This window comes from Vanessa cardui, chromosome 5 (assembly GCF_905220365.1).
Source record: "Vanessa cardui chromosome 5, ilVanCard2.1, whole genome shotgun sequence".
NCBI lineage: Eukaryota > Metazoa > Arthropoda > Insecta > Lepidoptera > Nymphalidae > Vanessa > Vanessa cardui.
In genome coordinates this window covers 5,748,307-5,892,485 of record NC_061127.1, presented here as the reverse complement: position 1 = coordinate 5,892,485, position 144,179 = coordinate 5,748,307, and the positions used below count along the sequence as shown (strand labels likewise).

The 144,179-nt window shown below is 32.1% G+C and overlaps 10 protein-coding genes and 1 long non-coding RNA gene across 13 annotated transcripts; 5 read left to right on the top strand and 6 right to left on the bottom strand.

The window, feature by feature from the left end:
* The first annotated feature begins 50,240 nt into the window (after nucleotides 1-50,240).
* Nucleotides 50,241-62,619, top strand: LOC124529907 (rhomboid-related protein 3). Of its 2 annotated transcripts, none has more exons than XM_047103846.1 (6): nucleotides 50,241-50,483; nucleotides 55,364-55,476; nucleotides 56,087-56,204; nucleotides 59,605-59,790; nucleotides 60,250-60,522; nucleotides 61,167-62,619. In XM_047103846.1, exons 2-6 carry the CDS (start codon nucleotides 55,364-55,366, stop codon nucleotides 61,401-61,403), a joined length of 927 nt encoding a protein of 308 aa, XP_046959802.1. In that variant the 5' UTR covers nucleotides 50,241-50,483; the 3' UTR covers nucleotides 61,404-62,619. The 2 variants fall into 2 exon arrangements, with proteins under 2 accessions (XP_046959802.1, XP_046959801.1); XM_047103845.1 differs by having other exon boundaries at nucleotides 61,164-62,619.
* LOC124529908 lies at nucleotides 58,228-58,939 on the bottom strand. The gene is made up of 2 exons (XR_006966442.1): nucleotides 58,790-58,939; nucleotides 58,228-58,393 (listed from the first exon to the last, which is right to left on the bottom strand). It is a non-coding gene; the product is annotated as an uncharacterized LOC124529908 (long non-coding RNA).
* A 5,837-nt stretch (nucleotides 62,620-68,456) lies between the features above and the next one.
* LOC124529585 (CDP-diacylglycerol--glycerol-3-phosphate 3-phosphatidyltransferase, mitochondrial) lies at nucleotides 68,457-72,518 on the bottom strand. Its single transcript, XM_047103364.1, has 7 exons — nucleotides 71,796-72,518; nucleotides 71,487-71,642; nucleotides 71,183-71,400; nucleotides 70,567-70,637; nucleotides 70,364-70,459; nucleotides 69,262-69,388; nucleotides 68,457-68,792 (listed from the first exon to the last, which is right to left on the bottom strand). Exons 1-7 carry the CDS (start codon nucleotides 72,370-72,372, stop codon nucleotides 68,667-68,669), a joined length of 1,371 nt encoding a protein of 456 aa, XP_046959320.1. The 5' UTR covers nucleotides 72,373-72,518; the 3' UTR covers nucleotides 68,457-68,666.
* Nucleotides 72,519-73,879: 1,361 nt separating this feature from the next.
* Nucleotides 73,880-75,911, bottom strand: LOC124529700 (probable isoaspartyl peptidase/L-asparaginase GA20639). Of its 2 annotated transcripts, XM_047103573.1 has the most exons (7): nucleotides 75,823-75,911; nucleotides 75,357-75,553; nucleotides 75,071-75,267; nucleotides 74,875-74,988; nucleotides 74,543-74,711; nucleotides 74,327-74,428; nucleotides 73,880-74,175 (listed from the first exon to the last, which is right to left on the bottom strand). In XM_047103573.1, the coding sequence occupies exons 2-7, from the start codon at nucleotides 75,541-75,543 to the stop codon at nucleotides 74,003-74,005; spliced, it is 942 nt and encodes a 313-aa protein (XP_046959529.1). In that variant the 5' UTR covers nucleotides 75,544-75,553; nucleotides 75,823-75,911; the 3' UTR covers nucleotides 73,880-74,002. The 2 variants fall into 2 exon arrangements, with proteins under 2 accessions (XP_046959529.1, XP_046959528.1); XM_047103572.1 differs by lacking the exon at nucleotides 75,823-75,911 and having other exon boundaries at nucleotides 75,357-75,719.
* A 236-nt stretch (nucleotides 75,912-76,147) lies between these two features.
* On the top strand, nucleotides 76,148-85,814 carry LOC124529723 (E3 ubiquitin-protein ligase SMURF2). Its single transcript, XM_047103619.1, has 12 exons — nucleotides 76,148-76,333; nucleotides 76,432-76,470; nucleotides 77,707-77,848; nucleotides 78,420-78,520; nucleotides 78,642-78,891; nucleotides 79,788-80,000; nucleotides 80,136-80,236; nucleotides 81,013-81,245; nucleotides 82,565-82,759; nucleotides 83,049-83,288; nucleotides 83,404-83,591; nucleotides 83,921-85,814. The coding sequence occupies exons 1-12, from the start codon at nucleotides 76,279-76,281 to the stop codon at nucleotides 84,567-84,569; spliced, it is 2,406 nt and encodes an 801-aa protein (XP_046959575.1). The 5' UTR covers nucleotides 76,148-76,278; the 3' UTR covers nucleotides 84,570-85,814.
* Nucleotides 85,815-88,426: 2,612 nt separating this feature from the next.
* Nucleotides 88,427-106,127, top strand: LOC124529691. Its single transcript, XM_047103556.1, has 4 exons — nucleotides 88,427-88,882; nucleotides 99,757-99,891; nucleotides 104,195-104,381; nucleotides 105,896-106,127. The coding sequence occupies exons 1-4, from the start codon at nucleotides 88,708-88,710 to the stop codon at nucleotides 105,951-105,953; spliced, it is 555 nt and encodes a 184-aa protein (XP_046959512.1). The 5' UTR covers nucleotides 88,427-88,707; the 3' UTR covers nucleotides 105,954-106,127.
* A 3,612-nt stretch (nucleotides 106,128-109,739) lies between these two features.
* LOC124529713 lies at nucleotides 109,740-112,759 on the bottom strand. Its single transcript, XM_047103593.1, has 7 exons — nucleotides 112,579-112,759; nucleotides 112,299-112,509; nucleotides 111,908-112,225; nucleotides 111,393-111,498; nucleotides 110,687-110,802; nucleotides 110,500-110,561; nucleotides 109,740-109,915 (listed from the first exon to the last, which is right to left on the bottom strand). Exons 2-7 carry the CDS (start codon nucleotides 112,482-112,484, stop codon nucleotides 109,840-109,842), a joined length of 864 nt encoding a protein of 287 aa, XP_046959549.1. The 5' UTR covers nucleotides 112,485-112,509; nucleotides 112,579-112,759; the 3' UTR covers nucleotides 109,740-109,839.
* A 452-nt stretch (nucleotides 112,760-113,211) lies between these two features.
* On the top strand, nucleotides 113,212-115,909 carry LOC124529824 (zinc finger CCCH domain-containing protein 10-like). Its single transcript, XM_047103744.1, has one exon. It carries the CDS (start codon nucleotides 113,653-113,655, stop codon nucleotides 115,159-115,161), a length of 1,509 nt encoding a protein of 502 aa, XP_046959700.1. The 5' UTR covers nucleotides 113,212-113,652; the 3' UTR covers nucleotides 115,162-115,909.
* Nucleotides 115,910-115,959: 50 nt separating this feature from the next.
* LOC124530034 lies at nucleotides 115,960-118,010 on the bottom strand. Its single transcript, XM_047104009.1, has 2 exons — nucleotides 117,739-118,010; nucleotides 115,960-116,567 (listed from the first exon to the last, which is right to left on the bottom strand). The coding sequence occupies exons 1-2, from the start codon at nucleotides 118,001-118,003 to the stop codon at nucleotides 115,969-115,971; spliced, it is 864 nt and encodes a 287-aa protein (XP_046959965.1). The 5' UTR covers nucleotides 118,004-118,010; the 3' UTR covers nucleotides 115,960-115,968.
* Nucleotides 118,011-118,266: 256 nt separating this feature from the next.
* LOC124530033 (zinc finger protein 675-like) lies at nucleotides 118,267-122,844 on the bottom strand. The gene is made up of 8 exons (XM_047104008.1): nucleotides 122,624-122,844; nucleotides 122,401-122,530; nucleotides 122,066-122,195; nucleotides 121,074-121,198; nucleotides 120,534-120,676; nucleotides 119,948-120,149; nucleotides 119,258-119,376; nucleotides 118,267-118,551 (listed from the first exon to the last, which is right to left on the bottom strand). The coding sequence occupies exons 1-8, from the start codon at nucleotides 122,710-122,712 to the stop codon at nucleotides 118,416-118,418; spliced, it is 1,074 nt and encodes a 357-aa protein (XP_046959964.1). The 5' UTR covers nucleotides 122,713-122,844; the 3' UTR covers nucleotides 118,267-118,415.
* Nucleotides 122,845-123,249: 405 nt separating this feature from the next.
* LOC124529971 (zinc finger protein 737-like) lies at nucleotides 123,250-129,691 on the top strand. The gene is made up of 10 exons (XM_047103935.1): nucleotides 123,250-123,672; nucleotides 123,745-123,874; nucleotides 123,944-124,073; nucleotides 124,166-124,362; nucleotides 124,539-124,717; nucleotides 125,434-125,629; nucleotides 126,985-127,100; nucleotides 128,083-128,345; nucleotides 128,837-128,864; nucleotides 129,480-129,691. The coding sequence occupies exons 1-10, from the start codon at nucleotides 123,548-123,550 to the stop codon at nucleotides 129,544-129,546; spliced, it is 1,431 nt and encodes a 476-aa protein (XP_046959891.1). The 5' UTR covers nucleotides 123,250-123,547; the 3' UTR covers nucleotides 129,547-129,691.
* Nucleotides 129,692-144,179: the final 14,488 nt, after the last annotated feature.

Here is a 144,179-nt window from a genome sequence, read left to right as displayed (position 1 = left end):
TGTAGCATTTCAATTTTACCTGGCAGTGCATATACATATGTACGAGTACAGTTGGTGTCTGATATTCTAGTAAGCGTTGGACGGAAGGTCTCTCAGAAAACGGACCGGACATAAACGAAGTCAATACTCGTAATTATCGTATCCGTAGACCTTATGACCACAATCAATGCGTCGACCGCAAGACGCCTGGCCTTACAATTACACAGAAAAGAAGAAAACTATTTGCAAAAACAAACCATTGAACAGTTTTAACATTTATGTGGCAACCATACGAACATTATCTAATGGTATGGTTTGTATTCGGATGTTTGCAGAAATTACTCATCCGGGTGACCAGTACCTGTGTTACTACTTCAAGTATTAACATATTATTATTGTTTCACTGTATTCGGATAACATATCGAAGTTAAATTTACGATTTTAAATCACTCTTGCATATTTTAAGTATTCTTTTTTTATTGTACAAACTTATTATAGAAAATATTTTAATATTTCACGTTTAAATTAAACTATAATCTTTATTTTAATTGTATTTATAAGGAATTATCTCGAGATCATTGATGTTGGAAAACATCTTGAGGAAACCTATATGCGGCTGATGAGATGTTTCCACATGTACTCATATGTACCCAACCTTTATTGGACCAGCGTGGTAGAGTATGATCCAAAGTTTTTCATTGAAATTAAGAGGAGGATGGGCTAAAAGTTCTGCAGTAGGACATTTACCAACTTTTACTTTTTTAATGATACGTGCAAAAAAGTGTTTTTGTAAATTAGATTTCATGTTAATTTATTCTATGACGTCAGTACTGATGTAGTGAATTGAAAAAGCCAACCGGTCGTGAAGCGTACGTGGCAAGATTACAAGATTCGAATTCATTCATAGTTTGAGTCTATGATAAGAATTCACAAAATTCGTTCCATTTATTTTTGTAAACTGTTTCATTCAGTAATAACATGACTTTCGTACCGTTGTTTACATTTCACAAGCGTAGAATAGAACAATAGAGGCAGTAAACGAAACGTAACGGGCGTCCCCCGGCGTTTAGTGTTTACAATAGATACGGAACGTGAGAATGTTGTTTTAAAGCAACTTTATCCCGAAGGTGCGTTCCTACGTGCCCATTACAAAGCCGGCACACGACAGACGAACCTTGCGTTTATTGTGTAGGCCGTGTAATGTAAAGGTATCATAAACAATGTATATTGCCGCTCAGCCTGACGCCTAAGCTGCTAAACTTGCGTATAATCACGTTACAAGTTTTAGGCAAGGAAATGCAATTAAGAGTTAATTGTGTTGGTCGTGGGAAAAAAATATGGTATTTCGCCTCTTTTATTATACATCCTGTCGATTCAAAGGGGATTGAAATAGATTTTTTAAATACTATACTATTATTCTACGTTATGCAAATAACAATGCTTACTTAGTTAATTAAAATTATTAAATACCAGCGCCTATATATAGACATTGTAAATACGCGCCCCCAATTTTGGGATTACTATGATGTTAAGCTTGAATAATCAATATAAGTTTGCTGCTTGGCAGAAGAATTTGTGATGTGTGGACGACGATCCTAATACCAAGTGAGTCCTAAGTTACCACCAACTATAATGGTAACTTTAATTTATGCCTGTTTCGCATTTAATCGAAACAATAAGTATATGAATAATAAATAAATGGTGTAAATCATTACTTGGTAGCGTCAATGTTCGGCGGTGGTCTGACATCCGGCGGACATGCGCAAGCTTCCGTACGTCCATTGTCCTTTCCCCTCATTAACAACATTACCTCAGCAAGCCCTCCGTACCTCGGGGATGTGAGTGTGATGACTATGTAGAATAATAATGAAATAAAACGCGATAAAATCCATCACGATTTTCTACATGTTAAATTGCTGCGATTTTTTATTTTTTATTTCAGAATAAAATTTCATAAAAGATATATTAAAAAAATTGTGTATTTTTGATTTTAATTGATTTCTTGAATAATTCTACAGTGCTTAACAAATGTTATAAGTATGAACAATCATGCTTGCTGTAATTTAGTGTTTCTTTTAAACATGAAAAGGGAAGTTCGATAAATGCTAATTGGTGTTTAACAGCTTTTTAAACGCTCGTAAAAACAATTTAATTGACGACGGCACCGATTAAGCAAAACGATATCTGTCCAAATTAAATAAACGAGCAATTTCAAATAATTCGAACGTATGAAATCTTAACATTTAGATAATTTTCAAGTAAGTCTTTTTTTTCGAACATAATAATTTTCTTTGCTGAAAATATTACTTATAAATTTTAAAATACTAATTGAACCCCCTCACAATTCATCAATTAAAAATACCTATATAAACATATAAAAAACATATGCCAATGTGCTTTTTTAACGTTTAGATAAAATTAGAATAATTATGCATATCTAATTTATAGATAAAAAAATATAAATTATTAGAAAGCGTCAATGTGGAAGGTGTTTTGAGTGTTTTGTTTTAGGGTGAACTAACTAATTTGAGAAATTTACACAATATTATCATAAAAAATTGAGATCACTAATTTATGTGATCCCGTTTCCTCTATATTAAAATATCATTAGAGCCTAATTATATAAAAACCCTGATGTTAATAATTATTATTCGTGTCCCAAACTCTGATTATTAATTATAGAATAAAAATCGTATAACATCATTACTTTAACCTAAATACCACTTACCTCATTTTGATCTTCAATACAAAAGAACTTGAATAAATCTATTCATCTTTTAAATTTAAGCCGAAGTTTGAAAAATAAGATGTACTAAATTTAATAAAACAACCAAACAAACTTTCTTAAAAAATACCCATACCAATATTTACTAATTGTTCCCTATACAAAAAATTCATTTCATGTAAATCGATTTAGTTTAAGCTGGAGAGTAGAGTAATAAGTAGAGCTTTTCTATCGATGTCTACTGATATTTTCTTAAATAATGATATTTTTAATGTAATATTTTTATATATAACGGAGCAGGCACGTCCGAGCTCGTTTTTAAAAAAACATGACATCAGCATAGCTGGCATCAAATTCGTGGCTCCGCGCCGACATATATATGTTGTATACATATGGCAAAATTTTAATCAATAACTAGATTGAATAGTTTCGAGACCCCAAGGGCGGGGACGGTGCTAGCCCGGCGGCAGGTGCGCGGACGCACGTGCGGCGTACACCCAAATGTGTGGATTAACCAAATATCGGTTTCTATTTTAAAATTAAACCCTCCGAAATTGATGGCGGCTCGGAGTGATACACATGTTACACTAGTGCATAAGTATAATGTTTTACTTTGACTACACAGTTCGTTTATTAATAATTACGTGAAAATATTTCAAGAGCCTATGGTTAGAATATGACTCAACCGAAAGTGACTGATTGCAATTCTGAGTTTGCATGTGTTTATAAGTTAACTCTCGCTTAGCGGCGAATGAAAACAATACGAGAAACCCTTGATATAATAGAAAAAAATCTGCAACATTCAGAAATATTCTGAATTTAATTTTACTCCTAGCGTAGTAGGCAGCTATCATAGTATTAATTACAAACGCATAAACATATATGCATTGTATAAACTTACGCAACTATTTATATAATTAATTATAAGAAATCTCGTAAATCTTGTACCTATTTATTTTCGTTACCTTTCTCACCTGCTTCCGAAAAAGAATTATTTAACGCTTCGGTGGTAAAGCTGGAATTATAATGAAACTTGTTCTTTCTCCGGTCATTACTACGATGATGAGCACACAGGTATTCAAATAGGTCGCGTGCCGCTTTCAACCATTTTTAATTGTTTACACTGAACTACGTTCTTTATAAAAACTCGTTTTTGTATTAAAATATAAAAAATAGAAACAATATTAAATTAATAATATGAATAGTTTGCTACTATTTACGTTTATTTATTTTAATATAACTTTCAGGTGTTAGGTTAGGTTACTAAAACCCTGATAATTTAAAGTGTCAAATCTTATGACGATATGTTGGGTATTTAATGATATCAATTAATATGGAGAATAGTATGAGAGAAGTCTTTCAATTTAATTGTCTTACGAAACTACAAATGATATTATGTAACTACCTGGTGCCTATTGTATTTGTGCAATGCGTGTAGGAATATCTTGTAATTTCATACAAGTCGCATTATATGAACCGACAGCTTAGTATATCTAGTCATGGTAATAGTGACTTGTTGCTAAACAATGGTGGGCGACAATGCATAAGCAGTTACCGTGGAAGCCGACCCAAGTAGCGTGTTGTCACAATGTCACAATGTAGACTGACAAGCGCTTCTAATCGCCTCGTAGCTCACACGCATCTATATAACTGTCTCGATTAAAATGTAACAATAGAAATTATATTAAAAACAGAAATAAATTGAACACACCAAAGATTTTAATATTTAATTATGGAAATAGATGAAAGCTGAATGCTAAAGCTAAGTAATAAAGTTTTTCGAAATTCTCGAGTTTATTAATTCGATTGTTAAGTCACTCTAGTTTTATTTAGCACAAAGCGCAATAGGCACACGCTTTAATGAAAAACTATCAAAGACAAAGAAAAACGTACGCTTGTATACCAACTGTGCCTTTAATAATATTGCCAGAGGAAGTGAACGGGAACAATTGAAAAACAAGACGTCCGTTGAAATCGTTGACTTACAAGAACCTAATAAATACTCCCCTAACCGCGGCATTCGCGATGTCAATACACATTCGCCCTAAATGGAACCAAGTAAAAGAACACAATCAGCAGGAAGCGGAAGGCGCGTTTCGCGATCTCTCGATGAAATTCGGCCGACAGCTGCGCGTGCGCCGCCGCGTCAGCTGCTGCGCCATCTAATAGGTCATTTCCGTTTTGCATGCCTCAATGTTCGGATAAGTATCACGGTGTACTTAGAAGGTTTTAATAACTTGATAACGGTACATAAATTATTTCAGCTTTATAGCAATCAGTTCCAGACGAATCTAAGACTAAGTAAGTTAAACTGTGTAAAGAAATAAATTATCTCTTGGAACGTCGTCCAGCGTCGATCAAACTTATTATGTATGTATGAATCCTCTGTGACTTTGTTGTGATATTTGTTGGGCTCATATTTGCTAGAGTTGAAATAATTGAAATTATAATTTTTAGCAATAGGTAAATTACAAATGCATATGAAAAACGCTACTTTATATTTTTTCTTATGATTATCACAAGGTGTTAATTAAAGGAGATTTAAAAATTAATCTATGAACAACTGTTTATGTATTAGCTTGTGTGCTGTAGACTATGGCTGATTGGATTATGGTTAAGATACAGCCAATCATCTTTGTTCTTCAATGTCGACTGTTAAGGAAAACATCGTGAGGTAAAATGCAAGTATAGGTAAACTTATAGTCGATGTGGGAACATCAAACCGCACTGTAGAAGCTTGATGAAATAATCTTATTTTCGATAAGAGAGTATTTACTCTAATGGGTGTAGATTGAGAACAGTAAGAAGACCGTAATATATCAGAACAATTAGAATACACAATATTTTCAGTAGAAAAGAATAACATGTTCAGTTTTTTTTCTTATAGAGTCATATTTTTCATTTGAATTCCACATATGGAATGAGTACGCGCAGAGTGTTCACAATTAATAACAAGACGTACAAACATTTTTTATCATTCTTCGCGTTGCATCTGTCACAAACTAAATATAGACGAAATTAAAATAGTTATGCGATGAAAAAAGGTAGTGTTTATTTATTGCGAGGGAGGATTCAAAATCACACCTTGGATATAAAAAATGATGTCCCATAATAATTTTAGATACAGTTGATCGATCATTGAAACAGTAAATATTAACAAATGTTTTACATTACATGTGACATTTAAAAATCTTTTTTAATTGTGTCTTTATAAATAAAGTTCCTCAAATTTACTCTTGAACCGTTAGTTATTTGAGGAATAAAGAAAGGCAATCACTGATGTGTAAAATTTGTGGTAATAAGAAATAGCCGAGGAGGACAGCAAAATCCAACGTCACAGGATATATTACACAATCCTCAAATGTACAATAACGGTTGGCCTAGACGTCTACTAAGTTAACCACGATAGGTATTTTAAGTTAAAAGAATGTATGCGCTACCAACTCTCATATTTCGGTCTGTTGCTGTGAATTTCTTGATGCAAAGTACCAATCAACCATTTATGAGCAAGAATTGGTTTTTTTAGGATCAGGGGATCTAAATGACCATAAGCTAGCCAACAGATGAAGAAAGCTACCAAAAGCTGCAATATCAATATAATTTACATATTTTATTTGTATTTGAATGCCTTCGGTGATGACAATTCAAAAGTGCTTGTAAAAGCCTACTCTTAAATAAAATTGAATAATAACTGAAATAACATTTCCTAAATTAAATTTCTTTTAGTTGATTTTCCCTTATTTAATTATTTTTAAGTAATATAAAATTACATAAAAGTCCCGTTCGTGGTATTTTCGAATGTTTTCATTAACGTTGAATGACACGTTGTATTACTTCCTCCGTTGACATAAGATTGTGTTGATCTAACATTCCTTTTTATTAATCGCTCGTCTTCTTGTGTTTAAACGAAGGAAATTTAATAAAGCGGCGCGATTAATGGGCCCTTGACTCAAGCAGGAAGCCCTGCTAGTTGATAGACTTATATTAGTTTCCTGACTAGAACAAAAGAATACGAATAAAATATTTTAACAGCGTTTTCACAACGTATTACCAGTGATCTTTTTTGATATTTCAAGTTATTCGATAATAGCGCGATGAGAGGATTGTTTTACTATTAAATAAAATATATTAAATATACTTTGAAATCTTAATTAATATTTTCAGATAAATACGAATTCATAATATCCTTACGAATTTGAAATACGAGAATAAGCATGGTGTAAACTCCATCTGTCGAAGAAACCCTTCTCTAATGTTTTATTTATGCGATGCAAAAACAAGGGAATACCTAAAAACTGTTTCCGATTGCTTATGTTACAGGTAGTGGTAAAAAACAGATAAAATAAAGATGTTGGATCATATGATATACAGGTTGTTAATTTGACATAATGAACTCGAAAATATGGAACCACCTCCCAAACTGTCGAAGCTACAGAAAAACAGACTAAAAGGACTGTTAATTAATCTTGTTAAAATATTCAGTGGATTTCACAGATTAAAAATAGTACAGTTAGTTAGAAAATATTCTAAGAAAACTTTTATCATGCCATTTAGTGTTAGTTATGCTTAGTTTAGAGTAGGTACTTGTAAAAATTAAAAATCCCACAATTGAACCACCAATTGGAAGAAGGGAATAAATCCAAAAAATAGGAACGGAAATAATAAAAAAAAACTACATAACTTTTTGCTTTCAACTTATAGGACATCAATGATTATTAAGAAAATGTCAATCCAGATTTATTCACCGACAGACCTGCCTTAAATGTATAATATTTAGCCCTACGTCTAAAGAATGTAAGAGTCTATAAAAGTGAATATGTCGAAAAGTGGCGTTTTATTCCCTTCTTCCAATTGGTAGTTCAATGATTTTACATTATTATAATACAATAAAAATTATATCATGTTAGCCACATACGATTACCCGTTCTTACCCTTACGTTCACTAGTTTCGCTAATCGCGGTTCACTTGGCGTAATTCAACGATTATTATAAATTAAATATTCAATGTTCGGTTTCACGATATTATCGAACGTTCCATGGAATATTCATGAATGGTCAATGGTCATGACTGTGCGTGATTGTGTAACAAACATCCAAGCGAACAAGCATTCGCATTTATGATAATAGTAAGGTCGAATTTATTTCTATGTTAACAACAGGGTAAAAAATTAAATTAAATTACAACTTTTTCAACATAAAGTTTTAAACTGGACAAACAATAACAAAGTAATAAAAATTATTAATGCCTCTCATTTTTATTTAATGTGTGTCACAATTTCTTTTCATTATCATCATTACATAGTATAAAATAAGGTCGCTTACCGCTGTCTGTCTCTATGTATATTTAATATCTTTAATTACACAACGGATTTTGAAGCGGGTTTTTTTTAATAGATAGATTGATTCAAGGGGAAGGTTAACATTCATAATACATACACAACATAGTACAGAAACACTGATCGTTTTAGAGGTTTAAAAGGGATGTCGTTATATAAACACTTTAACAACGCTTAAATTGCAAACGCTGACTGAACCCTACGAGATAGATCAAAATAATGTACAACATATTGTAGTATTATTTTCCAAAAAGTCTGGGATAGTGTAAGTATATATCTTAGGGATAACCCACATGAACCATTTTTTATCCTTTATCAGCGTTGCACCCGTGCGAAGCCGGCGCGGGTCGCTAGTTACACATAAAATCTCTTTATGGTTTGGTATGTCATTGTAGAATTACGATGTCAGTCATTTAGTTTTTTAGGTAATCCATTCACGTAGCATGGAGAATGCCTTCTTGGATATTATAGATATCCAATGCACATTTGACCACTGGATCAATCTTGTCATGTCGCTTAAACTGTGGTACGCAGAACAGCTGTTAAATGCGTGGAATATTTGCAGACACACTCGCACATGCACTAAACTAATATAAATAACAGATAATATTTTTTTGAATATTTTCTTTTGCTTGAAACTCAAGCTAATTAACTAGCAGGCGAATACAATAAATATAATTAAATTATCTTATTAATCTTGGAAAAAAGTAAAGATTGTTTCCATGTTAACATTCAAGCACACATTAGTATTAGACTGACATGGAACATTCACGCGTGATGCCTTAAGACGTAGGTATGTAGATAAGTATGTAGGGTCTGCTAAGTAAGCCGGGAATTGCTTGACTCATTTACATTATTAAATATCTCTGCATCGTTGGTCTCAAGGATATGAGATGCCTTATATACGTCCAAATCATTGATCGGACCAATAAAGAATTATAGACTATTTTCTATGAAGGTATTCTCATTCTTTTAGTTTGGAAGTCACTTTTGTTATCAACTCCATGCCCCTGAAAACACGTAAAGCCCTTGTGGAAATAACATCCTACCGGATTATGATCGTGATTAATGTGTAATTGCTTAATAGTCAGCGTTGCAAATGGCATCACCTCTAAAATCTTCTTCTAGTCCGAGAATTAACTAAGATATAAATTTTAATAAACTTGTCACGATATTGAATAACACTTCACATCTATTATAATCAATAGTGTCATAGTTGAATCAACGAACGACGCGTTGAAATAAACGTATTCTGTTTCGCAACAAAAGATTTGTATCTTTATCGAATCAGCAAAAGCGCCAGACTATAAATAATCTTATTATTCTAAAAGTAAAACGAGATTAGCTGTTAGCGCTTTAGCTATGATCCTTTGTACTTACATTTTAATCCTGTTGTCCTTTTGTCACACAATCAGGGCTAGCGAAACTTTATCGGTCGAGTTATCTGCCTCCAATACAACTAGGGCTACCAGATTTGATCTTACTGTTTCCGGGATAAAATAATGATTGGTTAAAGTTTATAATTCTTATGTAAGCAATACAAATTTTATTTTTTACCATAATTATGATAGTATGTACCTACTTCCTGGTTTATCCTATTCAAAGTTTTGTAGTCACTGGCTAATTTAATATTCACCAAATTAAGTTCATTTTCATCTCTTACATCTATATAATTCAAAGTATTATTATTTTCCTTTAAAAAATATAAATTTGTAGCCACGGTCTTCAAACTTATGGCTTACTTACCATTTTAACTAAGAAAAGAGGATTATGTAACACGATCCGTCTATCTATAGAAGTGTATAATGATGGTATCGGTTGTTTTGTGCTAAAAGATCGTATCTCCATTTATCTGATACGTTTCCCGAATGTTTATTATTTGCATTATCCAACTGATTATTTTATAATAGAACGATAAAGACCAATTCGATATTCGGATATTTGAACCATCGAGTAAAGAATTTAGACCTACAAAACCATATCATAGAATACGCATTATTAATATTTACACATAATAAATAACTATGATTTAGTATCACGTATTAGATATTTAGTTTGAACTTTATTATTTAGTTCAAATATATAAACTTACTAATTGACATTGACGAGAAATATGTGTTTATAACAAACAATACGCTTTTAATAGATCCATAACCCGCCTCACTGTGAATTGTGAATGTGCAGGCACCAAATCAATTCACTTTGTTTGGCCCACTTCGATAACATCTGGCGCAAGGACGCTAAGGTGCCAGCCGGAATTGCTATTCAAATATTTGACACACATGTTTCGTTAGCCTTCACATTTTGTTATTACCTAAAATGAAAATGCAAGAAACATGTCACGTACATACATTTGTTGCTAATATTCTTAGTTTGTGCTTGACACGAGCTGATTATAATGAAAGTGCATGTATCTTACATTGTATTCGCTTATTACCTTTGTTTATATATTGTGTTTAAATACTCAATCTATGTTAATATTTTAAATGTGAAAGTAGCTCTGCATGTCTGTGTGTCGCTATTTCACGACTAAACTGCTGAACCGAGTTTGATGATATGATGTGATAATATTTGGCACGAAGAAGAACTTGAACCTTCAAGAAAGGACTGTAAATTTCCCTCTGCTGGGCCAAAGCCTCCTCTCTCATTGAAGAGAGGATTTGGAACATATTCCACCACGCTGTTCCAATGCGGGTTGGTGGAATGCACATATAGCAGAATTTCGATGAAATTAGACACATGCAGGTTTCCTCACGATGTTTTCATTCACCACGAGCACGAGACGAATTATAAACACAAATTAAGCACATATACTCGTATATATTGGTGCTTGACTGGGTATAAACCCGAAATCATCAGTTAAGATTCACACATTCTAACCACTGGGTCGTCTCATGTCCTACTAATATAATAATAATATAGCTCTTTATAAATTATATTTTAATTAAAAAAAAACTTTATTATTCTCCCCTTCTTTGATGTCTTGGAGATTGCTATAAACGGTGTTGTTAAAATAGATCTATTTCGGAACACGTAATTTTAGTAGTTCGATACTATCAAATGTGTTGCCTTTATTCCAGCCGACAAGTCGCTATGGGGCACCCCTTGAGGACCAATATGTAGCATTAGCCGGGTGTTAATACTCTTTTTTTCTAAGACATGTGCTACTGCCAATTTACGGACGGCAAGGTGTGCGTGCGGCGCCTGTGCCGTGATTTGACATGTTTCGCTCGAGAAATTACGAATTTAGCCTTATTTGTAATGTAAAAGTATAGCTATTAGCGTTGTTCCCTCATTTTCAAACAGCACACATGCTACTTTGTTATAATGTTATTTATAACATGTTTGTACGTATTTCATATATATATATATATATATATATATATATATATATATATATATATATATATGAACAAAAGATACATTATAATAATCCTATACATACAGATAAAATAACCTAGTTTTAGCCTGCAGAGTGCAGCTTTATTCGCGTTTAGGGGTTTGTCGTGACCTGTTAGGCATATAAAATCTATGTCCTGAAGTTCAAGCTTGCTTAATCACCAAATTTCATCAAATTCGGTCCTGATAAAGCAACAGACTGATAGACAGACAGAGACTTTCGCATTTATAATATCAGTATAGATATTTCTTACGTGTCGGTTCTGAATTAGACTTAATTCAAATTTCATTTACAAAACGCTTCATATAAAACATAACATTAACATTATTTTCAAATAATAATTATAACCACTTACCATATAAATCATAGTTCATGACGTGTTTGCTTAAATATTTCAAAGCACGTTATTTTAAGTCGTTGCCGTAATTAGGCATCTCGTTTGATTTACCAACACGAGGGCACGAAACTGTTCACCACTTACAACCACTTAACTTCCAGTGACGCTACTTTCCGTGAAACCCCATGACATCGATAAAACCAAAAAGGGAGTCGTAATAACAAAATGGACGTATTTTTTAATATATATTAGTTACAACTCTGTCTGTCTGTCGATCTTTCACGACCAAACCAATGAAACGAGAATTTCATGAATATGGTTTGTAGCAAATTTTTTTTACTTCAAGAAAAAAATCTACTTTTTTTGCCAAACTTCTGACAGCCAACCACCAAGGCAAGCGAAGCCGCAGGTTACAGCTAGTAATATTATATATTTTCGTCGTAGAATAGAGAAGGTAGAAGATACTTATCTAATTAAATAAAACATTGTCTGAATTTATTCGGCGACCTACCGCCACTACAATCTGTAAATGAAAATAATTGAAATAAAAAAAGCTTTATGAACTATATATAGCTACATAAATGTAATCAGCAGCATTAAATTTGTAGATAAAGATATTTTTTATCAACTTATGTATTCTATTTAAAAAAATAATCGTATGAATTGTTATTACATTAATGTCTTCATCATAATGCAATATCATATAAACACATTATGTCTATGAAGTAATAAATGTGCTTTTAACGTATGATCTACTCACCAATTCATATGAAGACAATGTATTGGGGTATTGTTAAGCCGTATTATATAAAAGGTAATAGTCGTATAAATGTAACTTAAAAGGATTACCGTTGAGTACAAGCTGTTACCGTAGTTTGTCATTATTTTGTCCAACATCACGCTCGCTGACTCTTTTGTTAAACCCTAAATTATTGTAATAATGGTCAATTCACGTGAGTATCCATTGCTTGCGACCATTGGACTGAATGTTAGAAAGAAAATGTCAAAGAATAATACGTAAGCAATTACATGTGATTACATTTAATTTGCTTCTTTTTTCTTTTAATTTCTATTGTTAAATGTTAATAGAACATGTGAACATCTATTGTGACTACAATAATAAGGGTAATTCGGTTAAATGCACCTTACGCAAAACGAATCATATTATTTACTATTAAATAAAAATATTTTTATATGAAATTTTACTTTTATAAAACTTTTATAAAACATTCTCAATTAAATGTACTGAACAATTTCAAAATACTTATACTTTTAAAAATGTTTTTTTATAGACACTATCTTATTTTATTTATCTTACTAATAAATGCGAAAATTTGGATGGATGGATACTCAGTCACGCCACAACGATTGAACGAATCTGAATAAAATTTGGTACAGAGATAGATTATAGGGCCGTTAGGTAACTTTTTATCCCTGAAATTATGTGCGAATAATTGTTTCTTTGTAACAGCTAAAGACTGAAACTATCGATTTTCATAATTCGTTCAAAATCGGAAGGCTTAATTACCAAGAAGTGTTATTTTTCAAGGAACGCTAATATTTTACCCTGAAGAGTAAATGTGAAACAAGGCAGAAGAAAAAGCACCGCTGAGCTAACTCACCACGTGCGCTGATTAAATCATTATTCACAATTATTGTGTGTTACAAAAAAATTATTTAGTAAATCTAAAATAAAATCTGCGGAACCATTAGTCATAAGATTTTTATTAATTAGCCACAGTAAAGGAATTGTATTTAAAATAAAGCTAGTTAATAAGGACACAACTTAGAAAAGCCAGAAGTGCGTGCCTGTATACAGAGCGTTGCATCCAACAATCAAAATCAAAAATCAAAATCAAAGTATACTTTATTCAAGTGGGCTTTTACAAGCACTTTTGAATCGTCATTTAACAATTAAGTGAAGCTACCACCGGTTCGGAAAGTAGATTCTACCGAGAAGAACCGGCAAGAAACTCAGTAGATACTCTTTTTCAACAATTAAAAAAAAATACAGTCATGTTAGTTATTACAATTATTAAATTAATATATCCTGCCTGGAAGTCAACAGGTATTAATTCCACGCTTTTTTATCATCTACAAAATCTTGTATCGAATAATACGCCTTTTTCACCAATGTATTTTTTATAAACGATTTGAATTTACGAGACGGCAAAGTTAAAAATGTCTGTGGAATTTTATTATAGAAATGGATACCTTGCCCCAAGAAAGATTTATTGACTTTGCGGAGTCGGAAACTTGGCGTTATAAGCTTATCCTTACTTCTAGTCCATATACAATGATAATTACTGATTTTATCAAAGTTATCAATGTTACTGTGAATATACATGATATTGTTGTAAATATATTGCGACGCAACAGTGAGTATTCCTACTCTGTGAAAAACATCCCGAAGAGACTCTCTAGCTCCAAGATTATAAATAAACCGAATTGCTCTCTTTTGTAAAATAAAGACAGATTCATTGTCTGCAGCGTTACCCCAAAGTAATATGCCATATGACATAATACTATGAAAATAACCAAAATAAACTAAACGAGCGGTATCAATATCAGTTAGTTGTCTAACTTTTCTAACCGCGTATGCTGCGGAGCTGAGTCTGGACTGTTAGGGACGACAAATGGGGACTCCACTGAAGTCTGGAATCCAATTCTATTCCCAAGAACACGGTAGTATCGGCTACATCAAGCGGCCCACCGCTTAAAGATATATTATAATTTTGCTTTCTAACATTGGGTAGGGTAAAAACTACACATTTTGTTTTTTGAGTATTCAAAACCAAATTATTTACATTAAACCAATCTTGTATCTGTGATAAGGCACCGTTCACATCGTCATAGTCAGTTTTTTTCCTGTCAAAAACCAGTGAAGTATCATCAGCAAACAATACTATATCACAAATACCTTTAACAAAGAAAGGAAGGTCATTTATATATACTAGAAATAGAAAGGGACCCAAAATTTAACCTTGTGGAACACCCATTTTTAGCGTAGATCCAGTAGACTTTATTCCATTAATGCAAACTTGCTGGATTCTTTGACTTAAGTGTGAAGCAATGAGATCAAGAGCCCTACCTTTAACGCCGTAATATTTGAGCTTATAAAGAAGCGTCTCGTGTTCTACACAATCAAATGCTTTAGATAAATCACAGAATACTCCAATAGCATTCTGTGATTTCTCCCAAGCATCGTAAATATGCTTAAGAAGCGCAATTCCCGCATCAGCTGTTGATCGACCTCTTGTAAAACCAAATTGCTCACTATGAAAAATTGTATTTTTACCAAAATGGATAAGAAGTTGATTTAAAATATTTTTTTCGAAAATTTTACTTAAAGATGGGAGTATTGAAATAGGCCTGTAATTACTGGGATCGCTCCTATTTCCATTCTTAAAAAGTGGTAAGACTTTACTACATTTTAACAAGTTAGGAAAAGAACCCGTGTCCTCTTGTTAAAAATTACTGCTATATACGGAGCAATATCGTGTATGATGTTATTTATGAATTTTACCGAAATGCCCCATACGTCGTTAGTTTTTTTAATATTGAGTCTTTTAAATACTTTTATAACATCTATTGCAGAAACTGTTTCAAAAGAAAAATCAATAACGCATTTAGAAACATGTTTATTTAATAATCTAGCTGCATCTATTGTAGATGATTTTAAATGAGATGTTATTTTATTAGGTATGTTATCAAAAAATATTTCAAATAAATTTGCAACTTCCAAATCAGAATTTGTGTATTTACTGCCTGTGTTTAATTTGATTGGTATACTTTCCTTTTTAGGTTTTCCACTAACACTTCCAATAATGTCCCAAGTGGCCTTTATTCTATTATCGGAAGTCAAAATTTTGTTCTTTATGTATAAATACTTAGCATAAATACATACTGTTTTAAATATTTTGGAATGTTTTGATTCCACTGCTTCATACCATATAGGTCGTATAATTTATTTCTGCTTTTATATATACCAATAGTAGCCCAGTCACTAAACTTCAATTTTGTATTATTATAAAATGATTTCATTTGACTATTTTATTAAATTCTATTAATATTAATTCAAAAAATGAATTATAAAGTTCATTTGGATCTTGTGTCGTTAGATCTAAATAAGCTAATTTACACGCCACAATATCTTTAAAACAGTTTAGTTCTAAACACGACATTATAATTCCCAATTAAACATTTCATATATTTATATTTTTAACTTAAACATGCATTATGAAAGAAATGTAAGAACTCTTAAATAGCACAATGTCCGATTTCGATAGATTTTTGTCACAAAATGAAAGTTATACGGGCGAAACAGTGGATTTAAATCTTCTTTATATAAGTATAAAACATAGTCATACCGCTGTTCGTAACCATATATGCTTAGATCTTTCAAATTACGCAGAGTCGGATTTAAAAGTCTGGAAGCCCCCGGGCAACAAAGCAGTGGGGGCCCTAGACAAACAGAAGCGTAAACAACCTAATAATTATATTACTAGAATTAATTACTTTTTCATTTCAATCACTAAGCTGTGATTTATTTACTTGTATCGTTAACTTTTAAAATATTAAATAATAACATTATTATAATTTGACTATATCTAGGTATTTGTTAACTTGCTGAAAAATGTGGCCCCCAATAATGTGGAGGCCCCAGGGCAGTTGCCCCGGTTCATTCATTAAAGTCCTATGACCCCTAGATTGGGCAGAGGGCGTCCACAGAGGTTCTCCATCTCGATCTGTCTTGAGCTTCATGCTTCATCTCGCTCCACGTCATACCGATGCTCGCCGCTTCAGCTATCACAGTGCGATGCCAGGTTTGACGAGGACGGCCACGCTTCCTCTTCCCCTGAGGATTCCAATCCAAGGCTTGCTTGGGAATGTGGTCGGGATCCCTTCGGAGTGTGTGGCCAATCCATCCCCATTTGCGGCGTTTAATCTGTCGATCAATGGGGCTTTCGCGGCATTTCTCCAACAGTTCTGAGTTGGAGATGGTCTCGGGCCAGTAAATTCCGAGAATGCGGCGCAAACATCGGTTGACGAAGACCTGGATTTGGCGTGAGATGTCTTTTGTGACCTTCCACGTTTCGCACCCGTAAAGCAGTACGGCTTTGACATTGAACCCGAAGATTTTGAGCTTGATTCTTCGGGTCAGCTTTCGTGACTGCCAAACAGGTCTCAACTGCGCGAAAGTAGCTCGGGCTTTGGCGCTCCGTGAGGCGATGTCCTCCTCACATCCCCCCGTTTCCGACACGACGCCCCCGAGGTAAGTAAATTGGTGGACGCGTTCCACCACCTCTGTGCCAATCAGCAACGGTGAGTTGTTCTTCACACCAGATCGCATTTCCTTGGTTTTCCGGGTATTTATCTTCAGTCCTGTCTTTGCTGCTTCCTGCCGTAGATCATCTAACTTTGCTTGCATGTCGGCGTGGGTGTGACTCAGCAGGCAAAGATCTTCGGCATAGTCCAAATCCTCTAAGATATTGGATAATCCCCATTCTATTGTATTTCTATGCACGTTGCCCCGGTTGCCCTCCCCTAAATACGGCCCCGAAGTTACGCAACGGATTTTGATGCGATTTTTTTAATAGATACTTAGTTATTCGAGAGGAAGGTTTTTGTATATAATACATGGATAATATAATAAAGAAACAAGTGAAAATCTGTAGTATATTTAATATCAGAATTGCAACCGTGCGAAGCCGGGGCGGGTCGCTAGTAGTTAATAAAATTGTATAGCCAATTTAAGAAAGTAATACAAATCAAATGAATTTATGAATAATATAATAACAAATCATTCCGAAAATAAAATACGAACTACAATTTTATTTAGTGTAACATTTTCCCCATAATTTTAATTAGGAACATACGCCAAAAAAGCCCTGAGTCGAACGTCATAAATAATTTGTGTACATTCCCATTCTTTTTGTAGGTCATGACGCTGTGAGATCTGGGCAGACGGCGCCGAGGAACTTGATATATAATACTTACTATAGATTTTATCTCAAAGGTTCTTCCTACACGCTAAATTTACTCATGAAAACATATTTTTTTTATATATAAATTTAGTATTGAGCTTACCACGCACGGTTTATAATGTCAGTTTTTATTAAATCATTCTTTATCTTCTATTTCAAAATTACTTTTTTATTTCAAATTATGAAGCAGACTTGCAATTGGGTCATCTGTTGGTAAGTGGTAACTGATTTCTATAGATATTGGTGCTGAAGGAAATGTTAACAATCTTTTACAATCGATGGTATATCTCTTTGAAATGCAGTGATAGTGAATCACCCTGAAAACCGAAACGCAATAATACTGTATTGCCATTTAGAGAAGAAGTTACTACCTAGACGGACTCGCGAGTAATCATGCCTTACTAAGTGAATATTCATTAAACAAAATATTTCTAATGGCAGAAACTTACTTTAAATCATGATTATTACTTCAAGTTTCGTTTCCATCGCTCACGAAATGTCTAGTGAAGTGATTGCATGAAGCCCGTCAAAAGCGGAAGACATTAGTCGCGACTCGCGACGTCCCTCCGACGACAACTCCCTCCCCTCCGAATTTATCGCAATTCGATACCAATGGCTCGCTAACAGAACATGGGGAAAACCGGTTGTTACATATATTATGTTTCTTTTAAGTATTTATTATGAGTATCGTAATATCCACTAAAGTATACAATATATTTTCAACGATTTTTCATACTGTTTATATAATAGTTTAATTTTTCAATAAATTTACAATACACTCTGTAATTATCTTCTTTCCTTTTAACTATAAAATTCAAAACAACAGTATACAATTTATTTAGATTGATATTATCCAATAAATAATCTAAAATAATTAGGGAAAACCTAAAGATTACTGTGTTACGAGTAACTTTTTTACAGTCGACTGTAAATAATTTCAAATACTACATGTAACTGGTATCACGGCCTTAAATAATGGATCGCATGTTCAGCATGAACCGTTTTATGGAGGCCAATATTTCCATAGGAAATATGACGGTAAAATTATTTGAATGCGTGTGAGGGCGGGCGGTCATTGCCTCGCCTCGCCTAGACGGAGTCGATAAGAGGCATTAAATATTTTTATATTACCTTATAAAGAAGGATTAATAATATAGCTAGTGCTTAATCGAAATTACAACTACATTTAGACGTAATCAAACAAGCAATATTTCGTTAAAAACGCTACCTATAGAAATCTTTATTGGTATTTATTTACCAATTATATACGTATATACCATGTATGAGAAATTTGTCATGCATTATATTTGTTAAATATATATTTCTTCTAAATTAACTAAAACTAAACTGCGCACACAAAATAACTTTTATTTTGTCTTGCTCGTTAAGAAGACTCGAAGATTTATAAAACTGTTCATAATTAATATAGCATAATATATTCACGTACAAAGTAGTCAAAACTATCAGCGTTTTTTTTTTTTTTTTTATTTTTTTATTTCTGCGTGCGACATATAACGTAATAAAAATCCATCATCATGATTAGCGGCGTTATAATATTTTTAATAAATATTTTAAGTTATACTGCTTTATTTTTTTCCGACAAGATTTGAATTTTAATTCTGAAGAATATAAGAGTAGGTCGTAGGTAGACACTCTCTATAATTACAATGGTGGTCACATAAATATCTCGGATAAGCGACACTGAACTTGTATTGTGACTTATGCGGGTTTTAAGATGCAAAACATAATAGCTTTGTGTTTTTAGGCAATAAATATGTCATTAGATACAGATATTTGCCTTGCTAGAACACGTTTTTGTTCGAATTAAACAACAACAATTCGTTTTATAAAATAGTTAAGACTACATATTATTACATTACATTTCAAGACAACATAATTTTAGTTTTTTATGTGAAATATTTAAAATAAATGTGAAAACATAGATGATAAAAAGTACGAGCTATGTTTACAATATGATAGATATAGGTATATGTGTGGTAAAAATGTATTGCTACATTGTATAAAATAGAAATAACATGCTTATCGGTTAGCTTAGTACTGTAAGGTTTGAGGCTTACAGGTTTAGGCTACAAGTTTCGTGTTCAGTTTCTAGAATTTCATAATAATAACTTTTGTACGTCACGCAAGCTGTGGTTATTCGAATCTATTAAATTCGAAAGAATATAATATATTTTACTCACTATACTAATAATAATAATTTTACTTAAACGTTTTCAAACACGCCTAAAACGATGTAAAATTGTCATGATGTTGAATTATCGTCTTGCAAAACCAACTAAGTAATATTGCTAATATTACGTTTACCCGTTATTGTGTTTTCTTTTTTTTGCTAACCCCGCTATTATTGTCAATTCGTTCTTATCAAGCAGAGAAAGCTTCCGATGGAGGAAATCGTGGGAGTTTACTTACCTACCAAAGAAAGTAAATACGAAACGCTAACAGCACAATGCAAGCGATTATAATTATCAGGTTTCTAGTAGCTTACCGTTTTTTGGCATCATTTGTATAACAGAACAATTGTTTACTCGTTGAAAGAGAAATTAATGAGTCAATATACTGCCTTCGGAATAAAATTCTGGTAATTAATACAAGTTGAAAAAACTATAAATGTAAATTTATTGGTAGCAGCAGCAATGAGAACCTAAAAGTAATAATCAATTTAACATTTATAATTTACTAGTTGATACCCGCGGCTACGCTCACCTTTTGAGGTGTTGTTTGTCACGTGATAGCCAAAAAAGTGCTTTCTTGTAGTAACCTATGTGCTTTCTTGTAGTTCAAATTAGCTTCATTGGTTTGGTCGTTAAAGGGCGACAGACAGACGGACAGAGAGTGTTACTTTCACATTTATAATATTAATTTAAATTTATAAATAAAAATATAATTTTAATTATAAAGTTGCAAAAGAGCGAAAAGATATCTATTACAGAGTTCCATCAGTTGCATCGTCAGATTCTCGTCTTAAATATACGGAACTTATTGAGACAAATCTAATTAATGTAACCTTGATAAGTTTGCTAGTAGGCAATCCATTGCTCCATCAGCCACCTTCCAGTTCCTTGTAAAATGAATAGGATTTGCTAAGGCATATCTAATAAGCTCCGCTTTGATAAACTCGGTTTACGAGAAGACATTCTTGTATTTCCTTTCCCACCACAGATCAGCTCGCTCATACCATATTACGGCATTGTTATCGAGCCTTGATAAATCTGTAAAATTTTCAATTTAAATAGACGTTTTATAGTGGGTGAAAATGATGTTCAAAGATTCCGTTATATATGTACATATATAGATAGAGACAGACGAATAAAAGTGTGTTAAAGTGCTAGCCATTCAAATCAACTGGAAGCTGGTGGGCGATTGCCTTTAGAAAAAAAATATGACATCGATATCGGTTAAAGGTCAGATCAGTATAAATCGCTTTAGTTCAGTCAAATAAGGTCAACGACGCTATTTGTTTGCGATACAGCACATACGATACTCCAATATATTAACATAGTATCTGATCCGATGTATATTGGGGTTTCAACGGCGTATGTATGTTTGCCTCTTAGAATAATATTAAGATTTGAAACAAAAAAAAAATTTGAGATCGAAAGCCTGGTCTCTGACAGGTCGGTGCCTGACTAGTAGAATACTTTTCGAATATTGTAAAGTTCGACGAACAACATAACAAATATCATAATAATTGATCATACCTAAAGGTATGTTCATATAATATACTTCATACGAAATAGACGCAACTCTTTTACACTAGGTATATAGGTAAACATATAGGTAACGTATATGTTAAGTTCACAGTTTGTCATATTTAAAAATAACAAAACCATTTGTCTCCGTTACTCTATGTTATATTAATAAACTTATATGTAACGACATCTTCAAACAAGCCACATATCTATCTATTACAATTATAGACGTATATGTATTCTTGTTTTAAGTATCTTATAAGTAAGAAAATATTTAGGAAAGTTCATTAGTTAAAGATTACTTAATTACATGTTTCTGAATTAAAATGTTTTAAATATTATTTTTATGTTATTTTAGGCACCTTAGATATGTTGTATAAATCATGAATGTCACAATTCGTATCGATATTACAAAAACCATTGTTTATTTGGCATTGTTTCAATATCAGTGCTAAAATAGTTCTTAAGTATGTCGACACTGCAACAGGAAACGGGAGAAAAAGCCGTAATAAGCGGACGATGTATTGAATATCAATGGACATTGACCACCTGCGCCCGCGCAACTTCATGTGCCACTGAATGAATGACGCGTGCGCGGAAAACGATGTAAGATCGAACATACCGGTTTCTTTTTAAGACTAGTCTTGTTTCACTGTTTCTCTCTGAAAAACTTTATAATTTTATGTTTCACGAACATTATACCACGTAAAATGATAATAAAATATTACTTTACAAAATATGAGTGGTTCCATCGGTTATAAGTGGAAAAAAATAAAGCCAATTTAACCACAAAAAATACTTCAATATTTAATGTACAAACGAACGTATATAATTTATCATTATGAAAGGTAGCCTTAACACACGTTTCATTATACTTTTATTACGTACGATTCAAGTTGCGTCTTCAGAAAAACATCATACATGAAGAATTTAAAAGACGATCGCGGCACACGGAGCGCATTCTATACAGACAGCTTGGCTGCACGACTGTTGACGTTGAAGAATGTTTACGATATCGTATAAATATATAATAAACGAACCAAAATCCACATAGTGTGCTGCGTTCCATTAGCCAATTCAAGTTTTGTTTTGAATTGCGGTTTGTCATCTCTTCGTAAGATATAACTTTTTTATTTAAACAGTACTTAAAACAAATTCATTGAACCTTGTTCTTACGGATGCTTATTAAATATTCTTAGCTATTAAAATTGTGTAATTATACCACTCAACCGCTGTGAAAAAATTTTATTTAAAATGTCATTAATTTTATCTATCTACATGAACAATTAACTCTGTCCGTTCCGCTTTCTACTCATTGTATCATAAGTATTTCGATTTTATCATAACATTTTTGAAACGTTTACGAAATCTTTAACATTGTATTTGAGTAATTACATCTTTTATATTCCGAGATTACTAACAATTATTAGTAGTCCTTTTAAAATTACATCATTAACACTTTTATATGAGATTATTAACGCTTAGAATTAATCGGGTAAGTATTCAACAGGTAAATGAGCTGACCCATTGCCAGTAAATATAATTAATAACCGCATTGCCTATTTACCGACGATTTAAGCATCAGTCGTGTAATTGTCGTATATCTAATGATATGAACATAACAATTTGCCCTAAACTGCCAGGAAGTTTATTTGCATTCATAGAAATACAAATAGTATGAGCGCTACCTTCACTTCGTGGGAGCAGATTAGACAGTGCGTGTGAACCTCGCGCTACAATAGACCGAGTACACACATGATGCACTGAACAGCCCTGATTTAGAAGAGACATTACATCGGACAATGCCGCATCGGAGTGGCGCAATAACATAATTACGCATTGCGTAGGAGTCATGGGAACATCTGTATTTTCCTTTTACAAATGTTTATTCACAATAGCATCAAGCTAAACTATTAATACTCATTAGGATTGTGTAATGACATTAATTACTTACATAAGTTTTAATACCGATGAGATTTTTTGCTCTTATAACTCAAGTCAATCTATTTTATTTAGGTTTATTGTATTGTAATCAGCTATAAGCTATATTCGTTTCATATACGAATAAAACGTTGCAACAACTAGTGTTGTACGTAACATATAAACTTATGCGATATTGTTGTCGATAATATTATATTTTTTTAATAATATTTTGTCAAAAAAAATTCAAGTATTAATAGAACTCCCCTTGTTAAAAAAATTGTGGCATTATAAAAATAATGACTATGTCGAGTTCATTAGTTAAATAATTATATTTTCCTAAAAATTCCGTTTCCATTCAGTAGTAATAAATAGATTGAAATCCTAGAAAATGTGATTTTGTACTTGTATTTCGTATAATATTTAATTCAATATTGTTTAGGCTCACTTTTCTTTTAAACTAAGCATTTTCAAAAATATCATACTTATTTTTGTATTCCCTGTAATTTGAAATATAAATATTTCATTGTTTATCTAACTTGACTTCTTAGAATTTTTTAAAGATCTCTAAAATCGGATTTCGTTTTTTTTTGTTTGTGCATCTGTAATTAACGAGATGGATTTGCGGCAACTAACTGTGTATACTATACTAGACAGATACTATCGGTTCGAAGTTCTTCATTCGCTTGATTCGAAGGAAACAGGCTGTGATTGAAGGATAAGCAGACACGACAGTGTATCCGAATGTTTATGGTATGAACGATACGTAAAGACGGGGCAATAAGTCGTTACTAAAAATAGTTCAAGTGTTAGTTAAATAACATTCAATTGACATGAAAATTAATTGAGAGACTTATTTGTATTGTTTGCTGATTTTTAACTATTTTGTTCTTGTTCCGTTTTAAGATCTCTTATTTCAAGTAATACGAACTGTGTTTGCTGTTGAATTATATTACAAAATCTATGTATGTAATGTTTTCGAGCAAACCTTGTGCGAACTTACAATATGAATATTTTTTTTAAAGATTGCATTACAATATTTTATTTCTTTTAGTTTCTTAATTAAATTACAACTAATTTGATTTAAGGTGAGGTACTACGTTAATAGTAGGCTCTAATGGCAACATTTTAAAATTAGCACATTGTTGTTTTAAGACATTTTTATTAAATGCAACTAGGTTAATAAATAATATAAGCACCAAAAAATTATACTTTTACACCTTAATTGACATACATCGTAATGAGTCATATATAAAATTATTTACATAAACACACCTACATTAGACAATGACTTCATACTAACTGTTTATATTACAAAAACACTTTGCTTATCTGTTTTCAAATATACAATACTGCAAATAAAATATCTTTCCTGTTATAAGAACATTGGAGTTTACTGCCCAACTCGTATAATTTAGACATCACGAGATGGAGCCTTTTATTGTCCTGGCTATTAATGCACCGCCCACAACGATCCGATAAATTATCTTATAAACTAACTCGATACTGATCTGTTATTTAGCCGTCACAGAGAATTTTAAATTGTAAATAACTTAGTTTATCATATGATAAATTAGTTAAATCTTATAAGTTGGTTTTTATATTCTTATAAGTGTAAATCAAATGTATAGGTAATGTTTTGTTATAGATAACAATTTACTCTTTTTCCTTGTTAATATTAGTATCAGTGATGTGTAGGCTAGAATCAAAAGAATACATTCGTAGGTAGGTAATGTTGAAATATCGAGCTCCACCAAATAAAAATAAAAAACATGGTAAATATCCCGTTTTAAATACTACAGTAATAAAAATAAGCATGTTAATTTAAAATCTTATTTAGTATCGTCGATATTGTTTATCCTCCTAAGATATTTCTTTTAGCGACGTTGACACGTGCATGTACGAAAGCTAAATATAAACAAACAAGATATAACTTAAACGATTTTCAAATACATATAAATATTTGGACGGATTCTTGTAATACTAAACTTATATCAATATAAATTATTGAAGAAAAACGAGGTCCCGAGTGCTTTTTCCATGAACTGTTAGTGTGATTAACTTTGTATTACTGTTTTGTTTAAATAACTCAATTCAATTATTTATAAACCTTATCAACTATAACACAATACTTTTACCCACTATTAAATAATGCTTAATTAACGTACTTTATATGTATTTGTACTTACTTAGTTATGGAGTCCCCAAATACATTAATCGTTAGTAACAGACAGTCTGATGACCTACCTCCTTTTTGTCAATCATATCCCGTCGTGGCGTGACACACGCGATTTTTAAACTTGTAACTGTTTAATTTTCATTAACTGGTGACCTCTACCTATAACCTACGACACATAAGACCTTGCTCTTTATTAATACGTAAATAATTCTATAAAAACGCTTAATTTAATGTTGTCTACTCTCTCTACAGAATTGACACGGCAAAGATTAATCTGTTACTTTTATTTATTACTTAAAAATAAGAACTTATAGTTATTAATATGTCAAGTTTATTTTTAAAATGGTCATGACTTGCAACAAAAATAAAATAAACCTTATTTAAAAATATTTTTATATAAATAATTATAACAATTTACAAGAGCTGAGGTGGCCCAGTGGTTAGAACGCGTGCATCTTAACTAACAGGCAAGCACCACTATATATATATGTGCTTAATTTGTGTTTATAATTCATCTCGTGCTAGGCGGTGAAGGAAAACCGTGAGGAAACCTGCATGTGACTAATTTCATTGAAATTCTGCCACATGTGCATTCCATCAACCCGCATTGGAACAGCGTGGTGGAATATGTTCCAAACCCTCTCCTTAATGGAAGAGGAGGCCTTATCCCAGCAGTGGGAATTTACAGGCTGTTATTTTTTTTACTTTTACAATTTTATTATGCTTCACATAGCCAAAGGGTAGTTAAATTTAGGACACGTCCCTGACATTTTAATATTTAACTTAGAAAGAAAAAAATGGTATAGGTGTTTATAACATATTAAATATCTGTGAAATGTGCGGGTGATGTCAGTAAGCATGGTTTTAACAAAGGTAATTTTCTCATATGATTTCGTAAACTGAAAACTAACAAAGTAAAGCTATAGCGTTAAAAGATCATACGCATTCCACCGACCAGATTTATGTATCCGGCGGAATTAATGCAAAAGAAAAAGGCAAGTGACTACTGCATATATTAGTTGAAGCTGATGTTAAAGAGAGCAAGTGAATGAGGCGACGGCGACGCGGATGTCGCCAGATTTAGACACTTGTAAAGGATTCGCGACGGCCAGCGTGCCCCTCGTGTTGCGAATTGTCTGAACTAATTTTGGCCTTCGAGCTCTTTATGGACGGAAACGTTAAAAGCTGACGAGACTCGTAGGTACTGTTCGAATACAAACGTTTTACTTTCGTTTCACTAACATTGACTCAGATTAATATTATAACAATGTTAGGCCCTTTATTGCGAACTGTTTTAGGTGAAATATGAAACTTATCTCAATATTTATTAAAGTTTAAAGATTTCCTTGGCTATCGTTTAAAAATAAGTTGACTCGTTACTGTAATGTTCATATAAATACTTGAGTTCACATTGGCCTCTATAATATATAAATAGATTGCAGGTGACTGTAGTCCTTGAATTGTTGCAGTAAGGCGCGTGCCAACGAGTCGGCCTTGTGACCTATAACGCGGCCTTGCAGATGCACTCTAAGCAGGTGTCTTCATTTTTACAATTAAAAATATATTAATGCACTTGATAATTTTATATGTACTGCAATACTATGAAATTCCATAACTATAGCAGTACACCTGAATATAGTCGTTTACTCTTCTTTATACACTTATTCCATGTGTAAACCTGTGCTTAATATATATATTATAAGCACATAGCCTTAGTATAAAGGCTTAAAGTAGACGAAGCCATAGCCTTACCTACTTTTTCAATATTATATTCTGCTGTGACATTTATTACACCTGAACAGCTATGCGGACTTTAATGCGACAAAACATCGGCAATGTAGAAGAAAGCAGTATTTTATATTTATAATCGTATGTTCAGTCACGATTTATATTAAACGGTTACAATCACTGCTCAGCTGACACGTCATTAGGCGTTATTCGGTCATCTGTACCGAATGACATATTGGTACCAATAACAGTGACACTTGCCGATTTAGAATTCAAATAGTGAGTGACAATTCTTAAATTCAGAGATAAGCCACGACGCGTGTCAGGCGAGCGACATCATGCTTTGTTATGTTCTAAGCATAACAATATCGAATCCTCAATTTTAGAAATTTAATAGAACTCTATAGAGCGTGTTATAAGGTTGAAATTCGACAGATCTATAAGAAGTCATGGTAAATGCGATATGGAGTTGCGTCGGTTGGTTCAAACAAGGTGGTGTTTGTGATAGATAGCAGCTATCGCCTGGGAACCTCAAACAGGCGAGTCCATCCGCGTGCCGCTGCCACCGCCTCGCGCCCTCTTCACTTGCGCCACTCTCGGGGAAATACCTCAGATAAGCGAACTCGCGAGAATATTAAAGATAACTGCATTCGGTCTCGGAAAGATCAGATCACACTCAATATTCTTATTTTATGTAATGAAAACAATTACTTTTTTTTATAAAGTCGAGAAATTCAAGGGAAAGCGAATTATGAACTATAGTAAGTATGCTATTTTTAAACACATATGTAGTGTCAGAGAGACAGATACTTATACATGTATACTAAAATTAAAATGATATAGAATTAGCACTACCAGAACTAAAATCAATTTTAAACTGCAATATTATTGCAAATAATAAACATACGTTTGCAATTCATGCGTTTGAAGCTCGAGTCTTATCCTGCACATATAGAATTAATTTGACGAGCTTCGGAATTGCACCACTTGGTATGCAAGCGGCCGATGGCGCATCCGTCCGGCGCAAGCGCATCTAACTGGCTGAGGACACTAGTAACTGTATAAACAAGTACCTACAAACGTGCAGTATTCTTAGGAACATTGGAATCATTACCGAAAATATTTGTAACATTAAATTATTACAAGAAATTATGAGTCCGATTATGTCGCTACAAATCAATTAGGTATTAATTATTATTTTATATCTGACTAAAACTTTCTCTTAAAAAGAGTGTACTCTTTTTACGAGTTTTTTGTTTAATGACATAACGACGCTCCATCTGATGTTTTATTCTTAAATCAATAACTGCTTATTATATTTAAAAAAATGCAAGCTGATAAAAATCACAGCCCTAAGATTACCCCCATATCTCGATTGTGTCTAACTCATGTTTGAACTGGTTTGTCATTTCTAATGAGACTGTTCTCGCTTTAACGACTGGCGGAAAACAAGATCTCGTTATCACATGTAGCTTTACTAAAGCTCCATTCACACAGAAAACAATAATTATAATGTGCTAAATTAAAAGCAAACCAGTTACAGCCTTATTAGACGTTACGGCCTCGTTAGATGTCTGTAAACAATTGTTTTTGATTGTAAAAAAAATGTTAGAAGCTGTGAACAATAGAACATTTGTTGTTACAAATTCGTACTTTCACCTTTGCGTTGCATTGATATTTATTAATAGGATTTGCTTAAATTCGTAATCGATTTCGAAAAATCGGAATCGGTCATAGTAATCGTTCGGTTAGTGATTTACTACAGTTAGTAAGACGATGGCAGCGTACGCTCACCATTGCTTTAATCGCAGCCATACAGTTTTACATTAGTAACGCAGCTCTGAATAAAATCCTCAGTCTCAACATAATCATATGAATCGAGTTGATTTATCTAATGCAAAAATTTATACATGGCAAAGATTTTTCCGAAATTTTCACAAAATATGTATTTAACGGTTAATTTTTATTTATTCTTTTTAGTTTAGTACCAAATACATTTAATGACATGTGTACGGAACCTTATAAAGGAAGAATCCTGATCCCGATAATCTAGAGTCTGCGGTCGGCAGTCAACATCGGCGGAATGCAACAATCGTTCGCACAGGTGCGCCCGCACCTGCCCCGCTTCGTACCAACTTTGTATCAATAACGATTTCGATCCATCGAAAGTATTAAACTGTTCGAATTAAATGTCGTTTTAAATGTTAAAACTATTAATTGCATTTGATTTGTATTCTATTTGCTTGCACATTTGCAAGACTACGTTGACTTCGAAAATTTTATGAATGCTCGGAACATAAGTTGTATTTCTTTATAATAAATACTAGGAGAAAATATCCCGAAAAATGATCAAGATAATAATAACTCAGGCGCTTAAAAAGTGATGAAATTGATAATTTAACTCTAAAGTATATAATGCTGGTGTAATTTAGAATTTTACCATTTACCCATTTAATTTAAATCCGGTCTTGTCAGTCGGTCTGATTTGACAAATATATAATCACATATGTAAGAGTAAAAAAGTTTCCAAATAAATGAACTCACGTATTGTTTAATATCATCACGTTAGGGAAACCCCAAAAGGGTAAAAATTGACAGACGGAAAGTATAAAAATGTATAAATTAAAAAAAAAAAGTTACGCTTAAACAAAAAACTAACTTCAACACCGAAAGCGCACGCTAATTACCTTTCACGCAAAATTTTAACGCTTGAATATGCTCATAAAATGTTCGAGTAAATACAACGGATAGAGCACAATGGCGGGCTATTTGATTAAGTGATGTTCGTGTTAAGCAAACCAATCAGATTCATTATCGACATAGGAACACTACGGAGTGAGCAAACATTACCATCACAGAGACAGAGATGAGCGCGCCGTTATTGCGGGGGCGAGCGCACTCTACCGACCCATATTCGCTACGTTGACTCCAACCTCGGTCTCATCATTTTCCTCATTATTCTTTTGAAATACATATTTTTTAAATTACATAGAAATGAAACACGTATATACGTTATTGAAGTAAATTTATTACGTGTTAAAGTTACAACGTTAGTATAATTTAGGTTAATATTATAGAAACACGCCAAGGTATTGCTTTTATTGATCGATATTAAATTTTAAGGTAAATGTGTTATCAATTGAGGAAATCAAATTTGGTTCAATACAAATTTCATCCAAGCTCATATAATCCATCCAATATTATAATTGCGAATGTGATGTGTTTATTTGTTTGATACTGTTGCACGTCTTAACTACACAAGTGATTAAAATGAAATAATGGATACAATAAAATAATTCAGGCAATAAACACCTTCGCGAATACGCGAACAAAGCTGCGGGCGTAAACAAGTGATAACATAAAGAAATTGTTCTTTATAACAATGTCAACGTTCTGAATTCTTCTCCGTTAAAAGGTCCGCAAGGCTAAGTGGATAACCAGCAATAATGCTCACTGTTAAAGACCGCAATCGTTGAGAGGTTGTTGCCGTCGACGCCGGCGCCGGCGCCGTGAGAACCGTATCCGGCAATACCTAGACCGTGACAACTGCCAACCGACAACCGTCACTCCTACACTCGAAAATGACACGGGAATTGAACGAATCGATTCGCATCCAAACCGTGCGATTGTCGCAAGTAATGTAGCAAAAAATAACTTATTTATGATATTTTGAAATCCGCGAAATTGTCTATATTTATCTTATAATGTTGAAATAAACCCAATTCTTGATTCTGTGAGATCGGCCCGTAGCAGTTATAATAATATGCCAATAGATTCGTTTGTTATGAATCTATATTTATTTAGCGTTTTTTCTTCAAATTTTCTGCTTATTGCTCAAATGTTCGTGACTAGTTTTGTAACACAATCTGTTTTGAGGTGACGTAACAGGAATTAGAGTTGCTATTTATTAAACCTGATATTGGAGTCAGTATATTGAAGAATACGGTTGTAATTTTTTCAACAGCATTGTTAAGACTTTTAATAAATATTAAATTTTCATTTTATAATAAAAAAAGTGTAATAACTGCTTTATAATATATGTCGGAACAGATAAATATCTAAAATGTTTGTGAGCGGAACGCGGGCGTGGCGCCTACTTGATGCTGCGGCGGACTCGGTAGTGTTTTACAGCAGTTAGCCTGGGTTAAGATGATTAAAACCGCCCGACCGGCGCGTGCCCCCGGGCTCCTCCTTATATCACATTCCAATATAAATTACTTTTGGTATGGCCATATCATGTACCCAAAAATATTTTCTTGTAACGCAGGTAAATAGGCGCCTTAAGTCATCTTAAATATAAAATCTTAATTGGAGCCTAACGTGTAACTCAAATGTTGATTTAAAACAATTTAACTTTATATCTTTTTATGACTTATTGTAAGCCAGTTCAAATTATTATTTGGAAAACGCGAATCTAAACGTTTTGGGTAGTTTCTTTTCGAATAATAAGCATGTTAAGATAAATATAAGACAGGTAGACAATAAGTTAACCGCAGTCGTTGTATCGTCAATGTAGTGGCATCGGAATTTACGATTGATAATTGAAGAGTGTGTTTCAAGACGCCGCGGCTTGCGGTCGGCCGAGACGCCCGCCACGCGCACGCGATCGCCCTATAACGTGTGGTCCAAGTAAACGAAACTTTTCTTATTCATACCTACCACTTAAATCATGGTCAGAGGTCGGGCATTAGCAACAAAATCACATATTTAAAGCTGGACATTCTAGAATCATTTGACTGCTCAATCTTTTGTGGCAATATTTCTAAAAGTATTGTAGCTCGTGAAAAAGGGTAGTCTAGATACACAAATGTAATGAGTATCTTATAGCAGCTACTTGCTCCACAGCTTACACTTTGGAGATGTGTTGCTGAAACAGCGTAATTTTTGCATGAGCCCTCAGGGCATCGGCAAATTACAGAAACCGCCGGCGGCGTAATTACGAGCGATTGTGCCGCGTGTGGGAAACTCAGTCGATTTATTAAGATTTAATCACGTCCAATTAAAAAACGCACTTTATTATTAGGATACTAAAGCCCTATTGAATTACATAGAGCTTCAAGCGGCGGCAAGATGCTACGGTGCTACGATGTGGACGTAGCGCATAGTTATAACCAATAATAAAACTATGTACCTACACGTCGTTCCACTTCTTCGTAAAGTCAGAAGCAATGGCTTGGAAAGTGTAACGATACATTTCACATTTACGAAAATTATGAAGTTTAATGGTAGTGGTAGGCGTATGAACAATCTAATAGTACCAAATACGGCACCTGTCTCAATTGTCCATTAATGGGTAAAAGAGAAAGGTGTATGTGGGATCGGTCTTCCCACGTGGAGGACCTCCCTGGCGCGCATACATTACAGCAAGCATTGTCGCCGCCTTACGGCCACACACATACCCAAACAAACACCACGGCCAATTGAAAATGACCTTAATTATTCTCGCTTTGATATTAAATTAATAAACTATAAAAAAAGTTAAATTTAATATCCTTTGTTTAGCTTTATAGCCTTTTAATCGTCCTTACAATTTTATATCTTAGCAACTCAGTTTTATGAGGAAGATTAAATACATGTACAACTCACAGAGATAGAAAGAGTATAAATGTATAAGTCCACGTTTTTAATAATTATGTTATATGCACATTGGTACCTTATAATTTCATAGGTAGTGTTAATTGTATCACATAATATCAATCCAGTACCACCGCCGTCGGCGGCGGCGTGCGCAAGCGCAGCTCCAGATAGCATTAGCATGTTAATGAAGGGGCGTGGCGGGCATATCCAGTCTCCCACGCGCATGCGCCTCTCCACACTCAGCGCCCAGTGATATATGCACTTTTTAATAACCAATTACATTATCCTACCTTTTCGATTTTATGACAAATGTTTAATTTTATTGTATATATTAACAAACAAAGTGGAACATTTTTAGACTGTACAAAATTTTTAAAGTACATAAGCTAACCTTAACATCCGTGTATAGAATTTTAGTGACACGCTCAAGATTTAACGTCTTCCATTACACGGTTTTTTATAACGTTATTTAAAATACCAGTGACATAGAAAACGTTCACCGATTCCAAAAACTGTTTAATAAGTATAACCCAGGTTCAGTGAAATGATCCTTGTAATATAGATTTTCCAGTCTTTGCGATATCTAATGGATAATATTATCTTTGGTCGACTTGATGTCACGCTTTAAATTATGTTTAAATATCTCGGTCTTTTTATTATTTATCTGTATCAATTTATTAATATGCGAAACAAAATAAGGTCACCATTATAGTTAACGCTTTATTCAATACTGTTGTCTTCATTTTAAAGGATGAGTGAGCCTTTACAATTAAAAATACTAAAACATCGTACAATAATAAAAATAAATATATTTTGCTCCGCTCTATTGAGAAGTTTTTAGAACTTTTTAGTGATACCAATAAAAAAAATTGAAATTAATAAAGAAAAGTTTGTTTCGATTATACATAAATTCCAAAGTGTTTCCTCTGATTTTCAGTAATGATTATTGTAGAATTTCGATAATTGGGTGAACACTAGTTACTATATGTATTTTAACGATGTAGAGTTAAATTTTAATTATAATATATAAAAAGCTATGTTGAATAATGAAGACAGTTTTTATCAAATTATAGGTAGTTTCTCAGACAGACTTAATATAAATTATAATAAAATATTGATATGAAATGTTATGTCTGTCAATTTTGGTATTTTGTAACAAAGTCGTTAAAATATGTTCTAAGTGCTAACCAGACTTAACATATACAACATTAATCAAATTCAGTAGTGATAGAATTACCTTTTCCCATTAACAGTTGCCTGACTTAACTTGTCGTAATTTTGACGCACTCAATTAACGTTTAAAATCATAAACATATAAAAACAAGAACAGTCTTTTTCACTACTAATCTACATGTAAACGTTTACCAATGATCACACTTAGAACTCATGATTTCATATCTTGGCATTTCGAATTTAGCCCATAAATTAACTCAATAATTGTGTACACTAATTGAAATAACTATAAAAAATATTATAGAGGAATTTAAAATTTTAGTTATTATGATATTTAATTATATTGATATTTCTCCATTCACAATTGAAAATTCTTATAACCTAAGTTAGAATAACTTTTTCGTTTATTTGTTAAAGGGTATTAAAGCAGGTATACCGTTTAGGTAGCTCGATTAACATAGTAACGAAGGGGCGGGCCTGCCAGTAACTCACGCCCGCACAAAATAAATAATTTCACTCCGGAATGCGTCTGTAATGGACCACTCATATTTGGTATCTAATGAAAGAATTTAAAAATATTTCAAAGCAGGAAGGTCGTAGAATCCATCATCTCGTTTTAATGTTTACGTGAAAATATCTCATGTCCATAATAATATTTAAAATACACATTTTTAATCTGTTTATGTTTGTTTTTTCAATTGTTTATTACTTTTGCCAAATTTCGGAGGTAATTGAAGCAATGAAAAACAGTGCTGTGATTTGACTCACAGCACTCATGGCTACACTAAGCTTCTCAATTTTGCCACGCGACATTACAAGTAGAATTTAAATTTATATTATTTGTTTGTGTTTTATGTGAACCACTTTATAATTATTTTCTTTTTTTTCAATATATCCGGCACCATAAACTATAGGATCATATAGTTGATTATATTGAAGTAAAAACTGCAACAAATTTATAAAACTAAACTAAACTGCAATCAATTAAAATAAAAAGAGAATAAGATAAACTGTTACGAAGTGATTCTGTTTATTTTAAATTATGAAAGGTATACGAAATATTTCACAAAAATTTGTGTGTTACGCGTAAATTAATTAATTTCTTTACTTATTGAGAAGATAGTTACACCATCGACCTTACACGCTTAAATTAGAATTAACACCATTAAATTCAAAAACCACTGTTTTTCCTTATCCCATAAAAACTTTTAAAACCGAACACTAAGACATAACATGCAATGGCAGTGAAGTAAATCACACTCAATATTCATTGAAAAATTACGCATTTCGCATCGTCACAATTCGCGCGAACCAGATTAATCTTACGATAATAAAGCCGAGATCGCTGATCAACCGTCCCTCGTCGGTATATTTTTATATTGTCCTCTAATTTACACGCCGGCCAATTAAGTATTGAAATAAGCCCCACATCGGAATTTGCTTTAGATTTGCGTACTGAAGAATTTTAATTGGTTATATTTTTATATTCCAAGCAATTTATTACCTCAACTCTGCGGTATGGTGCGGTGAAAGACGACCATTTATATAATAAAAGTACGCACGTTACTATTATATTAATATATATGTAATAAATGAGTTGTTCATTGTGAGAATAAAGTATAAAATTATTTTGGGACGTTTTCGATTAATGTATTTATACTATATAGAAATTTATAATCAATGTGGTAAAATATATCATTCATTACACTGGAAAACAGCATGTCTGTTGCATGAGATTTTTTACATGAATCTGGATGGTTTTTCCACGCTGATTTCGAAAATATATGCTGTATTTATGTAGCAGCTCTAGTTTTAGAGTTATGAAGTGACAGGGTTTCTCATTGAAAATGCACATAGTTTAAGTTTAAAAAAATGATTAGATGTATTATTCTGAATGAAATTTCCTTTTTTTGGATTTTCTAGAGTGAGATGTATTATGAGTACTATTTTGAATACTCCAACAATAATCAGCCATCATATGTTCATTCCAGTATCCCTGATACCTCGCCTCCATAGTGCGAATATCCTGGTGGAAGCGCTCTCCTTGTTCCTCGCTTAGGTCACCGAGATTTTCAGGAAAATGGTCTAGATGGCTGTGAAGATAGTGAAGCTTGATACTCATGTTGCATCCAAGCCGCTGGAAGTGTATCAGCAACTGTTCAACGTGCTGAATGTAGCCGTCAGACTTCCTATTGCCCAAAAAATTCCTCACTACCCAAACAAACTCTTTCCATGCACATTTCTCGGCAGCTGTCATATGGTTGACGAAATTTTTATCATCTATCAACTTCCTGATTTGTGGGCCATCGAAAATACCACCTTTGATTTTCTCATTACTCAATTTTGGAAACACTTTTACAATGTATTTGAAACATTCGCCATCTTTGTTTAGAGCTTTTACGAACTGTTTTATCAACCCCAGTTTTATATGCAAAGGAGGCAATATAATTCGGTCTCTGGGTACTAGTGGAGCATTAATTACATTTTGCTTACCGGGAATCAAAGCCTCCCTAGAAGGCCAGTCTCTTTTTGTCCAGTGCTCAGCTTTAGCTCGGCTGTTCCATAAGCATAGGAAACAGGGATATTTTGTATAGCCACTTTGTTGGCCCAGGAGAAAATTTACCATTTTCAAATCAACACATAAAACCCATTTATGTTCCTTGTACTTGATTTTGTCGAGAACTAAAGATATTGTAGAATATTCTTCTTTAACCTTTGTAGAATGAGCAATAGGTAAAGAACCAAGTTTGTTACCATTATGTAAAAGTACACATTTCAAACTTCGTTTCGACGAATCAATGAACAACCGCCACTGATTTGGATCATGCTTTTTTAATCCCATTGCAGACATTAGGCCCGGAATATCAGTACAAAACACAAAATTATCTTTTTGAGTAAAGAAAGGAAGTAAATGCTTTTCCCTGTTACGGTAATACGATATCTTCGTTTCTCTGGTCAACAAATTTCTTTCTTTCAATCGGGAAGCTAAAATTTCTGATGCCGTTTTAGACAGTCCAAGATCCCTGATCAAGTCATTTAGATCATCTTGATTTAGTGGTCGGGGACTACCGTAGCAATCAAAATCACTGTCGCTACCACTGTCGTCGTTTTTGGTTTGTCCGCTGCACTGGTCTGGATTTTCCGAAGATGTACATGGCTGCTGTGGTGTTGATGTGTCACTAATACTCAAGACTGGTCTTATGGCAGATTTTAAGTTTGGATATATCCACTTAGTGCAATTTTTATTGTTTATTCCTTTGATTTTCGTTACACAGAAACAACAGTCGTCATGATGGTTGGATGGTTCACGCCAAATCATAGGAGCTTTGTATTTGAAAGTGGGTATTTTTTTGTTTGCCCACAGTTGCAAAGATTCAACACAATTTTTACATACCAAACTTGGTATCCAAGGTTTAGCGTTTGACGGCAACGGAAACCCAAAGTAGTCCGAGTATGCCTTTTTCACAAAGTCCGACACATTTAAACGAAATTTTGTGAACATATATTCTCCACAAATAACACAAAAACAATCAGGATTATTTAAACACGTCCTTCTTGAGGAAGACATAATGAAATTTATAAAGGAACTAGTTAAGTTACACCGCTATTGATAGAAACTATCGACTACTTATGTAAATTCAAGACGGTACCTGTATCTCACTAACGAGAGCTGCTACAAAAAATCTAAGGGTAGATTTGAAATCAGCGCACCCAAATTAGTAAACAACAGTAGAAAAACTTCATGCAACAAAAAAAAAGTTTTATTTTGTTTTCCTGTGTTATGTATACCTATATATTAAGTAAGCAACATTAAATGTCCCACTGCTGGGCAAAAGTCTTCTTACTTGTAGCGAAAGTTTGGAACTTGCTCCATTACGCTGGAGATTGGATTTAGAAGATTTTCATCAAAATCCGAGCACGAGATAAATTATAAAAATTAATTGAGCACGTCAGAATCGGTAGTTCTTTCCAAGGTTGTAACCCGTAATTCTCGGATAAGATTCAAGTTATCCAGCCACTGAGCCCTCTCAGCTTGATATTAAAATAAAAATCATTTCGACATGGCATACTGTACGAATATATGACCTCAAACGGTCAAGTCGTTCAGAATTTACACGATCACTAACAGACTAACCAAAGATTTATAAATAAAGATTGTATCATTTGAAGAGTGTATGTATGATAAATTATATTTTGAATTAAATATTATAGCAATATCAAAAAATTGCCCGTTATCTCTGGATAATGTAAAATGTTATTTATTTATTGAAAATAATAGGTGTCATTAATATGTTCAAATAAAGATTTTATCAATAAACAAATTCATCTCAAATTTGTCGAGAAGTGGTCGGCTGATTTAATAACAAAAGTAACCTGTATATATATTATTAAAATAAAAAAAAAATACAATGACTTTCTGTACTGTTTTTAATTAACAAGAAATAAAGTAATAGGTTCTAAATGAAGTTGTCCGAAGTGAAGATGCAAAGCAAGTTCAGTACAGGGCTCAGTTAAATGAGTAAAATAAATATAAACCAAGGACATAAATATCGTATTTGTTGGAGCTGCGGCAGATGGGGTCGTGCGTACAGTGGGTGGCATCGACATTCGTCACCGCAGCCAAAGAGTGGGTTTACCATGAGCAGAGTGTAGACACGAATGGTAACATCTTCTATGCGAAAAAGGAATCCTGTCTTAAATTATATTAAACATAATATTAATTATGTAATTTTTTATATTTTGAAAATCTATATTAATAACATAAACGTGAAAGTCACTCTGTCTGTCTCTGTCTGTCGCTCTTTCAAAACCAAAAGGCTTAACGAAATTTGATGAAATTTAGTATGAAGCAAATTTGAACTTGAAGGAGATAGGCTACTTTTGTTGCCTAAAACATGACAATCAACACATTTAACGCGAGCGAAACCGTGCGTCAACTAGTTTTTAATAATTAGGGAAATATTACAATTTAACAATTCAATCTTAAATAATTATTGTTGATCTTTTACTTTAAATGAGATTATTATTATTACAATTTTATATACTTATATATATATATAAAGTATCATTCTCAATTTAAAAAAAAAAAATAAGACCAAATAACACAATAAGTAGATTAAAGCTATTACTTCCGCGTTATATTTTTGGATGTAACATACGAAACGTGATTGCGATACATATTAAAAATAATGTTATAATTTCTAGTAACTTTAATAGCTTATCCAAAAATTCTTAATCCTAGTGATGAGAGTAGAACTCGCGGTGGCCGCTATCACAAGCATCGCGCTCTATGCAAATGTAGTTTTTGCAGCTACCAATTGAGGGGCAGAACGAGCAATCTCACAACTGGGTGGCCCAAGTTATATATATGTTTATATTTGCTACTTAACAAATTTTAACCGAATCTTGTATATTGATAGCGATTTTTGTCCTAGTGGTTATGGAACGATGGCTGAATATAAAAATTCGATTATAGTGTCCTTTCGAAGAGCTCCAGTCGTAGGTGTGTAGCAGGGCAGTAGTGTGTACATTGCAATTTATTAAATTGTACTAAATTCTCAAAAAATATTGTCCGGTTAGATCGCGGTACTACGGCTGTATAAAAAAATGTAAACATTCTTACTGAACTAATGTACGCTATTTGATATTTTAAAAAATTAAACGTTTAGTAAGTATTTTCAATTTAAAGGTTTACAGTTAAATGAAATCAAAACAAAACATATGATAGGGGTCAACCTTACTAAAAAATGTTTTGAATAGGTAAACGCGAAGTTTCGCGGGAGACACACTGCTATTAAGTTAACAGTAATAGTTAAAGCTAGTTATTATTTAGGAATAGCTTTCTTTCAATGAAAAAAATGTGAACGTTGCAGTAAGATAAATAAAATACTTGAAAGAAATATTTTCTTAAATTTGCGCAAAGTTTAAAAATCATCATCAACATCGACAGATTATCGATTGAAATGTTTACTTTATCTTTAACAAAATTTATTAAGTAAATTAAATCTTCATATGATTACTAATTTCTTTATTAACCAATTTTCGATCAGCTTGTGCTCACGTGTAATAAAATCTTGAACTAAAACTATACTTATTTACACTTTCTTTTTATAATTTGTATTGCTTATGCTCATTGTAATTCTTTCAATTCAATAGACACTCAAATATAAACAGTCATTCATCCTAACACAATCGCTATTCTAATAAATGTCACTAATTGTATCTATAGACGACAACAGCATGAATGCTCCATGGAACAACAACTATTTTACATATTATTATAATATTCAAAAATTGCTCTCAACAACTGAGTCATCCTCCGTCAAATCTGTGTTCAGTCCTGTTTAAGGTGGAGCGAGGACAAATATTTTATTCTGGGCTGTTAACAATTTTAACATTTCATTAAAGCATTTATTTATATTTTAATTGCTTTCTTACGTTTTGTTACTTATATTGAGTTGAAAAATGAAATACGTGTTTACTGTTTTTATAAAACTTTCAACCTTGTTTTATAGATTTTTTTACCATCCTCTGCTGATGCCCTGTTATCGTAGATCTACAATCTCGCACGTGACATTATCGAAGTGCCTCGCAGAGCTGCTCCTTAAGACAATATTTTTTGCGCGCACGGCTCACTGCGACACGACAATAAATTAGATGCGTTGAAATGTTTGTGTTGTGGCGTCGCGGCCGCTGTCGGCGACGCCGCGCGCGCATACATTAGCGCACAATACCGCGGGGGGCGCCCATTGTGTCCTCACACTACCACCCCCTCCGGACCCCTCACCTTGCCCGACCTATACGCCCCTAATGAAGGATTCAACGCGAGACCTGCAATTATGAGATAAAAATCGGACCATGTGTGGTCACAGAACTTAAGCCTCTTATACCTTAACATTTCTTCTTAGCTTTACCTCAATTGTACAATGATCGAGTTCGCGGAGTACGATTAGGGTTGTGCACGCACTAATTTTGGGTTTCCGCGGGTTCCGTGCCGACTAATGACCAGATAATTGTATAGCAGGTGCGCGCGCGCCGACGCACGCCAGCCGCACACGCCAAGTGGATTAGATGGTAGAAGTAAAGATTTTTTTTTTCATTTTTATACTAACTATAAAATTTACCGACATAACTATTTTTCTAGGTATTTCTATAATTTTAAAAATATAATAAGTATGTATTCATATTTATACTTGTGTACATATACATATATACATACAAATGTCACAAAATATACTCACATATTACATATTATATACAAAATAACAGTTCGTTTGAATATTGTCAAGTATCCAAACGCGGTACGAAAGACACGAAACAGCTGTCTGATGAAATTTCAATGCACTTTTTGCCGCTTTTTGTCGCTATATTTACGTTAAAAAACAGCAAAGTGCATGTAACCCTTAAGATCAAGTGTCACCACATTGACAACTGTTTTAGATAAAAAAATGCATCAGTATCTCTGTTTCCTTTAATTATCAGATAACTTACCGCCAATTATTATTAAACCTCAATAATATTAATTTGTTTAAAAATTATATAATAACTCTTGTGACCGGTCAATTTCATATGACATATTAATTTCTAAAATTTAATATTTAAATAAAAAATAAATACATTAATTATATCTTGTCCTATTATATATAATTGACAAGTTTTTTATTTTATTATAATATTATATATTACAATAAAAATATTCGTTTAAACTTTAAAGAATATTAAATAACGTTTACTTCCTAAAAGCTATTGACTACATAGTCAAATCCTATATACCACATTATACATGAAAGCAAGCTGTTATAGCAAAAAGGAACTTTTTCTGGGACCACCTGGTACGCACCCGCCAGTCAAATATAAAAAAAATTAAGGGAAAAAACGTCATAATATTTGAATATTTCACAAAAAACAATTAAGGCTGCCGCACGTCACCTGTCGCTGGCACGAGATACACATTTGCATAGAGACTGTTTTCTAAGAGTCAGCATTAATCTTATGCACCGTAAACATTGTGTTCTTTATAATCGAAGACATCTTTTTATCCCGATAACAACTTAGTGTTGAACAATTTTTTAGGTTATTGTGTTAAAAACAGCAAGAAGATATACATATTTAAATAAATCGATAACAACCGTCTTTTATCATAATATGTAGATCAAAACAATTTATTATTAATAGTTCGTAAAATTATATTATGCTTACAAGATGCTGGGTATAGATACTTCTTCTATATATTTTTTCTGTATTCTAATTTTATCTTAAAGCTGGTGATTTCCAGTTAAGCTTTACGCGCAGTGGATCTACAGAAAGGCAAATATGTAAACTTTCAGAATTTAACCTATATTTAAGTAATTAAAAGTATAGTATAACGTATATTATTTGATAATATACTTGCTCGTAACCTAATAATAAGTATTATTGATAATGTCGAATTTATTAATAAAATAAATTTATAAATTATTAAATACCAATAATATTCTTGAGGTGTTTTTAGCATACAGCTCACAATTAAATTTGCCGAAATAGACATAACTGTATCACAAACGTTAGTACATGTATAGGTCTAGTGAGTATCTAATTTTCGTTATATATTATTTAAAACGTATCTTGAACGACGGATATTTCTTATTATTAATAATGTCACTTATCGAAATAAAAATAAAATGCTTAATCATGGTGAATTTAGAATCGTCCACTTCAAGTCTTTGGTAATCGCAGTGTTCCCAATATTTTCATAGTTAATGGAAATAATTAGTAAGTAGCGCAAGTAAAGATATAATTATTAATACTAATAATTATATGCAAAATGATATTTATAACTAAAAGGACAAACTCCAAGGGAGATAATCTCTAAGACTTGCAATCTTCATAGAAAATATAAAAGGTGTTAGAGATAGTGCACAGGTGAGTGCGTTAAAATAGGTGTAGTCTCTTATCTCTATAACTATGAAATTGGCCTCTCAGTATAATGAGACTGCAACCCAACGCTGCCGGAAAGATCAAGATCAATGGGTCTACGTGCTTACCGAAATGTGGAAGAGTTAAACTGTCACATTCCTTGACACAGGCACACGCGAGAACTTGACATCTAGAACATTATCATATCTACAAAATATAAGCTAACTGGTGGACCAATGTATCGATGTAATATAATAGTAACAGTAGGTAATTCTCATAGTTCTTGTAAGGTATTTGACGAGGTACAATATTCTTTATATTCTATATATTGCACGTGTTGTCACGGTCATTGTCTATTAAAAGCACAATCAGGCCGGGTAATGTAAATACGAGCTCATCTATTGTAAGCGGGAACAATTCTGTGTTTTGGCTGCCTGTCGCTGACTAACAGCATTTATAACGTGAACTACGATTATTTGAACTGTATATTTCCTTGATTATAATAACATCTTCATAATATCATTATTGCCATATGGAATGCTAATTGAGTGAAATATTAGTCCTGATTCCTATACTGTGTCGTACCTAAATATAAATTAAATTAATAATATATTAGTTGCAGTCATATATGTTCGTGGCTCCAAATAGGTATTAACGGCAATAATATTTCGATTTTTAATGTAAGTGAGCCAGTATAACTACTGGCGTATGAGACGTAATTAATTACCTAAATTACCGAGGTTGGTGGCGGTAAATAGTCGTGGTCACCATTAACCATCAGAGGGCTATAAATTGGCCAAATACTGATAAATTAAAAAATTGTATTACATCCTAGAGAAGAGTTATGCCGAATGCTAAGTATTTTCTAGGGAGATAAAGGATTTTTAAATATACATATAACGAGGAGTTAGGCATCAACTCGTTATCAGACATGATGATATTCGAAATATAAGTTTGCGTCCTCTCTTTTTTCGATATTCTCTCAAATATGACTTTTCGGCTGTCAGGTGTTCTTTTACTTTTTCGTGCTACTGACGTTGCCAGCAAAAAAAACCACAGTTATCCCAATACTAATTTATAGTATATACTAATGCATATATTTAGTAAAAGTTTTCGCGTCTAATTTGCCCCAGTCAACCAGCCGTACGAGCCGACACAGCGCTGACATGTCTTTTCACACTCTCCACATAATTTATGTTATTTTTTAACATCCTTAGAAGACAAATATTAAGCGAAATACTTTAAACTGTTTGGCCATCTATTTTGTTAAGGTTCTGAACAACATAAAACATTTTATTAATTTCTAATTGTTCTCATCCAAAATACCGTACCAATCATTATTTAATTGAGAAAACAGAGGTAGGTTTATGTAGTAATCATATTCTTGGGTCGATACAAAATTATGCCATTAAATAAATAGTACCATATTTTTAATACTATGTATGGATTTTTAACGGTTAAGAGCGGCGTGTAATCATCATAATAACGAAGCGTAATGCGTAGGAACATGCATGGTGCAGTTGGTAGCGCCGCCGTGGGCTCTCGTGCCATCGCGCTCCAATTTCAAATGCAAATTTACACAAAACAAAACATTGCCTATACTACCGTTTCGATCTACCTCATATGCCGTATCACAGAACTTCGTAAACATTATATTCCTATGTTGAACGTGCCAAAATAAATTTTTATAGCAATCGATCGCGAATAATGTTCCGTGATAGAGCCTTGTGCAAGGATTTGACCGATTGCATGTCAAGAGCAATGCGCAACACATCCATAGCCTCCAGGTTATTATTTATTAAACTTCCCTTATATCCGATCGTTTATAGGAAATGTAAATGGTTATAAAATCTTTTTTTACAAATTCATATTCGGCAGAATGATCAATTTGAATATTTTGATAGCACGCCAAGCGTACCGTATTAAACGCACCGAACATCGACTCGTAATCGTACTATCATTACAAGAAATGATGGTACGCAACATTGGAGTTCTTAGAAAAGCAAATAATATTGAGTATTGAGCCAGTCATACGACAAACTACGTCGTATTTCTTATGAACATGATAGATGAAGCTAGAGTGTACTGGCGGTCGTCGTAAGCGTAACCGAATTTCGGTTAATGCGGGCAGCAAGGCCGGTCAATCACATTAGCAATAGACGTGCGTAACGTGGTGTAACATATGACTCACTGACTGAATCACTTTCACATCTCAAGCCGCTATTCTATACTGTTTTTCTTCCAGCTCTATGAGTTGCAAGTAGAGTTACGCAACATACGATACGAATATTACGTTCCTGAAAATGTTGTCTATATATATCATGTCATATTAAATAGAACAAAATAAATATGTTACTTACAAATTGTTGTTCGAACTTAGTTTATAAAATAAAAACATTTAAAAGTAAAATAATATGTAACATCAATTAAATTTATTTTAAAATAATAAAGGTAATATTTATCAATTTTAAACTGTAGAAACTTTTAATATGTAATAATGTTAATACTTTAATAAAATCGTTCTATTAAATAAATTACAAGCCGATTAAATTAAAATCCTTGTAATTGGCATGGGGATGTGTGTAGAGGCGATGTATCGATTTTAAGTCGATCAGGAAGGCTCAATTTGCCGGCGCTACTAAATCATTCGACAAAAGCACCGCCAGATATACGTCCGATCTAAATCGATTTGTCCAAATTATGACGGGAGCTAATTTACTTCAACCAGCCAACCTGATCCACGATTATTATTACCCGCCTCATAAAAAAACAAGCTTTCGCTAATCGTGTAAAGATTAGCAGCATATTTTTGCTGTTACAACCTTAGCTATATGTTTAACGTCTAAATACATTTAGTAATGCGTTTTTACTTTTAAATTTTCTATTAATTTAAATCCGTTAGTCAAATAATCAAAAAACTCGATGTCGACTAATGACTTTACAAAAATATTGGGTCCATGGTAGAAAGGGGAATGACTGTCTGTTTGGAGTAGATTAACAAAAATTTTATATTAATACGACAGACTCGCGCCATATGTCGGGATCGTTAACTAATGCAGTACCTTGACGTCCCGTTACCTCCAGTAGTAAAACGGAACAGTTCTCGATTATGTTCTGCTTGAATTAATGGATAGTGAAGTGAAATTATAAAATACGACATATACTTCGGATAAGTTTTTTACTGAAAACATAACAATATTATGATGAATTTAAATGTTAATATGCAGCACGAATAAGATGAAATATATAAAAATTTATTATCGTATTAAACATTTCATGAGAGTTTTAAAGATTACAGTGTGGTCGGTGTGATGAAATGAATGAATGAATTAAACATAAGAAGTATTTCAAAATTGCTTCTCCAAACTATCCTATATACTATATACCTTCTAGAGATTCGTATGTTCTTGACGTTACGGTTCGTTCATTTTTCCCTAAATATTTTATACCGGTTATCGAAGAAATTTTCATATTAAATACCTACAGATAGAAATATAGTTTGTACAATAACTGCCCACCTCGGTTTCACAAGGGTGGGCAGTTATTGGAATATATTATTTTATTTAATGTAATAATACAGCTTAGTTAAAAAAAACACTTACCATTCCTATCTTAAAACTTACAAAAATCATCTATTTTTTAAACAATTTATTCTAATAATTTAATCTTATTTATTTTTTATCTTTAATCAAAAATCTCCAACTTTTTTAAAACAGGTTAAGAGATTATTTATCTGTTGTCCAATATTTTTTGTGAATTGAATGCTTTACGTTTACATATATCAATTACAAACGTACATCTTTAAAAGTCGTTTTATTTCACAAACCTACGCGAAAACTTAATATTTACTTACAAAGGAAAGCCTTTTCGCCTAAATTTATGAGACCTATTTTCCTTTCTATTAAAAGGTTTGTTTAGATTAATATTAAGTTTCAATGTCATGTCACAAGCAAGTTTTACTTCAACGCTGAACACAAGATGAATAATTGTGATGAATTAATTATTAAGATAGGCTTGGCCGAATAGAATTTCGTAATCTTTGCTCATAGTCTATATGCGTATTTTGTAAAGTATACATATATATTATATTTAAACTTATAAAATATGTTGATTTTTTGAATAGCCACAAAAAATTACTGTATTTTAAAGATCTTTTAAAACCCAATACGATAATTTATGACCTACATACGCCCCTACAAGCATTCTCACCTACAGACTTATAAGCACATTAGTAAAGGCACCTCTCCAAATGGCGATCATAATGACTTACGATTTGTGTCGACGCCATCTTGCGAATAAATATTGGGCAAATTAACCTCCTGGTGCCCACCTGCCATTGTTGCTAATAACTAGGCACCCATGTGTTGACCGATAAGCTCTTTGAGAATCGTGTTAACAAACCGTGAAATGTCATTACCAGGATCAAAAATTTGTGCCGATCCATCTGTTTCTTCATTTAAGTTAAACTTGAGGTTCTGTACATTAAATATATTTTGTTGACATAACAAGTTGTAAAATTAATTTATGAAATATATCATTAATATATTTTAATTTAGTAAAAGAAATTTCGACAGAACTTTTTTATAATCATTTATAATGTCAACAACGGTAGTAAAATCAAAACCAAAATATACTTCATTGAAGTTGGCTTTTACAAGCACTTTTGGCCCGTCAATTCACAAACTATATTAAGTAAAGTGCCATTTCGGAATGCAGATTTTACCGAAAAGTACCAGTAAGAAATTCAGTAGTTACTCATTTTAAACATTTAAATATATTTGTATTTTAGGCATGTTAGTTAAATACAATTACACATGTATATAATACATATACTGCCTGGGAGTCAACGAGTATTAGCTCCACGATTTTTTATCATCCATATAACCTTGTATTTAATAAAATGCATTATTTACCTATTTGAATTTATGAAATAGCAAAGTAAAAATATCTGCGGAATTTTACTACAGAACTTGGAAAAAAGTCACGAATTAGGCGTTAGTACAATGACGCTTCTTTTCTTTACAAAATTATATAACCGCACTCATCACAGTTGAAAATTGGCGATTCAACAGTACTTGAACACTATGGTTATTTCAGAATCCTAACATTTTATAATACTTAAAATTTAAAATGGCTCAAAAGATTGAATAAGTTACTGCTTATTTAATGCAATTTTTTTTTACTCATATTATTCAAGTTACAACAAAGGTTTATGAATAAATTTTAACATTCGATATAACAAAGTAAAAACACATTCAATTTCTAATGCAATATTCACTAAAATCATATTCTAAAATACAATGAATGCAAACAGTTCTGGCAAATCTCAATACATAAAACACAAAACAGAATTGTATAAACAGAAATAGAGAACACAATGGTAAATTATACAAACAACAAATGATCTATAAATAATAAAGTAAATCGTTAAATAATTATCCGCATCATGTAAGATGATATAAGGCGCAAACATATTTATTTATAATTATTTGTGCTTTAATTTTTAACAGTAAATAAAAATAAACACAAAAAATTAAATTCGTCGTAAGAGTTTTGAGACTAAATTATATTTTTACTAACAAATGTTTTACCCCTGTACCGTAAGCATCGCCTTAATTTGAAAACAAATGTTTTACTAACTTTGCCATTACTTGCTTACCTGAGACAATACATTACTTATTGTACTTTCAGACCTTATCGTCCAAATTGCTTAACATCTGGAATGGATTACAAATATGATTGTAAAGGTGTATCCTTTCCAGATGTGTTTTTAAATGAACGCAAAGTATCAGCGCGCTTAATTTAAAAATACGATATAATAATGTTATTGTTAGTTATTATCCAAAAATGTATTTATCTATTTCTCTTTCATGACGAGTTACAGAACGTAAATAGATCACAGTTTAGCATATTCTTCCCTCATTAAGCGGAACGTGGTAGATTATTCCACCTGCATGATCCTCACGATGTTTCCTTCCCCTCAATCTGAGGATAAACATATGAAACCTCAGAGGCAAACCTCTTCCTTACAATAAAGCCGCGATCATCCGTTCATATCTGCGCTAGGCCACCTCCTTTTATAGCTTTATATCATAAGCAATGATTATATTTTTATTTCGTTTGGAGTAACCAGTAGTAAGTATTTGGAAACGATACTAATGTATTAATAATCAACAATAAATATTTTATCACACAAGCTGGACAATAACTGGTACAGTAGATAAAGTACATACAGACTTTTTTTTATTATGAGTTAAATTTTAACTAATTAAAATATAATTAAAATAAATAAATCCATATCATATGATATGGATTTATTTATTTTGTCTTTTAATCGATATTTTTTGAGTCTATTGTGAATTGTTACTTAACGTTTTTATTGTATGGTTTTCCGTCTTTAAAAACCTCAATAAGCTAACTTTTACTTAAGGTTCATGGAAATGTTATGATTTTTAGTAGAATGATATTTCATATAAATAATATATTATGTGATACTATTATTTCAAAAAATAATCTATAAATAATGCTTTTCAATGGGTATACATTTAAATTATCTACATCTACTGATTATTCCTCTGAGGTAGAATAAATTATTTTCTGTTGGTCAGAATATTGTGACTGATAAATTAAGAAGTTTAAACCGAAGTACTGATTCTAATCACGATATTCTGTGACCCGGTTAATAGCAAAACCTTATCTACAATTTTAAAAATAAATTGTATAATATTACCAGACGAAAAATTAAAGTTTGAATTCACCTTGTAATATATTTTATAACAGGTTATTATTAGATAATTGCTCACTTCGTTTATTACATATAAATTTAGTTATAATATTCTATTCGCATTATATCGCGAATGGATTATTATAAAGAACATTTTCAAACGTTCGATCGTGTTTGAATGACAAACACACAAACATTCGATGATGAACACAAGATGAAGATGAATCGTAGTCGCCGCGTCATTTTTAATATGCTCTTGTTGATACTATTCTGGGGAATTAAGTTAATTCGTAGTACTATCTATTATAGAACAGATATAAAGTTATGTGTCATTAATTCATTCGGTACAAGGGCACTCTTAAAAAGATGTTGATTTTTAAATTTCCATTATTGTATAAAAATGGGTTTAAAACTGAACCTATTAACTATAAGAAAAAACGCTTTTCGAAGCACTATCCGCCCTCGGAACCGGAACCACCCTCTCAAATGGCAACCACCACTCCTAAACATAAAAAAAGTCTATCGAACCGAGCAGCGGACCGAACAATACTAATTAAACTGAGACGATCGCCTCGTCGGCGAAATCAGTCTGCGCGGTGCGTTCGTATGGGGAGGTTGTGTTTCTCATACTCCCAACGACTACTACTTACGATCGCGTCTTCAACGTCGAGCGTCTTACCAAATTAAAAATATAATAAACAAATAATTAACTACCTCATAAATAGTGACATTTGAAGTGTTGTGAAGAACATATAATAACGTTAAAAAACCGTTTTTGGTGTCGATAAAATTTAATTGAAACATACATGATGGGTAAGTTTGAAAAATACTTCTTTTTGACAGATGACAATTATGATATGAAACAAACATCTGTTTTGGTTATTATATCATGTCATTTATCGTCTATATTAAGTTAAACTACACATAATAATAATTTATATAGTCAACATAAATATGTTTCTATTAACGAATGATGTATAACTATGAAATGAACTGACTCATATATAATTGAAATAGTTTTAATTATATCACTTTCGTGTAAGTATATTTCAGTTCAGTTAGAATAACCTTTGCCGCTATTCTATTATTATTAAAACGCTTTGGATTCATGCCGTTCTTAAAATAGTAAAAAAATATCGATTATTCGTTTACGATTCTAACCATAAATCGTATGTTATCATTTTACTAAAATCCATTACCGAATATCCATATAGTTCATATATTTCTCTTCGTATATTTAGTTATTTAAAATGTATTAAATATATATTTTTTTAATAATTAAAAAATAATTCTAATTTTAAATATGTTATTGAAAAATTTTGCTTAATTTTTGAATAATAAAAAAATAATGTCATTGACAGCTAGCCTATTCTAGGTACTGTACATTTTTTTAATTTTCTGGGTTAATCGATTTAGAAAAATATTTCGAATTTTTAATCGAGTGTTATGCAATACTTATTTTTACCAAAAATGATGAGCGTATAAGATCTCTTGGTAAATTTTAATTTAGTGTATGCAATATTTATAAACGATTATTTATTTTACAAAATGACACATTTATATTAAGATCATTTTTAATTTACGAAACACCGTTATAACTAACTATTAAATTACCAAACACAATTTTACCTTTTAAAATTTCACTATAACGTCAAATTATTTGAATCACAATGAAAATAATACACCTGCGTGCATGTTCTATATTGTGTTTTTCGCAACAAATTAAGTAAGACTACTGAATATATACGCTGTTTTCTACTTTGAACTACATGCAAGGTCTAAAGTAAAATTAGCAACACGAAATCAATATCGAGTAACCGAAGTTGCACATTAACTTCAATAGATACTTATGCAGGTATAGTATGTTTACTATCTAGTTTTTACCAACATAACATGTAATATGATCCTATTTATGATATTTACATATTTTAAATTCTACTTGATATACGTCGCAGACAATTACCTTTTTTTTAACAATGACGCAATATTGGTATACTCCGGAACTAGCTTATACACGTCGCAACAAGTTTGCCGTTATATAAAGGACATAACGCGAATTAATTAAAAAATATTTACTATCAAATTGTCAAAGTAAAATATGCTATTTAAAATTTAGGGTTCTGTGATGAACTAAGTTTAAAGACTGTGCCTTCTCGCTTGCAAAATGTATGAGGTACTTTCACGGTATCGTAATAATGCAAAGAGACTTGAAGAGATTAAAACATAATAGTGCGGAGGTGGGCGCGTGGGAACGCTCCCAGCGTTCACGTGCCCAACACATCAGTTCACCACACTAAATCTACCATTAATATGCTAGATTTAGATAAACTTCTCGTTAAAATTTACAGTTAAAGAAGTCATTAACTTCATAACTGCGCCGCTCGCAAACAATACATGATATTTTAAATGCTATCGAAATTTGGAATTAATTTGGAAATTCTGTCGATTTTTGTAATATAGACAGATCGAAACTTGTTAATTGCTATCAAGTAAAATTCATTTATCTTATACTCTGCTTCTTCTAAATAATCAATACTTAATATATGTACCTACTAACATAATTTTTGTTCTTATTTAATAACACTAATGTGCAGAGTATTTAGTTATAATATTACTATAACGCTAATAATTTAAATTACATTCTTTTTTTAAATTATATATTTTTTTTTTATTAAAAAACGATAAAAGATCAATTTTATTTATTATGCCCAATTAATCGATACTTAAAAAATAATTTATTAGGTTACATTTACATTATAAAGTATTCTATAGCCACCTAGTTCAAATACATACACCTAAACAGTCTATTTAATATAATAGTAATACTCAATTAAAAAAAAGAATTGAAAGGCATTAGGACCGAACCATTGCACGTTTGATATTTGTGAGTTGAAATGATGAATAATAATGTAAGTTATTGAAATGGGTAGTTCGTCGCGTAGGCTCGCGCGCTCGTTTGACGAGACGGCAATAGTGCCTAGTTAGTGGTTCCGGATACGAATCGGACGTGTCGGATGTCGGCGTGAGTCACGTGGCGCCCACGCTGGATTCAGTGCGCCCACTGGCGCCCAGCCCGCGCAAATCCTGAGGTGTATCGATTTATTGTTCTATGATTAAATCGATTTATTTTAGTTTAATTGGATATTTTCAATTCATTGCATTGTTAGAAGTTAAATATCGAATAAAGATTTTCCTATTCAAAATCCTATAATCTTATATCATATAATCTCAGTAAGGTAATCTAAATTCAAATAGTAAAAATAGATATGTAAATGTTAAAAAAACAATTACATATGCAAATTCTTCGAGTCTGTTTTTCAAATTAAATATAGGTACGTACATATTCCCTGTTGCCGCGACAGATATAGCCGGCGTCTGCGGCGCGTCTAGGCTATTTAGGTTTTGGCATTGGGCATTTGCAGTGTCGTGGGAAACTGAGTTGAACGACTGCGGAGACAATGCGGTGGCCTGCGATGGATTGCGGGCCGACTCGCGGCTCGAGACCAGTCGTTCACCGGCGCACCGACCGCGCCGCCCACCTGCGACCTGCTCTTTACCACTGCCCCATAACTATGCGAACTTGCTCATAAACGAATTATGGCACTTAAGTGTTACTGGCTAGTTTATTTTCATATTGCATAGGTACCTACTCGTTACTACTACTACTACTCAAACTTGTAATCTTTTAGATTTGTTTATAGTTGTGCATAAAACAATTACGCAACATACGACACGTTATTTAATTAAATTTGTAGTGCAAAACTTCCAACAGTTACAATAAAATATAAGTATGTAGGTGAACGAAAAGGACGACATTTGAATTTTCTACAAATTTTCACATAAATTAAAGTGTATATGTACTTAAAGAAACGAAAATACATAATCGTCGACAACAAAACAATTAGTCTAATTCCAAAAAAAAACGATTCTAAAAGTAATTCTGATGAAATCGCAGATAACAGTCTCCCATGCTAGTCTAGTCTTAAAAACAGCTAAAAAATAAGAGCTAATGTGTTTATCGATGTCGATGCTGTCTCCGAGGGTGGCGGTCGATAACTCGATAGGCCTGGACGCGTGCCAGCTCGCCGCCGCCGTCGCCGGCCCGCGAACTGCGACTCGACGCGACATTAATCCACCCTCATAAAGCTAAAGTGTCTCACATATTATTTGTCATACCGAAATAAAAATGTGTCAAAGAAAGCATTTGAGAAATATTAAATCCATAAAATAAAAACAATTTTATTTTTATACTTTCAAAAGAATATTTTTTGGTAGAGTTACGTCAGTATACGTAATGAATAATCATTGATTTTATATTTAATTGCGTATAATTTAAACCGTGCGAGAATTTTAAAAATAAAGAACATTTATATCTCGATTGTGATGATGATAATAAATTTTACAAGCACTTTCGTAGATATTTAAACAAATACGAAATGTTCATCGAGTTTGTAATATAAAAAAATATTGCAATTTATGTATAATACGAGTATTAGATTGAATACCTAATATAACTTTTTAATTTATTGCCAAGAAGAAAAAGAGATGAATAATTGACGTTAACAAAAAACTAATTTAAATTATCAGCAACGAATTTAATTCCCAGTGCATACATTTATTTTTATTACTTCGTTTAACACTTGAACTTTAGAAAAAACTTACTCTTGTTACATAAATATTCTTAGGAAAGTAGAGGTGATTTATCATTGTCTTAAGATACACAATGGGTCAATATTTATTTACTTAATACAATAATATTTTCGTTATATCGCTTATAATCGATTTCAACGCTGACGGAGCCGCTATTGAAATTTAATAGTTCTTTTCAAACAATATACTTATCGAGCAGATCAGACGATTACACAAACCGTTAAATTAATAAAAGCGTCAAATAGATTTCCGCTATTAAAATCTCAACTTTTAAAATAAATAATATTTTTTAAGTTGGTGAAACTAGATTTTCATAAATATAAAAACTTAAAAATTATATATTTTAAATTATCTTTTATTGCGGGTCATAGGTAAATCGACGCTTTCACTGAGATAGGTACCGTTTGCATTGATCTAATTTTTCCTTTTTCTTTTTGATATTACATGCTTAAATCAGTTTAAGAATAGCATGAATTATACTGTTAGTTCAAAGGCGGCCAAGTTTGTCCAATAATCTAATACGAGTATGTTAAGAATTCTATAAATTTTGTTTCTGTAAATGTTAGTCCATATAGTATACAATGTTCATAATTATTTTTAGTGTTATTTGTGATCATATTGATCAGTATAGTAGCATAACCTATATTTTTTACTTGAAGTGTTTTTAAAATATCAGTTCAATTTATTTTATTTTTAAATATTTATATCGCTACAATGTATCCATTATATTTTCTCCTATGCAATATATTAAAACAATTATTTTATGCGACATAATAAATTACATTTATTATTAATTTGAGGGCAGTACCTACTTGTTTATTCATGTGACGTTTAAAAATATTTATTTATTTACCTGTTATAATCTCTATGCACACAGGAATAGTTAGTAATTAATTACTCATTCAGCATTTGCTTACGTTCACCTACGTTTTATTAAGGATAATAATTATAAACAGTGATGATTGATATTTTGAAAAGGCGAATGTTTTAATTAATATAATTTTCAAGGGCAAGGAAAATAATGGAATGTTTTTTTTTTTCAGATGAGCGGCAAGCGTACACGTAGCTATAGATGCGCAGTACACCAGAGAGACCGTGAGGTCAGCTCGGAAAACGACTTCCATCTTATATTAGAAGATCCTACACTTTTTGCAAGGTAAAACGAAATTAAAATCTCTAACTGAATAGTGTAAATTATACCCTTTTACTTTTTTGGCATCTGCATAGATTTTTTTAAGATGTGGATATTTAAAGGCTCATATTTAGTCTACGGTGATATTTTTAACAAAAATGACACCAAAAAGTTCTGCTACATTCAATCTGGTACGCCGTGACTCTCAACACACTGACGTCAATTTAATTCCCATTACAATGTTTTCATATTAAATTTCCAGTGCAATGTGAACAAACAAACTGCAATAATAAATAATTTATTTAACAAAATTATTAGTGTTTTCTGTTTCATTTCAAATAAACTCAATGTTACTGATTGACGTTCCTATAATTTTTTATGTTTATTTGTCATGTCACCCTGACGTGTAGTGTATTTTCTTGTAATAAAACGGTTTATAAATTGCTACACCGTCGATAGACCCCATAAATAACGTTAATGTAAGAATTTTATGTCATTTTGCAAGTAATTTAATATTTGTTGGATATGTTGTCGATATCGCCTTTCGTTTTGGATTAAGTGTAAAATAACCATAGTAAAATGTTTTGTTTAGTTTTACACAAAATATAGATTAATATATTTTCGTCTATTTCAGGATGGTGCACCTTGTGGCTATGGAGGTACTCCCCGAGGAGCGGGACCGCAAATACTACCAAGAGCGGTACACATGCTGTCCACCTCCCTTCTTCATAATCTGCGTGACGTTGCTAGAGGTAAATAACAGACGTAATCTTATGGTTATTAATCGCAGTCGTTAATCGATCAGAAGAATCGGTGGTCATACGTTTCAATTAAACACAGTTGCTATGATTCATATGAATTATTTGCCGTTAGTGGAACTAGAAAATCGGTGCATCACTTTCTACGCGCCGAACACCGCTGTTCGATCCCCGCTCCAGTTACCTCGGTTAATTAAAAAGTGTAATTGCGGATTTCACATCCGTGCAAACAAGCGGTTTACGTGAATCATAACAGTTGGCCGAACTGTTCACGCCGTGTGCGGACCGCGGACACTCGTCACACATTGATTCATTCCGAACGCACGATTTCTGCAAGGTGCACTCCGCTGACGATAAGACACATAGGCCGCGCTAACGGTTTTTCCTTTATGAATAACAATTATTCGACTATATCCGTAAATAGCATAATCTGAATTTTTTTATTTGACTAGATTTCTCATTTTCTTCTATATAATATTTCAATAATTAATACCCATATATTTCATAAGAAAAAATATTCGAGTTTATTTTACATATTAGACGCATTAATATTTCACATGTTCTAATATATTATTACAATATCAATATGCATACTTTATTCAGTCCAGGTTTTTTACTCGTAGATAATACGAAGCAAATTTTCCATTAATCTATTTCAGCTGGGCGATTCCGAAACCCATTTTTCGACTCCATATGTGGGATTTCTAATGAAAACTCTATTTGGCATTCAGCAAACTCGAATTAAATCTACACTAGCGCCGTTTTGTGAGATTGAAAGTAATACGAACTAGTTTCAGTGAGAACTGTATTATTTGACATTAATTGGCATTCTGTATCTCGATTTCGAAATTAAAAAATGAAACTAATCTCGGCTAAATACGTCAAATTAAAAGTAGATCAAAGGTGGCGGAAGGCTTAAGCGAAAACTGTAAATCTATGTGATCTATTAATAATGTATCTTCGGACCAAATAAAACTACCTTGGCATGATATTATAACTCGGAGAATGTATCCTAACGTAAGCATACCTAAGTAGATCTTACTTTTAATCATTAAGAAAATGAAGTCATATTTATCTCGCATCAAAGAATTACTAATAATTCATTGTCAATTAAGAATTTAAGATCTAATAATATATAGAAAATTATCAAAAACCTTTAAGCTGTAACGGCCTTGATCTGAGGCTTACAATTTTACACAGTTTTTCTTTAACATATAATAATGCTGATTATTATATTAAGGGTATTAGTTCCTTCAAATTAACATATCAATTTATTATCATTCTACCTATTTCAGATGGATTGCATACATTTATATAAGACTACAGCTAAGTCAATAATATCTTACTAGAAAATATATATACATATATATATTATAGGTAAACAGATATAATTTATTACAACCAGATACCATACAAACTACACGGACAAATTGATGCTTCATGGTAAAGATTTAAGAACAATAAGTAGATACTTGAATTGAATTTCAATTTCTTTTCTAATTTAAGAAGCTGGATTCCTGCATACTGTTGTGTCTAACACATATTAGGATATTTAATAATAATAAAACAAAAAAATATTACATGTATTTCAAGTCAGTGGAATATACTAATTTTAAAGGAAAAGACAAAATAAGAAATTCTGATAAAATACAACTAGTATAATCATGAATAAGTGTGTTAATAAAAAAAAAAAATAGTATAGACATTGCAAATATTTTAACTATTTAATAAAATGAAGTGTTATAAATTGTTAAATCTTAGATAATGTACACTATTCTATTAATGTTATTTAATATAAAAATAACTTATTAAATGAATATATTCCAATTAGGTATGTTTGTATTTCAATTATTTATTTAAATTAAGTGTAATAAATTATTAAATGTCAGTTACATTACTAATCTAATTGTAATATTTTCTTATTTGAAGACCATTGTAATAAAAAGATACTGTAATGATAATAATTTGTTTTTCTATATGTACAAAAACAGTATTGCATAAATAATAAAACAACAAAATGTGTAAAAATTTTTAATGTTTCATATTCAAATCCCAAATATGTTTTCCTCCCTCGTTAAAATATGGATCATTTTGTGTAGAAATGATAGAATCTATAGATGCTATTCCTGTATTATCACATGTTTATCTGCCTAGCTGGTATGCTGTGATCATCAATGGTATCACTAAAATAAATAAAATAGTATTAAAAACACATTAATCATATTATAAAGAAGCTGAAAAATAACATACATATGTGAATTGTATTACATACTAAATTATATACATTATTTACTGAATGTCTGAACATTCGTCTGAATCAACCAAATTAGACTTAAATAATTACTCAAACTAGTAGTTGTATATTACATTGTTTGTATATTATGTAGTACAACTTTTAGGAGTAGCACCATCAGGATGCTTTCTAATTAAGTTGAGAATTTATAATTACAGTTAATATACATTATAGGCATTAGGCATATATTTAATGACCAGTGTTTATAACGTAAAAATTATATAATTAAATTTTTGGGATTATTGTATTCCGAACATAGAAAATAAATAGGTATGTAGGTACTTACTTCATCATTAGAATTCCATAATAAATCTAAACGGTAGTGATTAAAAGTAGTTACGGATAAACTTTCGATTCAATTAAATTCTTTGTTTAATAGCAATTTACTATATTTACTTGATATTTTATTATTAAATATTAATGTTAAACATTTATGTTGACACTTATACTTTTTTTGACAAAATTTTACGCAAAGGTAATCTGTCTTCAGCCAGATATTAATAAAATATTTCTGATTTTGCGTTATAAATTATTTTAAACTATAAAATAAATTATTTATAATATATTTAGCATGAATCATGACGTCATTTATTTTTCAAATCATTAGTTTATTAGAAATTTCTAATCGGGAATGTTTTTAAAAAAATCGGTAATTGAAGTGTTTGCACTAGCATCTCGCTTCACAGTTTTCGCTTCACATGATTTGACTTATCGTTGCGGAATACCAAATATTTTTCCATTCAAGGTCGTTTCGATATGAGTTAAGAAATGAAAACTGTTTCAAATCCTAATGTGGTTTTTGCAGAATCGCACGGCAGACATATATTTAATGTTAAAGTATAGATAGATATACTCTGCCGGTGGTTCTCAGTGGATATAATACGCTGCTGGTTCCAATCCGAAACGCCTCTTATGTTTTTAAAGTGTTCAATTCGTTAATAAAACATATCATACTCTCCGATCAAGGAAAACGTCGTAAGATTAAGTTGGTTTTTTTCGTAACAATACAAGATTGGCGTCTACATATACCTTACAGTTGGTAGAATACAATTCACAAGGTGGTAGTAGGTACACTGTATTAATCGGTCACGAACTCTACAGCTAGGAGTGTTCGCGTGGTACGCGTGGGGCGCGGGCGGCGTGGCGGCGGCGGCGGGCCCCGTGCCGGTCGACTCGCCGCTCGTGTACCGGCCCGACCGCCGTCGCGAGCTGTGGCGCTTCCTCACCTACAGCGTCGTGCACGCGGGCTGGCTGCATCTCGCGTTTAATCTACTCGTACAATTGGCGGTGAGTTGATTTTATCAATATAATTTCCTTCAAATTAAAGTCCTTGTAAGTCAATTTTTTTTTCACAAAATAGATCCATTCCAAGTCGTAACTTTCATGCTTAGTTTTAGATGCATTATCATTTTGAAGTTTTTTTTTTGTGGTATAGGTTGGCGGACGAGTATATGGGCCACCTGATGGTAAGTGGTCACCATCGCCCATAGACATTAACGCTGTAAGAATTATTAATTATTCCTTACATCGTCAATGTGCCACCAACCTTGGGAACTAAGATGTTATGTCCCTTGTGCCTGTAGTTACACTGGCACACTCACCCTTCAGACCGGAACACAACAATACTGAGTACTGTTGTTTGGCGGTAGAATAACTGATGAGTGGGTGGTACCTACCCAGACGGGCTTGCACAAAGCCCTACCACCAAGTAAAAGTAGTTAACATGATAGCGCGTGTCGTACACAGGTGGGCCTACCGCTGGAGATGGTGCACGGCGCGCTGCGCTGCGGGGCGGTGTACCTGGCGGGGGTGTTGGGCGGGTCGCTGGCGGCGTCGGTGCTGGACCCCGACGTGTGCCTGGCGGGCGCGTCGGGCGGCGTGTACGCGCTCCTGGCGGCGCACCTCGCCAACGCGCTGCTCAACTTCCACGCCATGCGCTACGGCGCCGTCAGGCTCGTCGCCGCGCTCGCCGTCGCCTCGTGCGACGTCGGCTTCGCGGTACACGCCCGATACACTAAGGTGAGTTTAGGTTCTGCTTCAGACGATGCGTCAGACCTCAGATCCGTGATGGTTCGTTTGATTTTCAATAAGTAATCTACACTAATATTATAAAGAGGAAAACTTTGTTTGTTTGGTTGTAATGAATAGGCTCAAAAACTACTGGACCGATTTTAAAAATACTTTCACCATTCGAAAGCTAAATTAATCCCGCATAACATAGGCTAAATTTTATTGTGAAAAAAAATAGGGTTCCGTAAGATATTTTGGGTTTTTCGGACAAAAAAGGAAAAAATCTACCAAAAAAGTTGAGCTTTTGCGTATGATGCCTAAACTATAAAAGATAGAACTATAAAATGTTCTAACTCCGGTCCTTAGAGGGCATAATGGCCTCCGACCCTAAGAACCTCATCAGATTCGTGGCTGATGTTGGTCTGGCTGATGTGTTGTGATCACGAATTTGAGTCACAATAGATCCAAGCGCCGGTTGCAGTAATTCTTCAAATGTGACCGTGCCTCAGCAGTAGGGATATTAGAAGACTGATTATGAACCGTTATCTACGCGGGCGACCGCTAGTAATATATAAAAGCATAGTTATGCCTTCACATAGCTATATGATTTCTAAATAGATTCCGGCTAAAATAATTGGTTTTATTTGAAGCAGGAGGCGCCGCCGGTGTCGTACGCGGCGCACGTGGCGGGCGCGCTGGCCGGGCTCACGATCGGGCTTCTGGTGCTGAAGCACGCGCAGCAGCGGCTGTGGGAGCGCCTGCTGTGGTGGGCGGCGCTCGGCGCGTACGCGGCGTGCACGCTATTCGCCGTACTGTACAACGTGTTCAGCGCGCCCGTGGACGAGTTACACTACATGCCGCCCGACCCGCCGCCCGACGCCGGCTTCTGACTCGGCCGCGCCCGACGACGGTAGGCTTCGACGGACCTCTCCCGCAAACAAACCGCGCTGTATGGGTATATGTAGAGCGCTCAGTGGCGTAACTATTGCAGGGCAGGTGGTGCAGTGCACCAGGGCCCCGGAGTTCGGGGGCCCTCTAAACTAAACCTTAAGCTTCTGAAGCTAGAAAATTACCACCCTGCGCACAAGTTTTCCTATTTGGTATCTAAAATTTTAAAGGGTAACTATTGGTTAAAGAGGGATGGGAAAGAGGGGGTGAGGGCCCAATTCTTCTATGCACCGGGGCCCTTCCTCACCTAGCTACGCCACTGAGAGCGCTCTGTTAGTCCTAGTCGAAGCCTAACATTACAGTCACGTCAGTGTGACCGACTCACAACACGCCTAGTCAATTTACCTTAGTGTGATACGCGATAAGTAGCATTATTGGAGGAGGCCCGAGAGCTCGGCGTCGAGTGGCGACGTTTGCCCGTTTTAGTGAAGATTTATGAATCTTTGTTACTATTATCGTACACTCTCTGCGTTTTCGAGAGCTAGTTTGTACCGTTTCAATGTTTTGCACTGTTATTTCCTAACGAGGCCTCCTCGCTATACTTAATTGTTAAGTAGTCTTAATTGTATTGGATAGGTGAACTATTTTTGTACCTACTATCTGCGTCCGTAGTATATAGGTTGAAGGCGTTACCGCAACACAGTATAATATGTTCCGTGTGGACTGACAACTCGACCAAATGCCGTGTCTATTTAATTATAGGTGTTTTATACATACATAGGTGAATATTGATTTATATAATAATACCGTTGAACTAGGCATTTTGTTGAGCGTCAGCGTTGTTATGCCCAGCACACCAAAGATTAGAATAAAACGCGTCCATGCTTCGAATATGAAAATTTCTTACGTTCTGTAGAATTAAATCAAAACTGTTTTATATCAACGAAACTTGCTTCAATTAATTGCTCATCGAGAGAGGAATGCTTTATAAATGTTGAATATGAATATGCATATGTTGTCTGATTGCTCAATAGCAATGATTGTATTAATCTGGAATGAAGATGCTCAAAAGTGAGTTTTTGTTTTACGTGATCTGTTGTTACGTTCGCTGCGATGATTCGTCCATGTGCAAGCACCCTGTACCATCTCGGTATGTCGCTTCAGTGTTTTAATGAATGTGTTACTACTCATTAGTAAATAAATAATTTATATAATGTGCCTGATTCCTATTAATGTAAAATTAATTGTATAATTTTAATATGAATCAAATAATGTCACGAACCGACTGATTTTTTTGTATAAATTATTACAGAGTGTTTTCATTTAATTTATTTTAAATTTATTTTAAGTGTGAATCGAGATAATTATAATTATGTGATTATATGAAGAAAATAAGATTGAATACGATTAAAAGTGATTGATAACGAAACGTTTATTTTTTTTATTTTTTTAATAACATTTTTAACATCTGCATACATTAAAGTTGCGATTGTTTTTTACGTTGTCAGTTAAACAAGATATTTTTCTTAAAATATTTTAATAAGAATAAAGCAACGGAAAAAATATACTTCTAATTTTATATTTAACAAGCGTAATACTGCATTTTTATTTCATTTGTACTATTTTTTAAGAATTTCTAAATCTTATAAAAACGGGAGCTTTATGTTTAATGTAGATGTTAAAAAATTGTAGCTCAAGTGTATCCCAACCCTTACATTCCAATTACATTTAAAACAAAACAAAGATACAAAAACGAATTTCCTTATTTAACCAAATACTCAATAATAAAAAAATACCCACACAAATGAGAAGTATATATAAACGATATCTAACAGACATAACAGAATTTATTGTCATTAAGGTAATTTTGAAGATTCTTTAGTAAAAAAAAATTAACAATAATGTCAATGTCAGATTACCTATAAGGCTTATTCCATACCGTGATGAGACCGATTTTTGTGCCACTGGTATGTTTCATTTTATACATTTAATTCTTTTTATAAGCAAACATTTTTCACAAATCGATCAGTTGGCTGTTGATATACTTATATAAGTATAGTTGGTTTATAACGACATACACACAATGGTCCAAATTTTAGCAACAAAACTATTTTAAAATATAACAATTGGTTCAAGATATGACTAGATTAATTTAACTTCCTTGATAATACAAATAACTTTGGATATTGACCGAACACTAAAACAAATGTACCGTCATACATGGGCGTAGCGAGGTACGGGCAGGGAGGGGCAGCTGCCCCCCCCTGAGCGGGATGCGGGTCGAGCGAGCGAGAGCCGCGAGAGGCGAGGCATTCAATTGACAATTGAATGCCTCGACAATTTCTCGAAATTGACAATTTCTAATTTTTTCACTTGTTTTGAAAATGGATATAAGGAAGTTTTTTAAAGGTAAGTACATAGTCAAATAATTTTCTATAATGTATTAAATAACAGCAAAGAATAATGATGTGGGAGTGTAGATTGAGGAATTACGTGAGTCGAGCGGGCTAGTCGCCGCGCGCGCCAAACAACCCAACGTGACGTGCTATTGTTTTTCTCTCGTGTCCGCGTATTGTGCTTGTGTGGTAGAAAGAGACAGGTTGGATGGCACACACGCATGCGCGATTATCGAAAAATCGACTCGATGCACATCGATTTTTATTTTTTATGCGGATAATTTATGAATGTTATTAGAAACAGATTTGTTTGTTAGAAAGATAATTTGAAGACTCGATTGATGCAGTGATTCGCACGACGGACTTCGGTACCTAGGGTCACGGGTTCCCGCCTCGCATTAGTGCATGTGCATAAAAATGTCTGTTTGTGTTGTTACCATAGACTTAGAATTCGCGCGCTAGTACCGCTATTAGACATACAAAGTGTGAAACGAGAGGTCATTATTAAATGCACGATATACAAGAGAAAAAGAGACAAATAAAATATCAAACGCGCTCATTTTTGTTTACAGCTATAAACTTTTAGCGCCCTGGCGTGATTTCGTATTGCTGATATTTTCTAATATTGAAATAAAACTATTTTTAACGGATTTAAATCGCGTATATTAATTTTTTTTTTTTTTTTTTAAAATTCTTGAGACCTATCAAGAGTAATATTCCTTTACAAACTGCGGGAGTATATAAACTCGAATGTGAGTGTGGTTTATCTTACATAGGCCAAACAAAGAGGAGTATCGGTACTAGGGTCAAAGAACATATAGGAGATGTCAAAAATAGGCGATCTTCAAAGTCTGCAGTCTGTGAACACGCTCTGGATAAACCTAACCATTTTATTCGATTCGATAAACCACAGATCCTCGCTAGAGAACACAGATTCATTCCTAGAATGATACGCGAGGCTATTGAAATTCAAAAACATCCGAACTTCAATAGAGAAGATGGTTGGAGACTTTCTAACACCTGGGATCCACTTATTAAAAATTTAAAATCCCAAATCCAACAGACTGCAAGACCTAAAGATACAGTTAGTGCCTTCTGCGTGCAACCGGAACGTTACTCAAGATACCAATTGAGAAATCGTTGGCGGTAGTTTTAAATAATAATTTCTTTGTACTTCAAATAGACAAATGTCACCTTAGTCTACCCGTGACCACGAACACTGCAAAGTGCTCGAAACGTCGGGATGTTAAAAAATTAATATACGCGATTTAAATCCGTTAAAAATAGTTTTATTTCAATGTGTAATAATCGCGAAAATCTAAGACAACATTTTCTAATATTACATGCAAATCATAAAATTAACAGCAATAAAAGTGTATACTGTTTTAATGATATCGTGTTATGTGAAGATTTGTCTGTATTACAAGAAAATGTAACCCGAAAAATTACATTTATTTTTGCAAAATGCATTCATTTTTTGCCGCACCTACTGGTTTTCTATTGCATACTATTTCTATGGTTGTTACTGATCTGTCTGTGTGTTTTCTATGAATAATAATTACAAGAAAAGTGTATAAGTATCTAAAAAATATAACGTTGTCTAGTACCTACCCATAGCACAAGCTTTAGTTTAGGACTAGCTAGAGGCTTGGTGTGAAATATTATTATAACCTTCTACTGCCGAAAAAAGAGTGTAATGTTTTCGAGTATATGTATGTATGTAAAGTAAGTATGAATGTATGTCTGTTTCTTTGTGGCCTCCTGTAGCCTAAACGGCTTAATGGATTTTGATGTAAGTCGTTAGATTCGTCTTATTCACGGGAGTGTCATAGGATACATTTTATCCTGAAATTCTTACGGGTTTAGGAGATATTCTGTTTAGTGTGCAGTTGTTTTTTTTGTTTTAATAATAAATTCTACTTGTTGTGTATAAAAATCACCATTTTATTTAAAAGCATATGGATTTTTGTTTCAGAGACTTTGAAAAGGAAAAAAGAAGAAACTAGTAGTGAAAGTGATGAAGAAAAGAAGGTCGAAAGTATATCACAGAGTTCACTGGCTCAAGCTGGTTCTTCTAAAGTCGAAATTGTAGAAAATATACCTGAAGATGAAGTAGTTTGTGATAATGATCTAGGCAAATGGGTAGGGCGAACTTCTTTGATGACCACAAGTCAAAAATTGGATATGCTCAATCGTTGTTGGGTACCCCCTAGAAATTACGACTTTGCTAAAGATGCCGAAACTGCTAATCTGAAGCGGAAATTTAATCATAGTTGGTTGCAAACTTATTCACCTTGGCTGGTTTATTCCAAACGTCTAAAAGGTGCGCTGTGTTTATATTGCGTACTATTTCCTCCAAAAATAGTAGCTGGATATTTGGGTTCATTTGTAATTCGACCTTTTTGCCGTTTTAAAAATATACATGAACACTGCGTTAAGCATCTCTCATCACAATATCATAAAAATGCAGTCAACGATGCAAAAAATTTATCGGAGCAAATGCCTGTGGATGTAATGATGAACACGGCTCATCAGACAGAAATAGAGAAAAATAAAAACATACTGGCATCTATAATATCTACAGTTATTTTTTGTGGCACTCATGACTTGCCTTTGAGGGGTAAAGAGAATCATGAAGGTATTTTTGAAGACCTTTTAAATCTAAAAATTGGATCTGGCGATCAAGATTTAAAACAGCACTTAGAACATGGCAAAAAAAATGCCATGTATACTTCCCCACAGATTCAAAACCAAATTATTGATTTGTGCGGCTTGGTCGTAAAGAATGAAATTATACAGGTAGCAAAGAAAGCTTTTGCATATAGTGTCATGGCAGATGAGTCATGTGACATAGCTGGAAGAGAGCAGCTTTCCATTGGAATCCGTTTTTACGACGAAGGCAAAAATATGATCCGAGAAGAATTTCTAGGATTCGTAGAATTGATTGCAATGGATGCTAATACTATAGCGTCAGCAATTGATAAGTTTTTAGAAAACGTAGGACTTGAACCTGATAGGTGCATTGGTCAAGGTTACGATGGGTGTTCTACAATGGCTGGAAGTATTGGGGGCGTTCAAAAAAAACTGAGAGAGAAATATAAAAAAGCCTTATATTTTCATTGTGCAAGTCACAGGCTTAATTTAGTAATAAATGATTTGAATCAAGTGCCAGAAATACGGAACACAATCGGCACGATAAAAGATATAATTAACTTTTTCCGAGAATCTTCTTTAAGGAGGAAATATGTTCCCAATATTCCGGCTTTATGTGAGACACGCTGGTCGCAAAAATATAAGAGTATTGCAATTTTCAACAAACATTTTGAAGAAATTATTAATGGACTTGCAAATATATCTACAGAAGGAAATGCTGCTGCAAGAAAAAGCGCCTATCAGTTACACTGTGCTGCTACTAAATCAGTATTCATTATATGCGTTACATTGATAGCCAAATATTCAAGTATATTGGAACCTGTTGCAAATGCATTACAATCGAAGAATATCGATATGTACACGTGTGTGAATCATATCAAGAGAATTATTTCTGTTATTAGAGATCATCGTGGTAACGCAGACAAAGAGAGTCAGATTATTTTAGACATTTCACGTAGAACTGCAACTGCCATTGGCAGTGATTTGCAAATCCCGCGTATTGTATGTCACCAACAACATAGGTCCAATCACCCAGCTGAGAGTTCATGCGATTTTTGGAAGCGATCAATTATCATTCCTTATTTAGATTCTTTGATATCCGCACTCGACCAGCGTTTTTCTAATGAACATTTACCAGCTTTTAGTTTAATGTCGATACATCCAAGTTCAATGTTAAATATGTCACTGGTTGATTTTAAAGAAAAATCGCAAGATTTCTGCCAGTACTATGATCTTCTTCTTTTTGAGCATGAAGCGGAATTATGGTATAAACTTTGGAAGGATAAAGGTATGGAAAAAGACGCTCTAGAAAAATTAGATTTTATTGATGTATTAAAGGAGGCGGACACTTTCTTCCCGACAACCAAAAAAGCCATACTTATTTTGTTGGCACAACCGTGTACAACAAGTAATATAGAAAGGTCTTTTTCTACCCTGAGACGTATCAAAACGTGGCTGAGGTCTACAATGACCGAAAACCGTTTAAACGGGCTATGTATGTTAAGCGTACACCGGAAAATTGTCCAAGAAAAAAAAGATGAAATTGTAAGAGAAGTTTTTAATAAATTTTGTGAAGAACCGCGCAGATTACTCTTCAAATAATAAAGCTGTTTCTTATTGTTATATTTGTTTTTAATGTTTACCTCACCTCCACCACCAATGTTAGATACTCATATGTTAAAAATCACGATTAAAACAATGTAGTATGGGATTTTGCTAATCTGCCCCCCCCTGTATAGAATCCTGGCTACGCCCTTGCCGTCATAGCTCCATGCTCAATTTGTGATTTTAATTTGAAACTTTGTAAAAAAATACTAAGTTTCAGCGAAAATTAGGTATAACATATATAAAACTACTTATGTAAAATTATACGAAAATAATAAAATTTATTGTATAAAATTAACTTGAAACAGGGACCTGTAACAATCACCTGCTTATTATATACCACATAAGTTTTATTTTTTCCCTCTCATAAACATTATGAGAGTAAAAGTAAATTAACTTTCTTTCTTAGTCTTTTGCTAATAAGTTGCGTCCTAATTGAAAAAGGCAGGCGAACTTAGCATATATTTGGTTTGAGGTAACCTTGCCTTTAGTAATTAACTTGAATTACACAACAGCGACGACAACTAATTTACAAGTTCTGGAACTTACAATATTTAAAAGGAACATATACAAGGTATGTCAAGGTAAGTTCCATTAAAAATAAAATTACATTTAAAAATATGTTCTAAATAATCCTACAGTAGCCCGCACCCAAAGCGGCGCCTGTCTCTTCTGCAAGTCTGTGCTACATTCAGAAGCATAGTCGTGAAGTCTTGAACACTCATTGTGAAGTCTTTCCTGTTGGGAACAATTAATTATAGAATGTAGAATGTTTTTAATATAACATACAATTATAATTATAGCAGCCAGCTCATTTGACAGTATATTCGGCCAATAAAGTAATGATGCCAAGAAATTCCCACACTGTTGACATAGAACAAATGAAAAACACCGACTTATAATCTGTGCAGTCACATCGGATTGCTGTCCCTTCATTGTATTAAAGTAAGCAAAAAGAGAGTGTGCGAATGTCATCCCCTACCTAGTCAGACCCCCCCCCCCCCCCCAGCCCGTCATAGAGAATTCTTAACAGAACAGGCTTAATAGTCTAAAAGTGAGGACCCGGTAGTAACGTCACGAGCGCACATGACATTTATCAGAAGTAAAGTTACGGGCAGAGGTACTCTGCAACTTATTAACCATGCCATGAGCCAACTCAATTGAAGACACGAGAATGTTCGGTAAAGTCGTAAAAGCTAGTATTTACTTGTAAATCGAGTGAAGAAGTAAATATTGCAGCCTGAGCTTCAAGATCCCGCCGAACTGAACGTTCTCCCAAATTAGCAGAACCCACCACCGTCGCCCACGGCACATTGCTACTCGGCGGATAGTACCTGGAACATAAATCATTATAATATTTTAATTCATTAACGCGCAAAAAGTAAAGACTAGAAAACGTCCTAATTGGGACGTTTGCCTTTAGTCGTTTTCATCATAATTATGCCAGTAATACGTTATAATACATCATAATTATGTAGTAATATATTTTGCGTAATTAAAACATCTAGTTATCCCTTTTACTTATTGTTTTTATCAAGCTATCCTTTTTTGTAACGAAATTTAAAATAAACGGTCCCCGGCGCGGCACACTTTTTTCTGTTGTTTAGTATGGGTATAACATATCTGTTTATTAGAATATCATTGGTTTGAATAATATTTATTAATATATATTATTATTATATTTGTTGTTTTATATTATGTTTGTTTATCAAATCATTCACACACAATCCTCAAACACACCTTGAGGCCGTCTGAAATGTAGGAAAGTTTATCAACCATTAAATGAAAATTGTATTACTATGTATTTAGTTACATTTTACGAAGGTAAAAATGCCGAATAGAATTACCATAGACTTCCTAAGTGTTAACGAAAATCCCTGAATATTTGGCTTTAACCTTAGCTACTTGTGTAGCTAAGGTATAAGGTAAGATAAGGTAGGTAATAACAGCCCATAATTGCATTACTACTGCGAAATATCTACATCTTCTGAATAGAAGAAGCAGTGAAGACGTATCATATGATGCTTCACTACACATTACTGCATATTAGAATTCACAGTTTAATTTATTAATAAAAAGAAAGAAGAAGTTGTGTAAATAAAATTTATACCTAACAGCTCTCAAGAATAAAATAGCTTTCTTCTTCTTCAACTAAGAAATTATACCTCTTCCCAATATTATAATTGTATCATATGTACAATAAGGATGTTATTATTTCACTTGAAATGTCTGATTTATTAAAATTGTTTAATATATTTCATACTACTACTACAATAAATAAACACAACAAGAATTGTCTTATAACTGACCATAATCCCTTTGCATGAAAAGTCCATCCTGTTCTTTCATATTCCAATATCTGCACTCTGTCCATTTGGCCAAAGTTAACAACTTGCTGCCAAAATCTACAAATAAAAGTAAAGAATACAATATTTCACGCATTAATTATAAATAGACAAATTTAAAAGACGCAAAACTTGAAAATGCTTTCATTGGTAATATTCTCACTTACTTCCTAGCTATTAATGAATAAGCATGAGGTATACCACCAGCCGGTCCTGCAGCCCCCATGAATCCATTAGCCTAAAACATTTAAGAGAATAATTATTTTCTTGTAACTCATACTTGGTGGTAGGGCTTTGTGCAAGCCCGTCTGGGTAGGTACCACCCACTCATCAGTTATTCTACCACCAAACAACATTACTCAGTATTGTTGTGTTCCGGTCTGAAGGGTGAGTGAGCCAGTGTAACTACAGGCACAAGGGACATAACATCTTAGTTCCCAAGGTTGGTGGCACATTGACGATGTAAGGAATAGTTAATAATTCTTACAGCGTTAATGTCTATGGGCGATGGTGACCACTTACCATCAGGTGGCCCATATGCTCGTCCGCCAACCTATGCCATAAATAAAAAAAAAAATACTTATTATTATCTAAATGAGTACATTTTGGAACATTGATAAACTAGTCTTGAGTATAGTATTGTCTTATTTTTTAACTTTCATAAATTTTCGATTTCGTAAAATATTTGTTGAATAAACTGATTGAAGAATAACTAACTTAATTCATTATAATAAAAACAAATATAATTTTTTTAATTAAAAAAAATATTGCATAAATACTTACATTTGGATGTGCCATTAATAGACTTATACTCGCTTTACATTGTCTGAGTAATATATCAGCATATTTTTCAGTCAAATTAAAATAGCCAGTTGCTAAACGAAATAGAGATCCCTCTGGTGCTGAAGACAAAATTTCACAAGTAGCTTGTTCGTCTTGATTTATGTTGAATTCTCCCATTTGTATCAGAGGAAATATCCAGGTGTCTTTGTCTGTAATACCTCAAGGGAAGCAATATAATGCATTACAATAGACCACATAGATAATATAAAAATGACATACAATTAGGTAACTGTTCTATACTTACTTTCATTGAGAGATGATAATTTAGAAGCTTGTCTGTCTTTCCATTTATTAATTAGATATTTAATATTTTGATTGACTTGTTTTATAACAACTTCTTTAGATATATTACTAGTTATCGGATCAGATTGATCTAGTTTACTATGCTTTGCTACTTCATCTGGAAGGAAAATACTATAATTAATGCTTATCAAATAGTAATGTTTATCAAAAATCTGTTGTTTACTTATAATGTATATTACATAATATTTAAAAATTTATTGAATAAATTTTAATAAAAAAAAATTTATACAATAACTTACTGTTAGCATACCTATTAGTTCACAATAAAAATTTGCTAAATCTTGATCCTCAATTTCTATGTAACGATCCTGTCTTTGTTGAAAATAGTCATTTGAACAATTTGCTCCACTCAATATTATAGAATCATCAGCAATGTACAGCTTCATATGTTGAAGACCGACAATCTCGTTGTAGCGAGAGGGAAGAGCTTTAGACCATGTTCCATGAAGTCTTGGTGTTTGATACAAAGCTAAATGGCATCTATCAGAAATACCATTTACAAATTGACGGAATAATGTTTGTGAGTTATCTTTGCCCCGGGTACCTCGTTGATAATCAAGTAAAACATGAAAATTTAAATCTTTCGTATTTCGAACGTTATGTACTGTAATCTCTAACAATTTTTTTTCTAATTCACCCGTGCCTATGTATAAACTTGCTAAAGATATTCTACGTTTAGCATTTTTAAATCTTTCGTAAATGGTGTCATAGAATTTGTTAGGTTCATTTATAATATTTATTTTTGAGGCATTAACAGGAAAACATGGTGCTAGATTAAACATCCAATTAAAATGTTGTAATTCCGTTGGTTTAAATCGAAATGACATTTTGAACTCTAATGCATGAAGATATTAATCTGAATTTATACTAGTATCACAATTTCAAAGTTACAAATAAACGTCTGTATTTATTATTTATATTTTCTTTATTTGAAATCAATTGTGGATTACAATTTTATATTCGCTGTCAAAAACACCTGATTATGAAATGTCAATGTCAATATTCGATAATGATAGGTAACACAGTTAAATAAATAGAAATACAAAACAGAATGAAAAGTATTGATGTAATAGCAGACATAAATATAAAAAAAAACTGTAAAATGTTTGATCAATATGAAATTATTATTATTATATTGAAACATGACGCTAGCGGAAGAATTATAAAAATATTTATTATGAAATTAACTTTTCCTTTTAATTAATGTATTTGAAAAGTTACTAATGAAATATTAATAAAAAGGCTTCTTTATGTATTTTCAATATAAATAAACTTAAAGACTATATAAATATACTTAAAATTCAGATTTTGATTCATAAAAACACATTATCACTTTATTATACTGAATTTAAAAGTCGTAATTTCTAATCTACATGTCACGTGACCTACAACACGAGCCGCCATGGTGTGACGTAAGAGCGGCAAATACGGATAGTTCAGTGTTAAGTACCTTTTAACAGCTAAACCATATATATCAACTTTAAGTTCAAGGATTTACTTTAAAATTAAATTTTAAAAATTAAAAGTGAATTTTATTTGTACGTATTAAATAAATAAAAATTGAAAAAATGCCCTGCGCTGGCTATAAGAAATAAGACACAAATTCCCACCGCGACGGAAATTTTATTCTTATTTCTGAAGATTCCGCTATTCTTGTTCCTTATCTCTTATTTTCGTTGTGTAATGGGCCTAATGGGCTTTATTAGCGTTCAGTGACGTCACTCTTGTTATGACTACTTATTTGAGTTTGAAGTTGAAAAAAAAAATAACATTTAAAAACGAAAACTAATTGCGTTTTTCGAATTAAAAGGGAAGTTGGGTTTGTCAAAGCAGACTCCAGATTCCTCTTGTAAGCTTGAAACCATTTTTAACTCGGTTTTGTGTCAAAAGGTCCAGTCAAAAACCATTTATTTGAAAACTTTGTTGAAGTCGCACAAAACATACGTGAACAAAGCCTCCTTAAGGACTATCGATAGTCCGTTTAAAATATTTATAAAAACGTATCTCAAAGGTCGAGAAGAAGTGCATTAGTATGAAAGCTATTGAGGACAAGTACGATCAGTGGGCCAGTGACAGACAGCAATGACGTCATATGATATATAGGTCCGTTTTGGTGCGAAAATTTAAATTGACATTTTGAAATCGCATTTTTCGCAGCAATTTACAGAATTTTAGATTTTTAATATACTTGTGGTCTTTCCTACATGTAGTGTTTTAAAATAAATACAAAAATAAAAATGTTGCATCTTCCCTATTTGTCTTTATAAAATTTGTAGTAAGTAAAAGTAAAAATGGTTATAAATTTATTTATTAATTTCATAAAAATATCACTTTTTAACATTGAGCCTTTTATAATTTGTATAATTTTATCAATAAAAAATAACATAGGTCTATATGGACAACATGCAAAATATAAAATTCCTTTATATATTATTGTATAATGTTTAAAAAAAATGCTTATATGGATACGTAATCCTCTTCAAGGATTTCATCTTTTTCTATTCCAAAATATATTTTGTTCGATCTAATATAAGCCCAAGCCATTCTCTTCGAGCTAAAATTAATTCCAACATCACCACTCTTAGACAAAGTTATTGCACCTGCTGTATTCTTGAGCCTTTCAGTCATTCCTGCCAGATAAATAGATACAATTAGTAAATAATCTTGGTATTTACGAAAGAATATCAACTCACATCAAAGCAGCATATTGTATAAATTCGAAGCCTTAAAAGCAAAGGAGGTCCCCACAGTAAAGTGGAGTTATTGAACAATAGCACTCACCATTGACAGCTAATTTAGTTGCTGTATTTGCATCATTTCCGCTTTGCATTAGTTTGATTATACTGTGAGCTAAACAGTATTTAAGAATAGATTCCCCATGGCCTGCGTAAAAATAAATATATATATTTTTTATGTTTATTAATATTATTTTAAGTTTAGATATCAAAATTATCATTATTTACAAAATTAAGAGTAAAAATATAATACATTACAAACCTGTTGTAGAAACTCCTCCAATATTATCATCAGCATAAGTACCACTACCTATTTGTGGGGTATCACCAATACGACCAACAGCTTTTCCACTCATTCCACCAGTACTAGTAGCCACAGCGATATGACCATTACAATCAATTGCAACAGCGCCCACTGTGCCAACACCACCCTGTAAATTCAAATCAATAGATATCATAATCAATCCCAATATATAAATCAGTAAATATGGAAAAATATATATTTTGTGATATGTGGTATTAATAATTATATCAATGAATGTATTATTCAGTTAACTTCTGAAATGTTTATATTTACAAGTTAATTCATAATACCTCATCTCTTAATCCTATTTCGGTTCTACCAAATTCACCATGCTTTAAAAATTCAGCTAAAGCACTTTTTGCATTTTCACTTATTAAAGATTCAGGAGGAACTGTAGGGAATCCCTGAATCAGAAAAAGACAATATATCATAAAATACAAATAAACTTTTAATGTAATATGATTCTTTTTTGTGAGGACAAATCACCATTTCCAAGGCAAACATTTTAGCTCCTTCACCACCCAGCAATGAATGAGGGGAATTTGTGAGAACTTTGTGAGCAATACTAATTGGATGAAGAAAATCTTTAATAAGAGTAACTGCTCCAACATCAAGATTTTTCCCACACATAATACTAGCTTCCATTTCAACTTGGCCTTTCAAATTTAATACAGATCCATAGCCTACAAAGAAGTTAAGAGATAAAAATAAAAAGATGAAAATATATATTTAATTAAATACATGTATACATATTTTATTAAAAAAATCAAACCAGCATTAAAATATTCATCTTTTTCCATGAGTACAACTGCTGCTTCTACAGCGTCTAAGGCAGTGCCTCCTTGTGCTAATATTTTTTGACCAACAGCTGCAGAAGCTTTAACTCCATTTAATTTCCCTTGAACACGACTTTGCGGAATATCCCCAGCACCACCATGAACAATAATAATAGGCTCCATTTATAGGTTTCTAAAGAATTTTTACACCTTATAACTGTCTGTTAGATAATAATGTAATTTAATTATAGTAGTAGTATAAGTAGACTCATGTTATCACACAAATGTTATCAGACAAACAATGATTATTTATCAAATAACAATAAAACGCTGGATTATTCAGTATACAATATAATTACAAAGTGCATTTAATGTAACGTTTATGTATAATATGTTTTATGTTAAATAAGGCTTATTTTTGCAGTTATATATAAAGAATTACATAAATTGATGTAAACTTACGACGTAAAAATTAATTTGATAAAATAGTTTAAGTTTTACAAACTGTCTATATTTATGTTTTTGAAGATAGTAAACAACCTTATCTTACATAGGTATTCTTTGATAAAAACAAATTTGACATTTCAAGTTACTCTAAATAAAGTCTATGGTTTTCTAACTTTCTTATTCAAATGAAAATGAAAAGATTGTTTATTATTTTACTCAATCTTTTTTAGTATTTATTATGATTATAATACTAATGATCGTTTTAATTAATTAATTGTAAATTCAACAAGAACAACATTATTGCAATATGGCGAGAAGCAATTCTGGCAACTTAGTTAGTGGCAAGTGGCAACTGGCAATTAAAAAAATAGATGTGAATAAAAATGGTGGTTTGTAAGTTTGTAAATTAAATACGATATTTAATAATAAATAAATAATTGTTACGGTTATGATAAGTTGATATAAAGAATAATGTCTACTCCGGTGTCGAATCGTAAATATGGAGCTCTAAAAATTCGACTAACAAGTAAGTAATTGATCCTTTCACTGATTTCTGCTCCAAAACTTGATGTGAATTTTAGAATGACTGTCACTCCCTAATTAACGTGATTATTTTCTTTTTAGTTCTCTGCGCAAGAAATTTGGTTCGGAGAGACTTATTTCGTAAGTTTTTAATTCTTTATATAAACATAAATCCATGTAGTTAATTTAATACTTATAATGAATAATTTCACAGGAAGTACTACAATCATATGATACACAAACATTAGGAAGTAATATAAATATTATTTTGTGTTAATAAATCTCTATTAAATTACAATTCGTCTTTGTTTAACAAATATCTATTATAAATATAAATTACATGGGTCTATGAGCATTGTGGTATAAACATAAAAAACCATATTTCACATGTAAATAACTGCAATATGTATGGAATAACAATTAAGAAAACCATTTTTTAATAGAAATGAGTTAATAGTAAATTTAAAATACAAATTATATGTAACTGCTACATTTATAAATTATTTGGTGATTAAAGGATAGACTCGGTAGATTTTCTTCACATAATTTATATAATCAAAATTAAATGTTTAATTCACATTGTTATGTTGTTTAAATTTATATTATAATGCACAAAAACCATTGCAAAAAAATATAAGGATACTTATTGACACATGTATTTACATACAAATGAACAAAATGTTAAATTCAGCGTAATTCTGAAATAGTAGAGAATATTATATTTAAAAAAAGAATTTTAAATTTGCTCAGAACAACTACATTTGTTCACAAACACAAGTGATGAATGAAGTATTTCCTAAGTCTCATATACCGATGAAACAGCAACCCTATGTGAGCAGAGATAAATAAGAAATAACTAAATATTTTATCACATTTATGTGTTTGATGTAATTAAATATATATATTTTAAATCATTTAGTGTTTCTTTCAATGACATTTTTGTTTTATTATGTTCGGAACTACTTTTGATTCTGAGAATATAACAACGTATTTGTGCATCACCTCAGTCAGAAACTCTCTAATCTACTTTATCAACTACTATTAATATAAATATGGCAATAACTTTGCTGTATCTGTGATATTTTTCTAAATTGGTATGAGTGCACATGAACCTACGGAAGGACATAGGGTTTTTATACACAATACCTGATGAAGACCCTGTCATCAGGTACTGTTATAAAAACCCTATAAATAAATATAAATGTGTGTCTTACTGAAAATGTGAGCAATGCCACGGGCCCAAACGTAAAAAAATCACATTATAGAAATTTAAGTGTCATCAAGAATTTATTTAATTTTTTCAAATTGTTAATAAATAATAATATCGTTTGTGTTATAATTTTCCTACTTTTTTAATTTATTACCTTATTTTTACAGGCCTACCTGATCCATTTGCAAAAATATCAGTTGATGGCAGTGGTCAAGTTTACTCTACAAATGCTGTTAAAGCTACATTGGATCCAAAATGGAATACACATTATGACCTGTATCTAACTAAAGGTGATGGAATTACTATAAGGTAAATATTGAATCTTGTTATTATATTTCTTATGAGTGTCCCACCTATAGAAAGAGGCTCTGTTTCAAATCCACATTTGAGACATTGGAATTTAACAATAGCTGGCCTAGTGATATTTATAGGGCTACAGATCCTTAGTTTCTGGGTTCAAATCCCTAATTTGCCTAATAAAGTTATTGGGTTTTTCTATTGGTTTTTTCCTTAAAGCCTAGAGTCTGGATGTTGGAGGTGTGTACACATTATCTGAATTCTTCTGGTTGAGTTGAATTTACTGTCTCATAGGATTATGAAACTGTACCTGTGTTTACACACACACACTCATACACTTGTACACTATTATACCTTTGTCCTGCACATCTGTTCTCCCTTGAGATTAGCCGAAGTGGCCATAATTGGTCAAGTCAACATCATCATGAGGAAGTTGGCAGTGTTATATTCCATGCCATACAAAGTGTACATGTAGACTTTTTGCTTATCAATACCCCATTGGAAATTGAGTAAAAAAAATTTGACCAGTGATCTAATACCATTTAAAGGAATTTAACTCTATAAATGACAATTCTTTTTTCAGTGTATGGAATGAGCGTAAAATTCACAAACGACAAGGTTCTGGTTTTCTTGGTTGTGTTCGTATTCTGCCCTCCACAGTACATAAATTAAAAGACACAGGATGTAAGTAATAACTTTTACTTAATAATGATTTTTAATTTGTGTATGACATCAAGATTGAAATTGAATAAAGATTTAATCAATGTAATAATTACACTTTTTCCTTCAACTCATGAATTTTCAGATCAATGTCTTGAACTGTGCGAAGACAATTCGGGAGAGACATGTGGAGTACGAGGTCAAGTTATTGTATCTTTGTTATCTCGTGATGGTGCGAGAGGAGAACCCGCGTCCGCCGCTGGGGAGGGATCACCTCTAGCCGTGGTGGGCCCAGCTGGCGATGTACGTGCTCCCAGAGACCCACCAGTGAATTCAAGCAGTTCCAATTTACCACTGCCACCGCATTGGGAAGAGAGATTTACATCCAGTGGCAGGTAATTTAAATAAATATATTTCTCAGTATTTTTTATACATACTTAAACTGAATCATCGTTTATTTAAAGTTACATCTTCAATAAAGTAATGATTCATAATCATTAAGCAAATAAGTATTGTAAACAATACTGACTAAGAAAAGAAGAGTATTAATTTGATTAAAATACTAATGAAGTTATTTTTTACATACTATTGATGAAGTCATAAGCTGCAATTCTTCATCCTCTTTGTAATAGTGTCGCAATAGGCTATTTGACAATGCAAAAAATAAATTGTGAATTATTTTAATTGGCCGGGCCTATGATGAAGTCACTTTCTTGTAAACCTTGCTCTTTTACTATATTTACCACAGATTAAAATACAGCAAAGTGACGTCACCGACCCCTTTGCAGCGCCATATTGTCCAAGTAGCGTTTTCGCGCGTTATTTAAATATGGAATTTTTAATAGGATATTTTTCAGCAAATATGTACTAGAAATAAAAAAATCTACTTTTACAGGGTTCCTTAACCTCTACTAAATAATATAAAATTGGTTTCAAAAACCAGTCAAATAGCCTATTGTGCAGCAGCTTGGAGTGAAGCATTATCTTGCATTATAGTAGAATTTTCGCCACTTAACCCCTTTGTTATACAAAGTTGTGCCATCAAATCACATCTTCTATCGTTTTGATGAACCATGACAATGTACACAAGTTCAATATGATCATCGAAACGCACCACTACTAGAAACGAATTGCCTTCAAAAGAAACACGCTCCTTAATGCATCTTTGAGCATATCTCTATCTCTTCCCACATTAAATAAATTGGTCGTCAGTACGAATGGCTCGAGTTTTGCCCGTACCGGTTTACCTTATGTTAAAACCAATTTTCAATACAAATATTCTTTATTTCAGGCCGTACTATGTGAATCATGCGTTACGTCGTACACAATGGGATCGTCCTGCTGAACAGAATCCAGCATCGCCCCAACCAACTTCTTCACCCCCTTCATCACCTTCACCAGCCCCTACTAGTCCTGTCACACCCACTACCCCAGTGTCACCCGCTTCCCCATCCTCACCCATATCAGAAAGCGATGTCAGCCATGCAGCTTCCATATCTTTGAGGTAAAATTAATTGATTTGATATAAACAATAAATCAAGCATACTATATAATTATATATCATTTGAAAATTTCCTTTACCACCGAGTATAACAAGTATTTAGAAATGTAGGATGTCATAGATTATCTTGAATTTCAGACCAGAACCACAACCACAAACAGCAGTTCGAAGTCGACAGCCGCCAACAACAGCGTCTACTGTAACGCCCATAGCAGCCACTGACCTTCCACCCGGATATGGTATGTCGTTGATTTAAAAAAGGAATATAGTATAACACATAATAGGCTATTTGACAATGCGAAAAATAAATTGTGAATTATTGTAATCAGTGTATATTATGAGTTCAAAAATGGTTATTTACTATCGAAAGTTGAAAATCGTACTTCATTTATTCAAAAATCCATAAAGAAAAATGCATTTTTTCAAACGTTTATCACGTGACACAAAGCGCTTCTGATTGGCCGGGCTTATGATGAAGTCATTTTCTTGTAAACTTTGGCTTTTCTACTATATGTACCCCAGATTAAAATACAGGAAAGTGACGTCACCGACCCAATTGCAGCGCCATATTGTCCAAGTAGCGTTTTTACGCGCTATTTAAATATGTAATTTTTAATATGATATTTTTCGACAAATATGTACTAGAAGTTAAAAACTCAACTTTTACTGGGTTCCTTAACTTCTACTAAATAATATAAAATGGAATTTAAAAAACCAGTCAATTGTGAAATATTATTTTACCAAAGGTATGATATGTAATGATCATCTATGTCATTCGCTTTCTGACGACCACTGTGGTCGAGTGGTGTGTACACCGGTTTTCATGGGTACGCCACTCTGAGGTCCCGGGTTCGATTCCCGGCCGAGTCGATGTAGATTACCATTAGTTTTCTATGTTGTCTTGGGTCTGGGTGTTTGTGGTACCGTCGTTACTTCTGATTTCCATAACACAAGTGCTTCAGCTACTTACATTGGGATCAGAGTAATGTATGTGATGTTGTCTCATTTTTTACAGAGATGCGGACGACAGCGCAAGGTCAGGTGTACTTCTACAACAGCGTGACGGGCGCGTCGACGTGGCACGACCCGCGCGTGCCGCAGCACCTGCGCCACCACTCGGCCGCGGCCGGCCCGCTGCCGCCCGGCTGGGAGATGCGCCACGCGCCGTCCGGCCGCCCCTACTTCGTCGACCACAACAACCGCACCACGCAGTTCACTGACCCCCGCCTCGCGCTCTCGGCGCGCCTCGTAAGACTCGTTCAATAAATTATACTCTATTTTTATAATAAAGAGCTGAGATGGCCCAGTGGTTAGAACGCGTGCATCTTAACCGATGATTGCGGGTTCAAACTCAGGCAAGCACCACTATATATATGTGCTTAATTGTGTTTATAATTCATCTCGTGCTCGGCGGTGAAGGAAAACATCGTGAGGAAACCTGCATGTGTCTAATTTCATCGAAATTCTGCCACATGTGCATTCCACCAACCCGCATTGGAACAGCGTGGTGGAATACGTTTCAAACCCTCTCCTTAATGGAAGAGGAGGCCTTATCTCAGCAGTGGGAAATTTACAGGCTGTTACTTTACTTTACTTTAGGCTATTTGACAATGCGAAAAATAAATTGTGAATTATTGTAATCAGTGTATATTATGAGTTTAAAAATGGTTATTTACTAACGAAACTTGAAAATAATACTTAATTTATTCAAAAATCCATAAATAAAAATGCATTTTTTCAAACGCTTGTCACGTGACACAAAACGCTCCTGATTGACCGGGCTTATGATGAAGTCACTTTCTTGTAAACACCTTGCTTTTCTTCTATATGTACCACAGATTAAAATACAGTAAAGTAACGTCACCGACCCCATTGCAGCGCCATATTGTTCAAGTAGCGTTTTCGCGCGTTATTTAAATATGGAATTTTTAATATGATATTTTCCGGCAAATATGTACTAGAAATAAAAAAATCAACTTTTACTGGGTTCCTTAACCTCTACTAAATAATATGAAATGGATTTTAAAAACCAGTCAAATAGCCTATTTTTATAATTCAGATAAGATTAACTATTTAAATAAAATGAAAAGTAGTAGTAGTAAGTTCAGCAGTTACTCTTTATATGACATGTACTTGTACACATATAAAAATACACTTCTTTTATATTGATATTAATTACTGTTTTTATAAGAATAGTTACAAGTGTCAGCTCTTAGCGAAAACTATAATTTCAAAGATTTGATATAATCTGTATGATTTTATTTATATTAAAAATCGTGACATGCTATAACCAACTGTACCTAATTTGACGACCTCCATGGTCGAGTGGTGTGTACACCGGTTTTCATGGCTAAGCCACTCTGAGGTCCCGGGTTCGATTCCTGGCCGAGTCGATGTAGATTACCATTAGTTTTCTATGTTGTCTTGGGTCTGGGTGTTTGTGGTACCGTCGTTACTTCTGATTTCCATAACACAAGTGCTTCAGCTACTTACATTGGGATCAGAGTAATGTATGTGATTGTGTCTCATATTTATTTATTTATTATATTCTTTACTGTCTTATGCAGACCCCACCTACAGAAACAACTCCTCCAGCGACTACCAGCCCGCCGCCGACTACTCCGACCCCTACTGCTGCCAGTAGCGAACCACCAGACTCTGACGCTTTACCGAAATATAAACGCGACTTGGCAGCCAAGGCTCGGGTCCTGCGTGCCGAACTGCAGGCTCTGCAGCCACAAACTGGACATTGTCGAATTGAAGTACTATTTAATGCTATATAATTCAAGTTGTCGTTGTTATGGAGAGGATTATCCATATTTATTTTTGTACCCCTCATAGTAATCGTACAAAAATTCATCATAATTGGTTGAGTTGTTAACACGTTGAATATTAACAAAACAACTCGCTTTCGTCTATATAATATGAGCTGGAATGTAGTTTTCATGTTGTACTTACATTTAAAATTTAAAGTTACTAAATAAAATAAAAAAGTATGTTAGACTCAGAGCTATATAAAGGAGAAAATTTTAATTACCTGCCCTTTTTTAGGTATCACGTAACGAAGTACTGGAAGAATCGTACCGACTCGTGATGAAGTTACGAGGCAAAGAGTTGCGAAAACGATTGCTAGTGAAGTTTCGCGGTGAAGAAGGGCTGGACTATGGCGGTGTTGCCCGAGAATGGTTGCACTTATTAGGAAGGGAATTGTTTAATCCTCACTATGGACTTTTTCAATATGCAAATTCCGGGGACGACAGATACGCATTACAAATTAACGCTGATTCAGGCGTAAGTGAATTTAAAATACGAATATTGTAATTGTAAAATAAAATATTATTGTTTACATACATGTGCAATGATATTATTAATCAATATGAAATAATTAAAATCAATTTGTCTTCAGGTAAACCCAGAGCATTTATCATACTTCCACTTTGCGGGTCGTATATTGGGCGTAGCATTGTTTCACGGACATCAACTAGACGCAGCCTTCACAGCTCCTTTCTACAAACAATTGCTTGGCAGACCAATTACATTAAGAGATATACGTGACGTGGATCCTGAACTACATCGATCATTGTCTTGGATGTTGTGAGTATATAACTTGTTATTGAAGACTGCTATTTAACGCAAATCAATTCTTATATATTTATGATAAGAAGTTCGAAATCATGCAGTAACAAATACTGTATTTGTATATTACAAAGTCGTATCAATTACTTTGGTAGTAAACGCTACATTTTTTCGAAAATGTATATGACTTCCAAATGAAAATAATAGAGGTTTAAATATATTATGTAAATAACAGACATAAATTTTATTTTATTCCTCCTTTATAATATTGTTTAAGTACCCCAGAAATAATCTGTAATATAAAATCTTCAAAGGCCCAAAGTTAAAATATAGTTTTTAAATTTCAGAGAAAATAGTATAGCTGGAGTCATTGATACAACATTCTCTGTCGAGTGTTCATCTTTCGGAGCTGTACGAAGCGTGGAATTGAGGCCGGGTGGTACCAACGAACCTGTAACAGATGCAAATAAACGAGATTACGTAAGACTATACGTTGCTCATAGATTCACACGTGGCGCCGAACGTCAATGGCTCGCCTTACAGCGTGGACTCGCAGATATCATTCCACCGCAGCTCCTTCGGCCGCTGTCTCCACGAGACCTGCAGCCCTTGCTCGCCGGTAGAGCCGACCTCGACCCAGCGGACTGGCGTCGTCATACTCGCTTGAAGCATGTTAACCCAGATGCGCCAATTGTCGGTTGGTTCTGGGAAATAGTTGAAGAGTTTGACGCTGAAATGCGGGCCAGGCTTTTGCAATTCGTGACTGGTTCGAGAAGAGTTCCACTCGCTGGATTCCGTGCTTTGCAAGGTTCCACGGGAGCAGCTGCTCCGAGATTATTTACCCTTCATTTGGTAGCTGATGCATCACCGGATTCGCTGCCAAAAGCTCACACTTGTTTTAATCGTCTCGATCTTCCACCATATCCAAATAAAGAGAAGTTGCACGACAAACTCAAACAAGCTGTTCTAGAAACTGCTGGATTTGCCGTTGAATGATATTATACACTAATTTGGCTCTGATATTTGTGTTCTATATTTGTACATAGCTGCATGCTGTATTGATACGGCTGTATCATTTTATTAAGACGAAAGACGTAAACGAAAAAGAATAAGCAATTTATGAGACTGAAGTAACAGGATTGATTGTAATGACATGACAAAATTAAAAAGAAAAGTTTTTGCATAAAATAGACGATAAGTCTGATAATAATATACTGTATACAAGAGTTTACACTAATAAATCAATTATAGCTTTGTTAAAAAAATATATTACCCGTAGTATAATATAATATACACCTTACAGTTAAGAAGTACTTCCATTAATTTTAACTTATTATTAAAGATGTACTTTTCGAAGTTATTTATTATCTGGTTGAGTTTTAAAATCATTTGTACTCGAAAAAAAAATACATTACCATTTTTGCATTTGATGAATGTTTCAAGCACTGTTTAAGTCTTGCTACACTTATAATGTGCAATGCTCAAGTAAAAGTATACTTTCAATTCTTAGTTTTAAGTAACGCTTTATCGTGTAAAAATTCTCATTTCTATATTTTCATTAAAAAATCGTATTATATACTTGAACGATTTGAGAAATTATAATACAAATATTGTCTGCTTGTACATGATTTTAGTAACTTAATCATAATCGATGTAAAAAAATTGTAGTTATGATACCATATGGCCTGACAATTGACTTCAAACAAGTAACTTATATACATATATAGTAAATAGAGCATTTTTTTAATGATCGTAATCTTTAAATCGGTGATCGTTATTAAGATAATATAACCGTGTTATTGTTTGTCACTGGTTGTTGCAGTACAAAGCACAAGTGATGTGTTCTGTTACAAGGTATTAAATTAATTTTAGTACTAAGTTATTGGATTTGAGGTAATTGCTAGTAAGGTGCCTTATTATTTGAAAACAGGAATTATAAATATAATATGTATATACTTTTACAATTAACAAATTAATTATTCAGTTAGGTAATTATTTAATTTACTTTACATTTATTCAACAATTTTACATAAGCATAGTCATAAATGTATCATTGTAAAAAAATATTTTAATGAGGTGACATGAGTTTATATTCAATATTTATAACAAGAATGAGTGCCTTTACCTATTAAATAACAACATAGACTTAGTTTTAGAAAAGTATGACTGTTAGATATTATGTAAAATGATTTAATGGTAACAAACTTGCATCAAAATAAACTATGATATTTTTGCACAATATTACCCTTCTATTTTCTTACACCTTAACCTGTATCCATTACGGTACCTAATTGTGGGTAGGTATAAAATATTATGTATAAGGTAATCTATTTAGGATACAAATAATGATCCGATCAATTGGCCAGTATTTAACACGTTCAGTGCCAGCGACACGCCTAGCGTGTTCATGCGAATTTCTATAGCCACGCCGCGAACACGCTAGGCGTGTTCTAAGAATTTCAGTGATATCTTAAAAACTAGGCTAAATTATTCATTCAAACTAATTGTGTGCAATCTTCAAGCGATAAGCTACTGAGTTTTTAAGTGGCCCGTTAAAAATAATATTTTTTTTTTATTTTACAAAAAAATGTCTTTCGTAATGCCGGCGACACGCTAGGCTTGTTCACTTATTAAGGATAATCATAGATTGTCAAACTGTTTTTTCAACAAACCACATTTTATTTATGGCTTATTACCAATTTGTTGAAAATTGAACTAATTTTGTTATTGTTTTCTCAAATTTGCGGAACTTTGTTACATTTTTTTTTTGTACAAATATCTATTATTATAAAAATTTATACACCTTTGTAGTATAAATAAAAATTTTAACAAAAAGAAAAACCGACTTCAAACAAAACACTATTTTAAAACAAATTAATATGCACGAAAAAGTAATAAAAATAATTGCGTATTCAACATATTTTTTAGAGTCTTCCTAAGTTAAATGAAATGAAAAATATTAGACTACTTAAAAGTCGATTTACGATTATATAATGTAGTTATAGTTATTGAATCGAATTGATAACCTCCTCCTTTTGGAAGTCGGTTGAAAACTATATAAGCCGTAATTCTGCCATTCCTATTTAATGACAAAGTTTATACTAAATTGTCTTACTTTGTGTTATGTTGATACTGATTATGTATTACAAGTACCTATATGTTAGTTCGATTAATCATTAACTACCACATACATACACCAAATATATAAAATTAAACACTAAATAAGGCTGATTTACCTTAAAAATGTAAACTCATGTCAACTTCAAATTCGTGTTACAAGAATTGAAGTAATGAAACAATAAAACGAGTTTAGCTTACAAGAAGCTTGATTATTTTTTAATTATTTGTTTATTAATTATTACTTATTTAATTGTTCTTTATTATTATATCAAGACATGTGCACCGAATCGATATCCTATGACCTTTGAACATTTCTAGCAACTAATAAGAAAGTGAACGAAACAAGTGAGATAAAAATTGATTTTAGAAATTAATAAGTATGTATTTGAGAAAACAAAAAAAGAAGGTGGATTTTTATGGACACTTTATGAAGCGAAATTTAAACTCTGTTTTAATTTGTATTGAAAGTTCTATTTTATTTTATTTGATTATACCTTGCTACTTTCAAACTGACCCGCGTCCTTTGCAGGGATACAACAGTAGATAACAGGTAACAGTATATATCATGAACAATTTTTTTATTGAAATACGAACTAAATCATAACGCGATAAAAAGTATATATCAAATTCGACACCAATATAAATATGATATGTGGGAATTTATTAAAAAGTTTTACAACCACTGATTACATTATGATGTTTACTTACCATAAAAGCGGTTTTTTGTCATAATTCCAGGATAAAACACTGACAACATTATTCTAAACACCTTAATTATTGCATAACACAAGAAATATTAACTAACAAAGACCGTTTTAACAAAAAAATTATCATTTTTTTGTTCCTGTGCCAGTGGACACGCTACGCTTGTCCATACAATTTATCTAGCGATGCCGGGGACACGCCTAGCGTGTTCGCGGCTTTATGTATGGCGGCATCGCTATGAGCATAGGAAAAATTTAGGTGGCAGTGAATGTGTTAATCTTGTAATATGACAATTCAAAATAGCTTTAAATTATATTTAATGATTTCGTCATTCATTTTTACGTATGAAATACCATATAAACAAATAAACGCACATATGTGCACTAATTATATTTATAGAATCGAGAAAGTTTAAGCTCGGAAAAAATTGATACGCGCTCAAGGCAAGAGACGTAATACAGTAAGAAAAGGAAATAAAAAAAATTGGAAAATTAAAAACTTAGTATCCAGACGATTATAGCCGGACTGGCGTAGACGTAACGGAGGTAAATCATAAATAAATGTTATGTTTATGCGCTATGGTATACGATATAACGGATGGCTAATATTTCTTAAAAAACCCATCAGTCTCGACTCTCGCAACGCACTTAACATTAGGTCTCACATTTCAATGTTCTAATTGAAAATACACAATATTCAAAATTCGTTATAGGCGTCTTTATTAACATAGACCTGAATATTATATAAAGGCACGAAAATAAACTTAATTGACAATATTCTCTAGATAATATTAATAAGGGCCAGAGTTAAATTCGTAATATTTTAAATTTAAAGCACACTACCATTATTATGTCAATAATATATAATTTCCGTAAATTATTTTTTCAACACATTTAGCGCAATAAAACGGAGTTTTCCCCAGTGTATAATGTATATTTTTCTTTATATCCTACGCCCCATGCGGATTGGTCGAACGAAACAGCCATAGACTATTATTGTCACTGTCAAATGTTGTCATTAATGTCATCGCATTAGATCATTTTTGTGGTTACTGTATGTCAGTTTCTCGACGCATCGCGACCATTTCGATGGCTAGCTTCTATCTCTTTGTTTTATAACGAATTTATAAACACAGATTTTCATCAAAATAGCCAGAATCTTGCAGGCAATAATCAAGGTGCACTCGTCATATATGTAATACGTATATTATTATACGATATTTACCATAAGTGATTCATTCTAAGTGAAGTGCGTACGCATATAAGTGGTGAAACAGTTTTGTGCGTTATTTTTGGTTAAAATAATCACAATGCCTGCTAGTGCGGTTTATCAGCCGACGACGGTGACTTATGAACAGCAACCTAATGATCAACGCTGGAATTGCCCAATCAGTTACTTTTCACGAAGGGTGACAAGTAGCTTGAACCGGGTAGTGTGCATACGACTGGCTTTGTGCCTCTTTGGCAGCACTTTGTTTATTATTGGTAAGTAAGCATTTAATTCCTAACAATAATGTTGAATCGCAACAATATCGGAATGTGATACCAATTGGAGATTGTTTAAGTGTACTCTTTATTTTCCTCATTTATAAAAGTCTAATTAGGATTTGTCAATTTTAAGTAAAATAATTATAAAATAAATATAACATATCGAAATGGATCAAAATAAAATAAAATATAAAGTTATTTTTAACTACGTCATTATAAAAACAAAAATAAGATTTGGATAGTGTACATAAAAAAGGTTTTAAGTAATATGAATATTACCTGCTTATATGGTATCTGTATTTGAAACCCCATAGTTTACAGTAGTGACACTATTTTCATTAAATTACTTTAATATTAATGACAAATATGTAATAATTAATTTAACTGAATGTAATATACATCAAGAATTTATAAATCTCTCAATTAATACTTCTTTAAGATCTAAAAAAAAAAAAACAGATAAAAGATACATATAGGTAAATGCGAACAATACAATAAGTAAAACAAATAGTTATTTTACAAAATTCTAAAATGTTTGTAATTAATTGTTAACTTTAACTTAGTTTCTAATGTATTGTAATGCTTTCCAGTAAAACCTGTATTATTTAATTTATAGTCATTATGATGGAAGTATATCATTAATATATCATTACATTAATTTTAATTTCACATTCAAAACTGTATAACTAACAAGATTTGATTAGAGTAGGAATTCCCAGAGCAAATGTTTTTCTCTGTCATCTGTTTTTCAGTAGTCAACAATCATAAAAAAAAAAAAGATTTTGAGGCTTGACAAGATCAAAATCAACACATACTTTCAACAGTTTTAAAGTAATCTGGCTATTGGAGTCTGTGAAATACCTCAGGAAACTGATAATTTTTTTTTCTAAATGAGGTTTTTGGTCCAAAATAATTTTGGACTGCTGAATGAATATTCATTCATTTGTTTTATAGGATTAATATTAAATTTACTAATATTATAGAGCTATTATATTATATAGTATGTCAATATGTTACATTTCTGTTTAGATGCACTCAATATAGCATGAAATGCTAATTTATTAAGATATAGTTTTTTATCATCTAGAAGTTGTGGAACTACCAAAACTATAACAAATAACTTAACTTTTTTATTAACAGTTTTGTAGGTTCCAAAAATACTATATAAATGATTATTTCAATAAGAAGGGGACAAAATATTGAGAACTGTAGTTTTATTGTCATATAGCATTACTTTATGACAAAACTACATCATCTAAAATAAGAAAACATATGAATTTACACATTTATATAGAGTCCAATTTTTACGTGAATAAATACGCGGGACTTTAGCGATGCATTAGCACAGTATAGAACAATACAGAATACAGAATCGATTACTTGGCGAATTCTAATAAAAAATTTGTTAAAACATATCGCCTATTATAATTCTCACCTTACGATTTTAAAGTCGGAACAGACTGTTGGTATCTAATAAAAATAGCTTGCTAACATTTTTACATATTATAACAATTTCTGGTCCCATATATCCATAAATCTAGAAACAGTAAGAATACTATAATGAATGTATTTACTATTGTTTCCTTTTATTCCTTCCGTTTCCTGGACGTAAATTATAATGCTACGAACACAACATCCTTGAATATTATTACCGACACTATAGCATGTACTGGATGATGACGTCATTTATACATATAATGAAACTTATGGAACCATGTCCGTACATGAAGTACAATTTTAAATGGGTTTATGTATGGCGTAAAAACGTTCGTGTGATTTTTAATGAAACTCGAAGTGACAATAGCTTTTAAGTATTATGAAGATAGATAAACGAAGAAACAAAAAATAAATATCGTGTTATTATTCCCAAGTATTGATTCTTATAAGAATATTTTAGTTCTACGGTATGTGATCGACCGAAGTTAATGTTGATCGCTTAACTATTCTCTATTTTATTTACTAATAAATCAGAAATCGAAACAATTTCAGTGCATGTCACGCTGAAAGGATTATATGAGGACTTAGTTATGTTGTGTATTCAATTGATCGTTAACCTTTTTGTTTATTTTTTTAATGGGTAGACTTGCAGTTGACCTATTGATAAGTGGTAGATAAGTTACCTTTATGTATATAATGGTACTTTAAAGGTTGAAATGATCATATTTACAGTACCACAAATTACGTCAATATTCACACCAATAGGGATTTACGATGATATGTTGTTGGCCCTTGTGCCTTAATTACTAATATGGCTGTCTCATCTTTCGAATTGGAACAAAAAAAGAGCGAGCGAAGCTTTTTAGCGGTAAAATAACCGTTCAATGGGTGGTACCTACCTGGTGGCGAGTTTACATAAAGCTCTACCTTATATACATTAAGTAACTGAATTACTTTTTGTCATATTGCTGAATTAAATTCGTCAAGCTGGGATTAAAATGCATAAAGCCAAATCTAGAGTGATTGCGAAAATGGGTCGAAGCAACGGAAGTAGTAGGTTGAAGGAGTGGGCAGAGAAACATTAGTGCCGAAAGACGGCTTTCACTTGCAGTGTGACCATTCAAACTTCAACAATCATTTTATGATATAACATCTATAACTATCTATGTGCCTTTCTGATACAAGTTTAACAAACATAAGTATGACTATAATTTTACTTTAAACACATGTTGAGTATCGAAATTCGAGTTATCGAAAAGACGTTTTTAGACAAATTTTTATAAATGATTAAGGAAGTGTTTTGATACTTCGAGTTATATTCCCATCTCTTTCGTCATAGAAACTGTCGGCTAATTTGCTTTTTAACGAAACCAGTTCATCGTGGATTGTTATCGCCTAAATTATTGTAGAACCTGTTTCAACATATCATAAATCTTAATGTGTTTTTTCATTATTAAAATTAAATAATACAAACGAATAGCAAGATGCGATGGATTTTGAAATCAATGTGTACGACTATGTAAATTCGTTTTACAATTTTCCTCAAAATCATCTTTAATTTTGATTTAGTTTAGAATGTATAATAAAAAAACATGGCATATAAATACAGTTTACTTGCCTGCTGAACACTTCGATTTTAACCGAAGATAGCGTGCTCTCATACGGGCAAGAACTACTAAAATTTTATGATGGACTATTCATCTTGTGCTCAGGAGAATGCAAATATCTTGAGGAATCAGCATGTATATATTTCAACCAATATGATCGTAATTCATATGAGTACATGGCCGTATATGTTTATGGAGTTACTTTTTAGTTTCAAAACAATGGGGTAGTAGAGATCTACTACCCCATTGTTTTGAGTTTATCCAAACAAGAAGTAAGGAAATTTTTCATTTGTTAAAGTTTAAGAGTTTCGGAAGTAAGTAATCAAAAAGCAGGAAAAAGTTAAAACAGAATTCACTACAAATATTATAATTATGCACATAATTATACTGGCCGATGTCGGTAAATACTTTTAAGTACATATACTTCTGTTAAAATTGATCAAAAAAATATGCAAACGGTATTTACTTAAATAAACTTTTGTGAAGTAATACTACTAAGTCATTAATAAGCAATTTATATTCATAATGATGATTAGTTTAAAAAAAAAGCGATAAAGTTACTGGAAATAATGACAATTTGTCACTGTCTCACTGAGAGTGTTCCGTAATTACTCACAATCTGAAAACAAAACACTATCCGTTATAAGCAGTACAAGGACTTGCTTTACATTTAATGAATCTTACTTATAAAAAAAGAATTACGATCAATGTCAATGATTGACCAGTCAATAATAGTCTAATTAAAAAATCGTATCATATTTCGATAACTTAAAATCAAACTTTATAGTCTATAGAATCAACGAACTTATCGCAAGGAGCGAGGAAGTAAGAGGTACTTACATTACGGAAACGTGTTGGAGCCGCAGACGAGTTTGTCGACCTTCGTGTGCCTATAAGAGTAAAAAGATTCTGAAGGCTAACAGAAGTAACTACATCACGAAGTTACGCCATTTTCTGAGTCACGATAACGCATTTGTTCTATTACATAACAATAGTATTTGTTGGAACTATTTATTTTCAAAGTTTGCCTAAAGAGTAGTCCTAATTTTATTGATAATATTATAACGTGTATAGATTTATTCAATTTAGTTTTACGTTCAGATAAACTAAGAATAGACTAGCTTAGGTAAGCGTGTCTATTCTTAGTTTTAATACTTCTTATAACTTGTTCTTACTACAATTACTTATGTTGTACATCGTTCTGTCTAGACAGTGCAAGTCTACTATATAAAACGTAGAATTTGTGATCCAACCACGCAGCCACCCGATGAGTCACCGGCGACCGCAAGCGCCGCACCGGACACTCGATACCATATAGGAGTATAGCTAATTGTATACGATACGCACGGGCTTATCTTTGCCACCACGCTACCGTACTGCAAACTGACTATAACTGGCCGCTTTCTTTAAAAGAAAGACACCCATAACGGTTTCCTTGGACCTAAAAAAGGGGTGACGTGTGTCGAATTGGGTCACACGATTGTTAGTTATCCTTTGTTACATATATTAATTTTTTTTTATATTTATGTATGAAATTGATTATATTTTTCTTAGAAAGAGAATTAACTGTGATTACTAAGCTAGAATAAAATGTATGTACAACAAATATTATGCTTTCGTCACCAGTCGTAATTGCGTAAGTACATATTTATCTAGAAATATTAATGTTTTCCTTCATTGGACAATCAAAACCATAGCGATTACAATAGATATATACTAAGATCTCAAATGTCAATGTTTGTTAACCAAATTGTACCAAGCTGTGTTGTATGTGTACATACTCGTACATATGTCTTTCTCATTTGTGACGTTTGTTTGGTTTGGTAACACAGAAAAGTTGGTCTGGGTAGATATATTCAAATGTTCTATTTTGAAAGGTGATTGAGGTGAAAAAATTGATATACTGCTATATATACTGAATATATAGCAGTAGCAGTATATCAATTTTTTTTTCATGATTAGTGGCGTACTTCCAAGGTAAAAGTGGTAATTATTCCTTACAATGCCAATTTCATGGGCGATCGTGACCATTTACAATCAGGTACCCCATTTATCGACCTTCATGTTTTAAATAACAACGAGATACACAAAAAGTACCGAGAAACAGACACTACTATTCATATTTAATTAATAGAATAATAAAAAACTCATTTATAGTGCATGATTCATAAATTGATAACGGTCTCTGTCATCATTTACAAAAACACAACATTCCAAACAATAACAAATGCTTTAGGTACACTTATTTTAATTTGAAGATCTGCTGAAACCAACAATTCGATTCAAACGTATAAGGTGAAGTCGGCACAACAGAGGCCTTATCCCAACTGTGGGGCATTCAGGCGGCTAGTACAATATTAAGAGGATTGCTGATTTCGTTGCACACATTTGACAATTTGTCAGTACTATCAATTTAAAGAATAAAGCAAGTCTTAAGGTTCTAAATGGCGAATGTGCTAGAAGACTGTGGTTATGATTTCGACTAATTTACTTTATGTTCATCGTTCTTCATACATGGTTGAGCCATAAACTTGTTCGTCGAGCCAACGGCAATGCAACCGAAGAACCACTAAGATCGGTCCTCGATCGTGACCTATAACGATAATCTCAAACATCACAAGGCTTCCGGCTTTCGAAACCGAAACCAGTGGATATGATTATTTAAACTCATTAAAGTAATGTAAAATAAGTACATATTGTTTATCCCGTAAACTTTGACTTTTTATGATTCATTTTTGTTTTACTACTGATTTATCTGTTCAGTGAAATTCATTAACTTACTTAATTAGAAGAAAATCATGATTGAAATAAATTAATTTACTTTAATTTTTTTAATATATTAAATCTTTTTTTTTTAAATAACATATTTTTTCTGTCATTCCATTACTAAATGTTATAAGGTTATTTGAAATGCTTCTTTCTGTATTTTTTATGAATGGTTTGGTTTTTATTTTTATGATCTTTATAACCTATCCTTGAAATATAAAGAAGCGGTTAACGCAAACCAGTGTCGTGAAATCGATATTCATTAGGAATGCACGAGGGTTATTTTATGAACTAACTGGGTCATTGCGAGAATTTTAACTGAATGATGTATAAGCGGTTAATTTTAGCTTCCATTCATTAAAAATAATTCTTTTAAATGCGATAGAGAACCTTTTACTATTCATCAATCTATAGTAAATAAAGAAGTAAACTTTGATATATTATAATTCAATGACGCTTTAATATATCCGTTTGGAACGATTCGATTTAGAATATTAATTCTACCTAGAAAAACTAGTTAGAAGTTTGTATTTTTCAATTGAATAACATAAGTGTGTTAATAACGTACCAATACGACATTTTTTATTAAATTGATGATTAAAAGATTCAGTAAATGTACATTTTAAAACGGATTACAGTTAAAATTACATTGTTCTGTAATATCTAAACGTGTTTCTGATTATTAAAAAATAAACGGTCATGAAATAAATAATTCTAATTTCAAAAAAATGTCATTAAAAGATTTGCTAGATTGCATAGTAGTTATAAGGTCCAAGTTTCGATAGAAACACATAACTGATAACAAAAGACTACAATATCACTTAGTGTGTTACTTATATATTTTTTAAAGATGTTTATGAATTATTTTACAATGAATTATAGTACATAAATAGGACACTGCAGAATATACTTCATTTTAATAATACAAGTACCTATGTTATCACAAATTGCATTCGTAAGTAGGTAATGATAATATGAATAGTATTGTCATAAATTTTGTATGCGATAATACATCACAATTTTATCAGTAAGTTCTCTGTTGAATAGATAAAATATAATATTTTGGTCAACGGCACAGAAAGATCGACGGGTCAGAAATAGGTTGTCGACATGAATATTGCAGTGTGGGTGAAATCTTGAAAATGAATTTCAAACTCTTTCCAATTGAGCTAGAATTTTGTTACTGTGATAACAATGCAGTCTAATATACTAAGCTTTTTTCTTATAATACTCGAACGGTTTATATAAAACTTTAGTATGAAAAAGATCCTACGATTTTAGATTTATTTAATAAAAATACTATAAATTTATTAAAATATACGTAAACTGAGAAACTGCGCTGCTACATGATATCAAGGTCTCATATTAATTCATTCATTTATGTAAATTGTCTTGTACAGGTTAAATTTAAATCGCGTCACAAAAATTAAGATCGTTGATTACTCGTAAACTACATACATAATATATAATTTATGTAAAAGAGACACATTGCAAACTCAACTTCAAGCATTAACTGCACCCGGCTTAATAAATTAATTCAATTTTCCATATTTGATTCGGGTTTTAAAATTAGTCGGTATATATAAACTTTTTGCAGCGGGCTTGTACCTAATTCTTAAAAGATCTTTGACCTGGTTTACAACCCGTTATTTGAAGAAATCATTTGCACATAATCATACATGAATCATTCAATTGCACTTACGTTTTCGGTTGGCTATGGATTGAAAATGTGTATATGAAGATCTTTATTTAATAATTTTAAATAAAAGTAGAAAAAAGCGTATGCTGTCATGAGATACGTACGTACGTTTTGTATATAAAAAACTATTTATCGTCTTTTATGACGCAAATGCTATTGGGAAGGAATATTATTTCAGTCAACGTTTAGTATATATTAAATATACCTACTTCTTAAGGGGACTACATGAGCTAAATGCAAGTTTTAAAATGCCAAAAAGTATATAATCCAATGCAATAAACCAAATGAAAAAAATATAGGTTAATCTTCAGGATAGATGCTAGTTATTAATTGTGTTGAAAACATGATGTAATTAATTTGGTACGATAGAAAAAAATCGCAAAGTTACCTCTAAAAAAGTCTTTTTTTGTTTTTTAACTACACTTATATACCTTCAATAATTTTGGTCTTTTGTCAGATTATTCTACAAACAATATACTAAAAATTTATTATCATAATTATTTAGTAAAATCAATAGATTTTTTTTAAATCAGATTTTCTTATTTTCGACCAAAATGCGTAAGCATGTGTGCGTGAGCGCCTCGTACAGACACTGCCGGCCGAGGCCTGTTGCTATACAGACGTGTCGCTCTTTTCACCGCATCGTTGCGAATAAAATCTCGTAGATTTTATTTTTGTGTAATTTTAATTGTAAATTAATTGTCGAATATTATTCTTTTATGTAAATAAATATATTAAGTTAAAATAGTCTAGTTGTAGTTAGCCATTTATTTTTTTGTTAAGTTATTTTTTATAAAGTTTAATTTTGTAAACATGGGAAATAAAGTACAATCTGTGAAGAAAACTAAAAAACGTTCATATAAATTAAAAAGCCGAACATATGAAAGATAATATGAAAAGGTAAGAGTATTTAATTAGTAAACATATATATATATATTTTATAAATAATGATTATTGGAAACATTTATTAAAAACAATGCAATCAGTTCGCATAGAATCAGATTTTTCGACATATTTCTTACAGTCACCATGGAGTATTTGGTATTGACCAAACTTGGACTTGCTTGCCAATGCAAGAAGAATGTGCGGGTTCGATCCCCTCACTCTGAACTAAAATTTTATTATTTTTAAAGGACTATATTTAAAAAAATATATATATTTTATAATTATTAAAATTTAATTGCTAACAACTATGCATTTATTTTTTCAGAATTAAGAAAATCGAAAAAAAATAACACGGAAGCTATTTCTATTACGTTAGAGTTTAATTTTATCAATTTTGTTTATAATAGGAAATATAGTTATGTATGGATGAAATTTAATAATAAAAAAAAAAATAAATACAATTTAGCACATCACATGAATATTTAGTGGTGCTTGCCTGGGTTTGAACCCGCAATAAGATGCGCGCGTTCTACCCACTGGGCCATCTCGAAATATGTAATTGTTGTGAACCAAAGAACTAAAATATTTAGAAGTGTCATATACGTAATTCAATATTTTTTAAAGATTGGAAATAGTATCAATTGAATAGTACAAATTTTAGCTCGTAGCTTCAGTGAAAGTGGGTGAAATATTGATTGCAAGTATCCAAGATATTTTAATAGCGAACGACGACGAACGAATAATTATAAAATAATATTTTAATAAAAAAATTTAAACGAAATTTATTTGTTTTTTTGTTAAACCAAAAATAAATAAAAATATTTGAATTTAATTGAATCAGTTTTATTTCAAATATCAGTCAAAAACAATACAAATAATTCTAATATCCAAACTATTTTTATGAGATTTATGACTAAACTCACTGTGATTGACCGAGTTAACCAATAATTCTACTAAACCGACTTGACGATATTATTTTTATAGTAACTTTTTGATACTGACTTTTTTAACTTAATTTTTTTTCTTTGTGTACCGATATTAGTAAAATGAACAAACTCTACGCTTTTTGTCAGTGTACAAATTACGAACAGTTCCAATTTAATTTAATAAATCGCTTAACAAACTTATAAAATTTAAAAATAGGTACGATTTAATATTTAGTATTACAACTAATTGAATTGATACAGTAAAAATTAAAGAAAAAAATGTTTAAATTAACTATTTTTTGTACATAAAATAATAATAATTTAAGTTTAATTAATTCAGTTTAATTTTATAATATTTTTTTAAATGACACAAAAAAATTAAAATAATTCTATTGTCCTGTCTATTTTTATGAAATCTATGATTGATAGAATTGATAGAATTGACTTCGCTTCGCTTTCGCTCGGCGCGGCGCGCGGCGGTTCGGCGCCATCTATTGGAATATTCAGGCGTAACCTCGCCGCCTCGCTAAGCGTAGTGCGCGCGGGGACATGCCGTTTTTGTCGTTAGTGTAAGTGTGTGCGCGTGATTCTCAAGGGCAATTAGCTCCTGTAGTCCCCTTAAACTTAGACAGAGTTAGTATTAACGTTGCAAAAATTACAAAACAAATTCTTTCTTGTACTTATTTGTTTATTAAAGAATCTCGAAAGAAAAAATGTAGTGTTTTTAGGTTGACTCTAGATTTAGCGTGGCAATTACTTCATGTAGAAAATTTTCTCATGAGTACAATAATTATGACTGATAAAGATACTATTTAAGGACCTGCACTGGTCGTACCTGTTTTAACAACCACACATGCAAGTGCCTTTGATTTTTTAAAGTCTAGATTCCATAAACGTCGACAATTATAAAATGTTTTCTCTCCATTTATTGAATTCAATCACAAGTATTTTTATGTATTCGTAAACGGGTTATTGTGACTTGTTAGTTACGCTGACAAAAAACTCTAGTTCGCAAACGTTCTCGTTTCGTTTTTGGTAAATAAAAAAATACGAGAATGTAATTATCCATAATTCGTGCTCTTTGTTAATGGACTAAGTTTTTTTTTGTGTTTGGAATCCAGCTTATTAGGCTGGTTTAACGGTCGTTGTTATTCCACCACATGCCGAAAATTTCGAGCGTATATAACCAAGTAATAGAATATGCTTCTCTGAGGTTTAAATATATTTTTTTTTATATTTTGTACAATGGCAACACCAAATGTTGTCATTATAACATGCTGAAGTGTGTTTCTTCTTTATGAAAAACTTATCTAATGTAACAGGTTTCATTTATGGTTAACCCGTTGGTATGTATGGATTAAATGTTAGAAAGACGTTTTAATTTAAGAAAAAAAAAAAAACATGATTGTTTATTATGTCTAATGTTTATAGATTTATTTTATCAATTAAGCTGACTTTTTCCGACTTTCAAATTCAGTCAATCACGTAATTATATATGTAATAATAATGAGTAATAACGTTTGATTTTTTAAAATTATATATCTCTTGCAGGTCTTGCTCTTCTAATAGCCGGTGGTGTACAGTATTCCAACTCGCCCGCGACGCCCACGCCACAAGACTCCGATAACGGGTTCGGAGCCCTCATCGCTGGCGGTGTTATATTGTGCCTTGGACTGCTATTTGCAGGTTAGTATTTTACTCTTTACTTGACATCATTGAAGGGAGGAATTATAAATACATACACATACATACAGTCATACTATAGTACGATTTGCTTTGACGCGAATCTTGTTCGAAATGACCATTCTTTATTAAGAAAATAATATGATGAATTATTTTCGTTTTTTTTTTTTATAGATATACTGTAAGGTTTTCTTGGCTGACACCGGCTACAAATATAACAATAACTATAACTACGTTATATAATTGTAAATCGACTTTTAAGTAGTCTAATATTGTTCATTTCATTTTACCTAGGAGGACTCTAAAAATATGTTAAATATGCAATTATTTTTATTACTTTTTAGTGCATTTTTATTTGTTTTAAAATAGCGTTTTATTTGAAGTCGGTTTTTCTTTTTGTTAAAATTTTATTTATATATTTTATATTCATCGATGCGGAATCATCCTTAAATGGTTATTAGCTGTATTTTTTTTAAATTCCGTTGGTCCTCCTCCCCTTTCCATATTTAATGCTCAGCGAAGCGGGCGAACAGCTTAGGTATAAATTGAAAGCATAAAACGGTTAAAATCATATTTCATCACTCTTCGCTTTATCAGACATCATTTAAAGCACGATATCCGAAGGGTGCTGATTCTAATCTCCGATGATTGGGATGTGCGATGGGATTTTAAAAGGCGTCAAAATAACTTAAGTTCACATGATAGCATCTTAACTTTATATAAACCAGGTTTATATTGTACTAGTGGTCGCCCGCGGCTTCGCTCTCGTTTTAGGGTGTTGGTTCGTGCGTCAAAAAAAGCCTGTCCTTTCTTGGAGTTCAAGCTTGTGTCATACCGAGTTTCATCATATTCGGTTCAGCGGTTTGGTCGTGAAAGAGCTACGGACAGAGTTACTTTCAAATTTATAATATTAATATAGATATTTCGAATTTTTTTTATGGTGTAGTTTGGCGGACGAGCAAATGGGCCACCTGATGGTAAGTGGTCACCATTACCTAAAGACAATGACGCTGTAAGAAATATTAACTATTCCTTACATCGTCGATGTATCACCAACCTTGGGAACTAAGATGTTATGTCCCTTATGTCTGTAGTTACTGGCTCACTCACCCTTCAAACCGGAACACAACGATACTGAGTACTGTTATTTGGCGGTAGAAAAATAAAATTAACATTACTCAAATTCGATAAATAATTATTAGTGTGCTTGTAGTTATTTACTTTTGAGTAGGTACTATTTGGTACTTCGTACAACCCCTATGAAATAAGTACCCAACCATTCATTACATTTATTCTGACGCCAACGGTATTTTTTGTATTGCGTATAACTGTTTGTGAGGGTGATAAAGCCAGTGTGATTACAGACACAAGGCACATATCATAATAGTTCTAATGGTTGGCGGCGCATTGACGATGCTAAGAATGATTTATATTTCTTACTGCGCCAATGTTAATGGGCTTTTGTATCTTAGTTACAAGAACCTTTCTAAATAGGAAACAAAAACATACTATTTTCTTCTTAATTTGTTTTCTTTCCATGTACATATATAAAAGAAACGCTAAGTATTTTCAATATTTTAATGAAACAAAGTTGTTTTATTTTCCATAGAAGTAAGTTATATTTCAATTTAATATTGTAAGTGTCTAAGTTTATATACTTGTTAATTTCCCTATTACTGTCACTATTAATAGTGATAATGGCAGAGATTCTTTGATAGTTTTACGACACGACGAGTATTTAAACGACAGTATGTAAATAATGATATTGTTATCCGACGACAGTGAGGTAAAGTGTACAATCACAGCTGTGTATATATAAAGATTTAATGGTTGATTGTTGATCTGTTACAGTGTAATTCTTGAACAAAATAACAGGCTGTGAATTTCCCATTGCTGGGCTAATGCCTACTCTCCCTTTGAGCAGACGGTTTGGAGCATATTCCACCACACTGCTCCAAAGCGGTTTGGTGGATACACATGTGGCTGGGTTTCCTCACGATGTATTTCTTCACATAAGCACATGAAAACTCAATGGTGCTTGCCTGGGTTTGATCTCGCAAGCATCGGGATGAACGCGTTTTACCACTAAGCCATCTCGGCTCTTCTTAAACGACTTATCACATATTAATGAGATGTCCTCTGCTTCGTATTAGAGTCCCGCGTGTCATATGCGATGTACTATATTGAGTCAAACGTATTGCATGATGTATTATTTAGCTCAATACCACAAGCAACAAATATAAAAAATATCAGAAATAAATAATTAATACAAGCAATGTATTCATCATGTTACAAGTATCATCATCAATTAGAAGTACGATCTTTAAAGTACCCGGCTCTCATCTATTGTATTGTAAAAAAAAAATTGACGTAGTTATATGTAATTCAATATGTTTGGTATATGATTTTGTTAAATTTTTTTGGAAAATATTCCAAAACTTCTCAAAGAGAGAGGAGGCCTTAGCCCAGCAGTGGGAAATTTACAGGCTGTTGTTGTTGCAATATGTTTGATTATTTGCGTGTTTTCTAAGTCAAAAACAGGTGGAAATCTGTCAATTTGATAAAACTTTATGTGTGTCGGGTGTGTGAGGTCAACTAAGTAAGTAATCACGCTGTTTCCCTTGACCTTTCCGTTATCGGATTGCTTGAATTTTCATGTAAGTTATCTGATTGCCATATATTTTAAAGATTATATTTGTGTACATTATCTCATACAATCAATATATGAGTATTTATTTTTCCATTGTACTTATTTACTTGGCAATGTTGTGTTTTTTTAAAGCCTTTCCATTTAAACGTTTAAAAATGTTTAAAAAGGCGATTATGCGTTTCCTGTATACGCCAGACGTTTTCATCACTTTTTTTTTCAAGTGTAAAGTTATTATGATTATTTTATTAATTAACTAGGTGTGCCCTCGACTTCGTAAAAACACTTATAGTTATAGCCTAAATTGCTCCTTATTAAAACAGCTTTCAGTCAACAAAACTTCAGATCGATCTATACAAAAATGTTATATTGGTATTTGTATCGTGTACATATTTATTAAAAAAAAAAATACAAACGAACCCTCCAATTTTATTAAATGTGTATATAGATTGGATGATGCTTATCGGTACTGTTAATGCATATGTCGTAAGTTCCAATTTTAAACCTTCCGGCCATTACTGCTTTTAAATACTAATTACGATTTCGAAGGTAAGCTAAATTAGTTACGAGAAAATTAGAAAAATAATGCATAGAAATAAAGATATGACACATAATTTTATGCACTAATATACGTTTATTTTAACATACAACCCGGACTGCGATGGGTACTAGTAAATTATAAAGAATGAAAAAACACCTTTTTTGCTTCGAGCTTATCGCGTGGCCAAGGACATCGCGTGATATATTTCAAAGTAACGTCCCTTCGGTCTAGTAACAAAGTCTATTTGGTTTATTTAAAAGTTTAATAACAAAAAAATCTTAAAGTAATTCGATAGCTAAAGCTTGTACTACTAAACGATTATACTGTGAGTACTATTGCAAATTAATTATTAATTATTTTAGTAATCACGTTATTCGATTTGCATATCTTATGAATATGAAGGTAAACATTTTAGTATTCAAAGCGCCCTTCACTCTCTGTTCAGAAACATCCTCGAAACGTGACGTGCAGATACGATTAAGCGATTGCGTGTGCGGAAACAACGAAAATATACAAATAAAGGGCAAGATATTTTCGTAACGAGTACATTTTTAATCACAATATTGAACACAAGCCAACCAAGGAAGTTTACACTTTATGGTTTAACTTAATACAAGGTGTGAGTTACCGGTTTCTTTCGCGTGAAAGTTTTTATAGTTGGTAATAAAATTGGTAATATAGTTTTAAATTAGAGTATGCGTAATTTTGGTTAATGTTTCATAGATACTATTTTTGTGGGCAAATCGTCAATTTCATTATTTGTATTTATTGCGAAATTGAGTTATGTCCTCCTGACAGAATGTCGCCTGCGTCGGCCAATTTTAATGACAGGCCAACTGCGCAGGAGATATAAAAGAATAAGTATGTGCGCAAACACACTTACACACTTTTCGCTTATCTCCTTGTCCATTGGGACAGCATCACGGCACGAAATGAAATACGACCGAAATCGTATTCGAAACACAAAAATGCTTAAGTCCTGATTCACTTTTTTCGGTCAAAATCTGCAGTCACATAGTTAAAAGACAACCGAGGCCGTCATACTCAGTGAAACTAAAATTAATTATCATTTAGTTGATTTACTTTAAAGAATAATAATATGATCGTTTCTTTCATAGGCATAGGCGGATGGGCTTGGTCGGCTCGCTGGGGAGGAGGCAAGGAGGCACCAACTAGTGGTGCCGCTGCACTAACTGCGCTCAACCCGTCTACGGACCCGTTGGTTGCAGCGCAGTACGCGCCTGTACGAGATGCCCCACCTGCGCCCGATGACGAGATGAGAAACCTTATGGACAACAAGGAATGGTAAGGACTTCACCAGTTTTATTAAAAATTAATTTATCTACACTAATATTATAAAGAGGAAAACTTTGTTTGTTTGGTTGTAATGAATAGGCTCAAAAACTACTGGATCGATTTTAAAAATTATTTCACCATTCGAAAGCTAAATTAATCCCGCATAACATAGGCTAAATTTTATTTTGAAAAAAAAATAGGGTTCCGTAAGATATTTTGGGTTTTTCAGACAAAAAAGAAAAAATTTTACCAAAGAAGTTGATTTTTTGCGTATGATGCCTAAGCTATAAATGATAGAACTATAAAATGTTCTAACTCCGGTCCTTAGAGGTCATAATGGCCTCCGACCCTAAGAACCACATCAGATTCGTGGCTGATGTTGGTCTGGCTGAGGTGTTGTGATCACGAATTTGAGGTTTATCACAATAGATCCAAGCGCCGGCTGCAGTAATTCTTCAAATGTGACCGTGCCTCAGCAGTAGGGATATTAGAAGACTGATTATGAACCGTTATCTACGCGGGCGAAGCCGCGGGCGACCGCTAGTAAATAGATAAAACTAAACTAATGAATTTGATGTACTCAATCAATCTATATCAATATATATCTCTCTTTCCATTTGTGAGTTCCAAGAATTTTAGTTGTGTCACTGTATTTCTATATTTTAGAGTAATTCGAAATAAATACGTTCGATACTGTCCGTAAAAAGACGTTACACAACACGCTATTTGTATACATTACACTAATAAAGTCACATACTTAAAATGAAATAGCAAATAATAGCAAGTTACATTACATTAATGCTAGTTGAGAAATAGGTGTTTATTTTACAGTACAAAGGACAGTCATAGTACATCTATTGTGATATAATCCTCTGACGGCTGAGGTTCACGTGTCGAACTCTATTGTTTATGATGTTTACACTTCGTTTTGATTCTATAGTCCATTCCACGAATCGAACTCCTAGAAGCAATTAGTTTACAAGGGCAATTTCATTTGGGAGCTTGTATCGTGGAATATACTTTAGGAAATACAGCTTCAAGATCTTCGTCCAAAATATATTTGAAGGCTTTTTTAATACTTGAATTTTGGAATATAATAATAATTACAGTCAATATGACATCATTGGTAAATTTAAGATTTTTCATGATTGAGATCTACATAGAGTTTCGCGTTTTCTCTAAAAGAACAGCGTCACAGATGTGTGACGCGATCACGATCACCACCGTCGTGCGTTACAGATTTGTTTAGTCACACTAATATACTTATAAAGCTTGCTAATTCTTGAATACAAATTTACATTTATATAATATATATGTATATTTCTATATAATTGTTGGTTATTTGCATGAAAGTGATTGTAGAAAAAAAATCTACAGTACGTCATAAAAAACAAACACATTGATTATTTACTTATATTTTTTTTTTCTATATATACTTGTCTGTGTAAAAAGTCAAAACCTGTTGAAGACTTTTAAAGAACTTTCTCTAACTGTTGCTTATACAATATAATATTTTTTTACAGTTTGAGCAGTGCAGAAGAAAGTGACAAAATGCTCGATGGTCGACCGTCTGTGGCGTAAATAAAAGATAAAAAAACTAAAAGGTATTCTTGTAAACAAGTTCTGAAACATTAATGTCCACCTATAAAAATATTTTCAATCTCAAACGGACGATTGTACTTAAACTATATAAGAAAGAATTTATTTTTATGACAATCGCCTTTTAAAAAATTGGATAGGAATTTAACCATTTTCATAAAGAAAAGGACAAACATTTGAGGTATATTATTTAATATATCTATACTTAGTTGAATTGCATTTTACGGTACAAATAATATGCGGCAGTTTTATATGTGTGATATTTTATTTACATTTTATTTTCGACTTAATATTATATCTTAGTGGCACGTGTAGAACCCGACTTATGTTTGAATAAACAACAACTCATTGTCTATGTATTCTGCCTTCGTCATAAGTATTTTTTGTAAAGTGTTCAATTTAGAACTATAACGTAATTCTATTAAATGGTAGAATTATAAATTACAGATATATTTTCTTGATGTTATACACACGATCAATATTCATAAAATATAGTTTTCGTAGATGATAATGGTAATTTAGAAGACATGTGGCCAAATTATCGTCCAGTTTTAAAATTAGATGTAATGTCCATATATAAACGTTTTTTCAATAATAAAGTTGTGTAATGACATTGTATTGTAGCAAACGTATTTTTGATGTTTCAAATCTAAAATGTAGGCGTATTTTTTTTATGTATAAAAAGTGCATTTCAATAGAATATGTAAGAATAGTCGATGTATTCGAAAAATATTTTCATAGCTACGTACCGGTTTTTATTTGTCATCGATGTTTGACATTCATTGAAATTCTAAATAGAAAAAAAAACCTCAACCGAAATTTAAATATGAGGTATTTTTAACGTTTCTCTTTGTTCATTTCGTACAAACTACTGATTACTCTATTTTTCACGTATATTATAAAATACATTGTAACAGTTCTACTTTACCTAATAGTACATATTAAGTTTCCTTTCGAAAATAATATTATTAAAACGGTAACAAACTATCGATATAGTTACTAGATTCATCACAATTACCAACTTATATCTTCGTGTATATGGCAACAAAAATAAATTATTATTTTGGAAGAAAACTTAATGTTATTTAAGTATCTATATTTTTTTTAATTATAAGGAAGAGTAAACGTTTGGCTACTCACAGATTCACGGTTTCAAAATGCGTAGGTACATTTATACGTGAAATGCAAAATTAAGAGGATAGCGTCACTGTATCGCAAATAAACCAAGTTGAAATGATAACTAAAAACTTGAAAATTAGAAATAAGAATATACATTAATATTATTTACCTGTTTCTGCAATATTTTTACTCAATCAATAATTTATTTTACTCTATACAATTTATGATTTATGAAAATGTTTTATGTATTTAATACAATAGACAAAATAATACCCACTCCCTTAATTATATTTTATTTACAATCAGCTGAGGTTTATTTATATAAAAAAATATATAACGTAATATTTTTAAAATACCCTAATTGGAGTTAGCTTTAGGTTAGTTTTTTTATTACTACTACTATAAATGTTGTGTTAATTTTGTGTTGAGACCGTCCTGATTAGTTGTTAAGTGTAGGTTGTTTATGTCCAAACAATGACATTTCGAATTAATTCTGATTACTAACTGTTTTTTTCATTGGTACGAATACAACAATGTTGTTCAAACATATTGTGGTAAATTTGTCTGTGCAAAAATATGAGCATATTTGACTTGGTATTTATCGATGGACTGTACCTATAGCATTTAATTGAAAATATAGGGTAATGTAATGTAATTGATATTAAATGTACTTTAGGCTCTCTGCAATATTCAAATTTATTATTTCGAATGACATTACTTTAAAACAATGAAAAATAAAGATAAAAAAAACTTTAAGAATGTAAATAAAAACAATATTTAGCTAAGCAAATCACAAGTTAGCCATATAAGCATACTATATTTTAATAATCAAGTTAATATAAACTGTTTATGTATTATTTCTATTCTATACAATTTTATTTTATTTTTGTTTGTGGTGCAAATCAGATTTTTATGGTGTGTCGAATGATGTTAACTTATACTTATTTTTAGTACTTAAAGTACATAAATTATTTTATAATATTTATGTGTACTTAATATCTTCAATCTCCATTTAAATAAATATATAAGAATTACTTAATTGTTTTATTATTTGCTATAACAACTTTCCTGTGGTAATGATGTGAAAATGTTTTTATTTTCTATTGATTTAAAAAATATAGCATTGAAGTAATATGTATTGTCAGTACCGTCCTAGAAAAGAGAAAAATATGTCGTGCTATAAGCACCATGTGGCAAACGTCGTAACAGTACGAATAAGGTATGAAAAATAAATTATGGAATTTGATAAAAATTAAAATATGCGTAAAAATTTACTTAAATATTCTGATTTTGAGTCATAAAAGCGCATTATCATTTTATGAAACTAAAAATAAAATAGTAATTTATAGTCTTTATATAACCTGACCAAAACACAAGCCGCCATAGTATGGAGCCAGATAGGCAAAAACTGACAGTTCAATATTATCTGGAACTTGATAAAAAGTTTTCTGCTTTTTTAATGCTATTATTTGTACACTAGACACCAACGATAGCTATTGTAATTCATTTTTTTTCAAATAATTTCAATTATATATAGCTGTCAAGGACGAATTAGTGTCAATCGTACACACACACAACTGTTGTTTTTATCTATGTGACGTCATCAAAGTGACTGACAACGTATCTGCAGGATTAAAAAGGTTCAAAATTTATTTTTATTTAAGGTGTTTGCTAGGTTTATTTTCCCGAAATATATTTTTCGTGGCTTTTATTAATAAATAATTTTGAAGTACTTCTTCAGACATAGTAGAATTCTCTATATCAATCCAAAAAAAGAAAACATATTTAAGATGTGCGCTTGCTGTACTAAGACTACAATAGTACGTTGAACTCTTAAGTATGTACATAAGAGTTTAATTCTAGATAAGCTGGTGAATATATATATAAATATATATATATATATATATATATATATATATATATATATATATATATATATATATGATATAGCCCAACCAGATTGCGACAAATATATTTAATAATACGGCGTGATAATAACTTGTATTATGTGCCATTATATACGTACTTAAACATATTATCTACTTTACCGTTGCAGGTAAGCCATAATGTATCAAATGTCAGCTTCCTGTAATTATAGTAAAGTATAATAAAATAATTTTAGTAACAGATATGTCTTTTTTCTTAGATTGCGGTTTATTCTTTGATAGATATATCTAAGTGGTAAAGATAATTAATTATATCCACAAATAGGTTACTGAATATCACATTCGATTAGTTATAATATTCAGTACAAAGAGACAAGTTAACATAAACACCATAGGTAGCAAATTATATACAATTTGGGATCAGGCGATATCATGTTTTGTTTGATAAAAAGCAAAGAATGCAACTCTATATCTCAGCCTATACAACGCGGTTTTATCAAATTTTGTACTTGCACTTATATGGTCTCTGACTAGCGAATATGTTAGATGGATCTAGACTATGTTGGTTAGATTACTCGACATTGCGGGCTTATTATCTGGAGATAATACGGCGGCAATGTCGAGTTATCGCTCTTTGCGTTAAGTAATTTTTGCATTTTTTGGCAGTACTAACTTGCTAGACATGTTATACTCATATAATATTTAATCTCTTTCTTTAATCAGCCATGAAGGAGGGAAGAGAGAAGTGAATGAAAGTAATCAGTCAATCAAATTAAGATATTTAATAAAGCAATATTATTTTATTTTAAATAATAGCGCTAATGATACAAAAGTATTTGATTTGTAAATATTCTTAAATCTAATCAGTCTCTAGTAGTTCGGCGCCACCAAGGAACACCAATTATGTCTTCTTCGGGGTACACATTGGCAGTGGTTGGTCTGACACAGAAAAACAAAAACATTACACTTTAATAACTGTAATATAATATTATAAAATGAAGTCATTTAGTGATAAATAAATAAATATGAGACAACATCACATACATTACTCTAATCCCAATGTAAGTAGCTGAAGCACTTGTGTTATGGAAATCAGAAGTAACGACGGTACCACAAACACCCAGACCCAAGACAACATAGAAAACTTATGGTAATCTACATCGACTCGGCCGGGAATCGAACCCGGGACCTCAAATGTGCGTACCCATGAAAACCGGTGTACACGCCACTCGACCACGGAGGCCGTCAAAGTGATAAAAAGATACAAAGTGTAATTAGTCTACCTATCCATTCCTGGTGCACCTATATCAGTATTGGTAGGTGCTCATAGACATTGGTACTGTTAGAAATATTACACATTTGTTTCATTGTCAATGCCCTGTATACCTTGGGGATATTATGTCCCTAGAGCCTGCAATTACGCTGTCTCACTCAGTCTTAGTGCTAGAAGACAACCCTACTAAGTATGGCTGAATATAATATGAAAATAAAAGTTCATAATATAAATATATAAAGTATATCACCTATACACTTGGCTATGAGGTAATGTAGACGGTAATAATGGGCAAGCTTGGACTGGGACCTCCTGAAACAAGTTCAAATTACTTTAAAAGCCACATTAATGTAATAAATATTTGGTGAAAATCTTAGTATGATGTAAGTTCTTCTTACTGATTTATTGATTTTATATTTATAAACATAGGATAGTACCTGCAGAGATTGCATAGGAATGTGCAAATTGGCACGCAATTTCCTTTGTCTGATCTCACGACGGACACAACACTGGACACCGAGAAGAACACCACACACACACGATGAAAGGCATCCTAAAACATAATTATACCTTGTTACAATTTTAACTAATACTTTTGTCATTTACTATGATAATTCTCTATGTAATTAAAAAATTACTGGGCAAAAGCAAGTCGAGCTTATGCACTGAAGGATCGCAATACACAATACTAAATTATTTACTTAAAATATTTAGTTTTAGACAATGTACAGGTTTCCCTTTTTTTCTGCTGATAGACAAATGTACACAAAATTATCAATAACGTTTTTTTACGGTTGTCGAATTTTTTTTTATACTTGTGCTACAAGATATTGCTTCTTGCCAAATTTCATGATACTAGGTCATTGGGAAATATCCAAAAGTTTCTGATTCCTCTCCTTTCCAAATATATGGGCAATGTGATTTAAACAGCCATATCTTTTAAAAGTAGACTTAGAGGTTTGATTTTACCAAAGCTTGACCTGTGTTTGGTATTAATTTGTATCTTGGCTTGATTGATAAACAAAAGATGTATATTTATACAGACAAGCATACATCAAAGTGATCTTATAAAGGTTGCATTTTCATTTCGACGTAAAAAACAACTGTTATGATTTTGTAAATAGACAGAATCAAGTGACTTACCTATATAAACTAAAACACCTAAATCACCATTACGATTAGTCCGCCTTAACACAATTCCAGCAATACATAAAGAGATTCCTGTTAATACACCTACGACAAATATCACCTGAAAAACAAAATTAAAGTCAAATAAGGAGCTTGTTGGCATACAACCTCACAATATTTTCTATTATGCAAGCATAAGAGGAATTATTTACAAAAAATAAACATGAAAATTCAGAGTTTTTTCTTGTGATTATTTTCAATATAATATAAGCATTTGGTCATGTAAATTTTTTTAATTATATACACATATAAAGTAGATTCAATCTTAATTATGTTATTAGCAATATAATAATAATTTGCATAAATTATGTTACCAAGTCTATTTTACACAATTTTAGCTAGGAACTAAAATACTTGACATTTTTGTTCATAAGTTTGTTCACAAGTTCATAGCTATCAAATATCTATCAAATTCACTTAATTAAGAAATTTTGTTCTAGCAAATGTAGCACCATTGTGTTAATATTCACCTGTAATATATAATAGCACACATATTCAAATCCTGGGCAGTGACCGCCACAAGCACCAATAATAGGAACTTCAGGGCTAACTGATGGCACTGTGGGAGCAGGAGAACGATTTACAGTTCTTGCATGCTCCATGTCACAGAGAGGTAGTGAAAATGCAGAGGCACAAGGCGGAAATGAATAAGTATTGGACGGCATTCCTTTTACGGGATGGTTTTCACTTTTTTTATAATTACGCCATGTTCCTGTAGCATATGGTGTTTGGTAAACAGGCGATGGAGGACCATAGTCCCTTCGAGTACTTTGGTAATATTGGGGAACCTGGAATGAAAAGAAAATTAACTTAAAATGTACATAAAGTTGTTTGCAAAACTATTTTCGTGATAAAACTTACGTGGTAGGCATTTTCAGAGGTTGAACTATCAGTAGCTACGACTTGACAAACCGGCGTGTTAATATCTTCCGCCCAAGGATATTTTGCTCTTTGTTGTGTGGCCGATACAAATTGTTTTTCACTGCGTGGAACAACAGTAGTTTGGTAAGGATGCACGCTTCGTGGCGATAACTGTTGCTTAAACATTTTTTATATTTTGTAACAGCATTACCTAAAACAAAAATATTTTGTTTACAATACAAACTTAATAACCAACAATAAAACGTGTAATATTCATTACCTCATTATATTAAATTAACGGGCCATTTATTTTATGCTATATAACTCAATCATTCATTTACTACTTTTCATACTTAATTAAATTTAGCAAGAAACAAAAATTATTTTCAATATCAACAATTATAGTTTAGAATAGTTTTTCGACGTCAATACGCCATTTTGTATAATTATTATTTATATTTTGTAGAGTAAAATGTTGCCAATTGCCATTTGTCAAAAAAAGCAAAATGGGAAATGACAATAGGCAACAATCTTTTTATGAAATATTATCATCAAAATTAAACTGAAAAATATTACATTATAACCGCTACATTATACGACAAATATTCGGGTGCATTCGCCATAAAAACTACATGTTGGGTCATGAACCTTACACATTTAAGAAATTCGGGAAAGAAGTTCATTGCAAAAAACCATTTTGATTATTGAAATATACACGAAATTCTTAATCTATCAACGGTATATTTGTTTTTTTATCTCGAATAAATAGCAAATTAATGTATTATATGAATCACGTCTGTGTCTACTGTCTAATCGCAAAAGCAACTTCTAAAGCTTATTTAATTTGTAGTATGATTCTCTTTTTTTATCTAGGCACCATTGAATTATCTATTATTGTCAAAAACATACTATTTTTATTAACGAAAAGTAAAGGACCATAAAGAATTTCTGTAATTTGTGTTGTTAATCTGTGTTCTATTATAAAAATTGTAGCCTGTTTCCGTGTAATCACGCTAATTTTTGGCAATATAATTATTCTATGTTTGTATAGTTAAAAAGATAGATTACTAACTATGTATTAAATCTTTGAGCACTTTATTAGTGAAATGTTGTCGTGTGGTTAAGTGTTTTATTGCACATATGCCTTATAAGTGTATATTTAATGCTGTTGACATGAAAATAATGAAGACGTCCAGTACGACTGTATAAATTAACAAAAAAATGACAAATAGTGTTTCTTTTCCAAAATGAAATGGCTCCTAAGATATGAACAGGAAAGCTACATATTATGTCAGTTAAATCTGTAAAGCCGCTGGAGGATATAAATATTGACTTACATTAATACGACAAAACCATGATCGGTAAAGGTTTGACAATACCAGTGATTACAATGAATTCTTTAGAAGATAATGATAATTTGTTTCCATCAGCTAGCAGCTTTTGCAGAGACTTCATTAGAGGATGTTGCCCACGAGAGAGTTGTAGATTTATACATGAAATACCACCTAAGTCTTGTTTAAAGGAACTCTTTCGATTTTGTCACGATTATCAAAACAAAGGTTGTTTTCGACCGAACTGTAAATTTTTGCACAGTACTGCACAAGACGAGGAACATTTCTATGCTACTGGAATATTTCCACGTGACCCTCGAAACACTGCTATAATATGTCAGGCTTTTATTCATGGAGTTTGTTCGAAACAAGACTGTAAATATATTCATGTAAGGGATGTAACCTGTAATGAAATGACTAACAAGCGTAATTTTCAACCATCAATTTACACTAGAAATCAACATCATATGAGAGATGATAACTCACCACCCGAGGCTAAGTTACGAAGATTCACATATGAAGAAACTGCATTGGAAACACAAACATTGTCTACAACTAGTATGTGCGGTAATTGTGAAGTTTTGGACCATAAAGTAAAATTATTACATGATAACATTAGTGTTTTATTAAAGAAAGTGGCAGATTTGACAGAGAAGAATGTCCAGTTGACTTCAATGAACGAATTATTACTAGAACAAACAGCCTCTGTGAGAACTGATCAACCTTGTGTGATAACATCACGACATGGCACATCAGCACCAGTGTCTCTGGCAACAGTTAGTGTGACACCAGTTGTTAGTCTTGCAGGAGCTTTACCAACACTAGTGCCCACTGCGGCAACACCTAATTTGGCTTTAGGTCCAGCAGCATCTCAAGCTCAGTTGTTGACACCTGCACCTCAAATACTAACAGTTAGTACCACTCAGCAATTGGTTGGTAATTCAGGGGCTTTAATTGTTACAAGTGCTGGGGCTCAACAGCTCATGCAAGTTAGTGATTCTGGTACACTAATGGGTGGTGGTCAGACTGTGGTAGCTGTTACACCAGCGCAATTAACATTAGCACCACCAACTCAACAATTAATGAGTAATGGCCCCCAGACTGCTGTTCGCCAATTAGTTCAAACGTCAGCTCTGCAACCGCAGCTAGCTTCTCAACATCAAGCTTCCCAATATGCAGCTCAGCAGTCAGTACAGCATTTAGCTGCTGCTCAACAATCTGCTCAACATCTTGCCGCACAGCAGTCGGCTCAACATTTAGCTGCACAGCAATCCGCACAACACTTGGCTCAGTCAGCTCAACACCTCGCTGCAGCTCAACAATCTGCACAACAACTAGCACAGCAATCACAACAGTTGGCTGCTCAGCAATCAGCACAGCAACAGTTAGGGTCTGCAGCACCACAATTGGTTCACCAAACATCCACTCAACAGATAACAATATCTAGCACTAGTCAACCTATGGCTTTGCCTAATTCACAAGCTCAGCCCCTAACATTTCCTATAATCTCACAAAGTATTCTGCCTCACTAATTTAAATTTAATGAAATTCAAAGATATTATTGTAAGTGTTAGATGATAATTAACATAGTTTTTGAATGCAGCCATTATATTAGTTAACTTTAATTTGTACTATTACTGGGCTGTACATCTTTTAGCCAAGCCCAAGTAATTATAAAAAAAAAAATTTTAATATCTAATGGCTGCACTATCTTCTCCGTACTGTAATAGAATACTGTACTTACCATGTCTCCACATATAAATATATCATTCATTAAAAAATCTCAATTTTATTTGAAAAAGTATACTGAACACCATATTAAAATTTTAGATTGATAAATTCTTTACTACTTTGTTTGTATGAGACAAACTAAATAATTGAGTATATGTAAAATATATACAAGAGTTAATGATAACACACATCAGATTTTAACATAATTTTGACTTTACATCTTAGTAAAGAATAAAATATGGTATGTTTTGTGTATTAGTAAGTGTAAGTTATGCTAAGGTTATATCTACTATGTTTATTTTGAATTTTGATGAGTTCATAGAAAAAGGAATTACTTAAGACCTAAGGTTTTTTAATAATAATATTATTTGAACCTGTGAATGACATGTGATTAATGTGATAATTTCACATTGATGATTAAAATTGCTTCTGGTTTTTGTTGTGTGTATCAAGCAAATAATTTGCTTGTATTTTCATTGTAAGTTTTATGTAATTAGAAGTTTAAAATAGGTAATTTATTTTGTATTATTAAAAGGAGTATTTCCACTAGCACTATTTTATTATTTAGTAAAAAAAATATATAGAAAATATTCCTTCCATTATTTCTTCTAACTTTTTCTGTGGTAGCATTCATTGTTATTGGCCTCATACTTGAATATTTTTCCAAAAGTCCCAAGTATAAAATTGCCATAAGAATCAAATGCGATAGCTGTTACTTTCCCGGGAATATTTTTTACCAATTTCAAAGGACCGCTGTCATTTTCGTGTATGTATGATAAAGTTTCACTTGCAACGTAAATAATTTCTTCATAGAAAGATATTTGTGCCAAGCCCTCATACGACACATTGCCTATAAAGATAGCTTTTGAGATATTAGACTTTAGTACAAAGAGTTTATCCTCCTTAATATAGTAAAAATTATTCTTGTCATCAATGGCCATTTCGTTTAGAGCCTCGAAGGTTCTGTAACGTATTTTTTTCCCTCCTGCTAATAAATACAATTCTTCAGTGTCGTTAGGGCTATCAGTTATGTATTTATTTCCATCTTTGTCGATGAAAAGCATGTTTAATTTGAAATCAGGGCTGGACACCAATGTGGCTTCATTTGATTCATATTTATAAACAAAAATTCCTTTACTTGTGCCAAAATATACTTTAGTGTCCTTTTTGTCAATAGCAATAGAATAGCTTTCGCCGTCTGGTAAACCTGTAAAAAATAAGAAAATCAAAAAAGAAATATATGTAGCTAAAATGAAACATATTTTTAAAAAAGCTTTCGTCAAAGTTGACGACATAAGTAAAACTTAATCTCAGTTTATTCCACCGCGCCGTACTATACTTTTGAGTAAGGAGTAAGATTTTGATCCGGACGGACGGACTGCATTTCAATCCGCCTTCTTCGGTTTAGATATATTATAAGGAGTGGGTGGTTCCTACTCTGACCGGCTTGCAGAAACCCCTACTACTAACTTAGTATAAATATAATATGAATTCAATAGGTAAACAGATATTTGTATATATATAGTTATAGACACCGCGATGAGAATAATAAAAAAAGCTAACGTCTAGATCAACCGAAATATCCCAGAATAACCGTCTCTTCTTATTTTAAAATAGTCTTTTAAAGAAAGCCCGGTCCGTCCCCGACCCCAACACACAGAAATATCCTCTAAAACTTAGAAGTACCAATTCCATCACTTCAAAACGGGATCGTTTGTGAGAGCTGCTGTAACACTTTTATTGAATTTTATTTATCTCTCGTCAGAAAAATACTTTCCTACGTTACCCCTATATATGACGTGGGACTCAGCGGTGTCTAGGAAGCCTAACGCGCCCTAGTAAAACCCACTAAAAAAACCAGTTGTACCCTATCTATTTTGTCGTCACGGGATCGCTTTCGCATTGTACCGTTGAATCCTAGCCGTATTCCATATTTAAATATGGACACGTGCCTTTCTAAGTTAGTGTAACAAGCTTAGGATTAACTTCGTTATGAACCTTTTTTATATATGTATGGCTAGGAATTTAAAACTATTGTACATAAATCATAAAATGAACATACAATCATGACACAGAGTTTTTGAGAATAAAGGGTGTTCCTCTCAGTCTCAGTTAATTATCCTAATTATTCAGCTGGAATAGCACCTGACGCAACTTTGAAAGCGTAATTGAGAAATACAAAGTTTTGCTACATTTCTGTAAAATAATTTTGTAAGTGGGTCTCATATGCGACTTAGTGACTATACTTGCATAAATAACTGCTAGTAATAATTTTACAGAAAACCTATATTTCTATTGTTCAATTTCAGATCATACAAAGTTGAGAGTAAGTACTGCTAATGATATCAAAGTTACCAGTGAGAAAAAAACCTACTTACCAGGTATATTTTGAGCTTCAGTTGTGTTGTCCTTTATAACTTTTATATTGAAAAAGTAACCATTTAAGTTTCGACCATATTCGACAAAGAAGAGATTTCCGTAAGTATCGTAATGAGCGTCAGTGGGATAGGCATCATCGACGTTATACGTTTTGGTTACATTGTAATGATCTTTGTCTATAGTTAAGTCTGTTTTACAAGCACTTTTGGGGAGATCAAATGATACACATTTCTGTATAAATAATAAAAAAATTATATATTTCATTTCAACTTCTGTTCAAGCAAACTTTACGTATCGAATCTAACCAGTGAATGCGTCTCAGACAGGAATCACTTTATAACGTTGATTTAATAGAAAAAAAATATCGTTAATTAAACAATTGTTAGGGTTACTGTCCTTATAAAAATACTCACTTAAGATAATAAGTCCAGCGACTTACGACGAGGTTAAAGATACATAATAAAAATAAGCTGGTAGTTAGTAGAAAACAAAACAACTTTTTATTTATAGAATCATTTAAAAATTATAATGCCCATTACAGAAATATAAATGATAATTTCATATAAAAATAAAAAAATATTGTCTACATCAGAATAAATAGCTATAATTATTGTATTGAAAGTAATAAATTAGTTATTATTAAGTAATATATTTAAGTAATCATAAAAAATATTAATTAATATGTCGGTTCACTTTCATTAGTCTTATTCTCATTATCATCTTCTAATTGACATTGCAAATAAGATGGCAGGCGTCCATGTCGTTCGCCTTTTATTTTATGAATTTTCCATCGATGTCCTTGTAAAATTTTCCTGTCAACAACAAAATTGCAATAATCAACTGTCAGTGCAAAAAGTAAATTCCTGTTTACAAATAAACTGATAAAGATAAAAAAATTAATTGTAACTATTTTTCTTTACGGTTAATTTTAATATATAAAATTACCACAGCGAAGGATCTGAACCCGCTTAAGAATGAAATGTATTTTTAACGTACTCTTTATCGGTTTTTTTATGAAATCATATTATTGTTATATTTAGATATTAACTTGTATTTGGGATAGGTACATATTACGACAGGTTTTGTTTATAATTCATCTCGTGCTCGGCAGTGAAGGAAAATATATCACCGAAATTCTGCCACATGTGCATTCCACCAAACCGCATTGGAACCCCTCCCTGAAACCCTCTCCTCAATGGGAGAGGAGACCTTAGCCCAGCAGTGGGAAATTTACGGGCTGTTACTTTACTTTTTTTTTAACGATAGAGTTGCAAAACGATCCCGCCCGATCCCTTGACAAGGTTGTCACCATGCAAGGACATTGTTGTCCATGCATGGTGACGACCATCTTATGTCCTTTGTGCCTGTTACATCGGCTCACTCAGTCATACTGAGTAATGCTGTATGGCGGTAGGATGTGTGATTAGTGGACTGTACCTACCCGGATTGAATAAATCGTGACTGAAACATACTTTTTAAATATTTATTTGACAATTCAATAATAAATATAAAACTTACTTGGTGTTAAACTTCTTGAAACAAACGTCACATTCAACCGTGCCTTGCCGCAGATGAATGTCTCGTATGTGCCTTTTCATGTCGTGTTGGTACGAGAATGCTTTATCACAGTAGGTACACTGAAACAAAAGTAGTGTTCATTACGTTAGGCATTTCAACTAAAACCCTACATAAAAATCGAGACTGACAACGTTTTAGGCTGAGGTTGATTAATTATACTCAATCAAATTTTCACTACTTTTATTACTAATGCCTTCGTAACAATTAGTTACGTTATATTTCGAATATAGCGTATATACAATATAACGAAAAATAATGTGTTAAATTGCAATCATATTTGACTGTTCACAATATTTCGATATTTTACAATCTGACGAGATATATTGTAATCTAAAGAATTTTGTAATCTTACGGTGACATATACCATTCTTTCTAGCTCTGAAGTAGGATTAACAGAATAAATATAATATATTCTCCTCGATCATATACACTAATTATTATATATTATTAAACTAGAAAAAGCAAAGAGGAAAAAGTTTAAAATTTCAATCAATCTGTACTGTCGATATACTTTGACAAAGTTCTCTTACATTCTAATAGCGCGCAGGTTATCAAACAACAAATATAAGCTCCGATTAATAACTTATAAATAATGAACTATTAATACAGTATACAAAGTAAATAGAGTACCTTATACGGCCTAGTCGTGCTATGTACGTGTCGCATATGTTTCGCGAGATTACTGGAAGTCGTCGTTGATTTCGGACACTGAGAGCATTTGAACGGTTTGTCAGCCATGTGCGTTCGTTTGTGCACTTTTAGCAAATCCATTGTACGACCCTGATATGGACACTGGTCACATTTAAAAGGGAATATATTTTCGTGAATACCCCTGAAATAAAAATATCCGTTAAATTGAGACCTTGTTCAAACACCTCTATTCGTTCGATGTTACTATCTAATTAGGGACATTGATAACTGTTTTATTTGTTTTATAAAATATTGCCAAATATTATCAAATTACATTAAAACCAATTATTCAATATTTTGCTTATCTCGGGGTTGTTAGACACCCACTGAAGGATACGCGAAGTTAAAACTGCAAATTCTTTAACAGACTTTGTTTATGATCTTTAATAGTCTACATGTACAAATGATTAAAATCATACATATACATGTTAAAACACTTTTACCATATTAGAAATAATTGTTTGATAATATATATTTATATACATTATAGATAACGATATACATTATTTATATATAAATTACGCACATATGTACAAGGAGGTTGGCGTTCGAGCGAGCAGTCTTCCCACAGATATCACACAAAAATGTCTTTTTATTTCCATCTTCAGATTCTTTTTGTCCATCTGATGTTCTCTTATTACAAGTGTTTAAGTGAGTATTGTATGAAACCTGTATTTTATTTAATTTAAATATTATACATTCTTATTTCTAAGATACAAAATAATTAAATTCATAATTATTTAAGAATTGTCTGTTAGTTTCTGCATTTTAAAAATTGTGTAAGATTCTATATAAAATTCAAATTGGAATGTTTTTGCCTTGATCGATTCTGGTGGCGCATTGGTGACGTAAGAAATGGTTAATATTTATGTGTGGCAGTAAGTCACTTACCATCAGTCCATTTGCCTGTCCATATTATTAAAAAAAAAAGATATGACCGAGTTTAAAACCCGCGTCTATAATATTATACAGAATGACCAATGTCGCAACACTCGCAACAAATTATGTGCAGTTAAAAAAAGTTGATACTCTAAAATAATACTAAAAATACTTTATTAATGTGTACCATGTCAAAAAATTCTTTATTACATGAAGTGCACCCCCAGATCTCTGAGTTGTCTTCTGAGAAGTTCGGTGAAGGAATGTTGTATGAGTCATCACTCTCTTCAATACTTTCATCAAAACTTGCTTCTAAAATGATACAATAATTTATCTTAATTTGTTAAAAAAGACCTTAAAAATAAATCTATAATTTAATTATCATTATTTTGTTTTTCCCATCGTAAAAGTTTTTTTCACCGAGATCTGTAATAAGTGATTGTATTACTTCTATAGGAACATAACAATGTGTAAAAGATTTGGAAACTGCAATTGCATAGTCTTAGTCATTAGGTATTGACAAGATGAGAATTTCAAGTACAATATAAAATCTTGTTAGCATCTTATAAGAAATATGGAACTAAGTGACACCAATAAAGTTATTTCTCTATATGGTAATAAGATTACTTGGATTCAGGTTTTCTTACACACCAATGTAGTGATGATTAATAGGCATCAAAAACCATCAATACTCACCCTCAATGAATGGCTAGAGGCAGTACTGCTAATGTAAACATAACTAAATTAGCAGTACTGCCTCTAGCCATTTCATAGCAATTGTTGTCTAAATGATTACTTATAGCTAGACTTTTCTAGACAACTTTCCTAGTTATTTCAGCTTGAAAAACACTGGAGGGATAAAAGTGTACAATAGTTTTTATTTCTTAAAATGGTAACATTTATAGTCTTTATTATTAATAACAGAACAATTATATTTGTCAGTTTCATTTTTCTCACCCATTCTTTTTGGGATAAAGCTAGGCTGTGTTATAATACTGTATGGAAAAGCATTTTTCAAGCTTTTACAATAGTTCTTCAGGAAGATTTTGGAAAATATTGCAGACAATATAGTTATATATTAAATATTAAAGAAGTTTATGATTTCTTTCCTTTAATGTGTATTTATTACAAGAAAAATTAACATGCAAAATAAATATAAAACTATATAAACATGGATACCTTTTTTGATTGAAAGTTCAACCAAAACTTTGTTATTTGTTTGGCACATATCTCTGAACACAATACATCCATTTAGAAGGTCTAAGCAGTTTTGACATAAGTGTTTAGGTAAGTTGTCTGTTTTATTTATCTGCAAAGTATAAATAAGAAACACATTTTAACCTGTACAATAATTAACCTAACATAATCATAATATTTTATTTTAAAATATTTTTGGAAGACAGAAAATAGTCTTCTTGGAAATTGGCTCAACTGGAAATATGACTCTCCTTATAGTCACATTACATGTTCCACTGACAATGGGGTCTACGATCTTATATACACGTTATACTTACTGTTACACCAGAAAAGTTTCTTATTTCTTCTGATATGTTAGGTTGCGTACAGTTATCAAATATTGGAATCTCGCCTTTGCCTAAATTACATATCCTGCATAGTTTTAAGTCAATAACTGACGGTGGTACTCTGTAATCATAGATTTATAATATATAAAATATGAATTTCGATTCAGTTATAATAATTAGTTGATAAATATTTGATGAATTACGAAAAACTTACGGTTTCTTAATCTTTATTTTCTTTTTCTTTTTATTTTTCTGTAAAACACTGGCAAACAACATTGACTTTAGTAACAATAAGGAAGTCATTTTTATATGAATTTATCAACAATTAGCGGACGAAAATATTAAAGCGTAGTAATAAATCTTCGAAATAAATATTTTTGTTAAAAATATGATAAAAGTTGCGTCTGTTTTTCTGTCACATTGACATGTTTTAATTTTTTTTCTACTTGTTAGTATCAAACATATTACATCTTTCAGCCTTTACATTTTTTATAGCTTTTACTTTTGTAGCTATATCTTATTATCAACAAACTTACTAATAAAATATATATTTAAAAAAGTATTTGCCGTGTGTTATTGGTCCTATTCTAAAATTAAAAAAAAGAAATAGTGGTTACAAATAATACTTATACTTTTAAGCATATCGTTATCGTTATAAGCAAATCGCAAGGAATACGTAAGGTTTGTTAATATTCATTTTTTTTTCGATTAGAATAGGCTAAACTCATATATTTTTAAATATCAAAAGTGTAAATATCGCGGCTTTTGTACAACCCTAACCTTAATAACTGTCTCTTGTTTGACATCATGACATCTGTCAAGTGAAGGTTGAGTGTTGAACTGTTGACTGCCAAGTGCCCCGTTGATACTACTATAATAGGATTTTATTTATAAATTATGCTTCAAACTTAACTTTAATATAAGTTTATTAATTTACTTATTTAGTTTCTAAGTTTAAAGGTTATAGCACTGAATATTGATATGACTAGTTTTAGAACCTTACCTTCATATTTATGTAATAAACAATATAATATATTTAAAAATCTATGATGAAGTATTCGTACCTACTTCGATCACTAACTCAAATACATTTATAAAAAATTCCATTTAACCCATCGTAGACTTATAATAATTAAAAATGGCTGTTTATTTAACGAAAAGTATGATGTCTAGATTAAATAAAGTTACATATCCGAGTACGAGTACTATAGAAGTCGAAACTAGCCATTATAATGATCAATGGGAAAAACTTACGATGGACAGGTATAGAAAGTTTATAAACTATTCAAATTAAACCAAGTTTAAAGGAGATATAACATAAATTATATATTTCAGTAACATAGGTGTCAAATTATCCAAGGAAATGATCTGTAGAGTTTGTGCAAGAAATGGTTGTACACCATTGAGTAGCAAAATCAGTGATTGTGATATTATGGGAGCTATTCGCAGTGTCACTAATATAACTGTAAGTTATCCCACCAACTAAGGTTTTGGACATTACTATTGTATAATACATTTTTTAATTTTTTTATAGATAAATGCAGATGACTCTTTACCAAAATATATATGTACTGAATGTCTTGAGTCATTAAAGGTAGCAATGAGGTTTAAAAAAAACTGTGAAGTATCTGATAAGAGATTTCGGAAAATATTGAATCCTATGGGTAAATATATATTAAATATTATTTGATACAAAAAGAGTATTTTTGTTTTTCCTGAAAGATCACAAAAAAAATTTAATTTGCAATGATTACAGGTGACCCTTCATTACATTCATATCCTTATTCAAAACATGATTTTCAATTAATATTGCATCAAATGAAGTTGAAACGAATGGAAACTGAAGAAAAGGCTGAGAAGGAAAGGAGAAGGAGAGAAAGACTGATGCAAAAGAAAGATCCTAAAACAAAGGAGTTTAAGTGTTCGCCATGTGATATGATATTTCCCAATAAAGTAATTACCAAAAATATTTTAAAAATACATGAAATAGTTTTTTTACTTTGTCATTTCATATTATTTATTTCAGACTTCATGTTTTATAACAAATTATAGTCTCGATTTCCTTAAAACATGATTTATATTTTATACAAGATAATTTAAATAAACACAAATATATTCATTATTCATAGGAAAAGTTAGTTGCCCACCGACGTGAGAGACAGTGTATGAGGCGTGCTTGTGATATATGCGGGCAGCTTGTGCGCAGCATTGCACAGCATATGCGACACAACCACGAGCAAAATGTAGTGCACAAGTGCCCTACTTGTGGCAAGGAGTTCCCTATCATTGCAAGACTTAAGAACCATATGTAAGTATGGCTATAAATTTAAACTTAAATATTACTGATTCATTGCTCTTTTAGACCAAATATATATGTATATATTTTTTATGGTATAGGTTGGCGGACGTGCATATGGACCACTTGATGGTAAGTGGTCACCATCGCCCATAGACAATGACGCTGGAAGTAATATTAACTGTTCCTTACATCGTCAATGTGCCACCAACCTTGGGAACTAAGATGTTATGTCCATTGTGCCTGTAGTTACACTGGCTCACTCACCCTTCAGACCGGAACACAACAATACTGAGTACTGTTATTTGGCGGTAGAATAACTGATGAGTGGGTGGTACCTACCCAGACGGGCTTGCACAAAGCCCTACCACCAATAACATAGAACTGTAAGTTATAAATATGTGAAAATAATTGCATACCTCAATTTTATGCTATGATGGTAACACTGAAAATAAATTAAACAAAATCATATTAATTAATTCATCTGTCATGTCTGAATGTACACTGGAACAACAGAGTGACTCTACAAGCATTTGTAAAATGTGCAATGAAAGTCCCAAAAAAAGTTCTTAGTCTTATTTTTATTCTACAATACTTTAATGTTATAACTTATGTATAATGACCATTTATGACAGATCTTATTTCCCAAACCAAATGAATCACATGACTTTTATTTACAAGGAGATGATGAATATATATTTTTAAATAACTGTGTAAATAATTTAAAGGTTAGTGCACACAAATACCTTCAACTTCTTTTGTGACCTGTGTCCTTACAAGTGCAAACACAAGTACTATCTGGTGATGCACATGCGAACACATACAGGCGAGAAGCCCTACAAGTGTGCACAATGCCCTGCCACATTCGTCAACCCCTCCAACCTCAACAAACACAAGCTGACACATCAGGAGAAGCAGTTTAAGGTCTGTTAAAATATTGCTTTTGATATTTAAATTACTTTTAATTAATATTTGATATTTGTGTTTAAATTAATAGTAAGTTTTCCGCTAATATGTAATCTGTTCAGTTATTACTTAATTAATTTTAATTATTTAGACCAATCCCAAAATCATTATTATTTTATTGCAACTATACAATCAATTAAGCATATTTAAAGATGGATAATGTCGTGAGAAATGGGTACATGTAATTAATCACATGATTAAAAAAAGATAATAAAAACTCAATTTTTATTTCAAACGGCTAGTCGTAATTTCACAGCAGTAGTAAACTTTGAACATTTAAGTGGTATCTTATTTAGTTTAGTTAGTTTGACCAGTTACCCACTCGCATCGTTTTGTGTTTTTTTTCTGTTCAGTCTATGAATCTTGAAATAGTCTTGTTATTTTAATAAATATTAATCAATCCTTATATTAACAACTTCCCACCAAACTTGGGCGTTGAGATATTTTCTTCCTTGTGTCAGTACTGCCTCACTCACCTTACAAACCGGAATACATAATTAGTTCGATCATTTGTCGGAAAAAAATTTTAACTAAAAGAAAAACCGACTTCAAACAAAACACAATTTTAAAACAATAAATATGCACTAAAAAGTAATATGAGACCACACGGGAAGCACTAGCTTTCGAACAAAAAAGATTTTGTCAAAATCGGTCCACTCAGTTAAAAGTTATAAGGTAACAAACATAAAAAAAAAATACAGACGAATTGATAACCTCCTCCTTTTTGAAGTCGGTTGAAAAGGAAAATAAATGAAACCGATTTCGCGATTAGTTAGACATCATTAATGATACAAATTAATTTCCAAAAAAGGGTATAAATTTACAAAATAATTGCCGCCAAAAATCTATTTCGTCATTAAAAATTAATGAAGCATCATAGAACTAGGAAACTTGTGTTTCAGCTAGCATCGCTAAATTCATATAGTAAAAAATATAATGTTATTTATTTATTAAAATATATGATGACGTGATCGCAGAGCCGGATTTAAAGATCTGGAGGCCCCCGGGCCACAATGCTGTGGGGGCCCTAGACAAACAGAAGCGTGAACAGCAAACAGCCTAATTATTATATTATCATGAATTAATTACTTTTTTATTTCAATCAGTAAGCTATGATTTATTTACTTGTATTGATAACTTATAAAATATTAAATAATAACATTATTATAATTTAACTATATCTCGGTATTTGTTAACTTGCTGAAAACTGTGGCCCCCACTAATGTGGAGGCCCCAGGGCGGTTGCCCCGGTTGCCCTCATCTAAATACGGGCCTGCGTGATCGTATAGTGCTATATAATTGTATGTGTGCAGTGCATGCTGTGCGAGAAGGCGTTCCGCACGGGCACGGCGCTGTGGGAGCACCACGACGCCAAGCATATGAATATCAAGCACACATGCACCTACTGCGGGAGAGACTTCTGCTACAAGTTAGGCCAATGAGATTTATTTATATATATAATACTCTTTATTGCACTGAGAAATTATACATGGTAATGTTACACATGAAATTATTGTTCAAAATGGCCGGCTTATTTCTAAAAGAAAGTTCTTCCAACAAACCCACAGCTGTAAGAAATAGTGTTATATAGCAGGTATAAATAGTGCAACATTAGATACTCTTAGTAATATTATATAAAAGAAACAATTTTAATATAATATGTATTATGCTTACATAAATACATATATACTAAATTATTATTTATATTGTATTATATGGTTTATTGATACATTTTTTAAGTTTACGGCAAATAAAAAGTCTGTATCTGTTTTTTTGGCGCCATCTGAAAAAAACATGGAAGACATTTTTTGTGATGCGCGCGCACAGGCAGGACGAAATGAAAACAGCATTAAATTGCTTTCTATAACTTATTAAGTGTCCGGCCTTGAAATAGAAAACTTCGTACTAAAAATTACTCTTACTTTTTTGCAATTATTTATTTTTATTTGAAATTAAAATCTAATTTTATTTACCTCGAAGAAGTAGAACTTCTCAGGTGCGTACGTACGCATAAATAAAGTTCGAATTATTTGAAAAGTATATGCAAGATTGCACAGTAACATTAACAACTAACAACAACAACAGCCTGTAAATTCCCACTGCTGGGCTAAAGGCCTCCTCTCCCTTTGAGGAGAAGGTTTGGAATATATTTCACCACGCTGTTCTAATGCGGGTTGGTGGAATACACATGTGGCAGAATTTCTATGAAATTTGTCACAGGTTTGTCACAGGTTTCCTCACGATGTTTTCCTTCACCGCTGAGCACAAGATGAATTATAAAGGCAAATTAAGCACATGAAACAGCGGTGCTTGCCTGGGCTTGAAACCGCAATCATCGGTTAAGATGCACGCGTTCTAACCACTGGGCCATCTCGACTCTTATTAACAACTAACATTTAATTTATTCCCAGATCAGACCTGCGAAAGCACGAAATCCGCAATCACAATCGCGTGAAGCGAGATTACATCGGTGGTGAGCCGACGTACAAGCAACTCGAGAGACTGCAGAAGATGCAAGAAGACCAGGACGCGCTGGAAAAGTGGCGTCAACAGCAGATAGTGGCCACGCAACCACAGCAGCCCACATTCATCGACCAGTCGAAGGATTTCATACAAACACCACATTCTATGTATGTTTCTGATGTGACACAGATTATACAACAGCCGACTATTGGTAAGTCCTTTGTCAATAACAGAAGTCGTTATTTAAAAAACTTTTTTTTTTATTTTTAGTAGCTATTTTTAAATTTGATTAGTTTAGGCCTAAATGAAAATTTGAGTTTTCAACAACAAATGTTCCAATTAAATTAGATATCTTATACGAATTTGTGTATGTAAATGGGTTTAAATTAATCGGCTTCATGAAATCTGTTCTGTTTCGTGGTAAAATCACATTGTCACATTATAAAAGCGAGTATTTGTTAGTATACATAGTAAGTATATTTTTACATTACACAAATAAAAAAAATTATGAAGAGAAGATTTGTGAAGGATTTATGAAGAGCATGGCCTTCTTTAATTGTTATTTGTTTAATATTTTTACTAAAATATTTTACAAAGCTTGCATAATAAAGTTTAAAATCTGAATAAGTGAATCTTGAGTAGCAACTTTATTTTAATTTTTTAAATTATTTTATTAAACCAACAATTTTTTTTTCGTTCTAGCTCAACAGCAGACTGTTCAGCTTACTATGTAAGTAATCAATGTTTTTTGAAAAACTATAAAATTATATCTGTTAAAATTGTTTTTTTTTTAAACAGGCAACTCTAGAGATATTTCGTTTGATTACTATTTGCGCTCCAATAAAGATTTGTGTTTGAAACTATCTATAACTTTTGAAAATATTTTAAACATTCAAATTTAGTTCACATTTGTAAATACAGCTGATTGTAATAATTATAGTATCCACGTCAATGATGTTCTAGTAAACAGATATGTCATTAACGCGCAAAAAGTGAAGAATAGAAAACGTCCTAATTGGGACGTTTGCTTTTAGTCGTTTTCATCATAATTATGCAAGTAATACGTTATAATACATCATAATTATGTAATAATACGTTTTACGTATTATTACATAATTATGATTTATTTTTTTATTTAGTCATCTTTTACTTATTGTTTTTATCAAGTTATCCCTTTTTTCTGTTGTTTAGTATGGGTATAACATATCTGTTTATTAGAATATCATTGTTGCAAATTGTGTTTTAGTCGCCGATTTTTCACTCATCACTCACGTACTTTGCAAGATTTTGCGGTAATTGTTTAAACATTGTTGTTTCAACTAACTTTCCTAATTATTTATTTCAGGCCTGATTTGACGTTGAAGAAGGATGAAGTGAAAATGTATGATGCTCAAGGAATGGCGTATTTTTAAAGTGTAACTAATCAAAGGAATAAAGTTTTGAAGTTTACATGAATTGTATAAGTTCAGATATATGACTAATGTAAATAGAATAGTGTGCCATTGCAACTTTAAAACCACGATTTTCGTATTATAAATGTTATCGTTGGTATGACAACCTCGTATTTTATTTCTGCCGCTGGTTTTTTTAATATGTGATTTTTAAATGTGGTTGCTTTCGGTCTTAATGTGCGGCTGCTGAGAGAATGCCTAAAGTTTATGTAATCATCGTAGTGTAATTTCATGCGCCATGACATTGTGACAGAACTTATTGTTTAGAACTTCAAATTTCGAATAAATTAGCGTTCGCAAAACAAATATATATTCAACGGCTGGAATTTCAATCGAATTTTCAAAATTTTACAGCACTAATTATTGTTCTAAACTCATAATAATACTATCATTAAAATAATCGTACAATCTTCCAATACTTTAAAATATTTATAATAATCCACAATTACAAATAAGTAAAAACGACTCACAAGTTTTGTTTTTAACGAGTTTGCTGACGTCACCGCTAATGGGTACAGAATAAACAGTTGGCATAAGCGTGTAAGCGCAGTACTTAGTTTTTGTTATTAAAATTTAGGGTCTAACTATATAATTCATTGCAAATCGGCATAACTTTATATTTTTAATGATATTTTTTAATAGGATAAATAATCGCTATAAACATTTCGTTGACGAATTACGATCATCTGTCAGAAACACATTCTCTCAGCGGTTGGGCACACTCTTAAATCAATGTCTTACATTATTTACGGTCACCGATGTATTTACTTGTACGGTGCTTCATGTTCTTTAAAATGAAAATAGAAGATTGTTATTGCTAGCAATTATACTCACCATTTTTTTCAAGTTTATTTTGTTATCAAATATATATATATATATATATATATATATATATATATTTAAATACGCCCTAACCCTAAAAAAGCATGCTTGTCTAAGTGTGGAAAGAATATGTTAACTATATTTTATAACAAATTTCGAAGACTATCGAAAATACGTAGTATGAGCCATCCCCCAATCAAGCTCAAACTCTTATATGATTTTATTTACACAATGCTCAGTAGATTATATATATTGTATTTGTATTGCTATAGTTGTGTCTTTACAATGTATTTTGTAAGCTACGAATATATTTTAATCATAGCATAATAAAGATCCAATAATAAACGTATTGTGTTTATGTATCATTGAGCCCTTTTTTTCCTTTTTTTCTTTAGAGTGGGTAAAATGTTGTGGCTATAAATAATTTGAAATACATGATTTTTTTTTAAATGGCAACATTTATTAATTGCCCTTTATTAATAAGCATACATACCTAGCCTAAGCAAACATTATTGAGATTTGACAAAATGCTTTCAACATTTCTATGTGATTTGAACGCTGTTTTATCTATAATAATCTGTTAAGTTATTATTATAGACTCTAAATAAACGAGCAGTTTGCCTTCTTTAGAATGCGTTGAGTAGTTGTTATTTTATATAATAGATTGTTATACACGCATATGCATAAAATTGCTTCACTGTTGTATAGCAGTGAAGCAATATGTATAAGCCAACAATCAAAGCATGATACTTATACATTATTTATTCCATGTCTCTTTTCAATGTGTTATATTTTCAATTGTATAAAAAATAAAATGGCAAACGAATCATACTACATTAGTGAAATCGTTATAATATATTGGATATAAACACAGCTTAAGAGCCGAGATGGCCCGCGTACATCTTAACCGATGATAGCGGATGCAAACCCAGACAAGCACCACTGTATTTTCCGTATGTGTTTATAATTCATCTCGAGGTCGGCGGTGAAGGAAAACATCGTGAGGAATTTAAACGAAATTCTGCCAAATGTCAATCCACCAACCCGCATTGGAGCAGCGTTGTGAAATATTCTCTAACCTTCTCCGCATTTCTCCGGCTTTAGTGTATAAAAAAAAGTAAATAGCAGTTACCATATAAAAAAATTAAAATGAAATAAAATTAAAAAATATATATAATTAGTGATACGTCACACAACACCAATCTTTGACCTGGAAGTCTTATTGCTATATTTGTCTAGTTATAATAAAGTTACCATTGCGGTGTCAGTAAGGTGATTGTGTGTAAGGAAATAATGTTATAGGTACGTATAGGTGAAATAAGATTTTCCTCACTTTTAAATTATGCCGAGCGTCAAGTAAATGGTTTGTGGTTCTGGTTTGTTTTTCTTTGATTGTTATACACATTTTTATGCACTTCTTTACATTATTTTCTACCTCAATATATAATATACAAAATTTGCGATTTTTTCTCAATATATGGAGGAATAGTACTAATAGTAGGCTCTGGGTGCTAAAACATAAAATATGCTACTGTTTGAGTGTACTATAGTATTCAGGTCAAAAGCTTTGCCATTCAAGTTTCATTAATATTCATGCAGAGTTCGCATGATGCGTTTATTCGTTCGTGAAAACGGGAAAAACTATATGGACGAAAGATTATTAAGGCTTAATATCTACAGAATGTCTAGTCTACTTAGTCTAAAAATATATATTGGCTACACAAATACATATATACTTTATATATGTAAATATAAAAGTATTTATTTCAAGACGTTTCCGAGGTTTTTTATGAATTAGGTAGGCGGATGCTCTGATAGATTACTGTTTAGCAGGAATTTATGAGTTAGTGGTATCTACCCAGACGGGTCTTGAAAGTTTTATCACCAAATGAGTCAGTGAGTTAGCACACGTAAAGAATTATAATAGTAGCTATTTTATTTGAAAATAGCTTAGATGTGTTTTTTATTTACTTTTTTATTAGTTCCAATATGACCGCCGTTGGCTATAATATGTATTATATACAGGCTATATTATAAATTCTAAAATAAGAATGAGCGAAAAGAATAGTTTGGACAAGAATTATTCTAGGTAGGTTAGGTAGGGTAGCATATGGTTTTTGACCTTTTTATATACTTTTTTATTATTTTAATAGTCGTTGATAAACGAAAAGTCTTGCTTTTAGATAAATTCGGATCGTCAGTTACAATACGATTACAGGTTAAAAGCCAACCAAGCACTAATTTGCCTTATTTGTGTTAGTTTTAGTTCATCTCGTGCCCGACAGAGACGAGAAAACTGTGCGGATGAATTTCAGCCAGACGGCTATAACCCTGAAATAGCGTGAGTGAATAAACCGAAAAAAGGGGACATTTTATCTTTACCAATAGTTTATCAAGCTATATTAATGATTATTAATAATCTAATGAAAGTTACATTAATTATTATTATGTTAAGTATCATTAAAGGAATAACTAACAATAAATTACTCGTAGATTATATAGTCTGTGACAAGACAAAAAGAGAAAAGATTTTCTATTAAATCCTGATAAGACAGAAAATCCTCGAGTATTTGTTTCGTTTATTTTCCCAATCATATCGCCGTGTCGGCTTATTTGGCGAAAGTCAGATAATTTATCGAAAAACACGTAGCTATTAAACCAGAGATACTGAGTTACTTTGTTGATTGAATTGATTGTTGACTTGATTGTACCATTTGTACAAACTCGAATAACACGAGGGACAGAAATAAATTTGTCCCCGTCGAATTACAAGTGTGTAGATTTTCCCTCGAGATTTGTCTGTTGGCAAATGGTAAAGGACTTTTACTAAATGTCTAGAGTAACATGTCTGTCTGATTATTTATATGGCTGCAGTGCTGTAAGTAGCTACGCGGTTGATAAAATGGTAATAAAATAACCGACGCGATGCTTATACGCTTGCAAATTTTATCAAGAATATTTTTATCATTTCATTCTTTATTGGCTAAAAGAGAAAGATTTTCCAAGTGGTGTAATCTGGAACAATATTATTTTTGTATTCGCGGACTGTTTGAGATTTATATTTACACTTTAAGCTCTCGCGATGTATCTAAATACTAAATTCTACTTATGTATTTGTAGTTCACGGTTAACAAATTACGAGATAAAAACGACGTCGGGAAAAATGAAAAGTATATTTCAAATATTTATTACAACTTTTCAATTAGTGCATTCAATTCTATATAGCTCAAATATTGTAATTATCAAAATATTTACCGGAAATTATAGTAATTACACGTAATTGTATCGTATAGTAACATGAAATATTTTATATACATATACATTCATATGCGTAGTATTTGGTAATAAATACTTTAAATACATTGGGCCTTCATCCTAGTTTTAACGATAGTTACGCCCACTATAAAGAGTCCATAGTATATATTAAACTGAATTATTAGTATATGTAACAACTGGTGGAATGATGAATATATCATGATCTTAAATCTATTAACAGTTGCCTTACTTTTGATTTTATTAAATAACTTAAGCAAAACAACACACATGATTTAGTAAAAATAAGTTTTTTTTAAATTCGCCAAGGGAGTTACTGTATGGAGTAGAAATATAATCAAATTCGAAGCAAATACGAAAGCACTGTTTTAGAAAGACATACAATTTAAAGTTTATTCAGCAACTGTCTGTCGGTGTCGTGTGTGATAGAAGATATATTACACATTGCAACCGTCGTTTCTTTATCTTGTGCACATAGATTGGCAGTAAGTCTATCTTATAAGTTGATGTCTGCCATAAACGATAAAACATAAATGTTATCTTTGGTTAATTTAATTCACATATTGAGATTTATATCTACGAACTTAATTATCTTTAGAGATCTCGTTAGTCGTATCCAGTCAGTTTACCCGGAAGTCCTATTTCTAAAACTAGAAGTTCGAATGGAAAAACTGGATAATATTTCAATATAAGTAAGTACGTAAATGACTAGAATGCTTTAGTGAAGCAATATTATAAATTATTTATGTAGTGTCGGTGTTACATATTCTTTCATTTTAAATACAATAACTTAATTGAACCTGTTCTGTCGAGTTTGCTACTCTAGCAAAAATTTAATATGATAAGCATTATATTATGTCAATATAGTAACTACAGACCAAGTAAATTTTTACAAGATAAATATGCGACCTTTTGTATAATCTTTTTGTACCTAATGTTAGTGAAATATCGTATTTTACGAGGACTAAGACATACGACGAGAACTGAAAACGAAATCACCTCGTTATCAGACCGAATGGAGAAATCCTCGCGGGAAATGCTACTAAAGCATACTATATAACTGTGTGCTACGAATAACTACGCGTCTTTATGTCAGAACTTAAATAGATTTCAATCATGGCCTGTCATGATTGTTTATTATAATGCAATTAACATAGGTATATGTCGGCGCAAAACCACGAATTTAAGAAAAACACGTGTCCAGAAATGATTATTTTAATAATTTAAAACTGTTTTATGGTTAAATTAATAATTTTTATTAAATTGTGAAATTTTAAATTAGTCTGAAATATTTTAGTGTTTGTAAACAGCTGTTATGTTGAGTGAATAAGTCTACCCACGTATTTTTGTTATAAAAGATCAAGCGCCAAGTATCGACAGGCTTAGTCGAGCCGTTGGTGCGATCGGACCGCCTCATATTGGAATAAATCAGAGAGGATTATTTCCTGAGTTTTATTTCATACCACTGAAGATGGTTAACGATTGAAACTCTGACACTCGTGACGTCACCTATGCTGATGTCATGTTTTTTAAAAATGGGCTCGGAAATGCTTACTCCGTTATATATTTCTTGACATAAATATACACATGTTTGTTGAATTCACCCAAACTATATTCTATCGTAATCGTATTTTTAAGTCACACTGATAGTCAAACAACGACAGCATGTTAATACTATAGGCCGGTTTTTGATTGTTTTTTGCCGAATCTAACCACTGGGACGTCTCATGCGTGTTGAGAATCCTTAAATTGATTAAATCGGGTGATTGGACAGTATTTAGTTAATATAAAGTGAGAAAGACAGTGCACAAAAGCGGGCATAAAGAACACAGCATCTTAGATCCCTTGATCGGTGAACAATTGACGATGTAAGATGTTAGTGAGAACTTCGTATACCATTTTATTGGGATGGTGTCCACTCCTTTTTCTGATATGTCAGGTTACCTAAATATAAAATAAATAGACATATACACGATTGTTCAGTATTACTTTTAAAAATAAAATAACATTTATTTAGTGTTTACAGACTTGACGGTACATACTTTCACGGTAGTGTGACGACGTGTGTGTGATGACGTGACGTGTCCCGAAAAGTCGGAGTGGGTACCGCTGGTTTTTTTAGTTCGCATTCGTGCACTTATGAAGTAAATAAGAAAGGCGTAAAGGCGTTTTTTCAGCGTAAAAAAGGTGGGATTACTTTATTTTATAGTAAAGAGCCCTACAGACACGTAATGTATAGAGCTCTCACAGTCTTGCTAAGTGTCAACAAAAGGTTAGTTTGAAATGCTTACTAACAACGTTTATAATGTGAAACGTTCATATGGTTGCGTAATTGGGCTCCTAGAAATTATCGGGAGCCGCAGTAATTACGCTGTCACGCTGAATTTTATAATGTTCAACCTATTTAAAGCAGTTTTGTTTTTACGAATTTTATTTTGAATCTATATATATATAAATGAATTGCTGTTCGTTAGTCTCGCTAAAACTCGAGAACGGCTAGACCGATTTGGCTAATTTTGGTCTCTAATTATTCGTGGAAGTCCAGGGAAGGTTTAAAAGGTGAGTAAGTATGATAAAAATGCTAGGAATCTAATTAAAACAAAAACTTTGTTTTTCCTTAGAATAAGATTTATTAGAGAATTATCATTGATTTTCTATGATTATTGATGTAAGATAATAAAACATGGATGTTTTAAAATTGATTTTGCATAATTTGAAACATCGTTACATCTATTTCTCGAATCTACATATAAAAAATAAGTGGCATTTACGTTGTCACTTTAGAACTCAAGAACGGGCCCACCTATCCAAACCAAATCTTCATGGTTTTTTCGGACTATTTAGTAGATGGTTTATGTGAAGTTTGCACAAAATCGGTCGAGTGGTTCTTCATTTCTCACATTTTTTGTTACAAATAATTTCAATTAATAGTGAGTCATTTTTTTAATGGTATTTTTTAGACGGGGAATTATGCTGTCTCATTAAAAGTAAGTATTCATTAAAAATGATTTTCAATAGGTAAATACGTCTTATTTCAATTTATTAGTTCCAAAAAAACACATTTAAAAGTACAGCATTTGCATTTATTTTCAGGTCTACATATACTGAAAAAAGTAAGTGCCATGAATTTGTATTCGTATCGATTGATGGTTCGTCCACAAGCACAAAATTATATCTTGAGATAAAGATGAAACCATATCATCAGTACATTGTTGACATGTATGCCAAAATAGAAACTGACTGTCTTAATTTTATTCGTTTCAACCAAGCAAAATTAAGATTCGAAGAATATATTCATTTGCAAGATGCGATAGCGAATGATGCTAATGTAAATGACAACGGGCGAATTAATGACTACATGGGCGACTACATTCATCCATCTATGTTTATTGATAGTTCACGGCATGTGAACGAAACGCATGTGCACAAGACGCAATGTCTTATGTACGAATCTTTACATTATTATATTAAAAATAATTTATTTGAAAAACAGTCGACAACTGATCGTCATGACATTACAGCACGAGTTTTTCTGCAAAAATTTAAAGCACTTATGTATTTAATTGTAAAATCATGTGTATTTGGAGAAGTGCAGTTCCATATGTATTCCATTGAATGGAAAAAAGGGGATTGCCGCATGTACATGTATTAATTTGGCTGGTAAAAAGCTCCGGATAAAATCGATAAAGTTATATCAGCTGAAATTCCTGATTAAACTATTGATCCAGATCATTAGGACGCGTAACCAGGACGTTGGAATTGATAATCGTTGGATAGTTTCGTATTGTCCATTATTATGGAAAATATTCAATGCTCATTCAAAAATGTGGAGTACTGTAATTCAGACAAATTCATTAAATATATTTAAAAGTATGTAAATATAGGGAGCGGTATGGCTGCTATCGATGTTGCTGGTGATAATAGAAATGATGAAATTACTCAGTATCAAATGCTATATTAGTAGTAATGAAGCTCTCTGGAGGATTCTGTCGTTTCCAATGCACGAAAGACATCCTATGGTTGTTCACTTGGCTGTGCATCTTGCTTGAATTGCCAACCTGTTTATTATGAAGCAAGTATATTGGAATGAGTAGCGCAACCACCAGCAACTTCGTTAACAGCTTTTTCAAATCATGCGAAACTGATATTTTTGCAATAAATTTGTTATATTCTGAAATACCTCAGTATTACACATGGAATGTGTCTTCGAAAAAAATTCGGATACGTAAACGAGAACAGCAGTCGAAGGGTACCCAGGCATTATCAAAGACACGCAATTGGGAGGATATAGTACATCCAAATAATGCTGAGTGTTTTTATTTGCAATTTAAGCAATGCAATTTTGCAAATAATTTCAAGAAATGAAACAGTCAATGGTCATTTGTATCAAACATATCGTGGATGTCAACTCTTGCATTAAATTTGTTGGAGGATGATGCACATTGGAATTCAAAATTTCATGATGCATCTACTTCAGCTCATCTACAGCAAATACGAATTCTATTTTCCATTATATTGTCAACATGTATGCCATCAAACCCACTTGAATTGTGCAAAAAATATAAATATTATATGGCATAAGATATTTTAGTTTATGTGTCACCATGCAAGAAATCCTGATTTGTTGATTACGTTGGAAATGTACAACGAAGCTTTGATTATAATTGAAGATATGTGTCTAACAATTGCAAATAAAACATTAGCAAAATTGGGTATGACCGCACCAAATCGTGAGATGCATGATTTGTTTGACCGAGAATTGCAACGTGAGTAGGAATTCAATTCTAATGATTGGCGTTTATTTCTACAATCGAATATTACCAAATTGAATATTCAGCAAAAACATGTATATGACACAATCATGCAAGCAGTTCCCAATAATTTAGAAGGATTATATTTCTTGGATACACCTGGTGGTACAGGCAAAACATTCGTTATATCATTGATTTTAGCAACAACTAAGAATTGCATTTGAACTGGCATTTTCTGGAATCGATGCTAAATTTTTAGAAGGAGATCAAACCGCACACTCTGCATTAAAATTGCCAGTGAATATACAGATGATTGAAACTCCAATTTGCAATATTTCGAGCAATTCTGTTATGCCAAAGCTCTGAATTGATTAATAGAATTGATGCTAAATGTTTAGAAGGTGGTCGAACCGCACACTTTGCCTTAAAATTGCCATTGTATATATAGATGATTGAAAATTCAATTGGCAATATTTCGAGCAATTCTGCTATGGCAAAACTCACTAGAAGTATTAATCGAAAAATGCAAGATGTACGTCAGGGGATTTTCGTCAAACATTGACTCTCGATCAACACCTGCTGATGAAAGAAATGTCTGTTTGAAATCATCAGTTCTTTGGAGATATGTAGAAAATTTGACACTAAACATTAATATTCGTATTCACCTACAAAATGATCCAGCTGCTCATGAGTATTCAAAACAATTGTTAAAAATTGGTGATGGAAAAATACAAATCGACAGGATCAATAGATTTTCGCTATATTGAACATTTTTTGTACTATTGTGCAATCGAAAGATGTATTGATTGAATGTGTTTTTCCGATTATTCTTCAGAATTATAGAAATCAAGATCAGTTGAGAGAACGCGCCATTTTAGCACCGAAGAACATTCATATCAATGCTATTTATTTTCAAATTCAAGATAAGGTGTAGTCACGACACACAAATCAATTGACAATGCTATGAGGAATCAAGATGAGGTATTGAAGAACAAATTTGGAAGAATCATGTTTTTCACATGGCCAACTTTATATTGCCTGTTCCAGAGTCGGTAGCCCCAGCCATTTGTTTATTCACACTCAAAATGGAAAAACGAATAATATGGTTTATTGGATTAAGTTTTTAAACAGCTAGCAATTAAGTAAGTTTTAAGAAATTAATCCATGTTCTAACTGATTTTTGTATTATTTCACTGTATACGTAGCAAAGCACGTACCGTGCCGCTAGTTTAAAATAAAAATTTGTAAATAAATGTTTTTTAATTGGTAACTTACATATTATGTAAGCCTATAAAGTATTTTAAATATTATATTTATAAATAATCATTAAAGGTCATATAACTTCTAGAGGTTGAGCTATACTGACGACCTCCGTAGTCGAGTGGTGTGTACACCGGTTTTCATGGGTACGCCACTCTGAGGTCCCGGGTTCGATTCCCGGCCGAGTCGATGTAGATTACTATTAGTTTTCTATGTTGTCTTGGGTCTGGGTGTTTGTGGTACCGTCGTTACTTCTGATTTCCATAACACAAGTGCTTCAGCTACTTACATTGGGATCAGAGTAATGTATGTGATGATGTCCCATATTTATTTATTATATTATTATTATATTCAGTCACAGAATTATTTGAATGTAATGAATACTTTTTGGTTTAACATTTTTATAAATAAAAGTGGAAATAGAATATTATTAAATTTGACATGGGAATTGTTAATCGGAAGATAATGGATGATTGTAAAGAAAACTGTAAAAATAAATATCATAAACCATATTAAATATTGTTAATTATTTGATGTTCCTGTTTATCTGAAGCTGGGTCTACACATATATGCGATGGATGTTTATATAAATCAAAATCATTGTTCCTATAGCATTATAAAAATTTTGTTATATCCATGACATACAATGTTAAATATTTAGAATTCAATATTCTAAGCTTAAAGGGATTAGTTATACCAAAAAGCAAATATATTTCGAAGCTGTCACATAGGAGACATATTTTGAATAAATTGATGTGAACATGAATAATAACTTAATAACACAATGATATTGTTTCATAAAGTGAGTCATAAACTATCTGTCACGCGATAGCTGTCACATAACATTAATTACAATTAATTAAAGTTCAAATTACAGTATATCTGGTGTATTATTTGCATGCTTCGCTGAGCTAATAATGTAATTAAAATTATGTGCTATTTGTTGTTAAATGAATACGGAGTGACAGTTATAGTTTATGATTTTGAATCCTCGTGTCACTGGTATATTATAATTCTGAGCACTTTATCTCAGATGATTTTAATTTTTTTGGTTATATCATTTTTTAATGTTTTTTTTACACACAGTGGCGGTGTAAGGCGTGGGCGGTGTGGGCCGCCCTCGGCCTCGCGATTCAAAAGGCCTCGCGCCCGAAAATTGAAAAAGTACAACATAACATTGGGATCAGAGTACTGTAAAAAAGACAAGGGCCTCGCAAATTGTGTCTTGCCCACATTAAGATTCGATCTTGCGCCGCTATTGTTTACACATACACATCAGTCTCATATCTCAGAAGGTATTTTGACAAAATATTGTATACTGAATGTAACAGCAGTATCATTCGCGTATGTTTAAGGGACTTAAGCCTCGCTTCTGACTATTCAAAGATACATCCGATTTAATTTTTAGGCTTTAAAGGTGATGGAAACCTACATATTTAAAAATTTTCGAATACGTCATACAGGAAGCCAGTGAAATTATCATTCAAATCTTGATGTTTTTGTTATAGTAAAGAATTTTTGTGCTTATAATACTTATGGGACCTAATATTACGAAAAAAATGTACTGTTTGTTATTTTTAATGAAATATTAGTTTAAATACGTTGACAAACGACAGCATTAGGGTATGGGGTGAATAGTAGAGCTATATTCATTTCCAATAACTATTACTACTATGAGTGGAATTTCTAAAAAAAATCTTGTAATCATATTTACTAATATTTTTCAGATGTTCATAATTTCATATCCACTTGACATTACTTACTGAATTTTCAAATTAAAAATTAATGAAAATGCACATATATCTTGATCTCGACTTCATTCTATTGAGATTTGTTTTTTATTTCGTCAAATTTTATTACGGAGACAAACGGAGTTTCTTTCATATTTATGTATGTATTTGTTAAAATATAAACTTAAGATATTTTCATTTAAATATTTAAATGTTCTTGTATAATGTCGTGTTATTTTTCATAAGGTTTTGTATATGGATAACTTATTTAAATTCTTGTTTTTACCTTACAATGTATGTATAATAAAAAGTCATAATTAATTAATTCAGCTTTTTTTAGAAAAGCGAGACAATTGATACGGTTTATGACTATAAGATATACAGAATCTTTGTCTTTGTATTGACTTACTTTGTAAAGTAAACGATGATGAATAAAACATTAAATATAAACACTGAGACAAAAATGTGCCTTTGGAAATTAGTTTTTAAATAAATAACGTAGCTGTTAAAGATTTCTGGATTTTTTTATATTCGAACGTCTGTTATGTTTCTTTATCGAATATATTTATACAAACATATTTTACTATGTTTTTATTCATAAAAAAGATATCCGTAAAATATTTATAAATAATATCCTGTGTTATATATCATAAAATAAAATACAAACAATCTCTTCTTCATCAAAAGCATAACACCTCGCCTTATTGCCTCCACTGGTGACAGGACAGCGACAGGCGACAGGGGCCAGGTCTGGTTCATTTTTTACCCAGAGGAATTGCAATTCAACGGAGAAATGCTGCTAGCATTCATGTCACCATTCCACGCGGTCAGCATTTATACAGTAAATATTTTAGTTCATATTTGTATATATTTAAGCATTTAATGTTATTAATTCTTATGTCAATAAAGTAAAAAATAAATATCACTGCTAGTTTTTATACTAATTATTTCTTAACAACAACAATAACAACAGCCTGCAAATTACCACTGCTGGGTTAAAGGCATCCTCTCCCTCAGAGGAGAAGGTTTGGAACATATTCCACCACGCTGTTCCAATGCGGATTGGTGGAATACATATGTGGCAGAATTTCTATGAAATTTGTCACATGCAGGTTTCCTCACGATGTTTTCCTTCACCGCCGAGTACGAGATGAATTATAAAGACAAATTAAGCATATGAATCAGCGGTGCTTGCCTGGGTTTGAACCCGCAATCATCGGTTAAGATGCACGCGTTCTAACCACTGGGCCATTTCGACTCAATTATTTATTAACATTAGTATTGAATTAAGGCTCTAGTTTCTTGGTCTAGGTTGTTAATATATCAAACGCACAGACAGCCAAAGATACAGGTATATCAAGGATTCATCGATCATTCATTTTGTCTATAAGTTTTTTGATATATGATGCAAAGCTGTGTAAGCGATCATATGCTAAGTGCTTTTACCAATCATTTTCTCTTCGTGTACGACGACAAACTAATAGTTTCATTTCGTCATCGTAAACAGACAGCAAATGCTGTTAATACAAAATAAAATTGAATAATATATAACGCAATGTATTGCATAATATGTTTATTCCAAGTGTAATATCGGAAGAGTCGTTTTTGTGTACATTCGGAAAAGCTAATGGCATGATTATATAAAGTTTTATAGAACATTCATATTAGAAACCATTTTTTCTAAATTAACCTCTTCGTAAGTTTTTCCACTTCAAATTGTTAGTTTGTTGGCAAGTAAAGAACATAAAACCGAAGTATTCTAAACATCAACTGATTTAAGGAGGAAAATTTATTAAGTTTTCTCGAAAGGATTTCAAGTGTATAATAAAATTACCTCGACGAAGCGGGGGTTACGAAGGGAAGTTCCCTTGGGAAACTGCAGACGGTGATTGCAATTGTCGTATGTTACGAATGGAGAGGCTGAAATCTTGATATACATTTTCTATTTGTGTTATAGAATTATGTTCATAATAATATATAGGTATTTTGAAGTGAAACATTTACGATAAAGGTATTATTGATATTTCTAGTGATATTCGGGCACATAAGAAAGTATCAATGGTTTCGTCCAATTTAATTAGTCTTTTTTAACAAGTATTTAATAACTTCACATTTATAGCAACTTCACAGTTATTAAATAATATAAATAAATAATCAATATTATTTAAGTGGTTCGCTTTTCCTTGCTCCATTTAACAATTATTCCCTCTCTCAATGATTCACCTGGAACAAACGTCTCTACAGAATCAGAATTAAAATAAAAAGAAAGAAAACAGAATTAAAAATCTTAAAATATAATCAAAACCTAAACAATTTAAATTAGAAGTAAACAATAAATTTTGTTATTTAAGCAACTTTATTCCACACTTCCCCCGAAAAATATATATACTGAATACAAAAAAACCCTATTATGATTCCACAGAGTTTGTATAAACTGCGGTATGAACTGCGTTTATTTTACTGTCTAAAACTAGAACATTTTTCTTTTTAGATTACCAGCACATTAAAAACTCTAAAAAATTCCTGATATTAACTACGTAAATATCTCAGAATATAGGCTGATAAAAGGTAGGTAAGTTTCAGTGGACACGTATTCTCCTCGGGTTCCATCAGGATGACCTTGACCAATAAAATGCGCTAATTACGTGGATAACTATATAGTTGGTGCCGCAGCGTTTCTGGGGTTTATATATATTTATTAAAATTATAGCGAGATTTTAATAAACGACGGTCCGTTGATGACGTTCGATCGCTGATT

Excerpts from the sequence above, each read along its gene's own strand:
- LOC124529907 (XM_047103845.1), top strand. The coding sequence starts at position 55,364 with ATGAGCGGCAAGCGTACACGTAGCTATAGATGCGCAGTACACCAGAGA. Across the intron at positions 56,205-59,604 it reads TCTGCGTGACGTTGCTAGAG|CTAGGAGTGTTCGCGTGGTA; the intron begins GTAAATAACAGA and ends CGAACTCTACAG. Across the intron at positions 59,791-60,249 it reads ATCTACTCGTACAATTGGCG|GTGGGCCTACCGCTGGAGAT; the intron begins GTGAGTTGATTT and ends TGTCGTACACAG.
- LOC124529585 (XM_047103364.1), bottom strand. The coding sequence starts at position 72,372 with ATGTCATTTCGATTTAAACCAACGGAATTACAACATTTTAATTGGATG. Across the intron at positions 70,638-71,182 it reads TATTAATGGCACATCCAAAT|GCTAATGGATTCATGGGGGC; the intron begins GTAAGTATTTAT and ends TAAATGTTTTAG. Across the intron at positions 69,389-70,363 it reads TTTCATGCAAAGGGATTATG|GTACTATCCGCCGAGTAGCA; the intron begins GTCAGTTATAAG and ends TTTATGTTCCAG.
- LOC124529700 (XM_047103573.1), bottom strand. The coding sequence starts at position 75,543 with ATGGAGCCTATTATTATTGTTCATGGTGGTGCTGGGGATATTCCGCAA. Across the intron at positions 74,429-74,542 it reads TGGAGGAGTTTCTACAACAG|GCCATGGGGAATCTATTCTT; the intron begins GTTTGTAATGTA and ends ATTTTTACGCAG. Across the intron at positions 74,176-74,326 it reads AACTAAATTAGCTGTCAATG|GAATGACTGAAAGGCTCAAG; the intron begins GTGAGTGCTATT and ends TTTATCTGGCAG.
- LOC124529723 (XM_047103619.1), top strand. The coding sequence starts at position 76,279 with ATGTCTACTCCGGTGTCGAATCGTAAATATGGAGCTCTAAAAATTCGA. Across the intron at positions 78,521-78,641 it reads TAAATTAAAAGACACAGGAT|ATCAATGTCTTGAACTGTGC; the intron begins GTAAGTAATAAC and ends ATGAATTTTCAG. Across the intron at positions 80,001-80,135 it reads GCAGCTTCCATATCTTTGAG|ACCAGAACCACAACCACAAA; the intron begins GTAAAATTAATT and ends CTTGAATTTCAG.
- LOC124529691 (XM_047103556.1), top strand. The coding sequence starts at position 88,708 with ATGCCTGCTAGTGCGGTTTATCAGCCGACGACGGTGACTTATGAACAG. Across the intron at positions 99,892-104,194 it reads CCTTGGACTGCTATTTGCAG|GCATAGGCGGATGGGCTTGG; the intron begins GTTAGTATTTTA and ends TTTCTTTCATAG. Across the intron at positions 104,382-105,895 it reads CTTATGGACAACAAGGAATG|TTTGAGCAGTGCAGAAGAAA; the intron begins GTAAGGACTTCA and ends ATTTTTTTACAG.
- LOC124529713 (XM_047103593.1), bottom strand. The coding sequence starts at position 112,484 with ATGTTTAAGCAACAGTTATCGCCACGAAGCGTGCATCCTTACCAAACT. Across the intron at positions 111,499-111,907 it reads TGTGCTATTATATATTACAG|GTGATATTTGTCGTAGGTGT; the intron begins GTGAATATTAAC and ends TTTGTTTTTCAG. Across the intron at positions 110,562-110,686 it reads TTCCTATGCAATCTCTGCAG|GAGGTCCCAGTCCAAGCTTG; the intron begins GTACTATCCTAT and ends AACTTGTTTCAG.
- LOC124529824 (XM_047103744.1), top strand. The coding sequence starts at position 113,653 with ATGATCGGTAAAGGTTTGACAATACCAGTGATTACAATGAATTCTTTA.
- LOC124530034 (XM_047104009.1), bottom strand. The coding sequence starts at position 118,003 with ATGAAATATATAATTTTTTTATTATTTATACAGAAATGTGTATCATTT. Across the intron at positions 116,568-117,738 it reads TGAAGCTCAAAATATACCTG|GTTTACCAGACGGCGAAAGC; the intron begins GTAAGTAGGTTT and ends TATTTTTTACAG.
- LOC124530033 (XM_047104008.1), bottom strand. The coding sequence starts at position 122,712 with ATGACTTCCTTATTGTTACTAAAGTCAATGTTGTTTGCCAGTGTTTTA. Across the intron at positions 120,150-120,533 it reads GCCAACCTCCTTGTACATAT|GGGTATTCACGAAAATATAT; the intron begins GTGCGTAATTTA and ends TTTTTATTTCAG. Across the intron at positions 118,552-119,257 it reads TTCAAGAAGTTTAACACCAA|GAAAATTTTACAAGGACATC; the intron begins GTAAGTTTTATA and ends TGTTGTTGACAG.
- LOC124529971 (XM_047103935.1), top strand. The coding sequence starts at position 123,548 with ATGGCTGTTTATTTAACGAAAAGTATGATGTCTAGATTAAATAAAGTT. Across the intron at positions 124,074-124,165 it reads GAAAATATTGAATCCTATGG|GTGACCCTTCATTACATTCA; the intron begins GTAAATATATAT and ends CAATGATTACAG. Across the intron at positions 127,101-128,082 it reads GGGAGAGACTTCTGCTACAA|ATCAGACCTGCGAAAGCACG; the intron begins GTTAGGCCAATG and ends ATTTATTCCCAG.